This window comes from Embiotoca jacksoni, unplaced genomic scaffold (genome assembly GCF_022577435.1).
Source record: "Embiotoca jacksoni isolate LCO1_2020_lvr unplaced genomic scaffold, fEmbJac1.0.p SCAF_17, whole genome shotgun sequence".
Classification (NCBI taxonomy): Eukaryota; Metazoa; Chordata; class Actinopteri; family Embiotocidae; genus Embiotoca; species Embiotoca jacksoni.
The window spans coordinates 10,069,225-10,191,120 of NW_027185307.1; the positions used below are offsets into that span (position 1 = coordinate 10,069,225).

General features: G+C 40.5%; 5 protein-coding genes across 14 annotated transcripts; 2 read left to right on the top strand and 3 right to left on the bottom strand.

The window, feature by feature from the left end:
* Nucleotides 1-41,644: 41,644 nt before the first annotated feature.
* Nucleotides 41,645-54,497, bottom strand: hnf4g (hepatocyte nuclear factor 4, gamma). 3 transcript variants are annotated; one of them, XM_069151540.1, is made up of 12 exons: nt 54,489-54,497; nt 49,166-49,271; nt 47,047-47,212; nt 46,572-46,666; nt 45,842-45,948; nt 45,541-45,690; nt 45,135-45,222; nt 44,531-44,683; nt 43,618-43,667; nt 43,180-43,366; nt 42,222-42,341; nt 41,645-41,824 (listed from the first exon to the last, which is right to left on the bottom strand). In XM_069151540.1, the coding sequence occupies exons 1-12, from the start codon at nt 54,495-54,497 to the stop codon at nt 41,703-41,705; spliced, it is 1,353 nt and encodes a 450-aa protein (XP_069007641.1). In that variant the 3' UTR covers nt 41,645-41,702. The 3 variants fall into 3 exon arrangements, with proteins under 3 accessions (XP_069007641.1, XP_069007639.1, XP_069007640.1); XM_069151538.1 differs by lacking the exon at nt 54,489-54,497 and having other exon boundaries at nt 49,166-49,987; XM_069151539.1 differs by lacking the exon at nt 54,489-54,497 and having other exon boundaries at nt 47,047-47,208; nt 49,162-49,987.
* Nucleotides 53,515-56,804, bottom strand: gpr141 (G protein-coupled receptor 141). Of its 2 annotated transcripts, none has more exons than XM_069151542.1 (2): nt 56,520-56,804; nt 53,515-55,484 (listed from the first exon to the last, which is right to left on the bottom strand). In XM_069151542.1, the coding sequence occupies exon 2, from the start codon at nt 55,482-55,484 to the stop codon at nt 54,546-54,548; it is 939 nt and encodes a 312-aa protein (XP_069007643.1). In that variant the 5' UTR covers nt 56,520-56,804; the 3' UTR covers nt 53,515-54,545. The 2 variants fall into 2 exon arrangements, with proteins under 2 accessions (XP_069007643.1, XP_069007644.1); XM_069151543.1 differs by lacking the exon at nt 56,520-56,804 and adding an exon at nt 56,204-56,243.
* A 2,195-nt stretch (nt 56,805-58,999) lies between these two features.
* On the bottom strand, nt 59,000-69,736 carry pign (phosphatidylinositol glycan anchor biosynthesis, class N). 2 transcript variants are annotated; one of them, XM_069151552.1, is made up of 29 exons: nt 69,346-69,716; nt 68,555-68,795; nt 68,256-68,377; nt 68,068-68,166; nt 67,683-67,789; nt 67,276-67,400; nt 67,008-67,138; nt 66,764-66,883; nt 66,596-66,636; nt 66,403-66,462; nt 66,200-66,292; nt 65,988-66,043; nt 65,591-65,669; nt 64,973-65,155; nt 64,714-64,853; nt 64,274-64,373; nt 63,977-64,069; nt 63,342-63,433; nt 62,729-62,834; nt 62,527-62,635; nt 62,234-62,336; nt 62,002-62,104; nt 61,493-61,579; nt 61,273-61,328; nt 60,762-60,837; nt 60,343-60,416; nt 60,043-60,085; nt 59,840-59,892; nt 59,000-59,689 (listed from the first exon to the last, which is right to left on the bottom strand). In XM_069151552.1, the coding sequence occupies exons 2-29, from the start codon at nt 68,779-68,781 to the stop codon at nt 59,566-59,568; spliced, it is 2,802 nt and encodes a 933-aa protein (XP_069007653.1). In that variant the 5' UTR covers nt 68,782-68,795; nt 69,346-69,716; the 3' UTR covers nt 59,000-59,565. The 2 variants fall into 2 exon arrangements, with proteins under 2 accessions (XP_069007653.1, XP_069007654.1); XM_069151553.1 differs by having other exon boundaries at nt 59,587-59,689; nt 60,029-60,085; nt 69,346-69,736.
* A 314-nt stretch (nt 69,737-70,050) lies between these two features.
* On the top strand, nt 70,051-104,476 carry relch (RAB11 binding and LisH domain, coiled-coil and HEAT repeat containing). Of its 6 annotated transcripts, none has more exons than XM_069151545.1 (31): nt 70,051-70,603; nt 77,015-77,104; nt 79,743-79,814; nt 79,956-80,011; nt 80,173-80,286; nt 80,572-80,766; nt 81,198-81,292; nt 81,701-81,830; nt 82,050-82,207; nt 82,945-83,020; nt 83,109-83,204; nt 84,122-84,145; nt 87,741-87,853; nt 88,012-88,102; nt 89,062-89,133; nt 89,228-89,368; nt 89,524-89,688; nt 89,783-89,930; nt 90,161-90,317; nt 90,477-90,600; nt 91,007-91,055; nt 92,278-92,357; nt 93,429-93,535; nt 93,718-93,817; nt 95,379-95,461; nt 98,168-98,231; nt 98,330-98,468; nt 98,567-98,683; nt 100,277-100,365; nt 100,970-101,040; nt 103,173-104,476. In XM_069151545.1, the coding sequence occupies exons 1-31, from the start codon at nt 70,141-70,143 to the stop codon at nt 103,291-103,293; spliced, it is 3,600 nt and encodes a 1,199-aa protein (XP_069007646.1). In that variant the 5' UTR covers nt 70,051-70,140; the 3' UTR covers nt 103,294-104,476. The 6 variants fall into 6 exon arrangements, with proteins under 6 accessions (XP_069007646.1, XP_069007647.1, XP_069007648.1 ...); XM_069151546.1 differs by lacking the exon at nt 95,379-95,461 and adding an exon at nt 96,142-96,224; XM_069151547.1 differs by lacking the exon at nt 84,122-84,145.
* A 2,876-nt stretch (nt 104,477-107,352) lies between these two features.
* tnfrsf11a (tumor necrosis factor receptor superfamily, member 11a, NFKB activator) lies at nt 107,353-120,906 on the top strand. Its single transcript, XM_069151554.1, has 10 exons — nt 107,353-107,427; nt 112,224-112,302; nt 112,745-112,870; nt 113,358-113,504; nt 113,598-113,688; nt 114,167-114,243; nt 114,529-114,636; nt 114,908-114,957; nt 115,118-116,093; nt 119,355-120,906. The coding sequence occupies exons 1-10, from the start codon at nt 107,353-107,355 to the stop codon at nt 119,639-119,641; spliced, it is 2,016 nt and encodes a 671-aa protein (XP_069007655.1). The 3' UTR covers nt 119,642-120,906.
* Nucleotides 120,907-121,896: the final 990 nt, after the last annotated feature.

Genomic DNA, 121,896 nt, shown 5'->3' on the forward strand with positions numbered 1-121,896 from the left:
GCCGTCCACTTGAGGTCCACACAAGTATTTCATCTGTGCACGTGTGGACATTATCCTCCACCTTTGTCCGTCTGTATACCCGTGTGTGTTTGCCTACAACTTACAAACCGATGCCGCCAGCTTAATCATTCCATGCAGCACCTCTCCCTCCATCACACCCACAAACAGCAAACATCGCAGACCACAGGTAAACAGCACTATCTCTAGGCCAATCCCTCACATGGGGTAAGGCAATTACAAACTCTGCATGTCACCACACCATGCCACCCGCGTTAAACACACTTACACACATCTGTGCACACACCTGGAGACACACCCCTCAGTTTTCGAACCACTTTCTCACTACTTCATTTTCCCCTCTCCCTCCCTCTCTGCATGTCATTCTCTGTCACTCGCCTTGTGCAAAATTGCACTGAGGCGAGCTGCCAGAGTATTGAGGAATAGTGTCATATACTGGCAATTTCCTCCCTAGGTGTCAGGCATACTTTACCTTAATATGTCTGCAGCGACTCTTAATAAAACAGTCTTGTCTATATACATATCTCTACCGCAGCCCGGCCTGTGCCACACTGCACACGGCACTCAATAGCATGCTGTTAAATATTTACCTCCGCTGAATGTCAATGGAGGCGGAGCAGGTGGAGAGGAGAGGAGACAGAGGAGAGAAATGGAAATGGTTGGTGTTTTAGCTGTCTGGATCTGTTGCATGGAGAAATTCCATATCAGCCGGCAGAATGTTGTAGGATATTGTGACGCCATATCAGTGTAGTCTGCCTGCTTGAGTGGGGGAGAAAGAAAAAAAAAAAAAGAAAAGAAAGAAAAGGCAAGAACTGAAAATTGAAAAAAAGAGTTGCATATTTGTGCCTCAGACGGGAAAGAGGACGAATTTGGATGCTGAAATTGACTGCGACCGTCTGCCTTGTATTCACCATCTTCAAGCCAAACACGATGTGCCAAAACTCTGTGTGCTGACAAGCCTTTGACTCAAAAGCATGGGAGGTCCCCTGCAGAGTCTGGGCAAAAGTTATCAACACTAACCAAGACAGACTATCGCGGCGCAGGATCAAGCCGTACGTTGAAGGGTTTTGTTTTTATTTTTTGCATTCCATGTCGTCCCCAGCAGCTGAGGATAGTCTGGAAGTTCCCAGCACTGTGTGGGGATGAGGAACACAAAAACACATTTGACACTTGACCTTCATTTCCAAGGTCCTGGCAGGCATGTTGAATGTTACCGAGCTCAGGTTTGTTTTGGTTTACAGCTCGCTTTAGCTCGACACTGGCTTTCGTCAATGTTGTCACATGTAGAGAACTAATGATAATATAGCGTGCGCACTATATTCTGAGAGATAACACAGCAAGTCCAGGGAATGTGTCTTAAGCCTTCAGAGCAGTTGCCCTGGATAATCACTCACACTGAGAATTATCAATCCATTCACAGTATTCACGGTCAATAGCTACACAAGCAGATTGAAAACGTACTGTTCGACCCTGCGAACTTTGTCACTCAGCAGTGGTTTTCATTCGAGTGAAAGTTCGAAAAGTATCTCGTGGATGTTAACTGTGTGGCAGGTGATCCTGATAATAATCATGAGCTTGAAGGAAGGAAAGCTAACATCTCCTTTAAGTGCAGATTTTCCAGCTCAGACTTAGAGTCAGAAATATTTTCTGCGAGGGGAAACAGAAAAAAGGAAGAAAAACGGCAGCTGGGTTTTTAATGACTTTCTGCACATTAGAATAATCTGTCATTTCAATTAGCGGGATTGTCATCTATGAGATGTCTCCCGCTGCACCCATACATAGACACACCCACGTGTGCGCACGTACGCACACACATACCACGCATACCTATACCTTGAGGTTGTCATCTGTACCCCTCATGGGAGAGAAGCAGGGGTGTCAAAGCAACCCTCCCCGCCGCCGCCACCATCACCACACACGCAGACACACCACCAACACCACCACCGCTACTACACACACCATCCTTAAAAAACAAAGCAAGGTTTCAAGGGAAATTGCTTGACAGCAGCTTAAAAGCCAGTCAGGAATAACTTATCAGGCGAGGGCTGCCATCGTGCCTCGCGGGGTCATTTCATTACGATTACCTTACCCTCCTTAACTCAAAGAGAGTGAAGAGAGAGAATGAGTAAGGGAGAGGTGGGGGTGGGGGGGGGAGTACAGGTGGTAGTGGTGGTGATGGCAGGGTGGGGGTAAACTCTTCAAGAAATATAGATAGAAAGGAAGCCAGAGTTTCAGGAAGTGCTTAACTTTTACTTTTCTTCTTTCTCACTCTCTGGTTTTAAAACTTGTCTCGGTAATGAGCTTACATCGTTTTTCTTTTTTTTTTTTCTTCTTTTTTTTCTCCTGCTCCCCACTATATACAGTATGTCATGTGCTGTTTCCTCTCTGCTGCAGGTTGGATGTTTCAAGGTCTTGAAAAAGTTAAAAAAAAAAAAAGAAAAAAAAGAAAAAGGTGAACGGTTTTATTTGTTTCTTGATATTGTCTTTTGGTTTTTAAGGTCAACATTTTTATTTCAGTGGAACTTATTTGACCCACGACCTCGTTTGCCCGAGGGGCTTTCATTGCCTTCAGTAGAGTGTGCGCAACAGCATGGAATTCAAACAGGGAAAAAGAACTTGCCCTCATGTCCAGTGCAGTAATTTCATTAAACTTTTTGTTGTTTGTTTTTTGAGGATTACTTGACCCACTTTTAAGCTGTTATTACTTCGATCTAATTATGTTTTCTAGGTTAAGGAAGCATATATTTCTTTTTTTTTCTTTTTTTTTTTTTTGTACCTCAAGGCAATTAAGAGGCTTCCAGAAAATAAGACTGTATGGCATGTAGGGATGATGTTATGATTGCTAATTATGCTCTGATGCGGCCCTGAGAAATGCTCTGCGCTCTGGCTTTTGTCCGGCCGGCTTTGCCAGGCCCAGATAATATTTATGAAATGTAGACATTCTTGGGGCTAAGGCAGAGTCTTTATAATGGGAGACAGATGGGGTCTGCTTCGGATTAAGAACATCGACTCCACTATCTGTGGGAACACCTTCCCTCTCCGTATGTGTGCATTTAAATGCGTGCGCATGTTTGCCTCGCTGCTTTCGCATCTGTGCGTATGTGCGCCCTGAGTGCTCACTCATGTGTGAATGTGTGCGCGTGTGTAAACGCAATTGTCTTTGACAGCCGCAGTGTAGTTATTTTTTAATGCATTTCTGAGTTATGATAACCATCGCGCAGTCTGCTCCTTCCCAATGGCTTTATATATCTGACGATGGAAATGGGAATAATTGTACAAAAACGCTTCTCAATAACAACAAAAAAAATCCCTCACAATCACATAGCTGGAGTTCATTTGGGCCAGAACTTTGTTATTGCCAACAACCAAAGCCATGATTCCCAGTAAATGTTTCTTCAGTCCTGATTCATCAGAACCAATGAACCCCCGGTACCTCGCTGAGATGAGGGGATATGCAATATGACGGCAAATTGCAGATAATATTCCCCCGACAAACAACCCTATACACTATAATGCATTGTTTACACCACTAACATGCCACCCTAATGACATCAAGCTAACGCACTAATGATAGCATGATAAATCCAAAAGCACAAAATGATCTTTAGGACTGGTTCAGCACACAAAACGTTGTTCTATCTGTCCATCGTTTGCGGTTATTGGGATTTAATTACGTCAATGCGATTTCCAGATAGGATGAGAGCAAGAAAAGAAATCTTGTTATGTTTGGTGCCTTGATAGAACTGCACCATGTTCATTAGACTCCATAAAATCAGATGAAGCTTCAGGATTCATATAGGTGGTATCTCCTGTCTTTAATGATAATGACACCAGCGTATCAGCTCCATGACTGCCTATCACTCCTTCTCCTTCTTTATCTCTCTGCTCTTTCTGTCCCCTTTCCCCCCCCTCCACCTCCTCCGCCCCCTCCGCTGTGCCTGCATGTGTCCCTCTTCCTCACCTCTCCCTCTTTTCATTCCTGTCTCTTCATCTTCCTCTACCTCTCTTTCTTCTTCTCTGCTCTCTTTTCTTTTCTTTTCTTTTCCTCGTCCCCCCCTTTCTCTTGCTCCTTCTCAAACACTTCCGCTTGCTCTGCAGCAAGGGTTGACATGATAGGAAATATGTTTCAATAAGACAGTCCAGCGAAGGAAGGATTGATAGTGAGACAAAGGAAGGCTTTAGTGAAATATATATGTGCAAATAAACATGTCTACGTGTGTACATGAAGTCTGTTTATGTATTTATGTCTGTACGTGTTCTTATATGCATGCACTCCTGTCTGAGCTGTATGCGCCTGTCTTTCAGCAAGAAGTGACAGAAAATGGAGTAAAACTCGGATGATTGCATTACCATTGAACAAGTCTCAGATTCAACCAGCAAAACACTGCTTCCATGAAATACATTGTCTGAAATTCATAAAGACACTAACACCCCAGACCATAGCGAAGAAAATCAATATTTTTGAAAATGTTTTCTCTCGTTTGAACTACTTTGAGGTTGCCGGACTTCAATTTTCTTACACTACAAGATCCTAAAACATCAAAACATCCTTTGTAGATATAAATAAAAAACATATGCTTTGTAAAATTACTGTCTTCAGCTTCTTCACAAATGTCCAGCGTTAGTTCCAGCAAAGACAAGGGAAACAAGGTTAGATCAAGTCTTTTTTGCCCCATATTAATAGTCATCCTTCACCAAATTGAGCAGATGGAAATTAAGTGAATCTGTTGAGGCCATATTAGTCCCATTTGGGTAAGTGTCATTGAAAAGATAGTGAACAGAGCTCAGTCGAATGACACTTTCAGCTCAATGAATTAGACACAGTTAAGGATTAGCCCACAATGGAGGTCAATTGATTAACAGTGTTAAATACAGTGTTAAACATTGAAGTTTGAATAAAGAGAACAGAGAGGGGATAGAAAAGAGGGAGGGGGGGCGACCATGAAACTTGGAAGCAGTCTTTGTTTTTGTTGTTTCCTGATCTATCACAGGTCAGGTTCGCATAATCTTATTTACCAACTCGTGTGTTTTCTTCCCCGTTCATCTCCAATTCCTGGAATATCAAAGACTTGGATCTTCAGGGTTTTCTTTTTGTTTGTTTTTCATCCTTCCTTTCTTCTCTCCTTCCAGTCCTTTATTCCTCTCTCCATATCTTTCCTGTCATATCCCATCTTTTGTCGTTTGCCTGGTTTCATTCCCCCCCAACAATGGGGGTGAAAATTACATTTTAGCTGGAACGTTTCATGTTGCAAAGCGCCAGCCGGTGTAATCTTTTTTTCTTTTTTTTTTTGCAGAGGTGAAAACATCAGGCTGCATTTGCTGCACTTCATGTATGTAAATCAGAACATTGATGCACACCTTCTGAGGCCGGCTAGACGATGCGTTTAGACTGCTTAGGGAGACTGATACAATGTAAGCTCTCAGTGTTTAGGTGCGTGGTTTTTGACTGTGTGTGTGTGTGTGTGTGTGTGTGTGTGTGTGTGTGTGTGTGTGTGTGTGTGTGTAGGCCCATGTTTATACCCTTTAGTGACAGCCTCAACATAATCTGAGTTAGCTCTACAGGCATGGTGGGATGATACTTCAAAGTAAGTACCTGCTAACAGACATTAGTCCATGTAAACAGGGCATACTCTACCTAAGCTGGGTGTGTAGTACGATGTCTGTGCATGTGCATATTTATCTTCTTTTTGTGCGTGTGTGTGTGTGTGTGTGTGTGTGTGTGTGTGTGTGTGTGTGTGTGTGTATGTGTGTGTGTGTGTGTGTGTGTATAAGCAGGTGCATTGGCATATTAATGTAATTACACACTGTTGTGTGGTGTAGTTTTATTTCTGTCTGTGTAAAAATGATGTTTGCTGTGCTGGACTATTCAACCTGTACACACAAGTGTGTGAGTGTCTGTAGGAGTGTGCGTGGTCTGTTTGCATGTCATATTGCCTCTGTAGTGGCAGGTGAGGGAGTCAAATGTAATGAGGCTGTCTCCCTTATGGTTTAAACATGAGCATGCAAAGATGGAGACAGAGAGAGAGAGAGAGAGAATCAGTTCAGTTTCTTGAGGCAGAGAAATAAAGAGGGACCGAGCTTTCAGCTGTGTAACAGTTTGCCACATTTTACTGCAAGGAAAACACTGTTTTTATATCTTTGCATGGATTCATTTTTTATAAACTTTTATAGAGTCTGTGCTGGAGTTCATAAGGCATGAAACATCAGAAAACAACATCTCCAAGTGCACATTGTCAGAGTTCTGATGTTGTGGCTCATCATTCTGAGGCCAAAGGGGCTATACGTAACTACGATGACTACACTGATATGTATTTCTGTCTTCAACCCGATCGACGCACAAAATATGGCTCCTAATTTGCTTTGCAAAGTATGCTTTCAACAAAACGTAATTGCTGCCTGAATGGCTTTACCTGGAAAAGCTGCTTTGAAATCCAGGAGGAGTGACATGATTATGTTGTGGAGAAGTGAAAGGGAGAAGGTCTTGGTGGACGGAAGGGCACTCAAAGCAGTGGAAACTCAACTTTGCCATTCTGTATGTCCGTACTGGACCAATCAGCACCTCTGAATTTATGTCCACTGCTGTTTTTAATGCGAGAAATAGCGTTAAAAGAGATCAGATTGGTGGAGGCCTAGAATTAGACTGGGGTCCTCATCATGTTCTTATGTTTAAGATACTAAAACACTGCCGAAGGGAAGTGTATTTTTGCTTGACTATTAAAAAAAGTTAGCCAGTCTTCAGGTCTGTGTTTTCTTTTTCAATATTTAACTGAGACTACGATCTTTCCCAAAATTTAACAAAGTGCTTTCACATGCCTGAGCGTAACCATAAGACCAGCAATGAAGCTTTGGGAGTTAATTATTTGCACATATTTATAACTTTAAGGAGACAAGATTTCCAGATATGATGAAATTAACTCATCTGTCCAAGAGAAACCATTTCTTTGAAGAATTCTTTCAAAACAGGAAACACAATCCCGAAGCAAGAGAATTGATCAAATGAAACTGGATCTGAAACAAATCCAGTGACCTCATCGTCCGTCTCTCTTTTATTTGCATTTTTCGTAAGAGAAAATTTGATTTGGGCCTCAACATGATTTACTGAGTTGTAGTGTGCTGAGACAGACTTCCTTTACACTACACTACACAATGCTGCTGGCAGGATATATATCAAGTGCACTTATCAAACACCATTATCACACCTCTGGATGCATTGATGGCCACCCAACCTGCCCAAACCAGCCAGTTCAATCCCTCACTATATATTTTTCTCAGAGATAGAAATGAGAGAATAGATGTGTAGATGGAGTACAAAAAAAAAACAAAAAAAAAACACCCTTGCAGACATCATTCCCACACTGAGACCTTTTTGTATGATTTGCCTTTGTGTGACTTCCATCCAACATACTTTTGCACTTTCTCCTTTGAATCTGTCCTGTTTTTTTTTTTCTTCTCTTTTCTGTCACTTCTCGCTTCCTGGCCCATGTCCCGGCTCGTCCCTTATCACTGCATGTTTAACACAGGCTGAGGGACTCCTCTCCCTTTCTCCGTCCTCCCTCTGTCTTTGCCCTCCTCTTTCCTGCCAAGACAATAGGCAAGCAGGATAACCCCTTACTCTAGAATTAATTATCTGCCCCTTTAATTCTGGGCCACGCTGATTAGCTCTGTATGTAAAATGGAGTCCATATTAACATAATATTTGGCTATCTCCTCTAAGCTGAGGTCCCCTGACCTTTTCAACCTCCTAAGTCTTTCTCTGTCTTCCTCTCTCTCTCTCTCTCTCTCTCTCTCTCTCTCTCTCTCTCTCTCTCTCTCTCTCTCTCTCTGTCATCTTTTACTCTCAGGAGGTCCCTGACAGTCCCAGCCTATGAATGTGATTTGAAGGGGTAAATTAGATTTTGCTTCTCTCTCTCTTTCTCTCACGTTTCCCATCCCTCCCTCCCTCCCTCCCTCCTTCCGCATGTGTATGAAGCTAACGACAGTTCATTTCGAGGCCCGAGTATAATTATGTGTGCTTTTTTTTTTTTTTCCTCTCTCTCTCTATCATTGACTGCTCTGATGGTAACGCTGATATGCTGTGTTAATATAAACGTTTAGCCGGGTTATTATGAGCCCTGAGAGTCGTAAAGGACAGCCAACCTGCACGCTGATTGTCTCCCATAGAGGACGTAAGCCTTCGCTGTTTGCTGCTATGCTTCCCTTTATCACCGTATCCTGTCTCTCTGTTCCCCTATTTATCGCCATCTTTTGTCTTTTCTATCGTTGTCTATGCCCACTGTAATGTCTACCTTACAGAATTGGAGAGACCGGAGGGTGCTTTCAAATCAACTCTCTTGGATGGTCTTGAGGGGTTGGCACACTTATGTTGGCTGCTGAAGGACCGGTTTTATTGGTGGAAATAAACATCGGTATTTTGCCTGAGGTCAGGAGAACTGACCAATTGGCAACCTGCTGAGAGGTCACCCAATAGTTTGTGAACTGTTTTGTAGCCTCAAGTCTGGCATTTTTTGGCATTGCCATCTTGTTTTTCAGGAGTCAGAATAACAATATTTGGACAGGCTGGGGTGGAGCAGTGAGTGGATGTAATTAAACATCTGAGGACACTATGCAGGCCTACCTACACCGAAACCTGACTGCACCTGGGGCATGTAAATGAAACCAGGCTCGCCCCCGAACGTATTTCTCATCACGGCCTAAAAGAAGCTTTTGAATGAAAATCAGCAGTTGTTTTTGTAAGTCCAAGCTTCATACCACTGCTTTCCATGCAAAGTGGCCTGAATATACAGCCCCACCTTGGGGAGCTTGTGGTTCAGATGGTAGAGCAGGTTGCCCACTAATCGAAAGGTTGGCAATTCAGTCCCCAGTTCCTGCTGGCCACACGCCAGAGTGTCCTTGGGTATGACAATGAACCCCGAATTGCTCCTGATGGCTAGCCAGAACTTGGCACTGCACCTCCAATAGTGTGTAAATGGGTGAATGGAAAACAGTGTAAGGGGCTGTGAGACAGCTAAGGTGATAAAACGCTATATAAGTGCAGTCCCTTTACCATTTTACCTCTAAGTGTACAAGAATGCAAGCTATTTATAATTAATATATTCAATAATATTTGCCACATGATTTGTCTGTAATTAGCTCGCCTTTAATATATTGAATGCTGTTTTTAACTGACAATACATCCTACACTCTCTTGACTCTGTTCAATAACCCACTTTTTACCACAGGGATTATAGAAATGTATCCCCAATGTATTTCAAAATATGTTTCTTCTAAACATAAAAAATACCTCTAGCAACCTTTTGACACAAAATGTGTACATTTGTGGTTTTCAGTATCCAGAGTTAGGACTTGTTATACAGTCGTTTTTATTCATCAATCACAAATGGGTTGTTTTCCTGCGACTGACATCTAAATGTTGATGTGCACTCTCAAACACACTTCAGGCTTTTCCACCACTACTTATTCACTCAGTCACACAGAATTAGCAAGCTGTTACAACATTCGCAATCACAGCTAAAAAAAAAAAAAAGGTATTTAATTGCCCAGTGGTGTGTGTGGGTGCATGTCTCTGTGCATGTGTATAACTGCACTCTCATCCTCCTCCTCCTCTTCAGCCCATTAGATAGGGTGTGTGCTGTTCCAGCTCTGGGCAGGTAAACAGTCAGAAGGACATTAGCTTCCAATCAGCCTCCGCTATATCACCTAGAAGTTTAATTAATTTCAATCCATAGGGCTGTATGTAAATCCTGCATTCCTATACGTGTGTGTGTGTGTGTGTGTGTGTGTGTGTGTGTGTGTGTGTGTGTGTGTGTGTGTCTGTTTCCATTTAGACTGCCTTATAACCCTTTTCACGGCCAGGGTGTCTAAAACTGCTGGAAAGGTCAGCACATAATCACTCTCTTTAGCCTGCTTCACATTTTAATTGACTATCTACTCCCTTCCCCCCTCCTACACACACACACACACACACACTCACACTCACACGCACACACACGCGCACACACGCGCACACACACACACGCGCACACACACACACACACACACACACACACACACACACGTACTGTACATAGACACACACTCCCCCATCATTATGCCGGGTATAGATCCCAGTATGAATTGATGATCTCCTATCTAAAGCCTAATCACTCCGCAAGACCTGAGGGAGGCTCAGTGATCTGTTTCCTCTTCTACTACACCGCAGGCCTCTCACATTCACATGCTGAGCCTGTTGATAAGGAGAAAATTAGCATTCTACCTGGTTTAATATTGTACTTCATCACAAGTCCTGTGAAAAATTGAAACAGACATAAAATGGTTCCGCAAGACAGGCATCAAGATTGGAGAGATTGGTGGAAGTGAGGGATTAATTGTAGAATTCAGGGGCAAATTTAGAAACAACATTTCATGATGATTTCCCTTTTATTGCCACGTAATCACGTGTTAAGTTATCATATAGATGTAAGATCTGTGAGGTCAGGTGACGGAAAGATAAATTGACAGATATGCAGATCATGTGTTGTCTTTGATCACCGACATCTTTGTTAAGATAACAGTGATTTGTGAGTCAACAACGGATAGCTGTAATCAAACAAGTCATCATTTAAAATATTGACAAAATTCATAAAAAAATACTTTTAATTGGTTTAGAATAATCAATTTTATTAAACACATTGCTGCTCAACACTGCACTGACGGCCCTGTGTTCTTCATAAGACAAGTTTGTCTGTCCCAGAAGAAGAGAAGTCGATGTTAACACTTCTGTTTAAGAGCAACAACCCACCTTTTAGTTTGTGAACTGCTGTTTTGAAGCCTCGGCTCTGGCATTATAGCCATCGCCATCTTGTTTTTTGAAGCCAGGAGTGACAACGCGTTGTCATTCCCCAGTGCGTCAAACAATGCCGTTCCCAGGGTGTTGAATACTGACATTTTACCAAAGCTGTTTGCCTCTCATATAGACGCACAAGGTGCCCCTCAGCGTCGGCCCCGGAAATCATGTGGTTGTGGTTAGAAGACGAGATCATAGTTTGGGTTGAGTGTGACCATTTGGTGAGGGTTAGGAACCGAATCCACATGTTTAGTGTTCAGAAAAGATCATGGTTTGGATTACTTAAACGAAATCCACATTGGCTTTTTCTTCATCATGGTCCAGAACACCACTCTGTATCATTTTCAGAAGGACCACCAGAACACTAATCAGAAGGAGTGAATTTTCGCGAATGACATATGATGTGTTGAAAATTTGGGTGACAGTTGAGTGAAAAAAAGACAACACACCAGTGATGGCAGAAATCAATGAGGATGGACAAAGAACTTTTTTAGGACTCATGATTGTTTTCTACTGGACAGGATAAATACAAAAGAAAATATTTATAACGAGCAAAATAATCATGGAATTAGAAATAACTCTCTTAAGGGTTCCAAAAAAAAGTCACATGAAACAGAAGAGAGAACCATCGTAGATTTGTGGTTTCTTCATTAAACTACAGACAGACGCAGACAGATTTTTGGAGACCCCGATATACAGAAAGACCCTGTGTGGCAGCTATTCAAATATCTACATAATGTCCATTGATGCACCATTTCCTGAAGGAGAAAGACAAGACTGCTACACACACACACACACACACACACACACACACACACACACACACACACACACACACACATGCACAAACAAAATGGCAATAACACAGGTCTGCTTTTGTCTCAGCCTTTTGGAAGTAGAGAAAAGGGGAGTGTGAAAATGAGTGAGCGAGAGAAAAGAAGCTCAGGATGAGGTGTGTTATTCAGCCTCGCCACGGGGGGTTAGGACAACTCGGAGACCGGGAGAGTCTGCCCATTGTCCACACATGCCACGCATGCCCCACACACACACACACACACACACACACACACACACACACACACACACACACACACACACACACACACACACACACACACACACACACACACACACACACACACACACACACACACACACACAGACTGGACAGAAAAGCAGGCTCTGTCACAGCAAAACCCAATATGTTGCAACATTTGCCAAAGAAATGAGTGTAAATTGAGGTTATTTTCTCCACCTCGGCCTCACTACCTCACACTTGTTATCCCGTCACCCTCGGCTGTGATGGGGGTTTATTCTACACCTCTTTCTATGGCTGTCGTTCAGCCTCCATATGCGGGTGCCACCAGAAATGTAAGTCAGGGACAGGCAGCTGTAATTACTTTTCCCTCAACTTACTTTTCTCTGTCACAGATATGAAACAGATAAAAGAGCTAATCAACAGCATAATATTATACACATTATGATGATATGGATTAGATGCTCATTGTCTCTCTCAATGACACTTAACTGTGTGTTCTCTGAGACCTTCTAGACTGCTTTCAGTGACCACAAACCTGCACGACTACGAGAGATACACATTATCATGGATCAATGTTCATTGATCCTTGTCACAACATTAAATCGTTGGCGTCTCTTTCAGGTACACTTGCGTTGATGCAACTTTTATTGTCTTCAATTCAACATGACAGTTTAGAGAGACATCATACGATCAAATCTGACCGTGTCGTTTCACATTTTGCACGTTATCATTTGTAAGTACAGTATTTGCTGCAGCCATACATTAACATCTATCCATATCATACTCTGGAGGCCAAAGTTTAGTTTTCCAGTTTGCTGTTAAGTTTATTAAAATACTTTAGTTGGAATAGAAATTTGATTTTTTTTTTTTAACATGTTTGACACAAACCTCCTGGAGAGTCTTGTCTCAGCTGTTTAGGGATAACACAGTCGCTTGGCAAAATGTTCATGGCAGCCTTTTATGTGACTGTTCAAACAGTCAAATAAAACGCTTTTTTGGTGACAACCTCTTCAAAAGAAGTTTTTCTTGTCAGATTTGTCTTGTCATACATTGATACAAAAGTTAATTTTGAACTTAGACATTTATTCTGCACCATTCCTACAAGGTGTGAGACCAATCAGCGGTTCCCCTGTAATATTCCTCTTTGTTTATTTAATTTTTGCAGTTAAGAAAAGATAATGATATTGTATAACAAAAATAATGCATATTACACATCTCCATTCAATATTGAGTATATTTATTTAATCATCTACACTTGATTGGAGCTTACTCCCAGCTCAGTCAACAAAAAGACTGTGATTCTGTCTTTACCAGAAGAAACACAGACAATTTTGTGCTCTATAACTACTGAAAAATCCTGTTTTGCACCTCCAGATACATTTTTTTTGTACATTTTGTTCTTGTTTAGAGGTCAAAAAGAATCCAAAAGTAGCTCACACATAGTTGTTTATGATACATGAATATCAGAGGCAGTATAGCTAGGTCTGAGTATATTAAATAATGTATTAGATGTAGTGATTTTTGTGTCAATGATAGGCATCTTTCCAGGTCGTCTTTAAACACACGCCTTTTTCTCTGGCCTGTCAAAATCAAGTTGAAACTAACTGCAAAACATTGGGAATGTGTGCTTTTTTCCCCCCCAGAGACGGGCTGATCAAGGGAGACCACATGAAAGCTTCGATTCTTTATTGATTTCACCTTTTTTAAACTGCGTCTCTTAAAAAAAAAAAAAAAAAGATTTGGAAATTGACGTGGTGATAGTGAGAAATTGAATGAAACTCATGATTAAAATACCATTCCTAATATTTTGTACACTTGGTGTTTATAAGTGAAGCTGAGATCCTAATTTTAACTGTCTTCACATATTCATCATATTACAAGACGCAAGCTCTCTTTTCCTTCTGGTGTAAAATACGCAGTACAAAGTGAGGACATGTAACACATCTGGTTGCTTTGAAAAAAAGCTGATAAGGGTTGATAATGATATAGAGAACTACAGTTGAAACTGTCATCATTTCTTCTTTGTGTAGCACCTTCCAGTCTCACAAATCAAAACTCCAAACCAAAGGCTCTCCATTTGTCTCCAAGTATTTTGATCATTCTGCTTTATCAGTTTCAAAGACAATATTGCAAAAAAAAAAAAAAAGACGTGTCACAGGAGCTAGGCAATTGTGACACTTGGGAAAGAAAAGATAGAGCTTCGATAAAGGTATTCATTGTTGTTAAGCACCAAACATGTCTGTTTGTGTTCTCATTTTGTGCTTTGCTTGTGGCTTATTCCAGCTGATCCACTGCAGGTGAATACAATTTGTAAATGTTGACTTCTGTCAAGTAAGTTTCTGTGTGCATTCACAAAGTAAAGGAAATAAATAGCTTTGAGTCATAGCTGTGCTAGTTTACACCAAAAAACATCAATAAATTCATCAATTTTCATCAAATTAGTAGTAAGTAGCAAGTAAAGCAAGATCAAAACGTTTTTGGATTGAAATGGTGAGCTGTGTTTTAATAGGATAAACAAATATGACCACTACAATTACATTTGTTCAATAATGTGCGTAACGGTAATGTGTTCATTACAGGTTCATTTGTAAGAGATGGAAATCATGCCTACGGAGAGAACAAACTGAGATGCTCAAGAGGAGAAATATGGTGATGTCAGATTTTTTTAAATAATTGTCAGGTATCGTGTGTGTGTGTGTGTGTGTGTGTGTGTGTGTGTGTGTGTGTGTGTGTGTGTGTGTGTGTGTGTGTGTGTGTGTGTGTGTGTGTGTGTGTGTATCTGTTCCTATACATGGCACCACACGTGCGGTTGTGTGCTGTATGTTTATGAGCACTGTGTAATGATAGATTCACAAGCTGCTCCCTTTGGGCTCCGGCGCCTCCGACCTTTGACCTTGAAATCTCCAGTCAGGTTTAATGATCCAGTCCTCTCACACCCTGGAATATGTTACCGTGGAAACATAGCCTTTTCCCCCCACTCATAATGCAGGAGAGTTCTCCATCCGTGTCTAATTCAGTCTCAAGCCAAGTCGGTGACCTCTGAAGGGATGTTTGCAGTCTGATCAGTATATCCACAGACGTACTGTTTGTCTCCCAGAAGCTGATGTTAGGATTTTTACAGGTTAAATACTACAGTTCATATTATTGGCAGTGACCTCTGCAGAGATACTCCATGCAAAACATTACTTCCCATCTGAAAACATTTGAATTACGCAATTAAAAACCAATGAGATGCTCAAAATGAAATCTAAATAATCTTGGCGCGTAACTTGTGAAAACAAAATATAGCTTTTAAAGTGGGCATTTTGAGTAAATGTGTTGGCCTATGTATGATTTTAGGTTATATATTTTTGAATTATTCTAAGATTTGTTGCCCACTGTCCTGTTTTTCTCAAGTTTGATATATATATATTTGAGAACATAGCCAGTTTTATCATAATAATTAGTCCTAATGTCCACTTCCACATGACTGCAGGACTTCCAATCTGCATTTTACAGGTTGATGGCATTACATGGCAAGCTAAATGTTAGCCAGATAAAGTTAACAGGGCATGGATTCTGCATGTCCAGCTGCTGCGAGGGAGGAGAATGAATGGTCGCTTTTAATCAATGTAATATTTGTGTCTGTGAGCTGGGGACCGGACACATTATCACGTCAAGCTACAAATTAAAATGCCTGGCCGCTAACAGGCTGGCGATATAAATGGGCCATCATGGCCATCTAAGTGTCCCAATGACATTTTTGCCTGCCAGACAATTAATTCTATCAATCTGCATAACCTTTCCCAAAGCTTAGAAAACAATGGCATTTTTATGGCTCAAAATGAATGGAGTCCAACTGAAGAGTATGCTCAGGCAATCATTACATAATTTAACAAATGTATTTAATTGGATTTTGATGCCTTGGTGTCTGTTTCTGGAGCACTGGGGCCAGTGTGCTGACTCCAGCTCTGGCTAATTCAATAGGCTAAATGGAATCAGTGGAAACACTCTGCAATCATCACTGCATTAGGACGCTCATTCCCATCATGTAAACATTGCTCTGAGCTTTTGCCATTTATCTTCTGGTCTTTCTGTCTCTGTTTCGCCTTTATTTCCACCACTTCTCAAGACATTCTTTCATCCTGCGTTTAATGAAAGTTGAGGTTGAGTTCCGTTTTGGACTCAAGTGAATTCACAAAAAGCAATTTACCAAAAAGCTAGCACTTCTAGACGCATGAACTGCTTAGCTCCTCACTTTTCATAAATTAGGGGTGGAAGGCTTCCATCAGACAGGGTCTCCGAGGGATTGGGAAGGTGCTAAGCACGTCTGCCTTTAACGGAGGTGAAAAACAGACTAATTCATTAAGCATTGATCACCCCAAATGACAGCAAAGTGCTTTAACATTTAACGGGCAACTAACTGGCAAATTGGCACACAATTTTTGTACATTTCCAACTCTTTAATGGGTAAAGTATGGAGCAAAAAGGCAATAAAAATGTTAGCAGACAACCCGATGAACCCACACCCAGCCCATTATGTTCACCACTCCTTATGGCTAAACGCCCTTAATGTCTTAAACTGTGGGCAAGGGCTGTCCTAATGATGCATTTTGGTGAGTGTTTCTTACTTTTTGATCAAAATTACATGTTTTATTTGATTCTTTTAAATGCAGTATGTAATAGGATCCCCATTATGCAGTGGGTGAATGGACCCATTATGAAGGGTTAGGCTTAAAGTACCTGAGTATGTATTTGAGTAAATGTGCTTAATCTTGGATGGCCTAATATAATTTCTATCAACACTCAACCCTGTTCCGGCCTGGGAGATGAATACTGATACGACCTTATTATTGCATTATCATTGGTTGTGCCTCGTGGCTGGCAGACATACACATACATGCATACTTTTACCTGCAGTCCTGCACAGAGAAATGCAAGCATATCAGATGTCAAAATTTGGCAGTACACATACTGTAGTCAGACATATAAATGGCCATAGACTGATTCTGTATTTTTAACCGATTCAGCCTTGGGCACAGCTCCATCTGAAAAACAATTAAAAGGGGCCAGGGCATGTCAGTCAACACAGAAAAAGCTGGCAGATAGCAGCAAACGTGTGCAAGAGTGTGAGGTTGGAGCGCTGCGAGATGAACAGTGAGCTGACCTGAGCCCCAGCCAGACTTTATTAATCAAGGCAGGAAATGTGTGCAACCTCTCAAGCTTGACTTTACTCGCTGTCTTCCTGTGCTGTCTGCTTCTCCGTCTCAATGCTCTTTTCTGTTTGTGTTGTTGGCCTCTTTTTTTTTGCTCCCCCTCCTCTTTTCTTTCTTACTTTCAATGGCGGCCTTACTGCCTCTCTCCCGTGTTCTGCTGATATATTTTGTCTCTGAGAATATCAGATAGCAGCGCAGGGATTTTGAAACAATACTTCTTCAAGCAGTGACTCTGAAAGGTGGTAATGATTTACAGCATTATACCTGCCGAGACCCAGGGAATCCTGTGTGTCTGTGATTCATCTGTTTCATCTGCTCATTACATAGCCACAGATGGATTGATGCCTGGTCCCTCTTCTCCCCTTTAGGACCTTGTTGTTTGTTGTGTTCTGAGCAATGTTGTGCTCATTTTCAGCATTTTGTGGTTGGATGCGATTAAGTGTTTGTGGCTACCTGTGGCTATTTTACTATTTGGTGCTTATCAGGCTTTCTTTGTGGTATTTTATAATCGGTTTGGATGTTTGTGGAATGCAGGCTGCATGTGGTAAAGACTGTGTTTCCCATAAACCCTGGCTTCCACTAACAATGAACTACTTTAACAACTCCCTGATCTTGGCATTGCTTTGTGTCTGTTTGTAGTTATTTATGTAAAGTGAGGTGATCAGTACCAACACAGATCATGTCTGTTCTAGTAGATTTTCTACAATTAGAAGCACACAGATTCACAGTAGAGTCCACCACATAAAACATTTGAGCTTAAGTTTTAGCCCTGCTCCTTAGTGACAGCTTCCTCAACTACTACAACATTTTTTTTTTACTCACAAAGGAACCCCATTGTTAGCCTCGATAAAGTAGATGGAATAAAGAGAAAAAATAGTCTTGAAAAGTTATTTTGAAATTCTGAGAAATCTAATGGCAGTTATCAGTGAATATTGCTCTGTGAAAATTGCTGACATGATTTGAGAAGTGTGCAGTCAAAGGGATATGTAGAACCTAAAGTAGCTGTGAAGTACATTTCACTTGGGGTCGGAACATTCTCCCACCAAATGACGCAAATAAGGCAGAGGCGAATGATTAATGTGATTGCATGAGTGATTGCAGGATTGATTGATGGTTGGCCTCTTTTAATAAAAAGTTTGCCACAAATAATGTATTTTTCGTCACAAGAAAGAGAGCAGAAGTATAGCAGAGACTGGAGGAATGTGCGTCGACAAGTTGGTGCAATATTGACTGTGCCAGCTGTGATGTGTGTGACTTCAAAGGTACAATTACTTTGAGCGGTTTTAAGACTGATACCTGCTCATGTTAAGAAGCAGCCTCTCACCTCCGGAGAGCTGCCTGCCAGACGAGAAATAATTCATTTTTAAGAAACTTAGGCAAGGGCAAATTCTGCCGCTCAGCTCTCTTCACATCCATCTTCAAAGAGAACCAAGTTCCAATATGAAACAATGGAATATTTGGCTTCTTATTCATGTCATGGGGCTTTTTGCCAGTGCAGGGTCCTTTAATTCCTCCATTGTTACTGACAAGCCCTACTGGGAAGACCTAAGAGGCTTTTTGGACCCCACTGGACACTTTTAAACATCGACCAATCGGAATGCACAATAACAATCGAACATTCATTCCCCAACTGCAGGGATTTTAGTATCAGGATGATTTGCATCTTTGGAGAGACAATAAAAAGTCCCAAAGACATCCTGGGTGTTTCCACGAGAGGCCATTTTGTTCGCTGCAGCTGTTTCCTCATGTCTCTTAAATGACAGCTTCGCTGTAGCCATTAACATGCATGCCACTGAAACAAGTATTATAGTTTAATTCCTACCATGAAAAGCTTCCAGAGGCATAAAATCGGAGCCCCGATGTGGAGGAGGGTGCAGAGACAGACGAACTCCAGAGGCCTCATTGCTTGTGTGTTGCGTTGACTTAATGGCAAATGGATGTCATTGGAATTTTGAGCGAGGCAGCAAGATCTTATCGCTCAGATAAATGAATTAATATTTTACACTTCAGCTGGATTTTTTTTCTGTTACAAGAAGGCTAGAGTTGAAGGAGGGATGGGAGGGGAGGGGGGATTCAAGTAAATTAAGAAAAAAGAAAAGAGAATGAGAAAGAGTGGGACAGAAATAAGAGCATGTGATGTGAACTCTCCTAATGTTATTCAGAGGCAGTGAGTCATGTAAGAGAAAAGGATCTTTTCTTGTACCAGTCAAGGACATTATCTCCTCCTGCTAGCAGTTATTAGCATTAGCATTTATATATTCAATGCAATTTTGAGGTCTGGTGATACTCTGAGGGGTCAGGAGAGAAAAACGAAATGAGGGAGGACGGATAAAAAAAAAAGGTCTTTTCTCTGTGCGCAATTGGTGCTAACCAGCACAGAATAACCAATGAGGTAAAACACAAGGACATTTCATGCTGGAATTCAATCTGTGATCAGAGCTCAAATTCTCTCCATCAACAGGAGAGGGTCACACCTTGGAGCAAAGCAGAAATGATATGACAGTTTCAGGATGATCAGGGCTTTGATCACATAAGATTCTGAGCGAGCACATTAATCTCAGACAAACATATCTATTTGTTGATTTACACAATAGATTTACATGCATTTATTTAGTGAAACATATTAATATCATACATTACATTTACAGAGTTAAACCCATCCAAGAGCTACTCTCTGGAGATGTGTGATAACGTTTGTGGGTCAGATTGCATTTGAAGCCAATGGTTTGAATAATTGAAGATTGGGTGTTAAATTGTCTTTTCTATGAAAGAAAAGTGGGGGGGGGGAGGTGATACACTTGATGGACACGCACACAAAACACACAAAGTGGCTCCACGTAGTCAGCTAATGGTTTATCCTCCCAGCACAGCAGGGTCAAAGATCAGGAGCCCCAGCACTCAGACAGTTTGACGCAGTTAGATGCATCATCTGTTCAATTTAAAGACAATAAAAGGCGATCAAAATGGGCTCTACCTCGATGATAATCGGGGAAATTGTGCCATAATGCTGCACTGGACTTTTAAGATTCTGTTTTTAAGAGAAAAGTATACAGCTTGAGTTAAAAATCAATTTAGACTTGCAAAAAACGGTCAGTCTGTGAAGGGCAGCTGGATAGATTGCATATTGGCATATTTTAGTTGTCAAATAAATAATTATACTTCCACAAAGTCTCAAAGAAGATCATAAAAATGTCATTAGTGTTCATGTCTTTACCTTTAAGCAACCACTTGATTTCATTCATCAGAATCATCTAAATGTACAATTTGCATTATTATGTCAAGTAGGCATTATTTTATTCAATCAACCTATCTGATAAAACATTGTGCGGTGGAGAAGCAACACTATCCACTGCATATTCTTTAACTTGTAAGACAATAGGTGCTCCCATTTCAGTGACAGCTGTGCATCTCCTGAACCCATATTGTCATTTTGAGGGCAGATGGGGCACAATGCTCAACATCATCTCAACTAGTTATGTGAATTTAACCTGATTAATCCCAATTTTTTTTTCCCCTGCAATTTAATTACATGCATTCCATTCCTGAAAACTCCCCTAGCACACAGACTTTATACCCTTTTTGATTTTATGTTGGTCAGTGAAATATTAGGTTTTAAATTGGTCATAATATTGGCAAATTTAAACCTTTTATAAATAAACTATATGTGCAGGAGCATAATTCTCAAAATATATCACTAGTAGACCCTTAAAAGATTATATGGTCCGCGCAAAATATGATAGTTCTGTTAATTATGGTGATTTACTTCGTTATGTAGGAGATATCTTCTTCCAGAAGTGCAAGCAGCAAGTAAACTGTGACTTCTTACACTAGTCAAATGTCACTAATAAATTAAAATCAATACTCTCCATTGTTTCATTTAAAAGTTTAATTTATTGCCCAAAACCAACAACAACCTGCGGTCAAAATAGAGTCTGGTGGGATTAAATGGTTTAAGGAAGAGGGAGATACAAGATCGGAAAACAATATGCAGAAACAACAGAGCTAGAGTTTTATGTCGAGAAGAGCTTCAGTTCTTCATTTCAATATAGAGCACAGAGAGAAAGAGAATGAGAACTGCAATCCATGAATCTTTTATCAACATTCATATTTCAATATAGCTTCATACCACCTATGTGAAAAATGATCTTTACATAAATTCCTCCCTTTGTGTGTCCACAAAAGTCATCTAATCTCAGACATAATGAGCCTCTTTATTCTCATCATCATGGTGTTTGTTCCACGAGTAATTTTGGGGGCCCTAAGTGTCACAATTTGGCCCCCGCCCTCCTCTCCTCACGCTAACACACACAGCCACAGCCCACCTTGTCCTAGACAGTCATTGTGCAGTTGTATTAAGTGGTAGGGGGCAGAGGAGGAGGGGACGGGGCACAGTGAGGGGGGCACATTCTCTTCTGAGGCTGACTTTGAGATTGTTATTATCATTTTCAAAGCATCAAAGCTTTCTCTCGCGCTTTCTCTCACTCTCTCTCCATCCAAGCTTAAAGAGATGAAAGTTTGCCTTTGTTCCATCCCCTGCTACATTACCTCTATGCATTAGGCCTCCTCTTTATCCGTGAAATTACCTTTTAGCTTTCTCATTCAGCGCAGGCAGTCTGCATGCGACGAGATGGCTCGCACTTTTTCACCACATCATATCCCCCCCTGCACACCTCTCCCTCTCTCTCTCTCTCTCTCTCCGAAAAAGATTGTTGCATTTGCAGTTTGATTTTGTCTACACCTCTCTCTCCATTTCACTGAGGCCCTTGCTCTCTCTCTCTCTCTCCACTTCATATAAGGTCCTTCTGTCCCTTCATTATATGGTTAGTGTTGTACTTTGATCGTTCTATCTCCAAAGCAAACAGGGGTCTGTGTTGTTCTCCCCATCACGCAGATGGCGGAGAGATGATGGCTGAGATGCTTCTGTTCTCACTGCTGTTCAGAGAGCCACTTTCCCGGCCTCTTAAAGCGCTCTTTGAAGCTGACAGGAAGCACTCTAAAAGAGAAAAGTTGCTTGATCGTCATGCAAAAACATTTTCCTCCCCCCTTTTTTTGTTATGAATGCTTTTTTCTGCTTTGATTGAGCTGATCTTTCTTGGTCCATCTGCTTTTCTCAGATCTATCTATCTATCTATCTATCTATCTATCTATCTATCTATCTATCTATCTATCTATCTATCTATCTATCTATCTATCTATCTATCTATCTATCTATCTATCTATCTATCTATCCATCTATCTATCTATCTATCTATCTATCTATCTATCTATCTATCTATCTATCTATCTATCTATCTATCTATCTATCTATCTATCTATCTATCTATCTATCTATCTATCTATCTATCTATCTGTCTGTCTGTCTGTCTGTCTGTCTGTCTGTCTGTCTGTCTGTCTGTCTGTCTATCCAGTAACAGGTTAGATGACTTAATATAGCGATTGTATTTTACAAGGCACAGTAAAATATTCGGAGACTCCTAACTAACAGCATTACAAGCAATGAATGGAAAGCTAGTGTAAAGCTCAACGCCTGTGCAGCCAGTGCCAAGTCAATATATTTAATAAATGTTCCCCTGTCCATAAACCGCTCATATAGGAGGAGCTGTCTGTTTGCTTTGCAAAGCAATACGTGTGAGTAAAAGTCCTTTCCACACTCATAAACTCATCTCCAGAGAAGCACTTACCGGGCATTGTTTGGCCGCAAGACAGCATTAATATACAAATGAGCAAAAGTGTATAGACGTAAGGATAGGAGATACACACAGGCAGAGATACACACACATTCTACACAGCTGGAATGACTCTCCGCAGACTAATGTAATTAATAGCTTTTTATCCATGTTGAATTTGAAATGAAGATGTAAATTGTTCGTTTAACATAGCCATAGGACATGGAGGCTTCTGCTGTCAAAGTCAATTACAGACTCAGCATAGTGCCAGACTTTATGAAAACCTAATCAAGATGGAGTCTGTCTGTGTGTGTGTGTGTGTGTGTGTGTGTGTGTGTGTGTGTGTGTGTGTGTGTGTGTGTGTGTGTGTGTGTGTGTGTGTGTGTGTGTGTGTGTGTGTGTGTGAGAGAGAGAGAGAGAGAGAGAGAGAGAGCGCGACTGTGTGTGTGAGTGAATGTGTCTGGACACAAGATGAGACATGGGGAGTGTGAGCCCATACATGTGTATTTGCCTGTGTGCATGTGAGTGTAAGCAGAGTTGTTTCTGGGCAGTTACACAGATAAAAAACAATATCTATAAACTAAATCTTATCAACAGAGAAAGAATTGAGGTCTGTTTTAGCTACTGTAACGGAAGAGGGATGTGATCTTTAAAAATGTTTTTGGCCTTTATTTCTACTGTTTTCTTGCAGGCTGCTTTCGTTTTTGTAATGTAAAATATAAGAAAAGTGACACTATTTGTATCATAAATTCATCTTAATTATATTCAAAAGTTTTGGGCACTTTAGATGTTTTGATTCTTGTCCATTAGACATCAGGGAGGCCTCTGATCAGTCTCAAAATCACTACGTGAAGAGACAAAAACAGCATGTGGCAAGTTCTCCAACTTTCAACTGCTTTGAACTATTTGGCTGCCAAGAACCATGAAAAACTGCGTGTGCGTCGATGGCAGAATTAGTTTTGTTTTAAAGGCAAAGGATGCTCACACCTAATATTGATTTGATTAAGATTTTTTTTCTGTATATTGCACTTCATTGATAGATAAAAACTATTCATTGCATTACTTTTGAAAGTATTGTCATTTTTACCGCCCAAAACATCATCTTTAGTTTATCGACAGAAGATTATTTAGCAACAACAAGGGTTGACCGATATATCAATATTTATTGTATCGTGATATGAGGCTAAATATTTTTGGATATGGCACTGTTATGTTTTCTGGGTTTTAAAGGTCCATTACACTAAAGTGATGCCATTTTCTGGACTACCCAGGCTGTTCTAGCTATTTTCACCATATTTTTTTTGCCTTCATCCACTAAGTAATGTTTGCTCGTCTAAGATAGAGAACTTTTAGGTTTTAGACTGATCTAAACAAGCAATAAGAATAGATAAACCTTGGACTCCTTGGGAAAATGCTCCTTATAGAGCAAGCCATTGATCACTGGGAAAAATAATCAACAGATTAATCAATGATGAAAAAAAAAAAAAAAATGCTCTTTTCATCTATTATAATTAGAGACTTTCCTTCTCCAAAAAACAACTTCATATGTCTTTTGTGCAGACAGCTTAACATGACCCGCGTTTTAAAGTTAAGACCTCTAGCCGTCATAAAAATTTAATTTTTTGGAGAACTGACCCAGTTCAGATGATATCCTCTGCATATAATGAGTTTTTTTTCTCTTTTTATTATCCTGTAAGAACAATTTTACTAAATGGCTATACAGTGATACTCTATTCATTAGTGTCTACTTATATAGTCTATAGTAAAAAGCAATACATATCAACATAGCCACTTTCCATTTCATGTGAAACACATCTCAGGTTTGTCTTCGGTCTTTCACCTGCTGAGCATCAACTGAAGCTTTTCTTTTACCTACAATTCTATTTATCCAAACACGACACTGTTTATCACTCGAAAAGTCAAAAACAGTAGTAAAAAATATTGTCAAACTTTCTAATGCAACTTGTCATGCCAGTGGACAACTGACACAAATTCTGTTGACAGACCTCAACTACCCAAATGAGCTCAGTGGAGTAAGCCGTGCAGGCGGAGGTTTGCTTGTGTGGAAAGTCATTTATAAACGCCAAGGGTAGCCATTCATGCTCAATGATTTAGGACTTTCAAAACACATTTCTAGCTCATTTGAATAATAATGGTCATAAAAAACACTGCCTGAGGCGCAGCAAGCATACATCAAGCAACAACAAATGCCTTCTGAAGTTGTCGAAAGGCCCACAAACACGAAGACAATTAGGACATACAACTTAATTTGCAAAGGGTATATTTCTCAGTTACGCCTTGCTCATTTTAATGAGTTTGAAGGCAGAAGTGTCCTGTAGTTTGTGCTGCTGATGGATTGACTGTTGCAGCCATATCGTGAAAACTCAGACAGACCTCTGTTAAACTTCAGTACATGTATGTAGATGTAAAAACTCAGGCCTGTTTACACATACACATACAAAGGCATATTTTGCTTTCCTTGCTTTCTTGTGCCTGACTTAATCACACCAGGTAGCTGATGATAAGACAGTCAAACACCCACATGCACAGACTCACACAAAGATGGATCAAACAAACCTATCCACTTCAAAAAGATGACCTCATGATTGCCTTACATCAAAACTAGCGTGCAATTAAGGCTGAGTAGCGTTCATCAGCCGTGCCTCGCTTTGTCCAGAGGCTTTTCATTGTCCAGCACACTTAGCAGCAAACATCAGTGTAGAGAATCAAAAGATGAGTGCAATTACACATCAGCCGTGTGCATTAAAAAAAATCAACCTTTAACTTCTGACTAAAAATAAAATGAGATTTTAAGATACATTCTTGCCATGCAAGTTGGCCTTCAGAAATTACATTTATACACTTTTTATGTGTACTAATATGTAAATGGAACACACTCATGCTAAAACCATATAGTGTATACATACATAAATGTATTACTGTGAAGTGAGTCTTAATCTGTGTTTCTCTTGTATTAATGTACTGCAGACAATATAGACAATAATCAAATAGGTCTTTTAAGTATCATGACTTTATGGATTTGATGTACCCATAGACTGGTTATAAAAGTGGACATAGGTTCTGGGTCCAAAAATAGGCCAATTGGAAAGTGACTTAAACTGCAATACACCAAAGGCTGCCAGGGGTCTGCTCCAAAAAGCCTCTGGCTGTCCTTTGATTCCCAATACTCCCATCCGGTGGGAGTGGTTAAAGTGAGTTTCGAAAATTGATTGCAAAAATCATTAAATAAATATAAAAATAACTAAAAGACTTTTCATTCCGAGGAGAGCAAATTGCTTTGAATGGAATCTAAACAAAATGGCCAAGGTTTAATTATTACAAGTTCTTTTGGGAAAGATGAGGTGTGGGGGTGGTTGCTGCAAGCAACCTTGCACTGCTCTGGAGAGGGCAGGTCAGACAAATGGGATCCAAGGCCGGGTCGAAAACCACAGTGCCATCGGGCCAAATGTTGCGGAGGCAGGGCAGGAAGAAAGAACAGAGAGGGAAGAAAGGGATGCAGATGATCGCCAGGGATTGAGCCCAGTGACACACCCAGGCAACCCAAGGGCGGGGTCAAGCCAAAGGGCCAGAAGTCTGAAGAGTCCAGGACGAAGGAGCAAGATCAAGTGGCCTAAGTCCAACGAAACTTGGACAAACACCTGAGTGAACTGCTCCAAAGAACCCTGCATCGCACAGTGGAAGCCAAGCTAAACCTGTTTGGGGAAATCCTGTATGAATAATGCAGCAGCGGGTATGGCAAGGTGACGATCAGGAAGGCCGCAGCAATAGCAAAAGGAAGGAGGAAGAAAGAAATCGATGACCTGGTGGCAAGCAGAAGGCAGCCCCGCAAGCGCTGGAGGAAAGCAGGATAATCCGAAAAAGAGTAACTGAAAGTGCTCTCAAACTAAATCAGAGGAAGACTCGCTAACCTACGGAGGGCAGAACGCATCAGGCGATGGAAGAAAAGGAAAGAGAAGGAGAGAACAAGCTTCTTCAGGAATCTGTTCCAATTTGCACATTGGCTCCTTAAGGAGAAAGCCAGTGGAACGCTGGTGGTCTCTAAAGAAGAACTTGAAGAACACATCCGTGGTCAATACAGTGCAAGGAACAAGCCTCTGGCCTAAGCCCACAGAACCATCAGCCGTGTTCGATGCATCACCCCCAAACTCAGTGAGGTCATGCAGGTGATCCTCCGGGCAAGATCTACGTCCGCACAAGGACCAAACGGTATACCGCACAAGTTGTATAAGAGCTGCCCACGAGTACTGAAGCTCCTATGGACCCTCATGAGAATTGCCTAGCAGAGCATACCATCCGAGTAGCAAAGGGCAGTGGCAGTCTCCATCCCTAAAGAGCAGAACTCCAAAACCTTTGACCAATTCAGGAACAAAGCCCTACTGAACATAGAAGGGAGGGTCTTCTTTTCGGTAATGGCAAGAAGGATGAACACCTACCTGATGGAGAATAGATACATCAACATCAGCTGCCAGAAGGTTTGAGTTCCAGGCTTCCCAGGCATGCTTCTGGGAACAGATCCAGATCGCGAAAAGGGGAAAAAAATATCTACACGTCATATGGCTAGACCTGGCCAATGTATATGGATCAGTTCCATACCAGCTTATTGCCTTCACCCTGGACTTGTTCTACATACCAGATAACATCAAATCTATGGTAAACGGCTACTTCCAGGATATGACCATGTGCTTCGTGCTGCAAAACTTCACCGCCGGCTGGCAGCAGCTGGAAGTAGGGATTACAATAGGATGCTCCATCTCCACCATCCTCTTTGTGGCAGCATTTGGAGTCATCCTGATCGGAGCAAGGCAGGGGGTGGGAAGAGTCTGACTGCCTGTAGGCCGGAGGCTTCCCCCACTAAGGAGCTATATAGATGACATCACTTGTCTGCTGCAAACTGCACCATGCACGTCCAGGATTCTGGACGAGCTGATCACCTGGTCAAGGATGAAATTCAAGCCACACAAGTCAACTAGCCTTTCTTTGTGGAAAGGGGAGCTGAACAACAGGGCCAATTTGGGCAGCCAAAACGTCCCCCACATCATGGATATGCCCATCCGAAGTCTGGTAAGGCAATATACATCCAGTCTCTCAGACAAGGAGATGGAGAAGACCATCCTTCATCAGCTTTCAGCTGGCCTGTCAAAGATCAACACTAGCCAACAACCTTGAAAGTACAAGGTGTGGTGTTACCACTTCACTCTGTATCCAAGAGTAATGCGGCCTCTGAAGCTGTGTGAAGTCACCTCATCAGCCGAAAGTAGGATGGATGCCAAAGCTAACACCTTGATACGCAAATGGCTAGGGCTCCCACGGTGCCTTTCGGCAGTAGGCCTGTTCGGGTGGAACTCAATACATCTACCCCTGAAATCTATCACTCTCTGGTACAGGCAAGAGAAGGAAAGGCTGGTGATGGAGTTAAGGAACTCTTCTGATGAGGCAGTGAAGGACACACATGCCCGAATGGTGACAGGAAGGAAATCGAGGCCGGAGGAAGAAGTTCAGAAGGCAGTGAGCAGACTGCAACATCAGGACGGGGTGGGCAGGATCCAGATAGGGCAGGCTGGCTACAGATGGAGCGACCCACTCACTCTATGGTCCAGGGCAAGCAGGAAGGAAGGAAGGATCTGGTTGTGTCTGAGTTTACCAGAATGGAGCAGGAGGAGCATAGAGTGGAGGCTGTGGCACAGGGATGTTAGACAGCGTGGGAGGGTGCTGCGAGTCGAGCAATCAACTGGGCAGACTTCTGGAAAATTCCATAGGCTTGACTCAGCTTTCTCACCAGGGCAACATATGACATCCTCCCCTCCCCTGGAAACCTCCAGCAAACCTGGGACCTCTGCGGGACCATCAATGCCTCCCTTGAACACGTTTTGTCAGGTTGTAAAACTGCACTAACACAGGGTCGGTTTCGATGGCGACACAACCAAGTGCTCAGGAAGCCAGCGGAGGTGGTGGAGAAAATAAGGCAAGAGGCAAACCATGACAGCCCAGCTGGAAGCCAACAGAGGATCCACTTTCTCAGGCAGGGGGAGCCTGCAGCTAACACCAGCAGGAGACCAGTGCCTAAGCTCCTGAAACCAGAGTTGGAGTGGAGGATGGAAGTGGTCTTGGGCAGGCAGTTCCACTTTCCAGGGGAAATCTGCAGGACTACATTGCATCCAAACACGGTAATATCGAGCACAGCTGGAAAATTAGTCCTGTTGGTTGAGCTAACAGTGCCATGGGAGGAGGGGTTGGATGCAGCCCACGAGAGGAAGAGGGCAAAATATGCTGAGCTGATCACTGAGTGCAGGGAAGGTGGATGGAGCGTGAGGCTCTACCCAGTGGAAGTGGATGCCAGAGGCTTTGTTGGACACTCAACAACAAGTCTGCTGAAATACCTGGGGCTACAGCGAGCCAGACTGCAAAAGGAAACCAGGGAGGTTTCAGAAGAGGCTGAGAAGGCAAGCTTTTGGCTCTGGCTGAAAAGAAGGGACAAAGCATCACCACCAGGAGATGTTCCGGGATAAGGGGCAAAACGTCCATGAATGGAAGTCCCCGGCTGATGACTCTGCAGCTAGCAAAGATGGCACTGGTGGAAGTGCAGCAGGCCAAGAGCCTAACAGGAATAACACCTAACCTGTATAGCTTAAATTCATATTATTGCTTTTATTAATAGTATATAATATATAAAAATCCTCCTCCAAAAAACAACCTCATAGATCTTTTTTGCAAACAGCTCATTATGACCCGTGTTTTAAATTTAGAGGACCTGTAACAGTAATATAGATGATGTCAATTTGGTCCCCCAGAGAAGTAACACAGTTTAGATGATGTCTTCTGCATATAATGTAAGATTTTACTGATAGGATGATGTGGGTTGAGTGGATGGTTTGCTGCAGCTGCAGACATGAATGCAGGAGACCATTTGTCACTTCCCATTTCCAACCATGAGTTGGGACAGTTTTTTAATATTGCATTTACTGTTACCATGATGACAAGTGTTGAGTAACGTCAAGGAAGTTGTATTTTTTAACCAATAGAAATGATCTTATTCTAACCTTATAATTCCGTGGGGTTTTTTTTTGCCTAAACCTAACCAGGGGCACTAATGAAGAAAACAGCCCTATAGGTTGTATAGGTTGGAGGATTTTCTTTTTTTGGAGCATGTCACTTTTTTTTTTCTTCTTTTTTTTTCATAGAAAAGGCGCAACAAGGCTTAATACAATTACAGCTTTGATGCATCTTAGTGTTTGTTAATAAAAGCTGCAATTCATCCCTCTTTTTCACCTTCAACTGCACCAATTATGATGAAGTTTTTACATTTGTGATGCTGTTCAACTTGGATTTTGGTAGTATGCAGTTAAACTATCACAATCATAAGGTATTGTGATTGTGAATTAATTATTTACTCAAATAACCATGTGAGACATTAATGGCATTGCCAGCCAGACCAACAACACAATCCTAATCAGCATTTATGAATACCAGGTAATGGAGAGCATCCCAAAGCATTTTAAAGAGGAATGCTTAATTATATATTACAATGGCAAACATGTACATTTTCATTTGTGGAATAGCAGGGAATGTAAAATGATGAGAACAGATTGAACAGCATCTCCTGACAGCTTCCACAGCTTGTTTGCCAGGTGGATGCTCCAAACTTCCTTAGGGTTTGAATCTGACTTTTCCTCTTCCACAGCTTGTCACACACAGTGTCCTTACTGATTGGCTTTTATTGTCTTTGTGAAAATGACAATCACACATTGTCTGTATCCGCTGGAGACCATGTTCATGCATCCAGATAGTACATGCATCCACACATGAAACAACATGCAGAGATACACGTGCACTCTTTACGAACAGAGGACAATACCCATTGCAGCCTAGGTGGAAGTGACACAAACAAACACGCACAGCTCACTGACTAAAAAAGCTATGAGCAAACAATGCAAAGTGAAAAGATATTAATATTTAAATAGATCATTTGCAAGATTGGTATAATTAGCAGCTCATATTCATGTATTCACTTCAGGGATATCACATCGAGACATGTCTACTTATTCAAATAAGATGCAACATGTCACAGAGTGCATATATGCAAATGCACATATGCCACTAATTACACATTGCCTGTCACAAAGAGAGAGAGGCTTTCAGCAAAAATTTTCAAAGTTTTCTATGAACTGTTCAACCAGGCTGCTCAGGCTGCTCAGGTCTAATTAAAACATGCATGTCCCCAAGGCCTTATCAAAGCACTGTAGAAATATGTACATCTCAAATAGAGGAGAATTAGCTAAATAAAGGACCTCCCTGGTGCTTTTGTCCTGCTCAGATTCCAGGCTCTGCGCTAACAAACTTTATTTCTGATTGATAGTGATAGTCCACCGCAGGGATTTGAGAATATTTTGACCTGAGGCGGGAGACTTTTATTTTGACATCTTTTCCCCTGACACAATCCCAGATTTGATACTGTACTTGACACCAGCTGTATTGAAAGCTGTTGTGATCGAGATTGTTATTTTAATGAGGTGGAAATGAGATGTAAACCTTCCAGGAAGTGTTTTCTAATTAACCAAATGATTTGGCCTATAGGGTTGGCTCCTGACAAATCACACATTGTGTACCACACACCGTTGATAACAGGATTTATTTCAAGGCATCAAAGAAAATCAAAAACTACTTTACCTTTTCCAAGAGTAACACAACTTTTGATTGATTCTCACTAAAATATAATTTCGTCATGTAGTGATTTGATGTAAAAACAACAGGGAATCATTTATGAAGTAATTATTTGTAAATCAACAGAAGTCTTTTTTCTGACTAAAGTTTTACAAACATTGCCTGCCTGAAAAATGGAGCCAAATTGAAGTCCATTTACTTTTCGAAACCACCTGGTTTGGCTGGCATTATTACTATTAAACAGGGTGTTATCAACACACATCTGTCCCAAACATATGGGCTTGTAGTTGCCAACTGAACCAACTAGTTTATCGGCATGTAGCAAACGGCATGTTGTACCTTCCTCGTCCTAATGCAGGTGGTTAACGTTATGACATGGTCATAGTTTGGTTACGTTTAGCACCCCCGACCTCTTCCCTATCTATACAGATTTTATCCCTTATATTACAGCTAGCTCAAGCTTTTAACAGCCACAGAGACACATGCTTTCAAGGCTATGCTTCTGTGATTGATTGTAAAGTGTCTACTGCTGTGATTGTGTTTTTTTTCCATTGTCAATCAACTGGTTCCTAAACCTAAACCCTAGCTCAAACCTATTCACAACGTAACAACCAATCACAAGAAGAGTGTCCCTGCTGATCCAATCTAGCACAAACCCTTAAACAGTTGTCTTACACCACATCCCGTGACTTTCTCCTTTGCTCTTGTCATAATTACTTTGGCCACTAGAGGTCACAATAAATGTAACCTTCTGGCCTACTTGTAGGTTTGGTGTGCCGAGTCTGAACATTGGATCAGTGAAACAAATGGGTGACAACAGCCTACTGAACCAACTGGTTGGTTTAGTAAACCCGTAAAAGCCCATATATTTGAGACAGATGTGTGATGATGAACGCCTGTTCAATATTCTGATGTCGGTCAAACTCGGCGGCAAGCTTTTAGTTAAATGTCATGTCGTTCTATATAACACCATAGTTGACATAATTGTAAGTAAACAGTGGTGACAATCTCGGTACTGTTTTCCTTATTGTCCTGGCTGTATGACTAACAAAATATTTTCCAGGTTCTGTGAGTGTGAGTTAACAGTTTATATTTTCAGATGGCCAAACATGAGAAAAACTACGTCATCATCAGTCTATTCTGTAAAAAAGGACAGGTGTAACAAATGCATCTGTCAGAAGTAATTGCCAAAAAGGACATTTGTGTCTCACCCTCTTGCTTTCCAATATATATGCATTCATGTTAACATAATGTATACTTGCATTTGTACACTCCAACACAAAGGCTGAAGCATCTATTCAGCAGAGCTCGGAGTGCAGAGGTGTCCTGAAGCCTGTCTGTGTGAGGAAAATGTATGCAGCTCAAATCAAAGTGATGTTGCACACAGTAATCTTTCTCTATTAAGGATGTCACTTTTTGCAATCTTTTTGCAATTGCGGCCTAATATCCTTTACCACTCGACTGCTGGATTGGTGAGCTTCTCCGGGCGCACATACACACATGCACTCACTGTCTCATCACACACATCCATGGTGTGTCGGTATCCCACTGAAGGAGTCAGTCATGTGTATCTTTCAGATAGGAGCTGCGAAAGCTCTTGATTAGGACAGGAAGTCATGTGTGTAAAATTCACACTTTTCTTTTTCTTTTTTTTTTTTACCACCACCGTCTTTCTATACATGGTGGAGGTAATGTGTGTCTGTGTGTGTTTGTGTGTAGAGCACACACCCACAGAAACCATAATTAACTGACGTAAAGGTAAATAGTAATATAAAATTAATTACACGCTTACAGTGAGTTCCTTTGTACCTTTTAAAGTGAGCTCAGTTCTAATTTCGAGGTAAAATAATTAGATCCGGAGCTGTTTTGCAAATGAAACGCCTTGCCTCCTCTATGAAAGACAAATTATTTACACTTGGTTTGTTTCTGATGATAAAATTCAAAATGAAGACCCAACAGTCTTGTGAACTGGAGATAAAAGTGACTATTGTCTAATTCTACTCATCTTCCTGATTCTTTTTTTTCTCTCCTTGATTAAACTTCATTTACTCAGAATACTTTGACTCTCACTAATAGTTTTGTAAATTTCCATCAGCATGCCGATGTTGACCAACAGCCACCTAAGCTGATGCTATTGGCACGTTTAGCATTTTCATATTAACACGTTTTAGACATTTTTGTATTTTTACTTTTTGTAGAAAATATTTCTCTTTTTCTTTGGAATACCTACTGTTCAACTTGTTTCATCTAATTATGTTGGAAACTTCCTACAAATAATTCCAGTAAACGTTCTTGAACCTGTTGAATCCAGCTCGGTGTAGGGAGCAACAGAAATTGAAAACAAGCAGGCAAGCTTTTCCACTAGAGGAAAAAGAGAGGGTCACAGATTATTCAAGAAACAACTTGTCTTATGACAGCAATATCACACGATAGACTATTGATGCAAGTGTCACTGGAGAAATTGCCATCTCTGCCACTTCTATGATGGATTTTTCCCTGACTGCTGAAGATGAAAATGGTCAAAAGCCCTACTTGATTCTTGAACAAACATCTAAGATTTGAAGGTGATTTTCTTTATGTAGCAGCTAAAGATTTTTTCTATCTATTGTACCTGCTGGTGTATCATCATGCCATTTAATTTTGGAAACTGCAGCAATACTAAATAATCAAACCTTGGTCAATTGCAAGAGCCCCAAAAAATATAAAAATATGCATATTTGTTCATTTGCGAATTTTTTTGACATGTATGGCTGGATGGATGGCAATGTTTGTTCTAGATTTAAATATCTCAATACCCATTACCAAAACATTTTATACTGACAGTCATAGTACCCGTTAATAGTCTGCAGACTTTGGTGATCCCGTGACTTTCCCCCAAGTGGCACCATGGGATTTTAAGTAAAATGTCTTGAAAACTATTGGCTGCATTGTTGTGTAGATTTTCCTTTTTCTCACATCAAATAATCTTTTTGTCATCATCAGGTCAAAATAATTGGTTTATGACCCAATACCTGCAAAATCAATGCCTAAATTAACATGATGAACTTGGCAAACATTATTCCTGCTAACCAGTCGTGTAGCTTTGCCATTGAGAGCATGTTAACTTTCTGATGACACAGGTCACACCCGTTTATTAGCCAGTGTATTCACACCCTTGAAGCAACAGGATTTTCTACTAAATGCTCTTTAGAACGGGTTGTCATTCAATACCTTTAATATGAAAAGTGGGAGTAAGAAGCCAAATCATCTGCTTGTTTGTTCAGGATGAAAATGTGCAGAATCCTTGGCCTGCATGATTAAAAACATCTACAGTAAATGTATTTTCAAAGAAAGGTATTCAGCCATTGTTGACTTTGATTCCATGCGGCTCAGTGTGTAAATAAGGGCAGTATTCATGCAGCCCTATTGCTGTTTGATATCACCTCTTTTGGTTCAAAACATAGCCCACCTACATGCTACAATTTGCAATACACTTAGTATTATTGACCAAGGTCCATAGGCCCCCTATAATTTAAGATACCAAGCACAGACTTCCACTCCGCTTCACTACAGGGTTCCTAATATCCTTTGGATTGAAGGTGCTTTAGTTTCTGCTGCAGACCCATGCCAACATTAGATGAGTGAACAGGTAAAAATGTCCTCAATGCAGATAGAGTTATCTGAAATCATGGTTCTAGTATTCAGACCTCTCCCTCCTTCTCTCCTTCTCTCCTTCTCTCCTTCTCTCCTTCTCTCCTTCTCTCTTCCTTCCCTCTCTCGCCCCTTCTTTCTCAATTGTCCCTCGCCTCTGGCAAATGGGAGTCATTTGTTTGTGTGAACTTCCCATAACCCGCAGTGTGTGAGACACTTATCATTCAGAGTGGGGCTGCTTCGTCCTGAGTTGTAATACCTCTTCTCTTCTCTTCTCTTCTCTTCTCTTCTCTTCTCTTCTCTTCTCTTCTCTTCTCTTCTCTTCTCTTCTCTTCTCTTCTCTTCTCTTAATTTTTGTTTTAAACTTTCACACCAGCACTATGTCTGTTCCAGTTGACTTTCACAATGGTTCATCATAAATGTCTCCATATTTCTCCATACCTTCCCTCCCCATTAACCCCACCACCCCCTCCCTCAACAGTAAACCCACTCCTCTCTCTCTCTCCCTCTCCAATCTCATTCCCTATGTAATCTCGGGGTACAGAGGACCGTTTTCATTAATGCTCTGCTCATCTTATCATCCACCCTGTCATCGCCTCCGTCTCCTGTCCTTTTTATATTCCTTTATTCTAACAAGTCTGCATCTCAGAACCCATCAATGGTCCACCCCTTTTCATTTCCCTAATGTACCCCAACCAACACACATTCGTGTGTGGCCCTAACCCCTAATTTCATCGCCCTAACCCGTTCCCCATCATCATCATGTAGAGTGCACCCCGGCTACCTGCAGCTATGCATATCACTGTGTCTGTTTGTGTGTAGCCTGTAGTGCAGTATAATTTTTTTTTAATTGTTATCAGAGTGTGAATTATCTCTGCAGGCAAAATGAGCTGTAACAAGACAACATAACTAACCCTAAACAGGGAATAATATGATAAAAGTGGAAGTAAGAGTGAAGCAGAAATAAAAATGGAGACAGAAAGAGGTGTGAGACAGACAGAGAGACAGACAGAAGGAGGACAAGAGTGATTTTAAGGAGGAAAAGCTGTCATTGAAGGCCGAGGTGAGCCCTTACCCTCTTGCTTGCTTTAATCCCTCATTTATGTGAACTCAGCTTTGGAAATGAAGCTGTCGCTGTATTTTCCTTCCCTTCACCCAGCCTGTGGTATAATCAGAAACCACACATGCATGCAACACACACACGCAGTGGCAGGACAGAGACACAGAAAATCACTCAGGAGAGGTTTTAAATTCATTCCAGAGTTCGAGGCAGAGATTCATACCGCCTCACCTTGTCTCCTAGAGGAGGAATCATCGGATATGTTGGAGACAGAGGGGAATTATGGGTAAATGCACTGGTGAGGAATGATAGTCTGCAATCTCCGGCTGTAATCTGGGATTGCTGACACATGCCATTCATTTCAGATTGTACCAATATACCCCTGCACTGCGCAGAGCCTTAGTGTGTGACTTTGCAATCTTTTCTGACTATTTTTAAGACAAAAATGTGTTCAAACTGTCTGGAACCGACAAACTTGAAAAAACACTGAAACACACTCATTAAAATTATCTTTAGATGCTCTGATGTATAATTGGTCAGTTTAACTGCAGATACAAGTAAAGCCACATGTAGAAATATACAGTAAAAAAAATATTACTTTTATCTCATGTTTCTTGCTTTGGTTTAAAAGATTTGAGATAAAACAATTGATATAGATACATCATACCTTCCTAAATACAGAACCCACATTAGTGTTGCTCATGCCATTACAATGTGATTCACGTTTGTTTTGGAATAGCATTTAAACATTTTTTTTTTTTTTTCCCAGTTTTCATTATTTTGACTTGACTGAGGAAGGACAAAGTACATACTGTAGATACCAGCCATTACAGAGCAATGTGTCTTTTTGGAAAGCGTAGACTTTTACTGCCATCTAGTGTTATTGGAAGGAAGAGGCTGAATGATGTGATGGTTGGATTGTTATTTGAGGGAAGAGATGATCAGAGGAGGAGAAATAACTTTTTACAGTGCAGGTTCACTTTTGGAATTTGTGTGAAATAGTGTCTACAATGATTGAGTAATTAATACAATATACAATAAACCGCTGCGAAACCAGAAGTTAATCAGTATCCTGATAACTCAGTAATATCAGTGATCTTACTGTAGGAAGGGAATTTCATCAACAATGTGTTTTCATTTTACAAGTTGAGTTGAGAGTAAATTTTTCTAAAAAGTTTCACATAACATATAAGGGACTCAACATTTACCAATAATCCACACAGTAGTGAGATCATTTTGTAATGATCTCCTTCATTACAAAGTCAAACTTATCTCCAACTAAAAAAATCCATCCTTTGTTTCACCGCACCCTCTCCCTCTTCATCCCTGTATTTCTGCCCCCTTAGTCGTCCTCCTCAGGTGGAGCGAGCATCATACTGGTGTGTAATAGCGTGCTGTCGTTGTGGGCCGCGGTGAGGTGTGGGGAGGAGAGCGGTGCGTCTCAGATGAAATATGTGACTGGCATGCTAACACACAGTTTTATCTGAGGAAAAAGAGAGAGACAGGGCCCCCATGTCTCCTCACTATAGGCCTTTGATTAAAGCTCCCTGGGTGCACACACATGCTCACACTTCCAAAAACACACATATAGGAGTGTACACACATGCGCCCCCTCAGATTATAAATAAATTGCGGGTGGGAGCACACACACACACACACACACACACACACACACACACACACACACACACACACACACACACACATACTGTATATGCACATACACACACTTTCCCATTGTAGGTGGTGTTGTTTTGACCTAAGCCAGGTAGCTTGTCCATTATGGAGTTGATAGCAGGATTTGGCCATGTTGATTCTCGACAGCATCATCTCCTCTACCATAAATAACCTGAGTGTTTTCTCTGAGTCACACAACAATATACAGAGAATAAGAGCTCTCAGGTTTATCCCCTGGTCTCATCCACCGCTCGCAAACACTCACACATGAATCCCCGACAAAATGATTGTGTGTGGATGGACATAAACAAAATCACAAATTTCAAAGTTTGGCCCCAATGCAACTCAGTTTTAGTGTAAATTGTACTGTTTTGCATTCTAGTTGGCTTCTGTGTTTTTCTCAAAGTGTGTTTTCTCAGACAGGCGACGGGGGAAACTAGTTCGATTTTAGATGAGCAGCATCATCCAGCAGTGCGCTCTCAATAGCTCCCCAATAAAGCCTCAGATACAGACCATATATCCCTGACCAATGGAACCAGGGGGAGCATGATGACTTCCATGAAGGAAGTAATGGACAAACCACACTCACTATTACTGCGTGTGGGTAAACCATATTGAAATACATTTCTGACAATTTGTCATCATCTGTCTGTCTATATTGTTTTCCTTTCAGCATCAAATATGAAAAAATGTCCATTTTACTTTTCCCCATTTAACAACAATCTACTGAAATGATTTGTTGTGGCTGGGGTAGAGTTGGGATAAATTGGAAAGGAATCTCTTTTTCCATCTCAGAATTTGTTTGTTTTTTCTAGCTTTATCAAACCAAGAAAATGAATGGATGCATACACATATCAATTATGTATCATATAGAATACATATACCATAAGTAGTGAATTTGCACCTAGTGTCCTGTTGTATTTTCTCTCTTGATAGCAAGAGGGTGATACTGAACCATGTGCAGTGATTTTAGCTGGTCTCTCACTGTATATTAGGATTTTCAGTTATTCCACATTGACCAGCTCATTCACCAGTAGTTCTTCACATTTGTATTTTAATCAATATATACATTAAGAAATGTACACATTATCAACACAAACCAAACCAAACAAAACATAAAACAACTTAATGATCCAAATAGTTTCAATCATCCATTTGACTATTTCCAGCAAGTTTAATATTATAATGTATCCACTTCTTGCATTTAACCTGAGGTCTTTATAAGCTTTTTATAAATGATATTAATGTGCTGTTGATATTTGCCATAAACTACCATACCCTGTTATATTTATATAGCTGCTGAATACATGTATATTAGGAGCATGCATAATTATTCATGGCTCAATATTAAATACAAACCACAGAATTTATTTTTCTTTTCATAATTCTAACTCCTTCCCATGTCCACAAAGAGTTAGAAGTCAAAGAAAAACATCCTGAAAATCAGATAATACACTGATATTAGAGCAGTTTGTACATGTAATAAATCTTTGATGCATCTTTAAAAACAAAAAAATGGTGTATTTAAATTATGATAGCCACCTGTAACTTTAGAACTGTAATTATTTGATTGTTTTTTTCATCTCTGTTTCCTCTGAAATTTATGATTAGATTATATTTTGTATGAAGACATATCTTCAGAATTTAACATTTGAGTTTCAAACTGTACAGACAGAACATCAAGACTGAGGATATTCCTGCACCCAATCAAGTCAAACATTAAAAAATACATTTACTATTCACACTAACCAAAGGTTTAAAACACTTCCACGTCAATAAGCAAAATGTTGACGAGGATGTGCCTTATTAACATTAAAATATACACACTAAATTGAAAACCAATGTTAGTTTTAAGTGGCCGCACTAAGATAAACAGCCTGTTTTGTTAAACCCCTATTTAATGTTGCATTATTTCACTTATTCTGAGCAACATATTGAATTTTGAGAACTTTATTACGAGACAAAGCACAGATCCTCAGGCACAAACACAAATACATGACAGCAATTTTTTTAATTTATTTTTTACAATTTTGGTGATGAGAGGTGCAGCTTAATACGTCATTAGGATGAAGAATATAGAATCAGTAGGTGGGGTCAAGTGAGCTTCAGTAATGACCAATCATATGCACTCGTGTCCCTTTTTAAAAATAGCAATGGAACAAGGTAAAAGAAGGTGACGGAGAACAAAGGTGGTTCCAAAATAAATTAAAAAAAATACACAACACCCTTCATAATAAAATACAACACCACAAATAGGCTGTAATTGGTCAAATGAGCAGGTAGTTCATTGGTGCTGCCTCTGTTGTAATAACAGCTCAACTGGTCATAGCTGTGTACATAATGAAGGCTAATTATTATATTTAACTCAGTGGTTCTTCTTCTCCTCTGTATATTTACAGTTATTTATGTCTTACATAACAGTACAATAAACAAAATAAACATAAAAAAAAGTCCCTTTAAAAATCAGTTGTAATTTATTCAAATGTTTAATGTTTAAACAGTCCTCATATCCTTTGCAGACAAGTTTGTTTTAAGAAGAAAACACAGGGTCAGGAATCACGTATCACCCAGTGTCTTGTCTGAAGGTTTAGATAAATAATTAAGGAACCCACACTGAGCCAGGTGTGCTTTAAGTATGTAGGATTTTGGAGAGGTTTGTGTTTTATCTTCCATCCAGTTGGTCTGAGCAGACGGAAATCCACTTAAACCATGAAGGTTGCTCCTTCCTTCAGTCTGCACATATCAGTGCATTTGTATTTATTGGAGTCCACTTGCCATTGTTGTACATTGTGCCATCTTGTGCCTTTCTCTTCACAACCCAACATGCAGCTCTGAGCCCGTATTTAATAACAGGTCAGGTCAGGTCAGGTCAGGCCTCTTATTAATGGTCCGGAACTGATTTAGAGATCTTTACAGATAACAGAACAGAGTGTCTGGACTCCTGCAGGGGTCTGTTTCTCCCAGTTTTTCAAATCTGCCGAGAAAACTCCTGACTTCACAAGTGAACTTGTTTTAAAATATTTTCCCCAACATGTGTTATTTGTTCTCGGTGTATAGAGTAGGCTGGACGGAAGCCACAAGAGCATATATTAAAGAGCCCGACTCCATGGGGCAAAATAGAAAACTCACAGTTAATTATTAAAAATGATTTTGTTTCAGAGTTTGAACTTTTGTTTTTGATTAAAATGTCTCACATATATGATAAAGCTCAGGTCTCACCCTGTGGACAGCTGCATTTCTCAAGGTGATTCACCTGGATAACCTTGAATCTGTAAGAAATCTGGTGTGATGCTTAGAGAAACACAGAACATGCCTTTAGATGACTGATCCTGCTGACATGTTAGGAAATTTAAATAATTAATTAAGTTGTTACTGTGCCATCCTTGCAAATTAGGTGCGACACTTCTCTCATATCAGAGACTGCAGCTAAATCCCACGCATCAATCCTGGTGCTGTGTGATGACTGCGGGTCAGACATGTTCAGAGCAGGTTTTAATGAAAACTCAATTTGGTACCAAAATTAGCGCCAAACTTCCATAGTGCTGCCTGATCACTGTACCCAGAGCTGTAAAACACCTTCTTTGATGCTAGGAACTAACCAAATGGGTGCGAAAGCAAAAAAATGATTTTCTGTCGAGGAAATCGGCATAATAACTGAGCTTAATTTAGTGCTGCCTTTGCGGCTGCAGGAAAATAGAGCCCTGAAAGTGCTGCACAAACTGTTGCAGCTTTAATTATGTCGAGGCTATTGTTGCAGCAACACCAGGAGTCACAGGAGGAGGAAGAAAGGTGGAGTCTAACCACAGACACTGAACATAGATTGCTTTCATAATTTGTATATCAGGACTGAGATGACGAACGGGGCAGCAGGGAAACTGATGTCACTTCAGATTCTTTGACATAGTGCAGGAAGGAGTCAGGGGTCTGTCTGTGTGGAAGGCAAAGGGCTGGCTGGAGGACAAACAGGCTGGGGAAAGTGTTTGTACATCTCCGAGGTAGGGCCATGTGGGGGCGATGGGATGGAAGTGTCTGGAGAGGCTGCAGGAAGAGAGACAGGGACAGGTTTATTTATCTGTTTATTCATTTGTAAATCAAGGGAAAGTAAGTGGCCTTGTGTGGACATTAGGTGGTGTAATAAGTGCAGTTTTTGTTTCCAAGTGAATGCATTCTGGCCAATACTTATTCATTCTGGTCATTCTGGTTAAAGCATTATTTATTACATTAAATGTTTTTTTCAGGATTTTATTTGATAAATTCCACTTAAGTTGATATGCACCTGGCATTTTTGTGACATTCCAGAGAGACAAATTGTACATCAACTTTGATGTTTCTTTGTGTGTGTCAGAGTGCTTGTCTCTGTAAATGTAGTTTGTGTTATTTGCATGCATGTTTCAGTGCGCTTGCTGCTGGTTCTCAGAATTGTCGGCAATCTTACCAATTTGTGGAGTGTGAACGACAGGCATGGTGCTAATGACCAGTGTGTGTCCAGTCACAGGGTCCTGGGCCAGCTGGGTGTGTGCTTGGTTGTGCAGGTGTGTGGCCTCTGATGTTAGCCCTGAACACAAAACACAGTGACTCATAAGTCAACTTTAATAGAATAGTGCTGGAGCTGAATGCCATCCAATGACAGAAAGATGTTTGAGTAAGTTGAGTTCAAATGTTTTGACATGAGGGATTGTTTCATGACTTCATACAAAATAGCTGAGAAATCTATGTATGTAAACATCATATTGGAAACATCATGTAGTTTATTTTCCTTAATTGTTTGGTTTCAAAATGTTAAGCATAAATTGCATCTGTTTTTGTTGAACATTGACATTACTAAATATAATATCAGATAAGCAGTATATGAATAACAGGGGCTTTTGCTGTTAATGTTGTTATTTTCTATGTGTATAAGATTCACATTCCAACAAGACGTTGGAAAATAACACAGATGCAGCTCTTTCTCAACACTGTCTTCTAAGCCAAGTTGTCATATTCTGCAGGGGTTATTTTAGCATGTGTGGCGAAACCTGCAAGATGTTTTTGGAGATGACTTTTTTGCTTTATACCCACACCTCATTTTAAGCCTGAGATGTCTGTCATAGCCCTCCTGAGTATATATTTGATGCATAGCTTTAACTTTCTTTATTTATACACATTTAGATATGTTTGCAGATGTCCCCAGCAGCATCTCACAGCCAGTTTGGTCTATTTCAGCTAATATATATATATATTTACCTGTTGTGTACAGCATATCTTGGAAAACTTTGCTGAGCATACTTTTCATTACCTACAATGCTTAACAATTCCACTGTTCACCACAAGTGTGTGTCCACTGGAAGTTCCGCTGAAGGTCACCCTATTTGTCTCTCTGCAGATTTACAAGCCCAGACATTGGCCAGTCTCACCTCCCAGCAGCATCTCGTGCAGCAGGTTGTCTATCTTAGCCAGGCCGCAGAGCTTAATGAACTGGAGCTGTTCGATCATCTGCCAGGTGATGCTCTGCAAGGTGGGCAGCAGGAGTAACAGCTCTCCAAAACGACCCCTGGAGTCATACTGACGGTCATTAATGTAGTCCTCTAGACTCATCTGAACCTGCACACAAACAGGCACGAGACCGAGTCCTTATCAGGGTAAGCACACTGCACAGTTGTCCTTGTTGACTGATTTATTGATGTCAAATGTGTAAAACTGTAATGTGAGACACATAGTGAGGCTAAAATTGAGGTTATGCTTAAAATCAAGACCTAGATGTTGATCGTTTACACAGTTGAAAATTTGAATGAAATTTTTTGGAAGAGGCTGCAGTTTTAGAATGAGCAAGAAAGGTCAAATGGTTGACCTACCTGCAGGCGCATGGCCTTAATCTTCGAAGGGTCCCGCAAAGACTTTGCATCTGCAGATTGGAAGGCAAAGCATGGAAGAGATGGATGCATTAAAGTAGGGAGGGATGGAGGATGGGATTGAAGGACAGGACAGATCAGGGATCGAATTGAGGATATGAGTGGAATTGATGGATTGATTATGGTCAAACTGGGGCATGAAGGCAAAATGAGGGGATTTAGTGCAGGGGGAGGAGAAGAGGGGCACAGGTAAGAGAAGATGGGGGCAGGGATTATGGTCACACTGGGCCAAGGAGACATAAAGAGGGGATGGAAGGATTGGGATCTAACTATGAGCGGAAATGTGGCTAGGGCACGTTGGATACTTTGGGGAAAGATGGAACTGGACAAAAACATGACAATATCGGATATATTTATAAAATATATTGACGGCTATTTAACTATTTTCCCCTTGTTTTGTTTTTCTATCTTTTATTTCCTTGTAACCCGAAACAGCTTCAAACAGCATTTAAAACGAGACACTTAACTTTTTTTCACATGTTAATTCATTTAATTTGTTCCAGCCCAATCATCGCATCATGATACAGTATGTATTGCCAGGATTGTCACCAATAGCAATATACTAGAAAAAAAAAAAATCACTTAACCGAGTGATCTTCCTCACTCTAATCGCAAGCAAAAAGCAGCCTTAATTTTCCTCTCTGAAAATCCCTGCTTTCCAAACTTTTCACTTGCTGTAACAAGCAGACAGATGTTTAGATTTTATATAATTGCAGTCAGCAATTCCAGGATAGAGAAGCAATGAGAACCAGTGAAGACTAAGATGTTTTTTTTTTTTAGCATATACTAACAGTACCTCTCAAATTAAACAATAGTTGCTGGGTTAATGTGCTAAATGTTACTTCTTAGTTATTACCTGGGTCAAAAAAGACAATAGCCTTGAGAGCTGCGTACTCGTTGTCGTCTATTTGGATATCCTGGAAGGGCTGGACCAGCTCATGCAGCACTCTGTTGGCTACCCGACATATCTCAGGTTCAGGGCTGTTTCTGTTGATGATGCAGCCGTTACCTGTCAACACAGTAGGTAGAGTCAGTGGCAGTGTTGAGAGGAGTTGACAGGTACTGGAAAGGTATGTGGGTGTGTACGAGGTGGGACGCTGGTGTGTGCTTGTGGGGGAGAGTAAGGGGAGGTTGTTGTAGCCTTGAGAGAAAGATACGTTTAATCTTGTCGACTTTTATTTGTCCTATTTAAAGATTTCAGTCAAGGCTGTGTGGGGGAAGGTCCTTAAGACGTATGGTCATAAAAAAACTATGCTTGAGTGTTTGGAGTTGACAAATCTGCTTTACAGTATAATGTTGGTACATGTCCCAGTAATGAGTAATGCCATTTACGAGACCCTTTTGAAGTCACACAGAAACAGAAAGGTTTTGTTAATCATTGTCAGCCTTCACACTCCAGTGCTGAGCCACTTGATTACACCGCACATAAACAAGACGCCATTCTAATGGTCAGTTTCTACCTAAAAGCAGGAAGTCCTTGAATGGCATTGACCTTCTGGCAACCCCGAGCAAGAGGTGTTCACCTGCGTGAGCCCTGAGCAAGCTCACCTGTGGACGGACACACACACACACACACACACACACACACACACACACACACACACACACACACACACACACACACACACACACAAAGTTAAACAAAGAACACAAACAATGTACCAATGCCATCTTTTCACGCTTACTTACATCGCACAAATGCCATACTTGTTGTGTAGTATTTAGTAGTCTCTGTAAGCTAATTCATTTCTTTAAATATTCATTATCTCCAGGTGTATTTATAAGTTGGTTCTTTTTCAAATCAAACAGACTCACTCACTCACTCGCTCTCACACCTACAGAGGCTGAACACGACCAACATCTTACCTGGTCATCCAGTGGCAGTTCTCCAAAGGCAGGAATATATTTGGCCCATTCCACCAACACCAATAACTGCTGTCTCATCGAATCACATAAATCCCCGACAGTGGCCGACTTCTGCTCTGATATGTCTGTTATTCCGACTGGAGCGGCGATCTGCAGGTGAAGAGAGTGAAAAAAATATGCTCATTTCTGTGAGCGACTGCAGTTTAGTCGCGCATGGCGTGTCTGCTGAGGAGGCTAACATCAGCTCACATACAGACACACACTAGTGTTAGAATAAGAAATTCATAAGAGGGTTCATCACCTGTTGGGACAATGATTCAGCTTGGGCCAAAATAGTAATGGGTGGTAGGTCTTGGGAGTCGGGGATACTTCTTCGGGAGCTGATCCGATCTCTCTCGTTCTGTACAGCTAAGATAAAACAGTTAAAGTTAGGATGATAAATCAAAAGGAATAGGAAGAAGACAGGACCATTTGCATTCATTATAAAAGTCAGCTCACTTTCAAATGGGAATAACCATGTGTTTTTAAGAATTCACTTAAATTGGTTTTCATCAGTGTCAAGAGTTGAGGAGGAGTGGGTTTTGGTGACAACTGGGAAGTTAATATGTAGGAAAATAGCCACACAGGCTGGCATCAGCAAGAGGAGTAAAACGTTAACTAGTTGCAATCCAGAACAACACGTTTGAATAACACATGATTAGGTGTCATAAAACTCTGTTCCAAGGTTATACCCCTCATAAATATACACACACACACACGAAGTAATCAGCTGTTTTATGACTATACCAATTTCAACCATCTTGAAGCAGCTTTCAGATTCTCCAAACAGTCTTTCCTTTACTGACACTTGTTTTAAACCTGTGCTGTCTCTCAGTGGTAAAAATGAACGTACACTACTAAATCGTTTTGGTTCTAAATTAACTTTTAGTACAGTTTGACTATTAAAGATTTTTTTTTTTTTTTTTTTTTGCTGATTAGGTAACAATTTAGAGTTCTCGACTTTCTGTCTTATTGGAGGGAGGTTTTCCTACCTTCTTTCTTCATGCCAGCTCTGAAGCATTTGTTGAGTCTGCAGAACCGACACTGGTTCCTCTTATCTTTGTCCACAACGCACTGTCTGCTGAACCTTCATTCACAATGATATACGTAGCTTTACAGATAAGTAGCACATAAGTAGCTTTACTGTAGCATACCATAATGTCATAAGAAATGCCACATGAAAAAGTACAAAACAATAAGATGTCATAAGGGAGCACATGTATAAAAGCATGTTTATGTGCACACTAATGCATGAACATTATGTAAACTGTCTTATCATTTCCATGCACTCACACATTTAACATTACTCTTGCAAGGTAAATGTCAACCATGTGTACAGTATCTCTCTTTAGTGAACATTATGTATACAGTATCTTTAGATGTGTATATGTCTGTTTGTTTATGCATGTTTTGTTTGTTTGCTGTTTGTGTTTATGTGTGCTCAAACAGTGTATCTTTCTGGTGTACCTGCAGGTGTAGACGTGGCTCTTGCGTATGGAGCGTCTGAAGAAGCCTTTACAACCATCACAGCTGGAGGCTCCGTAGTGTTTCCCTGTGGCCTTGTCTCCACAGATGGCACAGTTACTGCTGACCCCATCAGGACCAGGAATGCTCAGCTCTGTCGGCATGCTCTCTGAAACACAGAAAAACAATGACACAGGTAAATGTACATGCATGGGCACACACATACGTGTGCAAGGACACTCTCGTACATCTTTATATTATGACATTGGCAAAGTTACAACCCACCAAATAGCAGCAATGTATAATACATAAAGATAGCATCTTTCCATCTTTTGACTCATTTCAATGTTCTTAGGTCAGTACTTTAGTGTGCTATATAATACGTGGCTGCCTGTTGCAATGTCTTTTTTATATAGTACCTCTGGAGGCATGACAAAGCACGAAAATGTTCATACAAATAGTTGCTTTAATTATCCTGCGCATGAAGTCTACTCCTGAAATAATACGATCTTTACATGTTTTCAAATTTAATTCAATGTTATTTATATATCGTCAAATCACAACATAGGCCATCCCACTGGACTTTACATAGTAAGGTCGAGATCTCATGGTATAATAGAAAGAAACCCAACAATTCCCACATGAGCACTCTGCGATAGTGTGGAGGAAGAGCTCCCTTTTAATAGAAAGGTGAGAGAAAAGAACAGCATAGAGACAACAAACAATCAGCAATGGGAACATAGGTGGTAATTGCAGGCCAGACACATGCAGCTCCGGGGCCCAAGCTGAATTTCCCTAAATGTTCCTTATTATTATAATTTGTCTTAAACTGACAATAGCCACTTTTAACAGTTATACCCAGATCATAGTTGCTCAGAACAAAAACTGGAAGATTAATTATTGTCTGAGGTAAATCTAATTCAAACAGTTATTAGACGAATATTATAATAATTGAAGGAATATTATCGAAGAAAAAACATTAGTATTAAATCTAAACAAGTAAGTATGTTCCTTTTATATTACATGGAAATCAGGAAAAACAACAGTGTCGGTTCAATAACCAACAATATCAAACATTATTGTTTTTTATTTTTTACTGCCTTCTCTTTATTGTCCTCATCATTATAATCACAATCATTATCACCGGCAGCAGCAGCGTTACTGTAACAGAAATATTTATTGTTCAACTGAAGCCTACACAACAGGACACAACATGATCATATTGAAAATGTAAGAGCTCAAAATGCATAAACACATACGTTCAGATCCCTCAGTCTCACCCCAGGCAGCACCAATGTGAGATGAGTCAATGTTTGACTAACTTTCCGTTCACATGCTGAGGAGACATCGGTGTATCACTGAAATGTGTGCTTGCCCTTCAGTAAAATATCTTTATGACACATACCTGCAATTCTTGCACAAACAGTTTTATTTAACGTTCTGATTTCCTCCCATTGCACCCTGGACCCAGCCCTTCTCTTTCCCTCACAGCCAGACTTCCTCTTACACACATGTACATATATACAAGCAATAGGCAAATGGAATTTATTTCTCATGGTTGCTGTTAACTGGCAACTGGATACACGCACGATTGGCCAATATTAAAATGCCACAAGTTTCCCACCATCACTTAAAATATGCAAATGAAGCAAGTTATATAAAAAAACAAGTGTCCTCTTCCTGTAAAAAGCAACTTATTTGCCTTCAGCTACTCTCACTTTACTTCATTAGTGAAAGTCAAGTCTTACAAACCACTAACCACTCCTCCACATCCAGTCCTGAGGCTGATGACCCCATGCCAAGACCTTCTCCTTATGAGATGTTAATGCAGAAGCAACAGATTTGTAAATACACATCATTACCAGGCTCTTCTCCTTTCTCTGTCCACATAAAGCAATGCTGCAGGTGTTATTGTGGCAAATGCCTGTCCATTTATCTGTGTATCAGTGCTTATAAAGGAATGTGTGTGTGTGGATCTGTTTTATCTATACACTGCCATAACTTACGCGAGTGAGCCCATTATAACATGCACGCTGAAATACAAATAAATTGGCCAATTATGTGTCTGTATGTGCATGTTGTGTTTGTGTTTGTGGGTGCCTATTCATGCACACACACTTACCTCCTCCTCCATAAAGCACCACTGCATTCTCAAAGCCCAGAGTGCTGTATGAGGGATCCAGGCCTTCATAGTAGTTGGCTACTTCCATATCTAACAGAGATTTACTCTGAGGAGCAGGAGGATACTTCATTCCTGTTTCAACCCTCTCTTCTCCTCTCTTCTCTTCTCTTCTCTTCTCTTCTCTTCTCTTCTCTTCTCTTCTCTTCTCTTCTCTTCTCTTCTCTTCTCTTCTCTTCTCTTCTCTTCTCTTCTCTTCTCTTCTCTTCTCTTCTCTTCTCTTCTCTTCTCTTCTCTTCTCTTCTCTTCTCAGTTCACTCTAAAGTCACGCTGTCTCTTTTATTTCTATGCTCCTCTCTCTGTATCATCTCCTTCTTACAGACATGACAAGGGAGATCCCGAGCATGGGGGATCTATAATCCAATCTGATTGGGGCTTGAACAAGGAGAGGGGAGGAGCTGGGGCTAAGACTTCTCATCTTTTTATACCTTACTTATCTTTCCTTCTTGTTCACACTTATCACAGGAAAGAATAGATAGTAAAGGAGATACAGTATTTACCATATTTTCTCTTTCTCTGTACCTCTCTTTTACACCATGTAAGACTTCATGTATAAGTGTATGAGCTTGTGTTTGTTGCATGTTGCTTGTTGCATGTATCTGCATTCACGATAGGGTTTTGATATTACAGACACATATATTTATGAATGTGTGTGTGTGTGTGTGTGTGTGTGTGTGTGTGTGTGTGTGTGTGTGTGTGTGTGTGTGTGTGTGTGTGTGTGTGTGTGTGTGTGTGTGTGTGTGTGTGTGTGTGTGTATGTTTGTGTGTGTGGGTCCTTCCCAGGTTTCCTAATCTAATCAATAGTGGAGTAATAGCACCACCACCTCAGCAGAAATAAACTATAAAGGCACAAACACTGATAACATCCATGAACTCTTCTCACAAACACACTCCTTGGGTTTACATCCAGTCTGCCCTTTATTACTGTACATATTACATATTTACTGACCACCTCCTGTTGAAAATCCAGTGTTTTTACTTATATTTAAGATTGTAAAACTTTCCCACAGCATTATTTTTAAATAGTTTATTGTGGGTTTAATTTTAAAACATGGATGGATCGCAGTTTAATTTTTACTGTTTATGATCTCATAACCGTGAATTACAACATTTCTACAGCTTGAGATTGATAAGAATTGGCTGATAAACTGGCTGATAAACTTATAGCATCTTTGTTTTTCCCTTCAGGACATTTCTTTCAGCTGTCATACTAATGTAAAAATAGACCAAATTCCGTGTGTGGAAGAGAGGTAGAGGACTTCAAAAGTCAAAAATAAAAGTTAAAGAGTTGTCAGCAAGCTCCTTTTCCTCCTCGTTTGAGTGCAGGGATGTTATAAACACCCTCTAAATTACCACCATGGCATAAACCAGTTAAAATGTCCCTACCACACCCATTTTACATCGGGGGTTGCATTGCACTAAATCTTATTGTTTGTAATCAGTTTGGGGAATTGTGCTAGAGAAGGCCATAAATGATAAGAGGCAGTATTATGGGAGATTTGATGCCCTACATCAGTAATGAGTGGGCCAATCAGAGAAGCACAGAGTAGCTCTGTGAGCACACATGAGGATAACATATTTGTCACTTTAGGCACCGTACATCAGAATGCTCATTATCACAGACTACTGACTGAAAAGAAAAAGCTATTAGTGTTTGATCACAAGCTAATAACATATATATTAGTAAATAATGAAGGCTGGAATAAAAGGGTTAAGAAACACAAGTAAGACAGAGAGAGGGAGAAGTGATAGAGAGAATACATTTTAACCAGGCTATATATGGTCAGGCATCCTGACTCATCAAGTTTGTGTAGAGTGGAGAAGAATTTACTCTTTACAATCACCTCAAAATTTAAGCTGCAGCAGCATTAAAGTCGAATTAGAGATTGTGATATAGACTTGTAAGTATGAAGACATATGGGATCAATGAGGGTAGTTTTTTAACAAAGTTCATTGTGCTTTTAGCCATCTAGACAAACACAATATCAGAAAAAAAGAATTCAATATTCACTGAAAAGTAAAACATTTTCCTCCATAGCGTCTTATGAACAGGCTAAAAGCTCTAAAAAGCTCTTTTTAGCCTCACCCTCCACTCTTATGTGGAAGGACAACAAGCATAGCGATACAAATCTTTTCTGTTCTACATCTCGAATACTTAACAAAACCTAAGTGACACCTGGGTGAAATTAGAATATTACAAACAGTGAAGTTCAGCTTCTCATGTTCTCTTAGATTGTTAATTTTATTTAACTCACATATGTACTGAAAACATATCCAACCTCTTGTCAAAGCCATAACGTAAAAGCTAAATTACTCTAAAATTAGTGACTAAACGTGAATAAAATTCTAAAACGATTTTTGATGCACTCGTAAAAAATAGTTAAAATAATAAACAGCATTATGGTTTCTTCCAGGACATGACTGAGAAAACTTGCAACTGCCTAGCAACGAAAAGCTCTCTGCAGCCATAAAACCCAGTGCTGAGAGGCTATCTCTGTGTGAACTGGCCATAATACTGTCTCCTTTATTTAGACTGGAGGTTTTAATAGTCTGAGATGATGATTAGCCACCCAACTCACTCTGGTAATCCCCTACTTTCTGATACCTGGACGACAGTAAACCACTGCTATGATATTATTTGTGGATAAAAACATGAAATACAGAATCAACACTTTACAGTAGGGAGTTTACTCAAATTTCAGAGTAATAAACAGGCTCAGAAAACTTTCAATTTCCCCATGTGTCTTTGGACTGTAAACAATATAAATAGGGTTAACATGATTAAAATGTGAGGCACTCCAGTGCTAAGTCACTACATCCTCAAAACCAACTCTCTGAATGTCTCAGCAAAACTTCACTACGACAGGAACGAACTTACTTGAAGTGTGTTGTTTGGATTGTATTTTATTGAACTAGTGTCTTCTGTTTTGTGTATTGTGTCCATTGCATATTCTATTTATTTAGCAGAATTGGCCAAAGCTAGAAGTAGTCCGAAAGATCTTAAAAGGAACTAATTAACTAAAGCTAAAATACGTAGTGGAGTACAAAGTACAATATTTGCCTCAAAAATTTTGTAGAGGGGAAGTATATATATATATATATATATATATATGTAAATACTTAATTTGTACTTAAGAACAGAACTTAGTCATGTAGGCTACTTACATTCCACTACGGGCCAGAAGTGTAACACGCACATTGACAAAAAGGGCTGGCAGGAATAAAAAAAAGTTTGAGCCTCTTTCAACTGAAGGCGTGGATGTCATTTCCCTGTTACAGTGATTACAGAAATGATATCATTTTAACTGGACATTATTTAAATCATATGACTGGATACATTTTTTTGTGGTAGTAGCAGTAGTAGTGTATCAGAGGAGAAAAACACAATTTGAATGGATTATAACCTTCCTGCTTGGCAACGTATTGCTTGTGTTACCCATTATGTCCTTGTGCAGATGAAATAGGTTATCACATAATCTTTACAGCACAGCAATGCGTGACAAAGTGAGTCTTTCTTATCTGTTTTCAGAAAAAGCTGCCTGCAGACTGAGAAGTGAACTCTGGTTACAAGACATATAGCAGCAGCTACAGTGTGTGTGAATGAGTCCCACCATTACCACCAAAATACAAAAGCACGTGATGTAGAACAAGTTTGAAAACTTCCTCAAAAAAATGCTAAAAGGAAAGTCTCATGTCCTGAACAGAAGCAACAACACATTTTAACATTCAAACTCCTCTTATTCCAATCCAATTTATTTTGTATTTCAATGGCATAGGCTGAACAAGAAAAGTTAGACTTACCTTTGTTTCTGCTTCCGCCTGGGACGTGCATTTGTCCCCATGCACCGCTGTACTCCGATAGTGAGTGGCCCTCCGTGTGCCTTTTGCCTAAATGACACTGAGCATGGGAAAATGGTGAAAAGTGTTCGACAACATTAAAAAAGGGAAGGTTAGAGAGCTGAGCGGCCTATAATTCATGTAGCGACACATTGGATGGCGCCAACATAGCCCTGTCATTAGATCGATTTACTAAACAAACTCAAACTAGGGTGGGGATGTTAAACAGTAACCCAGCGCCATAAAAACTAAAAGGGAAAGATCACCAGGTGTGTGTGTGTGTGTGTGTGTGTGTGTGTGTGTGTGTGTGTGTGTGTGTGTGTGTGTGTGTGTGTGTGTGTGTGTGTGTATCACGCAGGGCCTCTAACACCCCCTCTGAGGGCAGAGGGTTGGGAGATCCAAGAGGTTTGAGGTAATGTTTCACAAAATAATGAGAGAAGAGTAATGGTTTTAGATATTTATTTCTCTTCTCATCTATAACGCCAAACACTTGAGCTATGTACACAGTGGTAAAGTGTTAGCAAATACAGTCAAATATGTTTATTCATTTCCACTCACATGCCTTTCACGTGAAATTACTAGATGAAAAATTAGCCTGAACCTCCAATTTCCTAATCTAACATCTACAAATTTCAAGCTTGAAGCCTGTGTAGTATAAACACACACCAGCAGATGGCAAGAGTCGATTCATTCTGAGTTTAAAGAAAGCTAGGGATATCTTTGATCTTTCTGTCTTAAGAAAATTACCAAAACAGGATATTGTACAAACAAAAATACAAATAAATACAAAATACAAATAAATGGTGATGACATAAGTTCCAAAAAAGATGAATAAAAAGGCACTAATTATTGTTCTAAGAGGATTTTAAAGCAATATTTTAACTCGTCTCTATTTATAAAACAGCATCAAAAACTGTACAGGCAATCAAGAACAATAAAGTCATATGAAGTAACCCACTCACCCCCACCCCACACACACATTCACACACACGCTGCCCTGAAATTGGGTCGTGTTTACCCGTGTTCACGAGAAAAGTCTGCACGAAGCCTCTTGAGGTATTCACAACCATGGACCTCAGAAATCTTCTGAAGGTTTTGAGTTTAGGACTTGTGACATGTTGTGACATTTTCAGAAATGGCAAAGGCCATGTAATGGAATTTTTCATCAAATGGTGAGTTAATATAGGCTATTGTAATTTTTTTGTATCGAGTTTTTCTAAGTGATTTACTGTTGATGTTCCCAACGGCCTGATCTTCCTCCTCTGTCATCATGCCTTTGCATTTCCTACATTACTTTACCCATCTACGAGCTTGCTAAATTGTTAGCCTCTGTGGATCGTTGCCCAACAGCAGTGTCCTCACAACTTCGATACGTGATGGTGAAAGTGTACCATGCTCACAACTTCCTATGTAATAACCCCAAGCTCACAAGTTTCATTTGAAGGCAGCAACACACAAACACACACACTCTTTGTACCAACAATTTTCAAATAGCCCTTCCTGAGGAGCATATGTTGCAGGTTCTCCTCCCCAAGAAAGTGAGCATGTCCAAACAATTAAAAGTAGTCAGACTCAGAAACACCTCGTTGATGTTCTGCAGTTCAATGTCCTCCAAGTAAAACAGACGGAAAATGTGGTAGGGAATGAAGCAGACCACCATGATTAGAGCAAAGCACAGGCTCTTCAGCTGAGCCGCGAAGTCCTGCTGAGAGGTGCATCCCTGGCGATGCTTCCGGTATAAAATCCATAGAACATTGGCTTGAAGGGCTGTCAACACGATGGATATCAATATAATCAAGATGCTGGTGATGTAGTTGAAGACCTTGGTGGACTCTATGCTCTTTCCAAAATCGAAGCAACGTGGAGTGCCGTTTATTTTTGGTCCCTCTTTTTTTTTGCCATAGATAAAATAGATGATACAAGGGACTATGACAATCACAACAATCCAAACCAAAGCACTGGCAAGGAGAGCATGATTCCTCCGGAAAGATACCACTGGCTCTGCTTTGTGGTAGAATGTCAACAGGCGGGTGATGAGGATGATCACATAGAGGACAAAAGACATGTACATGTGGATGTGGATCATGCTGCTGACCATTTTACACCACTCATGGCTCAGCTTCCATTCATGACCCGCGTAGTAGTAAATTCTAAAGGGCACCGTGAGGAGAAAGATGAAGTGAGCAAAGATCAGGTTGAGTACGGCGATGGAGGTGGCGGAAGTTGTGCTGGATTTCATGATGTGCATCATCAGGCTCAGGCTAATGGTACCGCAGATCAGAACCACAGAGTAGATGGCCAGGAGGGGTGTGTGGTAGTCATCAGCGGTTTTATTTGATGAATTTGTGGTGTTGAGTAAGGAGCTTGTGGTCATCATGAAACTTATGGTTGTAGATAGTGTGCTCTGTGCTCCTGTGGAAGCCATCTTAAACAGAGAAAGAAAGGAAAGGGGAGGAATTGACACATAGAGATGGAAAGATTCAGTTAGTAAATAGGTCATTCCTGTGTCTAAAACTGCATACTTCCCTTTGTACTCTTACATGTTAGTATACTTTCTAGTGTAGTACGTGAATTTTGACAGGTTACTGTTGTCTCAAATTGATCACTGCCGTTCTGCACTTACTGGAAATGACAGTTACATTTGAATACATCACCTGCCTACATATCTGCAGCTTTATATGAATGTGTTTTCATGCTCTTTCATGGCTTCTGTCCAACAACAGTATAGTGTCATTTAGTGAAAAATAAATACTTTTGTGTGGACATGAAACTGTATTTGAATAAGGCTGGACTCTGCAACAAGTGCGGCTTCTCAAGTCAGAAATTAGTTTGGTGGGTCCTTCCTTTTCACTACATAGCCACAATGGCTACCGTTTAGAGTGACAAGTGTCCCGTGTTTCACACTCAGTTTGTGCACTGGTACCAGTACACCATCTAGGTTCTTATAGTACACTGCATGTTTCCATACTTGACATTGAAAATGCACATTTTCACTCAAAATAGTAAGTGTAAGTACACAAGTATGCGATTTCAGTTGAAGCCCAAGGCATGGTAAAAGACAGATTTAACAGAAATAGATAGAAGATAGAGAAAATATGTCAGTAAACTTATTCTCAGGCCTTAGAGACCCCGCATTATATTTACCTCTTTTACGTCCTTTACTGATGTCACAGTTTGTGTTTTGTCATATTCAACTTCATAATCCAAATTGAGACATTGCCCAGAATAAAATTGTACTCTGACATGCTGCTTTGGATGTTTTCAGGAAATAAAACTAAAACTAAACAGCCACATAACAAACCAATAACCACAGGAAGAAAACTGCTGTATTGGAAGGGTTAAGAAATAAAGTTATTGTTACTCACGGCCGCAGCAGTCAAGAGAAAAACGCTGCAATGGAAATAGTACGACTAAATAATTCAAAATCCAAACCAGAGAGTTTACTCATAAACTTACTTACCTTTTAGTCAAAGTAGAACTAGCTGCCGAGTGCTCTTATGTGCCAAAATAAAGTATGAAAGAATGTGCCTATCCTTTACATAATATCACACCAGCTCCATCAAAGCAATAGCTTGGTTTTGACAATGTTGGTGAGCATGAGGGGTGTATCTAAGAAATAAATGTGTGTCTGTTCCTGCTTGGTGGCGTGTGTGTATGCTTGTGTGTGTATGTGTTCATGGCCGAATGTGTGCCAACTCTCAGTAGAAGAGGAGGATATGAAAAATAGCTGTATGTGTGTGCGTTGTCAGAAACCACCGGACACTTTTGCATATCTGTCTGTGCTCTGTCAGAAACAGGAGGTGACTGCAAATGTGAGCACAACCACACAGCTGGTTGCTTCCTTTTTTCTGGTCACCCCTGTTTACGCACTCTGACTGTTTGCAATATACAATGGAACATAGGTCATTTAAATGTGATGAGGTCCTGTAAGATGAATCACTTATAGATTCCTTAACCAGAGGAACATAGAAAAAGGATGTTTGGGTGCAATACGGAAGTAATGATGTACTGTCACAAATTATCTTTTGTACTTTCCCCATTTTGATATCAGAGGACTAAACAGTATTTTTTTGTAATAATGAAGTGCCATACCATTACAGCATCTGCTTCTCTAGAAAGACAAATGTTGCACATTTGATGGATGTAAATTATGCTACTTAATTTTAGCATTGGATTCCAAAGATGTTGTGCTTTTTACTTGAATAACCAAATTCATTAATATATTTTATCTCTTGTAATGTGAGTCTCAATAAACCAACCGCAGGTAGTATAAACTCCATGCATGCAAACCTCCTATTCAGTTGACTGTTATACTATCTTCTTAAAGGATTGGCTACTTGAAAAGAGAAGAAGTGAATCAGGATGTGGTGATACAGGCTGTGATGTTGACAGATGTGTGAACAGCATGCATAACAAATAGACACTGCAACTCAAGTTGAACAGATGTGAACAGAAAAACACTTCACTGAATTTCCCAACTCATTTCAAGCCCCCATACAATCACCCTAACCCTTAATATTTTTTGTTAAGTCTTGTGACCGTCCCATTGTTGAAAAAGCTATTTCTTCATGTCGTGTTTAAGTATACCACCATGTAAACACTGTTTCAAAGAGGATCAAATGTTTGCTTGTTTAAATATGTCAAAAAAGTCAACAGTGGGACGGTCACATGACTTAACAAAAATATGAATCGACGTAACATTATTGTGTAGAAAACGTAGGTCCACCTTCAGCAGATTGTATTACGCCTGTTAGCACAGATAACTTCTTGTAGGCGTGTTGCATATTATGCACCAATCGCTGATATCAGCTTGCTGTAATATGTAACCACTCATCTATAAAAAAAATATTTTAGCTGCAAGATGTTTGGACGCTTTCTTGCATGTATTGTTTGTGACACATCCCGCACAACTTTTCAATGGGATCCAAATGTGCATTTTTTTTTTTTCCTCTTGATGTGGCCATTGGATAATGCTCCATTTACTTCTTCTTTTTGAGACATTCCTTGGTGGATTTAGTAATGTGCTTAGGATCCTTGTCCTCTTGAAAGATCCAGTTCTGGTTAAATTTCAACTTTCGGACAGATGGCCACACAGCATTTCACAGTTGTTACAAGGTTCTGCTTCTGAAAGTTGTCTTTGGTTTGCACTAAAGATGTCTGCTGTTACTGTGACCAAACAACTCTAACTTTGATTTGTCTGTCGAGAGCACATTATTGCTAAAGGCCTGGTCTTCGCCTATGTTAAATGGCAAACTGTAGTACTGCTCTCATGGACTGTGACACATCTTCTATGCAGGTCAAATTTATGCAGTCTGTTTTTGATTATAGAAGCATGCACCTTGGCAGAAACATTTGCAAGAGTTACTGCAGATTCTGCGATGAAATGTTAGTGTTGAAACTTCTGCTCTTGGATTGAATTTGCCGTGGTGGCTAATCCTGGAAAAACTGACAGTTGTCAGAAATTTACTTCATGTGTAGATGCTTTTCCTCACAGTGGAATAATTCATTTTGAATAATGTGTAAATCTTCTTTTAATCCGTTGCGGGAGTCACAGGAACCCACAACCTTTTTTCTGAGGGCCTTTGGGAACTCTTTAGATCTTGGCATGATGACACCCCTCACTCAAAAAACAAAGAGAACAGCAGTCCCTCAATGTGTGAGGTTTAAATAAGACTCCTTATGAGGTTCTAATCATTGGCACCTCATCTGGAAACCCTGAGACTAATTTGAATGATTTTATGGTGTGATAAATGTGTATGTCCTTTTCTCATGTGACTAATCTGTTTTTTTTTAAGTTATGAAAATGACTGTAAAGTGTCATTTCATTTGTTGTAGTATGTCAACTTTATTAAGATGTAGGCACCGTTTCAAAGAGGATCAAATATTTGCTTACGGTAAAAGTCAATTTCCATGGGATGTACTTAATTTCTTTACATGACATATATGTGCCACTTGATTTCATTCTGCAACACACACGTTTCCAATTCAATCCTTCAGTTTAATTGGTACAAATCCAGTTACAATAAGTTAAAACAATATACCTTTTCCTTCTAAACAAGGATACATGTTAGGCAGCTTTCCAGGAAATAGTGTTACATACTTAAATAGTTATCAAGTTACCCTTCTTCAATAGAACATAAAGTATAACCTTTGGCAAAGGCTTAATTCACAGTCAAATATTCAAGTAGCCTTAGTGGAATTCATACATGATTAATCCAAAAATAATGTACTTAAAACCGAAACTAGTCATGTATTTGTACAAAAGAACACAGTTCAAAAAGTAGTATACATTAATCGTTGGTGATCTTGTAAAATGTCCTTTCAACAATATATCTTAATACAGTGTAGTATACAGTATCCTAAAACAATATCTTTATGTCTTATATAAACTAACTCTGGCGTAGAAGGACAGTAGAATGCATAAAACAAATCTCACAAGTTAGATAAATACTAAGTATTTATTTTAACCAGCCTACAGTCTGTCAGTTCTGCAAACACGTGTTTATTTAGGGGAAGTGCATCTTGGTTCTCCTCCACAGGATGAGTCTTTGTGAAGTGAGACTGTGTGTGACCACACTGAGCAACATCAGAAAGATTGTCATTGACATCACAATCACATAGTGGCTAATGCTGCAACAGACAGAAAGTCTAACATGTTAATGTGTATATGACAAATATCACTAAAAATAGCAGGAGGAGGGACAGGTTGTGTAAATGAGTCAAGTTATTAATGAGTAATGAATGAAGACTAACAAACCATGCACTTCCCAGTTAACTTACCTTGTGCCAATGTCCAACCAGCTGCCATAGTCCTGCACCAGGAAGAAGAAATGCTGAGGAGAGGAAGAGTTAAAAATGTATTGTGTGAGGTTCACGTGCATTCTGCTTAACAGAAAAGAGAAAAATCCTTTAGGAAAGATCATTAAAATGCACTTTTAATCACATTAAACCAAAACCTTTCAAACTGACAGGAAATGCTTTACCAGAGCCATCAAGTCAGAGATAACCAGGACGATAAGAAACAAACTGAAAAAAAAATAAGAGAAAAAAGAACAACCTATGTTACAATCAAGATCTGACATCCACAACCAAACTCCTGTACTTCATGCGCAGCTTGTACAGGAGATTTACAGCATCTTCACTCACAAAGAGGAAGAAACTTGTTGATATTAGATCATTTACTATAGTTATTTGAGCCGAGTGATTGTTTAAATGTAATGTCTGACACTAATTCAGTCTAAGAACATTTGATTGTATTTTGGAAGGCTGCAGTGAAAGGTTACCTTCTTGATGAGAGCTGTGTTGCAACTTGGATGGTCTCAAATGTACACATTACTATGACGAATGGAATGATAACCTGGAAGAACAAAAGGGACATTTATGGAAATTTAGGATCACATGAATATGTCTAAATTAATTTAATTCATTGTGAATGATGAGGCTAATATTTATCTCTATTATGAACAATGATTATGTAGTGATTAATGAGACAAATAATACAAATTGGAAATTTTTGACTTAAAAGGTCACAGAAAAGGCAGATAGGGTAAAAATGTTATGGATACAGAGATTCAACATAAGATAACACATAAACCATAACAAACAAACAAAGCATATTCCACAGACAGATAACTACTTGATTATGACAAGTCACAGTGTGCTACTACTTCCCCTTCACAGCTTTTACAAGAAAATGCAGTACCTTCCACATCATCAGGCTTCCCATGATGAAGGGGTTGAACACAGTCAAGAAACAATAAACAGATGCAGGGTCAAAACTAGAAAAAAGGAGAAGCAGAGGAAGTGACTATATAACACCAGACTGTATTTAAGTGCAAACCTATCAGAGCAAGAAATATGTCTTGAGGGTATAATGAACATTCGATTTCTTGATAAACCTTAATCATTTTGTAACACATACTGTATCTTGTGCGATGCAAACACATAATAAAATACAAAAGGCAACACACAACTTGAGACACTAGCTCGTCTAAAAAGGCGATACTTTCAGATCGCTCTCTGCATTTCCTTCCTGTATTCAAATGACACATGGCTAGTAATTAAAGAAAGCACCCATCATCAATTGACAACAGATGTTCACTTCACCCAGAGTGCAACCCTATACACCCAGCCTCACACAACTTCCTGCTATTTAGCACGCACGCACGCACACATGCACGCACACATGCACGCACACACAAAGATGTAAATACCTGTTAATGGATGCTATGTTCCCTGTGCCAAAGAAAGCTGTTATTATAAAAAATACCTGAAAAAAACATGTGCAGTCAAGGAAAGACCTTAAACCTCAAAAATATTTGTTTTAATATTTACATGTTACAATTTTCAAAAGTTCATCTAATTGGATAAAGTTTGGCATGAACAATGGTACCTTGCTACTGTCATGTTTGCAAATACTCCAAACAAGGATACAAAAAAATATGATCTTCTGATGTCATCCAACTTTAGCTGTCGGATCTTGGTGATGTCGATGTTTGCAGAGAAATCAATAGTTGACAACTGGAAGAAATAGTTTTTTGTAAAACCACTTTATAAATTAAAATGTTTTCATAAATTGAGATTCTCTTCATTGATTGGCATATTTTGGAGAGAAAAAACACAGGGTCACTAAAGCCCAGAGGTAGATGCTCCAGAAACATACTGCATGTTTTTATAAAATCTGAACATATACATACAAGTATGCCTCTAAAAGATCATACAGAATAAATAGCTTGAAGTGTGCTGGCTTCTGATAACACTGACCAACTTAGATCACCACAGTTTTCCGTTCAAAAGTAATAAAGCAGAGTATAGGTGTACAAATACATGTGATCTAAATCTTACACGAGTCTATATTAAACAGGCACACACTTAAAAAAATGTGCATCTGTAGTTTATGCAACTCTTCTAATTCCGCTCCGGGAACAGACAGTACACTCTACCTCTTGCCTGCCAGAGACACCTTGAGCGAGCAAGGCTTCCTGCTCAATGTTGATCCACACAAACATTAACCAAGATAACACAGGGGGGAACAAGGCCTCTGACCTGGGTAGTAGAAAACAGAAACATTAGACATTGTTTTATTCTATAGCTTTGCTGCGCAGGGAAAACCCAGAAAAAGACATCATTTGAAGTGCTGGTGTTTTTGTGTGTGTGCAAAATATTGTGTCCCACCCTGTGCTCAGCAGTAGGTATGTGGATGTGAGAGACAGGAATATGCTGAGGAGACGATGGAAAAGACGTGTTGAGCTCAGCAGCGGAACCAATATGGAAGATGCTGGGAAAACAGAAGAGACAGCAGAGGTGTGTCAGGTCTCAGAGCCAGAAGGGGCATAACACATTACAACAGGATGTAAGTTTTCATTTCATTTATATGTCAGATATTTGATCAATATGTGAAGACTGACCATAAATGGCATATAAATATGATTATAACCTCCCCAGGAGTTTCCAGCACCACCACCTACCTAATGTGCTCCAGCTGATGATCTGATTAAGAAGTGGTAGGCCTTGTTTCTGTAGCAGGCTGGAGTGTGTGAGTGATGGCACGTATGCACACATGGCCACATGGAGCATCTGGTTGACAGGTAATACATTAGGCTGTATCCAGCAAATGCAGTCACACATACACACAAGACACACACATGACACGACATGTACTGTAGTTACCTGAGCAACAAACTGCTGTCTGTCACTGAGGTGCAGTGGTGTCCTCTGTCGTGATGACCACAGGTAACAGGCTGAAGTGAAGAGAGTGAGCAGACCTGCACAAGTACTGAGCAAACGAACACAATATCTTACTATATTTTTAAAGACATGATCAAGGCATACAGCTTAATATTGCACGTGTGTTGAATAAAGCTGCTGCTGTTAATATCAGGTTATTTGAATGAGATTGTCTATCTCCAACTCTTCCATTGATTTAACTTTTAATTTGTGATCCATTAATTAAAGGGGAAAAACATAGATTTTACATGATACATTTTAGTTTGCTTGTTATGGAAGGCCCCGCGCTGAGGGCTCAAAATTTTGATATATGTATACTGTTAGTGGAGAATATTTGTATTTATTTCGAGACATAGATCCCAACCATAATTCTCATCCTGGTCTGATTTCTCGAAAACAATGTTCACTTGTTGTGATATTTTATATTTCTGAAATATAGAGAAATGAAATAGTTCCTGGCGACTGACCTGACCTAAATTTCACATTTGTGTTTTGCGTTAGTGGGCTACTGTGGTAAACATTCTGATAAATGTAAGCAAATAAAGGAAGTACTCACACCAGCTGTATGTTTGGTTCTCTCCCCACAACAGGCATCAGGGGGAAAGCAGCCAAACACAGACAGCCCAGAAACCAGCTCAATGAGCGCAACTGCACACAAACACACACTCTTAGTTTATATTGTATGACATACCGAACTTGAGCTCACAGCAGGTATTGATCTGACAGTAGGGAGGTCAAAAGATGAGCACAAATGATGTTGTGCATCATTATATTGTACTGGTTCCATCACAAACAAATTTGTATACTGTATCTATATTTAATCTAATCATGTTTTTGAAATAATGTGTTTACAGAAAAAAGTATCAATGATTTTAGGACTCTACCATCAGTGCAGATAACACTCTGGAGAATACAATACACAATATGTTAAATCGGGAAGTTACATCTGGTTATGGAAATCTGAAAATAATTAGAATGGCTAAAAACAGCTTCAATCATTCATCAATTCATTACAAAGATTTCTTGAATTTATGATCTGGGACATTTTTGTATTGTGTTTACTCTTCCTACAAGGAAACATCCATCTCCTGTTGACACACACACTGTTTTCAGTTATTAAAAAGGCTTGGAAATGAAAAAGAACATGACTTTTTTGGTGTAATGTCGGTGCAGGAACCATGATTTATTCACCTTGGCCTTGCCAAAGAGTCCCGACAGGAGGGGCCAGAGAGACAGGACAGCCAGGCCTACCGTCAGCACGGCACGATGGAAGAAACTCACCACCTGGGGGCAGCAAAGGTAAACAATCATCCAAGATACAGTGAAATATCATAGTGTTCACACTAAGAAGCATACAGTGGTCACCAATTTGTAGTGTGTATGTTGAGGTCTGATGAAGGCTAATGAGTCATTTTGTTCCTGTGTACTGAGGGAGAAATATGTCTTTAACTGTACATAAGAAGACATAACAGGTTTAAAGACACCTACCAGCAGCTCGATTCCAAATGCCACCAGCACAAAGTAGCCAAAACATTTCCATAGTGGCAGAGAGGGGGCCAACCGAATCAAATCCTTTAGAGTTCCAGACCTAAAATGGATAATTCATGAGATTATTCTTCCTGTGATAAAAGAGAGAAAAGAAAAGAAAAGAAATGCCAAGGCAACACCTTCATCCATTTACAGAGGAAAAAGATGAATGGATACACTTCAAAAGGTTCTAAATAATACCTCACTACACCTGCGCCAGAGATGCATGCAAATATGTGCGAGGTAAATAACATCCATTGAAAAACGGTCTATGTGGATGTGTGTGTATAGTGTTTGCTCCACCATTCTCTGAGGAACTCTTCATATTTGGTTGAATAAGGTGTAATCTATGTAATATTTTTTATTAAGTTTACATAGTCTCTAATGTGTTTGTTACTCACTCTTTAAGAACAGAGTACCACACAGGGACGGGCAGCAGACAGTAAATATAGTAGGTAATGGGGCTCCTTTGGATTAGCAGGAAGGCAGCGATTACCACGGCCACACACACACACAGCCTCGCCAAGTTACGGCTGGGAATCTGCACACACAGAGGAGCAATATCGACTTTACGAGACATTCAAGTTTCATAAACCTGTTTGGGTGGAAGGAATCTTAGGAGTCAAAGAAAGGGGTATTACACTTTCTTTATGTCCAAACCTGTTTAGTGAGATTAGGATGTCTGTTGAGGCTGGCGTGAGTCTTCAGGATGACTAAGACAACATACGAGGTCCAGCCTACAAATCCCAGCACCACACTGCATCCCAGGAAGAACCTGTCGTAGTTATGGTAGTAGACCAGGCCTTCCAGAGATTGAGATATTAGAGACTGGCACAGAGAGATCTGACAAGAGACGGAGGAGGGCAAAGCTTTAGCAAAAGGAAATATGGCATAGAGAAAATAGGAAGAATATTAATCAGCGATGAATACGAAGTAGCAGAAAAAGAAACCTGAACAATTTTTTAATTTTTTTTTTAACTCCAACAATGCCGGCGTTTGTGAATGTAGACTGCCTTTACCATAGTTCATCTAGTTTCACTAGTGTCAGAACTAACAATAATGATATTTTTACTGCAAAATCAGCTAACTATTCTACTCAAGTTTGCTGCAACATTTGTCATTAGTTCAGAGCAGCTTTAGTGCTAAATGATTGCATGAGTAAACAGCATGTTTAAGGCATCAAAGTATCCAAAACAAAATATAAATCTCTGCTTTAATTCCCTTGTAAAGCTGTTAATTTAACTCTTAGCTGCAGACCATCTTTTCCCTGATACTCACGGCATCCTCGTACTTCTCCAGCTGAATCAGTATCCGAGCCGTGCGGATGAATTCTGCTTGTTTCGACTCAGTCAGGAGTCTGGGAAAACAGAGAAACAAAGCAGCAAATATTTCATTCAAATGTGGCCTTGAATATGATGACTGGTTGGATGTTGACTGGGGCACATTCTTTGCATTTGCATTTACAGAGCAGCAAAAGCTAATCTAAACAGTGCACTGCCCTGCTTAATTATTTATAGATCGCCAACAGATTTTGCTGAAAATATTTGAAACATTAGATTAATTATTTTCTCAGAAACTCTAAGCCCTTCTCTCATTAACATACTTGCAAAAGTGTATATTTTAATCTACTCCCTCCACACTGTGTACAAGTCATTAATTCTCTTCTTGTACTTACTGGTATGGGGTGAAGAGAAAAGACAAGGTTGTTTCCTTTTTCTGGGTCATTTTGACCTACAAAAAACATTTATATATTTCAGTCACCACCGTTAATTCCTATATCACATAACATAACCCATGTCTGTAAATAAGACATGGTCATTAAGTCAAGAAGTTTCCAACAGTTACTCATCAACACGCCAGTTATAGCGGAGATGCATGCTGTCATACCTTAAACTGCTCCAGTACTTGAATAGCATTAGTGTACATGCTCTCTGACTTGAATTGGTCACTGTTGTTAAGGTAGAGAAGAGGTAACACACCCTGAAGACACATACACATAAAGACTGTCATAAATTCTCCAAAAATGTATTGTAATACGTATAAAACACTGTATTCAAACAAATGTGTATTTACGTTATCTCTAGACTTACAACAGAGTTAACAGGAATGGGCACACCAATGAGAGAAGCCATGAGCGGAGCAATGTCACCCTGCAAAAAACAATGCAAAAATATGAATATTAAACTTGACTTGCTGTTGCTCTATTATAGCACAGCTTTTGCACATTTGTAATTGAGTGGTGGTAATTGATGACAGTAAAAAGTGCCGTTGAATGAGCTTTACCTGGTTGACGTCAACTCTACGAAGGTGCTCCAATTTCCAATCTGAGAGAAACAGTAAGACAAATAAGAAAAACAATGTAAACTTAACAAAATGTACACAGTAGTGTAAAACATGGAGGACAATCTGTGTCCTAAACTGAAGCTAAAAAAAAAACTTGTTTGAGAGTACCTTGCAGGTACCCATCGTTGTACGGCTGCGGTTCTGTAACTCTCTGGGCGTTATGAACCCCAGCGCCCCACACCACTAACGGGGTGAGTGTTTCAGAGGGATGGCCGGCACCGTGCGAACCTTCAGGCGTATGAACACAAACATGCCAAAATGAAAAACTGCAGTGAATTCATATTGCCAAGATGTTTATTCTCCAATTGTAACTGACATAAAAAGCTTATATATACACAAACAAGAGTCTTACCCCAGTTTGTCATGCCATGATCAGAGGTAAACACATATGCTGTTCTGCCATCATAAGCAAAGAAATCCTCTACTATAGACACCAGCTCTGCTACACCCGCATCTACTAGACCAATATTGTCTAGGTATTCCCTAGACAAAAGACAGAGTACAAGATAAAGACACTAGAACATCAGAGGAAGAGGAAGAATTTGTTTATGTGTAATGAAAAATCATTTTAAAAATAGGCAAAACAAGAAGAATATCTGATAACAAATTGAACTACTCACTGTGACATTGGTCTGTGAGCATGCCCGTTCGTGTCAATGCCCAGCAGATGCAGGAAGAAGACATTTTTATCCTCGAGTAAACTGGCCTTCATAGTGGAGTTCGACTTTGCTGTCTCAAAGAATGACTGTTACAAAAATGAAAAAATACATTGTTGAATTTTGTTCAAGAAATCTCGTGCTATTAAGCTTGTAGCAGCCATAATATAATCTACTATAATGAATCCCAGTGGCTTCATATTTTGCTACATCGGAATGCATCTTTTAACATAAGCATGTCACAAACACAACATGTGCTTTACATGAGCAAAAGCTACTAAAATACATTTTAAAACATTTGTATTTGGTAGTTTTTAACAAAAGATGAATCACAACAATCATCTTTATTGTTAGTACTTCCACTAGCGTACTTTGACTTGAGTGAACACCCAGGTGTCCAGCCTGGAGGCATCAGTGGAGGCAAAGTCCTCCTCCTCTGCTGGATATGTGTGGGTATACACATGGTCTCCACTTGCACCTGAGGAAACAGGAAACAAGATTTATTACAACAAAAGTTTGTTCAGAAACTTACCTTACCTTAACACATGACCTTTTAGCAGTAATGTGGAATTTTTTTAAAAAAAAATAGCGTGATTAAGAAAAGTGTTGTTATTTACTCATATTATTTAATATCATAAATGCATTACTATTATTACTTTTGAAATTTTGTATGCAATCTTTATCTCTGGCCTTTTTCTTTTGTATTGACCAGGTTCGCTGTTCTTCTTGTGCGAGTGTGTGTGTGCGCTTGTGTACCTTTGGCAAACATAGGCAGGATATCAGGGCTGCCCCAGCACCAGGTGTGTCTGCTCTCATTAAACACAGAGTCAAACTCTACAGGATTCTCCTTCCAGCCTGAAAACATGCACAAAAAAAAGAGTCACAACAGTAGAATCTCACACACAGACACAAGTCCAAAAGCCTTTACTGAAAACACAACATACCTTTAGCAACTGCACTAACATCCTCATAGAAGCCTGCGATGAGAGCAACATGACCTGGCCGAGACTCAGTAGGCACGCGCGTGTGTGACACACCCCAGGTACCCTTGTCCTCTATTACGCTCCTGATTTGAGAAAACAGACGCACGCATGCTAACCCAAACAGCAGGGACTGAGGAGCAGTGATGTATGAAAACTTACCTACCATAGCAGTCATACATATTGCATCCTGTACTCGACGAATTAATACACACACAAACGCTCCACATCAAAGCTCACTGCAATCATGTCTGTTTCCTGACCTCAGGTACGGCGTCCTGGACGAGCTGTTGGAGAGCAGAGTGAAGAGACTGTCTGCTCTGAGGCCGTCAGCCACCACTAACACCAGTCTGGAGGCGGGGGGTGCCAGCGGTGTCGACTGCGGTGTCATGCCGTGGACCAGGGGAGAGGTGAAGTAGATGTCAAAGATAGAGATGAAGAAGACGACGTGAACTGTCAGTCCAACCAGGAAGAAGGTGATCATCCTCATTTTGAGTGTCGACTCTAAAGAGGAACAGTGAGGTTACTTGTGATCAAGGAGGAGGGAAGATTTCATTTGTTTGGAGGTGGAAGAAAATTTTAAATTGTAATTTTTTTTTTTTCATTTTGTGTGCACCTTTTTGTGTTTCTATGCTGCTGTGACTTTATCCACTGTGGGATTAATAAAGTCTAAATCTAAATCTAAGAAGGTGAGAACAAGAAAACTGAATGAGAATGACTGATGCAAATAAGGATTAATATATATATATATATATATATATACAGTTTGCTTTTACATTCAGGATTAAAAAGTTAGTTCAAAAACAGTAGATATTATAAAGGTTCAGAATAATATGGACTGGCAGGACGGAGTATGTGCCCTTTCAAGGATACCTAAGGGCAGGGTTAATCCTCTGCTCACCATATGCCATTAGCTAATGTGCAAAAAAAAAATAAAAAATCACGGCTTTCATAGTATATTTTGATTGTGCCTATTGTGCCAGCCGACTGACTGTCATGATGTTTATTAACGAGAGTGTAACTTAGAAAATCAGGCGATACAAAAAAGTCTTACCTGTATGAAGCTTCAGCGGGATGTGACCATTGAAACGTCCTGTTAAAGAATGAATGGAAGAGCCGCACTATCTACTACAATCTACCATCTCACCCATTCACCTCTTATACGCACTGATTTACCTCCCATGCTATGTTCGTAGATGACCAACTACAAATCCAGACAGCCCGAAAGGATTACGGCTTTGTTGTGCGAAACAAGATGAACGTAATCTTTAAGTGCGGAGTTTTACAAAACCAACTGGCCCTGTTTAAGAAGATTACTACAAGAAATGCAGGCACCGTGAGCATTCACTTCCTTGTTGTGACTCTGACGCTGCTCGTTGACGTGCGTGCTTCACAGTTGCATTGTGGGTTGTATAGTTTTGCACTACATTTTTTTTTTTATTTTCTAGCAAGCTTTCTTTCTCAAACGTAATAAAAAAAAATTAAAAAAAAGAAACAGCTTTGTGTTTTTGTACTCATGCGCATTACAGTGCAGTTTCGGAGAAAACTGTTTTCGTTACAGGTTTTTTTTTTTTGACAACACATTAGCTTAGCGTGAGCTATCAGCTGTCAAACGCGCCCTGCCCTGTTTTCCTTTCTACGTCAGAAGCAGCCAATGATCTTCTACTATCCCGTCAAAGAGGCGGGCTTTTGGATGACGCGTCACAGCGTCGACCAATCATAGCTTCGCATTCTTTCCTCGCGTCGACGCCACCTACCGAACCTCCGGCTGGCGTTATCCATTCAGGAAGAAGGGGGTCTGATTAGCTCAGCTAGCTCTGACTGCTAAACATCTTTATAGTGCAAAAAAATGGCGTCGGTCAACCCGTTTAATCTCAGTGACTCCGAGGAAGAGGCTGAACGGCGCCCCGATGAAACGGTTGACACGGAGAGAAGCCCGAGCGGCGGGGCGCCGGGGCCGCCGCCGCCGCCGCCGGGCAATCCTTTCTCTCCACCTGCGGACGCCGAGCCTCCGACGCTGTTGCTGTCTAGCAACCGGACGAGCCCCAGCGGTGAGGGCATCTCGGCGTCGGCCGCGACCACCTCCGCTATGGCGGGCAGCGCCGAGACGCGGGTGTCCGTGGATGTCATTGCCGCTCAGCTGCTGCGGGACCAGTACATCCTCACGGCCCTGGAGTTTCACACGGAGCTGCTGGAGGCGGGCAGAGAGCTGCCGCGGCTGAGGGATTATTTCTCCAACCCGGGCAACTTCGAGCGACAGAGCGGCACCCCGCCCGCCAAAGACCAGGTTCTCGGACCCGGAGGACCGCTGAGTGAGTCACGTTAGCCGGTCTCATCGCCGCTCACGTAGCTTGTCAGCCCGCTGGCTCTGTCGTTGATGTTGTTGTCTGAAGGCGTTTGTGTTTGGACGCCAATCCATCTTGAGATATCCGCCGGCTGCACCTGCTCTTCGTCTCTGGGGCCTCAGACGACACGCGGGTTCTTGTGGGTCAGCTGTGTCTTGACAGACAGAAACCAGAGCACGAGATAATCACAGAAATAAAACGAAGCCATACCGCGTTATCTATTTGCTGGACAAAAGGTGTAAAACACCCTTTTTCTTTAGGCCCACCGGCAGGTCAGAGGTCAGAGGTCAGCTGCAGGAAAGAACAAAAAGAGAAGCAATAGAAGAAGAGGATGCTTGTACAACCTGCTTTTTCAATACTGTATTTAACTCCGTGGTGAAAGAAGTGTTCAGGTACTTTACTTGAGTACAAGTACTAATAACGCACTGAAAATACTCCACTACCAGTAAAAGTCTTGCATTCAAATCCTTACTTAAGTACAAGTACGCAAGTATTATCAGCAAAGTGTGCTTAAAGTATCAAAAGTAAAAGTGCACACTATGCAGTCGAAGATCCCTGTCAGTGTTTTACTATACGATGTTTTTGGATGAATATTACTGTTGAATATATGTGCAGTTTAGTGCTGCAGTTATTTGCGATTGTGCTTATTTTAACAACTTAATGTACTGTTGGTTAGTTTAATCTACAGTAATGCATCATATTTCATGAGATTTGTTACGCTTGTATACGTTTTGTTGTATAAGAACCATGTATCTCAGAAGAACGTCTTCCTTTTTCAAGTGGGTTTAAAATAGTTTGATCAGCTTAAAAAGTAGGAGTTTTTTTCTCAACCCATAAAGGAACAATGAATCGTTCAATTTATCAGATTTGAAGATAAATTGTTTTCACCAGACAGGAAGGGTGTAAAAAAAAACAACAAAAAAACAGTATCCGTAAAAGTAGCTTGTTAGTAAAGCTGTCAGACAAATGTAATGGAGTAAAACGTACAAGATTTCCCACTTGGATATCGCAGCGTAGAAGTATAAAGTTGCATAGAAATGGACGAACTACCCCTGTAAATTTGTACTAAAGTACAATACTTTAGTAAATGTACTTAATTACAGTCCACCACTGATTTAGGTATATTTCAAAATTGGAAGTGAATGATACAGTTAGTAGAAATGTAGTAGTGGTCTTCTTAAAAATGGACACAACAGGTTATCAGACTTTATGCATTTGGTTTGATGCTTCATCATCCAGTTTAGGAGTGCCGTGTTAGCGGGTTATTTGCTCTGTACCAGTTGTTTCTACCAGGCTACCAGGCTACCAGGCCAGGGAGTCAAATATGATTTTGGTTTGCTGGCGAAGGTTGGGTATCTGTAGCACCTTCATCCACTTACATAACTTTTTTTTTTCTTTTTTTTAATGGAATAAGCTGCAGCATTACATAGTGCCTGGAAAGAGTCTAGGCCCATAAACAGACACCATGCAAATAGTAACCATGGCCACAGCCCAAGCCACAAATAAATAAAGCCTGCTATTGAGCGGTAGGAGTAGTATTACCATAAACTTGAACTCAATTGTGGCTAAGCATGGGGGGCTTTACATTGAAGTGAATATGAGTAAAAAAAAAAAAAACTTTTTGTGTGGCCCCATTTCACAGACACGAGTGGAGCAAATATATTCACACTTACTATAACTTAGACCTACAATATAATTCACTTAAAGTCCGTATGGTGCAACAGCAGGAAATCGGCTTTTTAAAATTTTAAATGCAGGATAGAAAGGGTAGGGAAGATATCAGTATGTATTAATATGGATAGTCATGCATCCTACCTAAACACGTAAGCAGAAACACTATCGGTGATGAATTGGATTGAACTAAACCTCCATCTGTTCCCCACCCTGATATAACAAATGAACAGATTCTTCTTTGTTTCGCCTGCGACAGAAAAGTATTTTTTTTTTTTTTATTCTGTCGATCAGTTTGTAAAAAAACTGATGGCCTTTGTATCTTGGTGATAGAGTGCCATGTCATACCAGTGGTTCTGATTTGCCTCCTGGACTGCACTTTCAAATTAAGAGCAATAATATTCTTCTTCTATCTGTCGAGGCATGCTGTCAGAATTAAGGCCGAGCGAACTGGTGGATATGCTTTTTTTTTCCTCACAGTTTTTTAGTAGTTGTGCAGGATAATTTGATCATTCTGTTGATACCTGTTGATTATCCTCAGGAGTTCAATGATTCAAATTAGAGCTTCAGTTTCTGAATGTCTCAGGGTATTTATAGTATATCACGACAGCAGCACTGCAATTGTAATTTTGCCTCTTTTTTTTTTGCAAGCCGAGCAACGAGACTAGATGATGTATTATCATTGTATAAACATTTGGCAGTTTCCCAGCTGAGGGATCCAAAGCATATGAAAACGTGCTGAGGAGAGAGAAGATATGATTGTATAAGCTTTATATGGAGCAGCAATGGACAATGACACAAGGCCGCTGTATATCCTTGGGTCAGGGTCTTGGCAACTGGCCGGAGGCTAGCTGTTTCAGGCAGCAGATGGCAGCTAGTTAGACTCTCTACATCCTTTTTTCCTGTCAGTATGAAACCCGAACCTGTAGAATTGAATCCTGATTTTTGTATATGTCTTTGAGACCACAGCAGCAAACACAAACAACTATGAGAGATGTGTATAGAAGCTGTCTAATGGTTGCATACAAACTCCCTAAAGGTTTGGAACGTGGTAACAGAATAAATGTTTTATGATGGTGTCTTCGAAAAGCATGACAGGACCTGACAGCTCCCCTGTTGCAGCAGTGACAAGAACGCTGCAGAGACACTGTAATCTCAGTCTCAATTGCTGTTGATGGGCAAAGGTTCATAAAAATATGAAACTTGGAAGAAGGTGAAAAGTCCAATTTACCCAAATGTAACCTGGAAAAAATTAGCAGATAATAATGAGTTCATATGAGAGACAAACTCTGCCCGAGGCCGTTTCATTTTTCTTCCCGGCATAATCCGATAGCCAAGACCTCATGTGATCACTGGGATGATCTATGTTTCTCATGTTTGAAGGATTCCGCTGTTACATTGCAATTTGCAACATTAAAATACATTCCAGTTAAAAAGGGGGTTACTGCCCAAATATCAGATGTCTTTTCTTTTTGATGAAGCAGCTTCTCATCAGTTTGTCTCAAGGTTTTTTTTCAAAGTAAAACAACAGGTGATGTGACGTGATCCTGAAATGCTATGCAGTACAAATATAATAGCCTCTACCTTTTAATGTGCTTATTATATTGGAAGAGATTCAGTTTTCTTACCGCTACAGCCTCAGAAGGCGTCGAAAAGAAGCAGCGTAGCGACAGCATACGATTGAATAGACTGTGTACCACGTTGACATGGCACAGCATGACAACCACATGACGGGATGATGAAACAAGACACGGTGCATCACCTGGTCATTGTGAAAGTAATATGTTTAGCCAGTTTGCTTAACTCATATAGTGCTTTAATAACGTTGCGCAGATATCTGGTAAAGGTTCTGATTCTTCTGACCAACTAAAAGACCCATGTTTTGTTTTTTGAAATCTTATGCCCTGTAAAACAAAATATGAGCACGACGCTTTCAGCTGACCAACAGACCAGAAATGTAACTTGCGATTATTACAAGTACGCAGCCTTTGACCGTTATCTGTGAGCAAGTTCATTGCCGTGAGCGTGTGTATTGATAATATCTGTGTTGCAAGCTGCATCTGCAGCTGTTGCTCTGAGCCACGAGACAGCGAGGCATCTCCCACCACCTCGCTAATTTGCAGCAAGGAAGTATGAATGAGTCTCGTCAGGTGTTTATTTGCCTCGTTGACATAAATGGAGCTGATGAAAGTCACGTAAACTGCCACATGCGAGGTTGACAGTAAGCTGCCGTACCAGCGGCGTTCATGTAGTTTGGCACATATACGGTCTAACATAGTCTGAAAGTAGGAAACTGAACGTCAATTTGCTGTTGTGGCTCTTGCCACATATGGGTCAAATAGTAGGCTCACATGATGTGCTGTAGGTTAGGTTGTTTGTGACAACAATTTGTGTGCCGTGACGAATCTGTAAATTTGACACAGTGGCAGTCCAGGTCAACCACAGAGCACATACGGCAGGTTTGTAACGCCAGATGCATTTATTTGATCAAGATTCAGTGGTAGTCGGCCTGTTTTTACCCGTCACAACTTGTTAATGTGATCTTTAGTTGGCCCAAACTCGCATTCAAATCCTCTCATGTCTCTTCATCTCTTTCTCTGTGTGGGGCAGGGAGTTGTTATTGTGTGAGAACGTGATTAATGACATTGCTGGAGTACTGGCAAGGCTCCTTGTCATTCTGGACTGGCTCCGACTGCCTGGCTGTTCATAAGTCTGTGCCTTTCATTAAGCGGTGTGTGTTTTTCTGCAAATGCAGCTGGTTCTGATCTTAGCAGTGGTGCACGATCACGACACAAATTATTGCTGTGTGCAAGGGTTTAACTGCTCCTGGTAATTACTGAATAAAGCAAAACTACCAAATATTTTCCATAGAAACTGTGTTCCTGTAGATTTTTTTTATTTTTTTTTTACCTCGTATGATCTTCATGCAAGAAATTAATATTTTCTAATCTATAGCTTAGTTCAGTACGACTTAAATATAGTTTAGAAATAGAATTATATTCCAGGGAGTAATTTAGTGATTTTTCATAGGCTTTGTAACCACATTTTAAACCATCAGTCTCGCCAAAACATCCCTCTCATTAAAGTAAAAGAGCTTGTTGGCTACCTCCCGACTCTCCGTTGTCTCTTGTTTCCAGTATTTGTGTCAGCTCTTTTTTAAACTTATCGTTTTGTTCCCGGTCTAAACATGTGTATCTCTCTTGGTCGTCCAATTTATCTCTTTTGCCTTTCTACTTGCCAAAGCAGAAAAATGAATGTCCGTGTGTGTTTGTAGCACAACCAGCTGGGCAGGAGTGAAGTGGCAGATGTGTCACAGTCTTGACGGCACCACGCCACAAGGCACACAACTGGAAAATTCAACCAGAGAGAAACTCGTGTTTTTATACACAAACGATATCTGTGCATGTCCCTGCACATTATGGGATTCCATTTGTTATCCTTATGCCTTGACCTGCAAACACTATTATTCTTCGGCCAAATAAAGTGCAGCCACTTCCAGCATGAATCTTTACACATCATCAGGAAGTAAAGACAGTTGGAAGCGTTCTCCACAGGAAAAATGGTTTCCGTGACATCAGCCTGACAGAACAATGACACAGCCAATGCAGAAGCGCTTTCACTGAACAGTCACAGGACGAAGGGTGTGTGTGCTTTGGGAAGCTGCATGAACTTGTGACATACACGCATACATACACATACACACACACAAAAGAATCAACATTTTTTAGGTGGTTAGAAACTCAATATTTAGCACAAACAAAGAACAAATGAAACGTATTCTCATCCCAAGTATTACTTTACACACGCACACACACACACACACACACACACACACACACACACACACACACACACACACACACACACACACACACACACACACACACACACACGTGTTGGGTTTTTGCTTTGGCATCCTCCTTTAAGTTTCCCTCACTCCTTTTTTCCCCCTTTCTAAAAGGTCATTTTATTAAAACTAGGTAATGATCTACTCACAGGACACTTTTCGAAAATAACGGAACAGTAGCAATGTAAGTTTGTAAGGTAATCAATATACGCCACGAACCAAGATTTTGTCAGGTTCTTTTGTTTCTGCTTCATCTCTCACATTTTGTGCTGTTTAGCTAAGCTAGGGCTTTTAGGGCCAACAGGACTAAGTTTGGCTTGACCTTCTACTGTATCTTGACATCAGAGAACAAATAGCCCATTCTCACACTTGCATTGCAGTGGAAAGAAAGCTAACACTATTGACTGAGCGACCAGGACAGCACAGCTCAGTGAAATATGAGCATGAGAATGTTTATTTATCGGCTTTATCTGCTCTTTGAGTGAACAATACTTTCAGCATTCCTGAACTCGGACGTAAGGTTGTTGTTCGCAGGTAGAAGTGATAAATGGGCATTTCAGTGAAGTTAAGTAAGCATTTTATGATTAATTAGTTTCCCCCATGTGCAGTGACTGAATTGTTTCTTGGCTAAAGTACAACCTTCCTGTACAGTTTATAAAGATATCGGCTTTCAGCTGAAGTTTACATTTGTATTGTAGAAAGATTGACACGTTGGCTAGCAGCATTTCTCAAGGCTTTCACAGACGCATTGTTACACTTTTTAGCTGCTTGTCAGTGGGATCATCTGCAGTTAACTGTGTAATGTAATCACGATTGTATACTTGTCTCACTGCCGTCTCTGTGTCCGTGTGTCCGTTCAGATCGAGCAGGCAGCATCAGCACCTTGGACTCTCTGGATTTTGCCCGTTACTCAGATGACGGCAACCGAGAGTCAGACGAACGGGTGGCAGGTAAGATGAACCACGCTGTCAGGGCTCAAAGAAAGAGACCCAGCTTACCTGAGGGAAATAAATGATCAGGAGAATAGATAATGACTGAGAGAGTGGCATAGAAACAGGGAAAATAACGATAAATAAAGATCCAGTTTAATCCGAGAGTTTTTAAACGAGCTAGACAGCCGTAAAGTTAACTGACTTCATATTCGTCAACATATTCCACCTCCAACATGCAGTGTGTTTCTTTCTTTAACTCGGTCGAGGTGTTCGTTCCGCCTCCCCATCAACTTTCACACTGTGGAGTCAGCTCGTGGTATTTTTGGTACCAGAACTCTCAGCATTGTTTGAAATCACAGCCCCCTTGCTCCTGTGACTCTGTCGTGACACACCGGCAGATCGTTTTTAGCCAAACACATTAACGGTTGTGTTTGACACCAACGACGCGTCATCACACAACGCTGGCTTCAAGAACAGTTGCTCAGTTATGAGCACATTGTTTGTTTTTAGACGTTGTGCGACGAAAATTTGTATGCTGTCAACTAAAGGAAAACAACTGAATAAGCTTTTTGCTTTAATGCAGAATGCAGAATGGACAGTGATGCCACGCAGGGAGGATTCATACAGTATTGTGTTAACTTCATCTAGTTTTGATCTTTCTATTTCATAGTCGCCAACATGAAGACATTAGTTTTTAGGCATCTACATTGTACCATTACCACCCATTTAGTCAGTAAGTGTTAGTCACTGAATCCCAGAAAGCCCCAATCCATAACTACAGTACAGTTTTATTGAATTAAACAGTGGCTTATAACGTGCTTTATGTTTGTTATTTGTTTGACATTATATCTGCCCCCTCCTCCTTGCACTGCACATGGATGCTAAGCATGACAATAAACAGTGTATATACAGTACCTACATCTATAATTATAAATGTCAATACATTCAATGTGTTTATTGCATTATGAGAGCAGAAAAAGTGTTGCTATTTTATACAACTCTAATGTCCTAAGTAATGTAAGCTGGATACACCTGACATGTAAACAGTGATATGGCTTGATTATGGTTTGGGGCTTTTATTAGTTGATTAAAACCAGATTTATAGATGAATGCATAGTAAGAGCACAGTTAAAACCATGCAGCAGAGATGTTGGTTCCACCTCACACCTACAACTTATGCATCTTTTGTAAACTTGACTATTATTCAAACACTCCCCACTCTATCAAATTGGCACCTCCTCTCTTCCCTTTTCAACCATCCCTACTCTCACTCCCCTCAACCTGTTCCTCTCGCCAAGATGTCTGCCCCCAGCTGTCTGACTCTGGGTTTTCTGGCTTTCTCCTGACGTTGATCAAACCCCAGTGAAATACTGGACAAGTCACTCCATCCAGACTAGCTTTTTGCTTTTTGCTTTATTTATTTATTTTTTTTCTCTCTCCCCGTTATTCAGTTCTTGGTTTTCCATTTTGTTTTGCGATTGCATCCTGTGCACTCTTGATCTGCTTAAAAGGTGTTTTTAGTTTTTTTTTTTTTTGTATTTGAAAAGTCCAACTAATACATTGGTAACATTACCTTTGGCAGAAATATGGTAAATTGTGGAAACAAAAAATGTACTATGCCCTTTCCAGGAAATCATGGGCTATATCCTGGCACTAGTATCAAAAATTGCTAAAGATTTTTACCTTCCTTTCACGCTTCCTATACCTCGATGTTAAGCCCATAAATAAAGAAGTGGGAAAGCTACTCGAGCACCTGTTCAAGCACGATCCTTTACAGTAGATAACAGCAAGTCTGATCAAATAGCAGATTTTCAGTGCACAGCTATGCAACCTAGTTTTCCTGCTTCATCGCTTATTACTTTTTGCGTGTGTTTTTAATCTAAAGTGTCTTAAGAGCTTGTGTGTTCTTTTTCTTTATTCAGTGTTAGACTACTATTTAAAATTTCAATTTATAATTTAACAATTTTAAACAAATATCTTCTGCTTCTGATTGTATGAGTTGTCAGAAATGGCTTGCTCGTGTTATTGTCAACTATTTTTTTCTTGAATAAAAACAAGGTAAACAACTCTAGAACGGTAACGCAACAATGTCTAAATCATATTTTGACTCTTAATTTTTTATAGCTTATAATAAGTAGTTCATAGTGCGATGGCCTGATATGTTAAGAACAAGTAACCAGGCTGTCCTGTGAGTGGCTTGAAACCAATTAATTACCTAAAACTATATTTAAGGCATTTGCCTTGAAAAAAAAAACCTGTGTCAGACAGCTCCTAGATTTTCAAGAGTTCAGTAGCTTGAGTGGATTTGCTCACCTAAATACAACTAAAGTAAATTTGGACTCGCATTCGTTAAGTCAGTGCTATTAATGGGAGGAAAACGAGGGCAGGAAATCCTCTCATTGAGATGCGTCTCAATGCATTACACACACCTGTCGAACAAACATCCAGCCAGCTTTACCATGATCCTCTGCTGCATGCGTTCCTTAGACCCATAATTTGCATGTATCCTCTTTTTTTGTTTTGTTTTCTTTTAGGACTCTTATAATCTTTTGTGTCGTTGTTTGTTTTTTTCATGCCCATCTTTGTTTTATTTGTTTGTTCCCTGTCTTTGGTTGGATGCCCTTCCTGTGTGTGTGTGTTGTCACTTCCTGTCCAGTGCTGGAGTTTGAGCTACGGAAAGCAAAGGAGACCATTCAGGCTCTGCGCGCCAACTTGACTCAGGCAGCAGGTGTGGCGTACTTTTAACTTCTTCTCCACCTGAACCCGTTTTTGTTAGAGCTTTCTCTCCTTTTGTTTCTAAGAGATTTCCTCTAGATGAGTAATTCTCGGCATCCTTTCACACACATCTAATATCTTCTGTATTTCTCAGAGAGCGAAGGGCCCTCTCAGGAGAGAAAAAACTTCAAGTCGAGCCCTGAAATTCAGGTGGGGAATCCCTAATTGTTGAAAATGTAAAGAGTTGTGAATTTTTCTCTTTTGTTAAAACAACTTACGAGACTAGATGTGTTTCTTTTAACCCCTGTGAGGGCATCAATTGTAAACCTTGATCGGATCATTTTACAGCTTCTCTTTCTTCTCCACCTCAGGAGCCTATACGCCCACTGGAGAAAAGAGCCTTAAACTTCCTTGTGAATGAATATTTATTAAAAAACGAATACAAACTCTCTTCCATCACCTTCTCTGATGAAAACGATGATCAGGTAAATATTCTTCTGGCTGCCGCATGTTTAGAGACGGAGGGATTAATGTCTAAATGGAGTAAACTTTTATTTTTAGGATTTAGGGCTGCCTCCTTTTCAGTCCAGTTTCTTTATTCCTGGGGCAGCCTAGGAAGTAGATTTGCAACCATGTGTGCTCTGACATTGGTCGGACCATGGCACAATAAACAAATGCAACATCTTGGATCAGCTGTATTTTTTCTGAGCTTGCGTCAATGCAGAGGACAACCCCACTCCTGCCATATTTGTTTTTGTATTTGTTCTCAGGACTTTGAGTTGTGGGATGACGTCGGCCTCAACATCCCAAAACCCCCCGACCTGTTACAGCTCTACAGGAACTGTGGCAGCACCCTCCCTTCACCTCGGGACACGGTGGAAGTGTCAGTCGGGGTGGATTTTGGCGATCTTCCAGGAAACTGCATCACCCAAGATCCTCCGAAAAAGTCTGACCTGTCACAACAGGTGCGTATACATTGGCCTGAAACTAATCAATTTTGTACTTGTGATTGTGAAACAGAGATTCAGTGACGTGTTTTGCTGCATCAAGTGTGTCTGGTGTCTGTTTGGGAGTGAGGCCAAAATACTAGACTGACCCCGACCAGAGTACAGTGCTGATTTACTCAGTCATTCAGAGGCAGCACCATTTTCCCCCGAAGACCAATTGATTTGATTTATCACAGCAGAGTAGTGGAAGGAGTCCACAGAACTACAATTCATGTTGATGATGATGATGATGATGATGATGATGATGATGAAAAAAACCATCTACCTCTATATTGACTTTGTATAAAAGTGGTCACATCTTTCAATATAGTCTGAACTTTATGGGTCACATAGTTGCCATCCTGAGCTGAACTTATAACATATCTGTGTATATGTTTTTCCCTCAATAGCAACAGAGAGAAGTTGTGCAAGAGTTGGAGTACCAGATCAGCCTCCTCAACAATGACAAGCAGAGATTAGCTGAGCAGATCAAGAAACTGCACAGGTGTGTGATTGAGTGCATATTTGTGATCATATTCTTATCCATATGTAAGACTGGCTGAGGCACAACATGCCATGGTGCTGACAGGGTTCCTTTTATCCAGAGCAGACATTCTGCATTTCAACAGGAACATTTACCACCATTGTCGAGGTAAAATGAAAAGTATGCAGAAAAATCTAAAAATGATTTGTCTCCTCTAAAACAAAAGTGGAACTTATTTTTTTCTTTCAAAATAGAATCTTTAATTGAAAATTCGGAACAACTTGCTAAACCACAATCCACAATTGTTGAGGCATTTTACAGAGTTCATCTACCAATATTTTTGGACAGTAGTGGTTGAACAGTGGGTTGTATTATTGACTGTCTGCTTCACTTTGTTTGACGAGCTCTTTCATTTCCTCTGCCTCAAAGTGAGATTCAGACACTGAAGAGGACTGTCTCCTCCCCACCTCCGGCCACTCTGGACCTGAGCTCCCAGAATATATCCAACCCGTCCTCTTCCTCTACCACCACCGGGTGCTCCACCGATCCGCTCTCTGTGGTATGTGGTCAGTTTGAATACAATATATAGTGCACAGACTTATATACATGTGTGTCAGTGGTACACAGTATTTATAGGACCAAGGTCCGTCATTAATAAAGAGATAAAGTAAACAGTAATAGATACATGTTTGTAGTGTGTATGAACATTTCTCTGCAGTTGGGCAGAACCCCTGATAGGTGAGCCACTAATCCTGACTTCATCTAGTGTCCTCCTCAGCCTCAAAAAGATAATGGCCAGTATCTGGACATCCGAGGTGTTTCAGAGCCTGAAAATGACCCAAACACCCCCTCGACTCAGAACACATTACAGCCCCACCTGCAGTCCCATAACAAGCTGAAGAGTCAGCCACCTGTCCAGTTTGATCAACCAAACAGGTGAGTGCAAATTCAGTCATGCAAGAAACTTAACAAATTATGAGTATATTTAACTGTTCAAAAAGATGTATGTAGTCTAACCATCCTGAAAATTCTGGTTATACTGAGCTTCCTGCCTGGAAAGATATACATAATTGAAAATTACAATCCTGATATCCTTTTGTATCTGCGTTGCTTTATATTTATGGGGTATAATTAGATTTTCTTAATTAATCCTAACAAATTTGACTGTAGGGTGCATGAAAAGAATAGAAAAAAATGAAAATCAATCTCCTCAAAATATACATACATTTACTAAAGTATATACCGTTACCATGTTTTTCATCTCTGTGTAGTTACTAAATATATCCACTAGATGGAGGTAGTTATCAGTCTTTGTAACTACAAAGCATTAAACCGTCAGTTGGCTGCCCTCTTGAGTTGAGAAAGTAGATTTTGGCACTTGCTTCATTTCATTACATAGCTGTCCTAGTGGGAATTGTTTAAAAGTACTCTCAGTCAGTCAGTTGCTGTAAAGTCTTTTGGTCAGACTCCATCTATCTATAGATTTATTTTCATTCCATTGCAATACTCAGCAATTCCATGGGAGAGTGGTAGTGCTAAACTCTCTGGCAGGGTGGCCCAGTCCTCAATCATTCAACGGTCAGTACAATGTCCAGATTCCCTGTGGAGCTCAGATTACATCTTGCGGTCTGCGGTGACTGTTTTTTGGTCTCTTGTCTCTTTTGGTCTCTCAGGAAGTTATCTCCAGCCTTCCAGCAAGCCTTGCTGTCCTTCTGCAGAATGTGCTCCGACAGCCGCCTGGGAGCAGAGGTCAGCGCCGCACTCTCCATTTACTTACCGTATAAAAACAGTACACTTCGGACAACAGCAGTTTAATAATATTCCTCTTGTTTTGCAGGTGTCCCGTATAGCAGACAGCGAGGAGAGTGTGATGCTGATGCTGGGCCGCTGTCTCCCTCACATCGTCCCTAACGTCCTCCTTGCTAAGCGAGAGGTAACCCCACTTTTGCTGCTCCTCTTGCTCTTCCTGGTATCCCCTTCATTATTGTCATCATCACAGGCTTCTTGTCTTATTGTCCAATAGATACACACACAGCAGCAAGGCTGAGCAGGGTGAAAGTTCAGGGAGAGCTGCATCATCTAAAGCTCACAAATTCCCATCTAAACTGTTTCTTCATTCAGTATATGAAACCAATTCTAAACAAACTGTAAGTCTCTTCAGGTTGAAGGTGCTATGTGTAGAATTATTGGTCTCAAACTGTGACCCATTTGCAAAATGAACGTCAAGGTCATGTCAAAATAAGATATCTTGTGCAGTTTAAATGTCAGCTTAGTGTCAGTACCACATACAAAACTAAATTTTCCATATTTAGTCAAAATTGGTTTCTGTAAGTTTTCTGTTATCTGTCAGTGATTGACCTGTTTCAGAAATACTTTATTTTGTTTGCTTTGAGAAAACAAAACCTTTTTCTAGGTTTGAGCGTGAAGTTTTCACAAAATGTAACTAACTTGCAGTGTGATTAGTGGATTGTTTAAGATAATCACGTGATTATCTCCAACCTAATGTACTAATGCTGCACGGAGCACCTTCATCATTTTTTCCTTTTGCAGATAGTGTCTTCTGCCAGAAAACTTTATTGAGATAAGAAGAAATTTCACCAGAATAAAGAGACATTCTTTACCTGCTGACCGCCCATCTGACCTGTGTCCATCTATTGATTTCGAATTCCACCTTCTTTTATGATGGCATTTGTTTTCGCCAATCATCAACATTTCTCCTCTGGTGTTTTTGCCCCCCCCCACGCACACACACTCACATTTGCTGTCCTTTTGCCTTTACTGGTTTTATTTTTTTACTCTTCTCTTTTCGTCTCACTCATTCTCTCACTCTCATGCATGCCTCTCTTCTAGAGAATGGTTGCACATCTTTGCCAGGTGAGTCTTTTGCGCGCTCATCTGCATGGTTCTCACTACCTGTACATCAGAAGTATGTAATTAATGCCCAGCTCCGTCAGATACAACTGCTGCCACTTTTGCTCTGATTTGCTATAATTCTTTTTTCTTTTACTTTGCACTAGCCCTGTCATTTCTGAAAGGTGCAATTGACTGTTATCCTATCTTGCATTGTCCTAAAAGAAAATATATTAAATAATTCCTAACCAAAATATGAATTAACATGCAATGTTGGCCTACAATAAGCAGTTTTAGCATCAGGTGGGTCATGTTTATATTGTTTCTCTTAAATCCAGGATATCTTTACTCCTCTTTGCTGGTTGGTCCCCTTTTCCGTTTTATTTGCTGCAGCTCTAATCACTGATAGTTTTATTTAAGTTTATAACATTTTATCAACCTGTTCACAAATATAATTATGCTATATATGTTTAACTAATTAAACCCAGAGAAATGTGTTTTTATGTCCTTCATATAAATTGTTTAGTTATCTAGGTAACTTAACTCAAAGTAAACCAGCTTTTCTACCTTTAACTGGGGACACAGTTGATTTTATTGTCATGAGTTAAGTGCAAATTCCTGGAGAGAAGGGAATGAGAGTTTAAAATAGATAAGGTATAGATAAGACAATACTCATAGACACCTGCACAGGTGTTCTGTCTATACGTAACTGCTTGCATGCAGTTTATGTCTGTGTGTCCATGAGTGCACAAGTACAACGTGCTTGAGTTTTGCACACAGTGTTGAAACTTGATAAGACACAAAATGGAGTGTCTGAAAGAAGAAAGTCTGGTTGGAGTGGCTCTCAGTCAGGCTGCTTTGCATATCACCATGGTTATGTAGTTTTAATCGACCACAGGCAGTTATGGAGAACTTAATCTCTGCTAAATCAAGATAAACAAGCTGAAAGGAGATGCTGGCAAAAATTGAAAAACACAGAAGAACATAGAGGCCTTGCGGTTCTTGAGTGGTGTGGACTTTGTACTATGTCCGTTAGATTCACCTACCAAGACACTTTATACACACACACACACACACACACACACACACACACGCACATGCACATGCAAACACATACACACACATGCACAGAGCTGCCCACACTTCTATCTTGCAACTTGAAGCTTTCTAACCACCACAAGTCTGAAGACACACCTTTTAGTTGTTTGAATGTGACACCCACTTAAGAACAAAAGATGTTTGACTATAAACGGTAGTATGATACATTGGGACTCTGCCTGCCACCTGGCTGCATTATCAGACACTGTAAATCATTAAACTTTATGTTTTTCTTCAATGTCCAGAACTACAATGCAGCATTGTGATAGCATTCGCATATTTTGTACAGATTATTTGTATTTAATTTTTCATTTAGTAGGAAAAAAGGCTTGTTTTGTGGATATTTGCTACAACACTATTTTCCTTTATTCCTTGATATGGTCCGTAAAAGGCTTTCCAAGCAGAATCTCTCAAGAGAGTAATTGAATGCTATAATGATTGACTTCCTTTTTTCCACTGGCCACGAACAAAGTGGAACAAGACAAAGAAAATTTCATGAGGACTCATATGACAGACAAATCCTGGTGTAATACACTAATGAACGTCTCACTGTAGTTATTGTTTGAGGACGTGAAATTAAAACACAAACCATTCAAAAAAATGTACATGAAATTTAGTGCTTCAGACATTACAGAAGCACAAATCTTGGATTGTTCGAGGTGAAAAGTCAGGGGAGCTCTAGAATTATTAGTATTCATCCTGAGTGGGGCTTTCAATGTGGGTGCAAATTTTCATGACAAACTATCAAATAGTTCTTGAGAAATTTTCCTCGAAAACAAAACTTCAACCTCACGGTGGCGCTAAGGACAAAGTCAGGAGATTTTCCAAAGTCAGTAGTTTGACTTTAGCTTAGCATCATCAATATCTGTATCAAATGTTCCGACAATCCAACCAGTAGAGTTTGAGATATTTCACATCCTCCATAGGTGTATCATCTGGGAACCACGAATGTCTGTGTAGATGTGTTGTTGTTGTTGTTGTTAATGGGGATGGGTTGGGGTACCAGTAAATGAAGCATTCTGCATTACGGTGGCAACATGATGAAATCCAGTCAGTCTGCTGTGCAACATTTCCCGGCATCGTTAATAGCTGTCGAGTTATTTCAACTTGGACCAAAGTGGTGAGCCGACCAACCAACAGGCAGATATTATCATTCCAGGAGCTTTGCAGCTTGCATGGCTGAAAAAAGACTGAAAAGAATAGACACATGGAGGAGAGAAGTCACTGGGTGCCACCGGATACAAATTCTAGATGTTGGTCTTTCGGCTGCCGTGTAACACTGTAGCTCTGCTCCTTGAAGAGAAGCACTGGGCCCCCTGTCCATACATCCTGGCGTCGTTCTGTCCACTCTACCTGCCCACAATGTTTACCCGGCACTGGTCAGATGTTTAACCTCCTGAAGGAGTCCTCACATCAGAAACACAGAAATAGAAGAGGGTCAGTGCGGTTTCTGCCTTTCTAGATGTGTGCTCGTTATGAATTCCTATGTTTGTTTTATCAGGTCACTGCTGTTGACTCTTCAAAGTGTCTCTTGTAAAGACGTAAAGTGTTTTCAAAAGCCAGGGCAGAGGATTATTGAATGGGAGTTGCATTTGGCTGCAACCACTTAATTTGCAGGTTTTTGCAGGTTTTTTTTTTCTTTTTAAGCTTGAACTGATTTCACCCGGTTTGAACTCGTCATGTAACCACTTAAAATGACGCTCTGATACATAAATGTCATATTTTCACTTTTTAAAAGGATAGCCAACATGGCACTGACTTCAGAGAGAGTGACTCATCACAGCCTATCTTTACCCAAGTCTCTCCGTTAGGTCCGTCTGTCCATCCAGTGTTGGGGTTTTGCTTTTTGTTCCAGCACTTGGCAGGAAAATATGATATCTTCCTGGAAAAAAGAAAACTTGAGTTTGAAAAAAAGACAAATATTTTTAACTCTCAATGCGCTCTCTAATTTCGGTATGTGTGGCGGGAATGCAGTGCTGACCACAATTTGGCCGTGGAGGCCCCGTATCAAGGGCAGCTGAGCTCTCTCCCCTTCGACTAGAACGTCCATGAACTCTGCCTGAACTCAGACCGAGCTCACTCTGAGGATGGGAACTGGTGCATTAGACATGTGTGTGTCTGTCTATTTGCAGTTGTGTCTGCGTGTATGCATGCACTGTTTCAGCTTCTCCAGTATGTGGCTCTTAATTTTGTGTGCGTGACTCCAAAGCCAAATGAGTCAAGGTTTAACACCAACAAGGTATTGAAGGTAAGCTTGTTTCCACCAGTGTTGATGGACTCCTTTTGGTTTTCAGAGGTGAGCCCCTGTGTATCTTTCTCCCTGTGACTTTCCCCTTTTCTCTCCTCTTAATAAACACCTTCTCCCCATTTTCTAATCCTGCCACTCCATAGGTGTACAGGCCTGCTTGACTGCTACCAACCAACCCTTCCCTATGTGTTGTAACCATAATCACACTGTTTTTGCAAAGCAATCTAAACTGACGCCGACTCTTTCCTTTTCTTTCTGTCTTCTGTCCTCCAGGAGTTGATTCCACTCATCTTGTGTACCGCCTGCCTTCACCCAGAGCCTAAAGAAAGAGACCAGCTCCTTCACATCCTGTTTAACTTAATCAAACGACCAGATGATGAGCAGAGGTGTGTATCTTTTTGTCTGTAGACAGGATAATATGTGCATTGTTTATTATGATGATTGACCTCTTACTGTTTAAACATATGATTGTTTCGCACAAAGATAGGGAGACAAACTATGAGCTTATTCAGCAGTGTTTTCTTATATGTATGTGTTTCCAAAGGCAAATGATCTTGACGGGCTGTGTTGCGTTTGCGAGGCATGTGGGTCCCACGCGTGTTGAGGCTGAGCTACTTCCTCAGTGCTGGGAACAGGTACAGTTTAATGTGCTGCCACGGACTTTCACACATTTCAAGTCATATTGCTAATTTATTAACGTGTATCATCACTGGACTGTATTTCGGTATGAGGTTAACTCATGTTATGCTCAAATCGTTTTAAGTATTGATCAATTCTGATATAATCAACATTTTCTGGCCATAGAAAAATAGATTCATACTCGTTATTGTGTCACTTATAATTGCTGTTTTTCCAAAGCTTTCTTTGACAATACTTTCTCCTTATAGGTCAAATCTGTTTAATATTTCAGTTCACAGACCAGGAGCATTAATATTAACCATGGCTATTTTTGTTTTATGCATCTTGTGGCTCACAACATATCAATTTGACAGCACAACAGTAAAATTCTGCAAAAAGCACTCAAACCTCAAACGCAAAGTCAAAACCTGGGATATGGCTGGACTGTTTATGAAACACTAACAGTTTTTAATTTGAAACTAGTGCTTTCAATTCTAAAAGGCAACAGGAAATTGTTGTAACTTTATCACTCACTCAGGGACAGACATTTGCGTTTATAGGGCTGAACCTGCTGTTGCTGTCCAGCCAAAACTATACCAAATATTAAAGGAAAATCTCAGAGTCCTTTTAGTGAGAAAACCATTCAGTGTTGTTGTCATGTGATGTCCCGGCTATCATCACATCCTGTGTCCCTGACTCGATTGTGATAGCAGTTTTATTCTCATTGCCACCTGTGGCACCACAAACAGCACACTTGTAATAAACAAAATCTGTTGCCATAGCAACTACAGCTGCCCACAGTTTGGAGGCTGAGAATCTCCCTAGAAAGACAAATAGCGGTTTCCACAGGGTCAGCGTGTTGATGATTCTCTAGTTGTTTCCATTCCATGGTGGCTACGTTCCCGTCTGCCTCTCATTTAGTTTCAGATTCTGTTTGCGCTTTTTCTTACAACTCTTCTAAATTTGTCTTCTGCAGATTAACCACAAATATCCAGAGAGGAGATTGTTGGTGGCGGAGTCCTGTGGAGCCCTAGCACCTTACCTGCCTGTAAGAACATGCTGTGCATAGAGAATAAAAAAAAAAAAAACGGAATATAAGTGAACAAAATGTTGATGAACTCGGTTTCTCTTTGTCCTTGCAGAAGGAGATTCGTAGCTCCCTGGTGTTGTCCATGTTGCAGCAGATGCTTGCTGAGGATAAGGCTGACATGGTCAGGGAGGCTGTGGTCAAGAGTCTGGGTATTATCATGGGTTACATCGATGACCCTGACAAGTACTCCCAGGTATGTGTGCTTCGAGGGGAGCATGTATTAGGATGTTTTTTTTTGTTGTTGTTTTTTTTTAAAATGCATTCAACAACTACCACCATGTGTTTACGTGTTCCTTTTGTTTTTGTATGGACTTGTGCAGCTTCTTTGTTTGTGTGTTTTCATTCCAGGGTTTTGAGCTGATGCTGCTGTCCCTCGGGGACCCATCGGAGCGGGTGGTCAGCGCCGTGCACCAGGTCTTCATCCCCGCCTTTGCTGCCTGGACAACAGAGCTGGGCACCCTGCACACATCACTCATGCCTTCTCTGTTGGCACGTATAGAGAAACTACTTATGGTAAATTACTTTTCAAAACTGCAGATCTTGGCTCGATGCTTGTAAGTCATTACAGTATCTCACCTTCCATACCTGGTGCTACTTCTGTCTTTAGCAAGGAGAACATGGTCTGGATGAACACAAGCTTCATGTTTTCCTGTCGGCCCTTCAGTCTCTCATCCCTCCTCTGTTTGCTGTGGTGCTGCAGAACGCACCCTTCACCAGCAGAGCCAAACTCCACGGAGACATACCGGCAATAGAAGGTGGAGTAGTTGTCTACACAGACACACATGCAGGTCGCAGGTCTAAAAGAGATATAGTTTAGATGGCAGAGATGTAAGCAGAAGCAGTGGTTTACATTAATTTAGGGATGACTACAACACAATTTTTATTTTACTTTTATCCTCTTCAGACATGTACTGCCAGAACAGTGGTTTGTTACCCTCTAATTTACTGAGTTTCGTCCTCTGTTCCTGTGTCTTTGACCATGCAGTGACCCGGTTCCCCAGGCCTGCTTCTCCCCTCCAGGACGTGGCAACAATCATCGGCAGCAGAGAGATGCTCAGTGCCCTGCTGCTTCTCTATGACCACCAGCTGGAGCACGAAGGAACCACTGGCTGGGAAAGCCTGCTATGGGTGGTAAACCAACTGTACGAAATGGACACACACACACACACACACACACACACACACACACACACACACACACTTACACAAAGTTGGGTTTCCATCATTTTGAAGGCTATTACATAGACCTATATTTATTTCCTGGAGAAACACTGATTTCTATCGGTCTGCTTCTACCACAGCCTGCCTCAGCTCATAGAGATCGTGGGTCGCATCAATGTGACGTCAACAACCTGCGTCCATGAGTTCTCTCGCTTCTTCTGGAGGTTCTGTCGCACGTTTGGCAAGATTTTCACCAACACCAAGGTAAAGCCATGTGACCTGTCAGAAGGAAACATTATGCTGAGGATACCTCCACAGTTTGGTCTCACCAAGTGTTCTTAAAGTTAATTTCTGTCAGTTTAGCTTATCTCAACCCTCCCTCTCCTGAACATCTACATTTTTTCTGCAACAAAAATACTGAAAAGTGTCATGAGCTTAAGTGTAAATGTGTGCAATATGTTGTCACCTGTCAGTGATGGTGCAAAATGATCATTATCTCTGAAAAAGAGGTTCATTTAGGGGACAGATGTAAATACTGTGTGTTTATGCGGTCTCTCCAGATATTTATCTGAAACCATATGACGTGGTCCAAATCTTTCATCACAGTAAATGTCATTGATATTCATAAAGGAAAAGATGACGTTTTATTTCTCCTCATTACTATTTTTAGGTTAAACCGCAGTTCCAAGAGATTCTCCGACTATCTGAAGAGAACGTCGGTAAGTCAAGCTTTAACCTACAAACAGATGTATGCAAGAGTTTCTCCACTCTCCCATGAGAATTTGTTGATGGGTGGAGTTCAGATGCAGTCACCATTGATGTAAACAAGCTATTTGGATTCCCTGACGGGTGTTCCCCCCCCTGTCTCTGTCTCTCTCTCTCTCTCTCTCTCTCTCTCTCTCTCTCTGTCTCTCTCTCTCTCTCTCTCTCTCTCTCTCTCTCTCTCTCTCTCTCTCTCTCTTTTTTTTTTTTTTAAATTCCGGACATGTTTATGTATTTTTAAAGAAGTGCTTGGTCTCGTCTGGCTGCCAAGTGATTTAGCTTTGGTATTGTGGCCATTTATGAAATGTGTTTTGTATTGAGACCCAGTCGCCGTTGAGGTCATCATGACCTTTATATAGTTAGTGTCCTTTTCAGTAGATTTTTGTAAAACCACAACAATATAATGTATGCTGGGGCCACATTGCTGCAGACTTAAGGCATGTTACCAAATGCTTAGCACAATATGAGAGCCTGTAACTCACCTCTTTATATCCCGCCATGTTCATATGTCGATGTATTTTTTTATTTCTGTGAATAATTTAGCAAAACATAATTGATGTTGAGCCACATATGCCCAACAGTGTTCAATATGGAAAAAAGTATGAGTGTCAAATGTAGGCATATGCATGTACAAGGGTTGATCAATAAGTTACGAGACTACCGCTCGTGCGCACGCACGAAGCACAGCACCATAACGTGCACACAGCAGGAGAAAGATATAACCCTAATAAGTAACTGGTACAAATTTCAGCGCTTGATCATCATCAGTTCCTGAGTTGCACACGCTTTTGTGAGCAGTGGACCGGGTGCGTCTGCGATTTCTCCGTGGACGTGACCAGAGGGCTCACGTCAGATTTAGTATCAAACTCTGGAAATCGGCAACTGAAACCCTTCAATGCTTCAGGAGGGCTGCGACAATGAAGCATTGAGCCTGGAGACTTGTTTTAGTCACGTTCACGTTTCCGAGTGGCAGAACCTCATTATCCAAAACTGAAAAAAGCGCATAAGGTCAGGCGTGCAACCCGCTGGGTTTTCTTTGACATTCGCGGGGCCGTGTGCCGTGAATTCATCCCAGGAGGGTCGGAGTGAAACCACGGAGATCTGCTGCACAAGTTTCTCACCCACAACACCACGATCGTTCTTTTGATCTATTTTGTTCTGTTTTGATTCCCCTGTCAGATGCTTCAGCAGGAAACGGTATTCTCACCAAAGCCACAGTCCCCATCTATGCCACTGGAGTGCTGACATGTTATAACCAGGTAACTCAGTACCTCTAGTAACTAAGAGACCATTAATAGATTTTGATACTTTTTAGTGTCGTGCAAATGCAAATAGGTTGTTAAAGTCGTTTCTATAATGCCTTCTTTTATGTCCTATATTTTCCAGATTATTTTACGAACATTAGTTGGTATTTATCTGGAAATTACTCTGATGTTTCCATTAAAGCTCCGTGCAAATTGATGATTAATGATATTAATTATTACTCTACCACCTTTTCATGTTGAAGTTTGTTATGTACAAACAAAAACAGAAACTTATGTATTGGGTATAAAAAAAAATGTTTTTGTAGATTCAAATCATTATCCATCTGTTTCCTATAAAAGTCTAATAGAAGTTCTTAAATCTGGATTCGAAAGAAAATAAATTACACTGATTCACTTATAGATCTTGTCTATGGATATTAACCAATTAGCAGCATGAACGTCAATGAAATGAATATTTACTAAGTGGATCTATGATGTATGGCAGCTCAAAGTCATAAAGAATATAAATGAAGAAATTCGATTAGTCTTTTGAGGAAACCTCATTTTTTTTCTTACAGACTCCAATTTAACAAGCAGGTACTTATTGACTGTAGAAACGATTTGTTTGTCCATGCCATTAATATTAGGAACAAATTGCATTGGATTTTCTTCTTAATTATCAGCTACATATCTATAAAAAAAGAAAAGAAAAACAAAACAAAAACATGAACATGAACATGAAAATAAAGCATTATCATTAGTTCCGCTGTAAAGTTTGCTAACATGAGTCATTTCTTCGGGCCGTTGTTGTCTCTTGTGTATCGTAGTTTGAAGTGTGTGTGAACCACATTACACTTTGGGGTTGTTGTTCATTCCCACGAGGGAAAATCCACTCCAAGCTACCACACATGCAAAAGATAGCAGAGCGTGGGAGTGCCGGATTTTACATTAACTTTCAACACAGTGTGTCAGCGACGAGATGTTCAGCACATTTAGAAAATGAAAGTGCCAAATAGCATCGACTTAGCATATTACATCCACATGTTTATATGAGAATGCTGATATGAGCCTATCATTTCTCCGAAGGAAGAGGATCGCAAGCTTTTGGTGGGTTTTCTAGAGGATGTTATGACAACCCTGTCTCTGTCCCATGCACCTCTCGACAGTCTGAAGGCCTCCTTCGTAGAGCTGGGGTGAGTCATACGCACACACACTTGTACATGTACCTTTAATCTGTCATGGCTTATGACACAAAATACCCCCACTTACTCTAAACTTTTATTTTTACAGTAATTCATTTGCTGTCATTTCATTTGTCAATAAATTGCCTCACTGTTTGAATATTTCCTAGTATTTATTCTTTTCTCTCTTTCAGTGCCAACCCAGTGTACCATGAGCTGCTGCTGACTGTTCTGTGGTACGGGGTGGTCCATACATCTGCTCTGGTCCGGTGTACTGCAGCACGGATGTTTGAGGTACAAAAACAGACACACCCAAACACACGGATAGTGTACTGCATGATACCCAATTGTGTACGTTTTTATTAAAATTGCAGATATTGATACATTTACTCTTTTTTTACATTTGTATCAACATATAAAACTACAAGACTCACTCTTCTGCAGAGTGTACATTATTGAGTAACAAGGCTGCAAGAGTATTGATACACTTGTAATCCATGAATTTAATGATTATTCATTATTAAATAATCATGACTGATTTTGGTGTTCTATTAAAACATCTTAGGTTTGTTATACAATGATTGTAATTTATTCTAAGTGTAATTATATGTACTGCTTTATTAAGGAAACGTTGTCTTGTGCAGTTATACACACTGGTGCAGTCCTATAGAGATTCTATTTTCTTGTTGACCTATTTGCTATACATGTGCCAGCTCTGCTTGCTGTTGCTGCTGTTAAACATGCATCTACTATTAAGATATCCTGTCCTTTTGAATGTGGATGAGGACTTGAGTTAGATCTCATCAGCGCTCTGGTTCCAACTGTATGGCTAGACCCTCCAAGAGTTAACATCAGACCTTTCACTGTGCACTCGTCTCAGAAGCAGCTACACAAATATCTGCTACATGTCAGAGTTGGGCAGAAGTCAGCAGCCTGAAAGTATACCGTACAGTCAAAGGAGCTGAAGGCCTGTTCCTTTTCAGTGTTGTTGGAAAGTATAATTTAATGAGAAATGTTTTCTCAGGATGTTTTAAAAATGTTTTCAGTATTTGGGGTTTTGTGGAAACACAGCACTACTGTTATTTTTTTCAAAGGAAGACAATAGCTTCAGTGTTTTACACAGCTGATTGGATCCATTTTGAAGCGGTTAGTCCTGGCAGAAGCCACGAGAGACATGAGATCTGTGCACACTTCAGGTCAAATGTTGGGATGAGGATCTCGGTGCAGTATTGGAACCTGGCCTACGTTGATGTAAACCTGAGGGAGGAGGGGTGGAAGGCTGTATTCATGTCCCCCTGTTTTGTGAAGTACTCGCCCTTTCCCAGAACACCTCACCGTCACCATCCCATAGTGTATAGCTGTCCACCATTGTCGAACCTGTGGATTGAACGGTGGCCCTCTACCACAGATGCCAGATCAAATTAGCACACTCTCAACTATTTCATAAAGTCCTTGAAATAATCTGATCTGGAGTCTGTGGAAAGAGCCCACAGCTTTACGCTCACCTTACTGTGACGGTACTTGTGCAGTTTAGCTCTGTTGGCTTTGTCTTCTGCATACGTGCGAGTGCATGTGTGTGAGTTTGTGTGTGTGCGTGCGTGTGTGTGAATGTGTGTGTACACACACTTGCTTGATACATGCAGTGCTGTTCCGTGCCTTGCAGCTATGGTTCTTGTCATTGTATATCACTTTCTTCCTATCTTTTTGTGTTTTTGTGTTTTTTTTTCCCTTCCCTCTTTGTTTTGCTATTTTGTTTTTTCCTTTTCTCTCTATCTATTGGCGGTGTTGCTCGCTCTTGTCCCAATGCCCCGCCCACCTCTGTGACATCACGGCTGGCTCTGTCCAATCCGATCAGCTGCTGGTGAAGGGGGTGAATGAGACTCTGGTAGCTCAGAGAGTGGTGCCGGCTCTCATCACACTGTCCTCCGACCCTGAAATGTAAGTGGAACAACAACAACAACAACAACAACAACAGTAAACCGCGCCGCGTCTCTCTCCCCCTTCTCCCTGCCGCCTGAGAACTATCACGCTGGTCTGTACCTGCCAGGAGCAAATTCAAGGCAGTTAATTGATCTCAATTTCAGGCCTTCAGATTTATTCACAAAATGTTTTTCCTGTCATTTTTACAGTCGTATCCAATTGGCTTCATTTTTATTAGTTTGGAGTGGCTCCTGTTTAGGTGCAGGCTGTGCCATGTGGTGGTTCTTCAGCCCAAACACTGTTAACACTAACACTGTGCATGTCCGCTTCATCAATCTGCAACTATAACTCATGCCAGCTCTCATCGCCTCATCAGTCTTCAACACTGATCATACTTCCGCCAGATTGGTGCGTGCACACTGCCCACGATCCCAGCATGCTCATCTGTGACCCATCCCCTCCCCTCTTCCTCTTCCTCCCCACCCCACTTTGTTGAAGCAGGGCCCCTCCTCCTGACTGACTTGTCAGCTAGTGGTTGGTTATCTTCACCCCCGTCTTTCTCAGTTTACCCCGGTCACTCTATTTCTCTCTCTATCTCTCTCTTTCCTCCGTCTGTATCTCCCTCCCTCCACCTGTCTCTGTCCCCCTCCCACCGTACCTCTCCCTCTCTCTCATCCTGCTGTGTGGTGGGTTTGCAGTTGGTTCTCCGAGGCATGAGTGAAGCGTTAGTAGATCGCCGGGCGGCTCCAGCCCTTATAACTCTGTGCAGTGGGCCTGAATTGTGAGTCAATCAACACAAGAAAACCTCTCTGTAAACATTGTCATTTTGTGGGCTGCATCCTTACAGTGTAAAACAGTATCTTCCTTTAAATCTGCCTTGCCGAGCTTCAATGGGCACCAAAAACAACTTGTTGTGACAGCTGATGTGGCCACCGCAAAAATTCAGTGGAAGACAAAGTAAGAGCCTGAAATTATCTGGCCTCTCTTCTTCTATCCTGCCTTCAGTATACACTGATCTGTAGCCACTGAGCCACAGTGACTAACTAAACATTTGAAGTTGGATGAAAACTTAAATCTCCTCTTGTTCAGTCCTCTGTAACACAGTTGTGCCTGTCATCCCGTAATAAACAAAGGACAAAACCTTTAATCATATTTTGATAGGAGATACGATTTTTTTGGCTTGGACTTTTCGGATTGGACACAATGATGAAATTTGTGGCATCACTGTTGGAATGTAGCCCTTTTCATCTCATCACTCTCTGTACTGAAATACACATGTTAACGGGTACATACACTGGAACCTTATACACATTTGTTTTTAAAATCGTAATGTGTGTTTTAACCTTTCGAATGTTTCACATATCTTTCTGTGTCTGCAATCAGCAGTTTAGAAGTAGTAACTAATTAATGTAATACAGACCTAATGAGAAACTAGTTTTGACTCCAGGGATTACCATCTGTACCGTTTGGTCTTTTCTGGTCCTACTGACCATTCCAGTGGAATTATTATCTAACATCACCCTAACAACGCCCCATTAACCTTGCCTAATGCAGTTCATTTCAATTATTGATCATTGTTGAATGTTTTAGTTATTTTCGTCTTTTTATAGAAGATTTGTGAATAGATTTGTGAAAAATAATGATCCCTTCAACAAAAGTAGTTGTGACACCAATGTCTTGGGGCCATTGGTTCAAGAATGATATGGTGAATATAGGAATATACATCAGTTTGAAAATGATATAACGCGATTATAAATCATAAAACATGTCAAATATGGATTTGGGTCAAATATTATTTGCAAAATGTCACAAGTCAGGACCTTTTTGGGCCACAACTAATGATTATTTTCGTGATCAAACAATCTCAATCTTTAAAATGTCAGAAAACGCCTAAAATGTATTGTTTTGTCCCGACCAACAGTCTCCAACCAAAACAAATTCAGTTTATTATCACGGACTACTAAATTAACTGATCTATTAACGGGCTATTGAACAAAATAGTTGGCAATTAATTTTGTCGATCAACTAATACATTATGTGAGTAATTGTTGAGGCTCTCATACCTTTATATGCCAGTTGTGTGATCAGGTTTTAAGAACTGAAAGTAACTGAGCTGAGCAGATCATTAGTAATCAGGTCATCACTACTGCAACTGCCCAGTCACGAAAAAACTCACGATATCAGCATCCTGAAAGTGGCTTTTGAAACCCAACTTGCAGCTGTCAGTAAAACACTGATAGCATTAATAAGTCAGGCAGTTGGCTCTGCCAGTTAATTTGGTTTAAATTCCCTTTCCCTCTGGTCATGTAATAAGTTACACTAATGCAGAAGCTGATCTGGCAGCACAGATTACCACGCTCTGTCGTCACTGTGGTAACCAACATGTCATTACTATGTAATCACTGTATTTGGACAAAACCTAGAACGTGTGTAAACCAAGGCAACCACACATCTTTGTGGTTTCAGTATAAATGATGACTCGACACTTGATGTGCCATTGTAATATTTAAAAAAAGTATATCATTTAAGTCAATATTTAAATTAGTTTGCTGCGTTGTGTGAAAAATCTGAAAGCGGCCCAAGAAACCTCCCCACTGGTGACATACCATCGGATTTGTTTTAATGAGCTTAAAAGCCATTTTGAGAAAACATACAGGAGTGTTACAGTGACTATGAACGGTAAAAGCGTTGTCTTGCTTTCCTGCTGTTTTTTTTTTTTTTTAGCTCAGTGAGGATATCCACTATTCCTGCCTTTGGTACCATCATGGAGACCGTCACGCAAAAAGAGGTTGGAAACACGCTGTCAATCTGCACACTCGATAAGATACGATATAAAACGAAGGAAATCATTTTACAAAATCACATTTCACATCCGCATGTGTATAGCTGCTAGAACGTGTGAAAATGCAGCTGGCGTCCTTCCTGGAAGACCCTCAGTACCAAGACCAGCACTCCCTGCACATGGAGATCATCAGGACATTTGGAAGGGTCGGACCCAACGCAGAGCCGCGCTTCAGAGACGAGTGTATGTAAAAGACAAACAAATTATTACAAAAATAAAATAAATAACTTGCCTTGCCTCTCATGTGCACTAACATCTTGTCTCTATTTGAATTCCTCAAGTTGTGCTGCCACATCTTCACAAGCTCGCGCTGGCTAACAACAGCCAAACGGTGGAGATCAAGAGGATCGACATCGCCACCCAGCTGTTCGAGGCCTACAGCGCCCTCTCCTGCTGCTGTATCCTTCCCTAGGTCATAGTTAACTGGGCCATGTGCAGGTCAGCCTGGACTTACCTTTACCTTCACAAGTCTTATTTATATTTATACATTTAAAGGGGAAACATGTGTCGCACACTTTTTTCCAAAAGGTCCTCTCATTCACGCTTTTGTAAATGTTGCAATTTCGATGTCTTTCCGAAGGCTTTACAAGAAGTCTGTGTCACGTATCGTGACGGTGAGTCAGCGGGAAGGGCGGTCGGTACAGCCGTTCAAATGTTAGCCCCCTCTGGCCAGATGTTCTCTTCAGTGTGCCTGTGAACGCGTGTGCTGGTTCGTATCAGCGTGGCCCCGGTGCCTGACTGTATGATTCTCTGTGTGCGTTGGCAGAGTCCGCCTGTCGTTTGGCAGGAAGAGAAAGGAAAAATAGGTCGCCTCCATTTTGGGGCTCGAGGTAATTACAGGGTTGGTTAAAGCAAAGGAAAGGATGAGAGAAGGAGAAAAGCGCGTGAGAGGAGAAAAGGGCTTGAACATCAGCTCCAATCCTGAGGGACAGTTCCCAGGATGGGACGAAGGTTTACTTTACCTCCGCTCCGTCTCTGCCATCCTTCTCCTCTGTGATTCTTTCGCCGCGTACTATTTCTCACACCCTTTCCCCCTCTCTCCACCTCGTATTTCATCCGTCAGCCTGACCCCACCCTGGTCCAACGCACACACACACACACACACACGCACACACACACACACACACACACACACACACGGACACACACACATGCACACGGACAGCGGACAGCTGGCCTGAGGTTCATTCCTGTGGGTTTTTGTCAGGCTGTGATTTTACACTGCAGCAGTGTCCAGGAGGTATAGCCTTAACCTCAGAGGCTTTACCTCCCACTGCACATCTTTCTCTTGTAATCAGTGTGACGAGCTCTGAAACTGTGCATTCCCATCTCTAAAAATATAGACGTGCTCGCTGAATGTCCCGTACAGCTCTGCTGGATTTGACAGCTGGCAGAACACGGTAATACCGTGTGTAATACCTCTGAAAAGTTAAGTTTGTGTCAATTCAAGTTGGGGAGAGTTTGCTTTTCAGCAATACGGAGGTAAAGAACGTTGATATAATCAACGGAAAATATTTGAAAATCAATTATTCCTGGAAGCACCATCCAAACAGTATTAGTAACGTTTTAACCTTTGAAACAGCACTTTACTCTACATGTAGCCAGAAACACAAGAAAAACTTGATACCATTACAGAAGAGAGTACGTAGAGTTTGTGTATTTTGTCTTTTTTTTTTTTGCAAAATATTTTGACCTTTTTTGTTACAGTTTTCATCAGCAGTTTAACAGCTTTAATTACTAGTGGTTTGTTAAGAATTGGTAGTTTTGGTATTGTCTTTCCCAGATACGTTTTAAATTAGTAAATACCATGTGGCTTTAAAGAAGCTTTAAAATGAACTCGCATGTTTGTATTTCTGACACTCGCATTGGAGCATGGATAGTGAACAGCGAGGGGTCTTGATTCCTGCTGTGTGACTGTTAACAGCTTTATTCATGGGAGCTGCGTAGTGCTTTTTCCACTGTATTTTACCAGCCCTTAACGTCCTGTACAGTCATTTCCGAGGAGGTGATGGTCAACCATTTCCTACCTGGCCTCAGGTGTCTGCGCGCCGACATGGAGCAGCTCTCTCCCGAGCACGAGGTCAGGGGACGCGACACAAGATGTGCACGCTCATACATATTGTACAGTCGGAGTTCACCAGCTTATCAGAGACTGACTCGAACATCTGGAATTCACACAAGCACACGCAAACACAGTGACTCCTCTGCATGCTCACGTAACTGTTTTACTACTTCATAATCTGTCACGCTCGGAGCATCTTGCACAATAAAAACGGTCTAACTTGTCACCTCTTTATCAGACACACACACGCACACACACACACACACACACACACACCACCACCATTTTTATTTGTGTCTCAGAATCTCACGAGATCCATTTCCTGTGAGCATTTTCCTAAAGTGACTAACGACCAGCTGACTCTTTTCGTTCCTACACATCCACTCTGTCTGTCGTCTCTTGAAGATCTAAGACAGGGATTTTTTTTTTTTTCATGTCGTAAAACAAACAGAGTCTTGATTTTGTCACGTTACTGCAGAGTTAGGCCGGCGGGACGCTGGTCAGTCTTGCGTTGCTGGTCGGGACGTTTTGCAGCAAATCCGAGTTTGTTTTTCTTTTTGAGAAACACATTTTTGTAAGCCACGGTAACATTTCGGCTAAATCTGTGTCTGTCATTCAACAGGTGATTCTCAGTTCTATGATCAAAGAGTGTGAAATCAAGGTGGAGAACAGAGGAATGTCAGACGCACAAGGGTAAGAACCATCACGGTCACATTCACACCGTCACTTCCACCGAAAGGATTTGCAAAAAATGTTGGGTTTTATTGCGCGAGACAGCAACAGGTGACATCGATCTGAAGTTGTACCACCGTGTGGAGAGAGGTCACTTCACAGTGTTGGGACTCGGCCCGTGTTATGGTTAGAGGAGAACACGTGAGTGTGTTGGAATGACGCTCGTTATGTGGGCATCTTCACAGGGACGGAGAACGAGGAAAATTGATTCTTCTGGGAAAGTGAGGAAAGCTGGGACGGCGGCCATATTGTGGATAGGCCTGTCACAGTTATTACATAAACGCCTGATCGCAATTATTTGCGCTGACCACAACCATTTTGTGTAATCGGTCGAATCATTTCAAGTCATTTGTATAAAACCAGCCGGATGAAACTAACAGAAATGTCACGTCGTCGTCGTCGTCGTCGTTTTCCCCGTTTGGGGTTTGACTTGCGCTCTTTTAACAACGTCATCTCTTCTTCTGCTGCGGTTTAAAGGCAAATGAGGGGAGAATTTACACCACCAACTGTTTATTTCCAGGCGCTTATTTTCTCATGTTTGACCGACCGCATTTCAATGAGCATCTATTGCTACTGGCGTAATGGATTCAGTTGCAAAGCAGAAAGAAAAAGAAGCGCCATAAAACCCAGAGGAGGAGATTTGTTGGATTGACAGCGACAAGGTGGCAGTCAAAGACACAATTTAATATGTTCCAATGTTTAATGCTAATAAATGTCTCTTCTTCTTTATAAGTTGTTTGTATTGTCAAACAATGATTAGGCATTGTACTTTAATAGTGGTATAAATTGAATGGGGAAAAACATTGTTAATATAGATTTTTTTTTTTTGTACGACGGTTAATCATCAACTGAAATGTCATAAGCCCGAACTGTGGATATTTTTTTAAACGACGTTTCTCCCGTCTTGTGTGTTTTTGGGGCTCATTGAAAAGAGAAGTGTGTGTATATAGATGTTGTATATAGATGTTGTGAGGGTGTATGAGTCTGTATATGCTCAGTTTAGGGTGTGTTCCCCCAATCTTATAGTGAAACTCTTGATGTTAAAAAATCTCTGGAGTCATGCTGGGAGATTTTAGTTCCTCTTTCATTTTGGTCTGTCTAGTCTGTCTTTAATTTCTCTCTCTGTAATCAATGACTTGGATCATTATTTTTACAGCATGTAAGTTTTGATGGGATTTGACCTTGGTAAAAGTAGATCTGGACATTTTGGAACATTTGAACTCCCATTTTATTTATTTCATTCCCGATATGAAATATCATTGAAACCCTGAGGTTTTGTGCTGAACGCTTATTTAGTGGATTCCCTGCCAAAAAAGTCACATAAGTGTAATTCTTTATATTGTGTTAAATTTCACTTAATTGTTAATGGTTATATTTTCTTGAATGGTAATGAAATTGCTTTGTTTCCTATCAAAATGAGATTTCCCGTATTGTGTGCATATTGTTCACCAGAAGACTGAGGCCATGAGACGTGAGGCATTTTTGATCACAACATCTTGAGTTGTTGTTGTTGTTGATCTTGATCCAGAGGCCAAATGATAATGTTCACCAGTCAATGGAGTTGGATTTTTGTTTTGAGAATAAATTCAACACTTCGGTGTTAGTGCCAGGAATACAAGATTTCTACTTTATTCATGACATGTGGAAATAATTCCCAACATGTTTACTTTATTCTTGAAATGAATTTTTTTTTTTTTTTTTTTTTTTTTAAATCGTCCTCCTCCTATTTTATTTCTTAAATTGATTGACTCCAGTTTGGTGTTTGATGTTTGTCCCTCTGTTGAGCAACGCAGCAGCTTGATAGAGCTGTAACTTCTCCTCTGTATCAGTCTGAATCCCAACTCACTCAAAAGAGGAACTTGTGGAGCCGTTAGCCTGTAAATCTCAGGAGGGGCCGCGTTGGCAAACAGCATTTCCTTTCTGAAGAAGTAGGGTAAAGGCTGATGAAAACCACAGACAATAGAAGGTTGTTTTTCTTTCTGCACTGTTGTGACTTCAGTTCATACGTGCAAAAGAAAGAAAATCAGCCCAACGTTTGACATTGCATGATGTCAAAGATCAAACTTTTGACCCTGTGTTTTGTTTCTCCATAGCTCTATGTCTATTGCATCCAGTTTGGTGGGTGAGGACGCCAAGACCAAGTTCCTGAGCAAGATGGGTCAGCTGACCACTTCTGGTGCCATGCTGGCCAACGTCTTCCAGAGAAAGAAGTAATCGCAAAAGTGACTCAACTTCATCATCAACTGATGAAGCCGTGCTGTCTTTGGGAGCATTTCATTTCACTGGAAAAAGCATTGGTTCAACTTAAAACAGAAGAAAGTCAAGTATATCATTTAATCAATTTCAAGAAATGAGGGTGTTGATTTAAAACCGTCAGCGCAGCGGGACTACCGGATAGTTTCAGGTGAACGGGAATGTTTTTTTTGGCAGTGAAAGTGTGCGAGGTTTTCCCCTCTGCTCATTTTTCCTCCCCGTAATTCTAAATCATGATGAAAGCATTGTCAAAAGCTAGAGATGTGCTTTTTATGAGTCAGTGTTAACATTATGGTTTCAGAAAGGGAGGAAGAGGAGAAGAAACCGAACACATCAACAGCAGCAACTTGTTACCTGGACATTTCCGGACTTGAAAGTAACTCTGAATTGGATTTCATTTTCAGCGCTGCGCGTCTTGTTTCAGACGAGCTTCACTCATCTCGAAGAAACAAAACTCTGAGCGCAGCCTCCTGGATTTAAAATTTTAACAATTGCCATTTTGGATCAAAAGGTTATCTTGTGAGGGAAATTATACTGAAAGTTGGAACCACAAAATGGCTGTGCATCTGTGTAGGATGCCTTGTACAGTGTGTCTGTACGGCTCAGAAGTATCACCTACTTGAAACTATAAAAAAAGAATATGGTCTTGCCTTTATTCCTTCAAAGTCTGTCTCTGGTTTTTGTTTTGATAGCTTCTATTTTATAACTTATTTATGTCTTAATGAAGAAAAAACATACTTTATTTCAACTTCCAAAGAAATTTGCACTTCACTTTACTATTTTGTTCTTTATTATATATGTTTTTGTTTTAATTCAGAGTCCTATACATAATGATTATCACTACTGTTAATGAATTTTTTTTTTGTTCGTTTTGGCAATGTGAAGTTGAAGAGAACACTGATCATAATTATTCCTTCTCTGTCCGTTGCATCTTGTCTCAGTGTTGCAGTGTCTCTGATAATTGTACTTTTTTTTTTCTAAGGTGGGTATTTGGTTCTGGGTTTTTTTTGTTTTTTTTGTTGTCGCTCTTTTTGGATATGCTCTAAGAAAAACAGTAAATAACTGTATCATACACTGAAGCGAGAATGGTACTCATTATGTATATTTGAAATTTGTGTCATGGTGTAATAAAACATGGAGATCAGTTGTGTACTTAAATGGACTTCCGGAGGCTTCGCTGGATACCTGCTTGTTTTCAGGCTCTTTTTTTTTGTAAAAGAATGAAAAGCGCGTTGAGCTCTCAAGAGTGTCGCCAGGTGTCGAAGGTTGTAAAACAAAGTGACCTTACGCTCGTGCACTCCTACTGTCTCAACCCGCCACGTCTCAACCCTTTGATGTGCTCTATTGTCTGCTTAGTACAACAAACCAAAGTCCATCGTATGGGGCATTCCCACCAATTTGACCCAAGAACAAACAAAGAAAGGCTCAGATGTGCGTTCGAGATTATATCGTCTCCCAAATCAGAGTTTGTGTAAATTGATAACGTGGTCAACTAAATCATCATGAGAAAACAATTGGTCCAAGAAGTGTACATCTCTTCCCTGAATGTCTCCATAGGAATTTAAGAGGGAAATAAAAGTTACATTTTTTTTTTGTTTTTTTTTACTATGCTGACTGACCTGTGCTGACATTGGTTGCTTATTTAGTGGTAGAATGTGATGCGAGTTGGCTAACGCTCTTATAAAGAACAGTATTTGCATATTCAGGCTAATATTCAACCACCATCACTGATAACTGGCCAGGTGGACAAATAATTGATCCACACTGGGGGGGGGGGGCCACGGCAGTGCTGCCTGTGTGTGTGTGTGTGTGTGTGTGTGTGTGTGTGTTCTCCCATTCCTTTGTTAGTGTGCCTGTGTGTGCAGAGACAGATGTGTTATTTGCCTCCACAGTGAATAGTTTGGTTCTTTGTGTGTTAAAGCAACCGTGAATGCACGTGTGTGTGTGTGTGTGTGTGCGCGTGCGCGTGCGCGTGCGCGTGCGTGTATTGTCGTGCACGGCTAGGTGTGAGCTTTTAGTTTCCATGTGTGTTCATGAAAACTTCTCCGTGGCATTTTGTTTGCATGTAGAAGTGTTGTCGGCCGGCAGCTGTTACTCACATCGGTGACCCGGGTGACTCGACGGTCACGTCTGTTTTCGAAGCGAGCAGAAGAAATGCAGATCTGGACCATGGTTGCGCCGATTTAATGTCCTTATTCCACTCTGTTCTGCGTGCATGTTGGGGCCATGTGCATGCCAGTGTGTTTTTCACTGCGTTCAATGAGGCCAGGCCTAACCCTTGAAGCTTCCTCCAAAACCCTTGGTACCAAATCAGGCTGTGGCTGTTTTGTTCTATATGGAACAAGTCTGTGTTCCATTAATTGAAACCATTCAGAGTGTGTGTGTGTGTGTGTGTGTGTGTGTGTGTGTGTGTGTAGTCTGAAATGGGCCTACTTCATGAACTTTGACTTGTAAGTCATGCTAAATAACACAACCGACATAGAGCTGCACAGTCTGCTCTGACCCGGGTCATTAGAAGTGTAATGCTTGTAAACCAGCGTGGTGTTTGCCTGCACACTTTAATACATCAAAAACAAGCTACATTGTAACTGTGTTTCAAGTGACTTCTTTTGGCTGCCAGTGTAGTTTTGCTGGTAGGAGGGTGACCTGGTGTGAGTGTTTGGGGTGCGTTCGAGAGTCAAGCTGATGTTTTTGATTGCTTAAAGAGGCAAATCGTTAATTGCTACTGTGCAAGCTGCAGAGGCCCCGCCACAAAACAGCTTCTCTCAGCAGGTTTTTTTTTTTTTTTTTACAGGAAGAAAGGGAGAAGGAGGACAGAGCTCATTACCTTTACAGCCTCAACTTAAAACCCTCTGTACTCTTTCTCTTTCTACGGCACTGAACTCCCCCGTGAGTTAAGTACAAGCCTCGTATAAATGTTAGTTCCTGTTATATACAAGATAATTTCTTCTCATTTGTATGGAAATATCTGGAATATCAGTTTGTGCAATAATATCTGCTGCACATTCACATACATGAGTAATTATTTTTGAATTAATCCTGTCCCATTTTTTTTTTATTTTCTTATTGTCATCACTCTGGCGTCTGGCAGCATTCCCTGTTCTCCTCCCGTCTTGTACTGATCAATCCATCCAGGATATACACATTCAATTATATATTTGCATAACTGTCACCTTGAAGAGAAAATGTTTTCCCACTCTCTCAAACCTTCCCTCTGTTGGCTTGCCAAGAAAGGCTGGGCTTAATCTGCCATGCAAATTCAGAGGAGAAATGTCAACCAGTACTTTTTCTCATTCTTCCCTGGGAGTAGAGAGCAGTTGCAGTATTTCCTGGAGGCTGTTACTATACTTGTGTGGACTGTATAGATGATCATGGCTGTTCCAGGACCCTGCACACTCCAGGAACTAGGCTGGGCCCTGCCTACTCTCTTCCATGATGAATGGCTCAAGAGGGAAGTGAAATCCATGACAGTGACCACATGCTTTGCCTCCAGTGGATCTGAAAATCGTCTCTGGTGTGAGGTCATAACTCAACTTATCTGACCAATGACATGAAAACATGACAAGCTCTTTCAAAAAAAAAGTTTATTGAAACAGCAACACGTCACTAATATTTCCATTATCACGGTCGTTTTACTGTGCGTCACTGACAACAATCAGAGAGCTCAGGAAGCTTGAAAGGGGGATGAACTTTTTCTTTACATATGACAACGTGGGAGGAGTTCCCTCATTCACTCAGTTTTTACAAGCCGTTGCATGCAGCCCTCTCCACAACGAGTGGCTGAAAGTAGAAGGAAGATGAGAGGAGGGGAGAGATGGGAACTGCAGCTGCCTAACCGGGAATGAAGGCGCAGGAATTCCCTGTGAGATGTGTGGAGCGTCTACCACATTTACGCACACAAGAAGAAGTGATTTGCAGTAAGGACATTTGAACAAGAGTTCTAGAAATCGGACCTTGGTGTATTGCCTTGGCTAAGAAAGAAAAGTTTGCTTCCAAAGTAGTCTTCAGAAATCAGCAGAGATGAGATTGAACTTTTCCACAAGTTGGATATTCCGAGGGTGGATAACGTCTGTCCTTGTCACCTTTTACGCACAGGTAAAACACTTTTTTTAAAATTTTCTTTTTAACGATGACAGTTTACCACATAATAGCAAAGTTATGGACTTAATGTCAAAACAATTAGTAGTCACCTTATATATGGTATATTTCTTAGTGCAGAAGGGGCTGTCGAGTTTTATCTGAGGGCCAATGCAAAATACAGAAATTCATAATGGTTTATTTTTCTGAGGCAGAATATATGCAAAAGTAAAACCAGGATGTGTCATCGCATCATGTGATTTGCATGAACTGGTCAGGTGGGGGGACGAGGTGAAGGGAAGAGCGAAGGCTTTGCGCGTTTTACGTACGGACACTGACTGGAAACAGTTGTGTTTGGGTCGAGTCCACCTCCCCGCTGTTCTGACCACTAAAAACGCCGCTGGCAAAATGTTCTACTCGGCATGTTCTCCTGGTCCAAGAAGGACTGGCGTGGGCCAAGTGGCTCATCAGGAGCGTAATTTGGTCCATCAGACGGGAGGTTTGCAAAATGCGGTGCTGGGACTAACGGGCCACACAGGGATGCAGACCAATTGGCTCTAAAACCAAAACGGTTTTGATCCCTATGAGTTGTACTATTACTACTACATACTAAACTTTGTGGTCATTTTCTTATTGTCTCTCTTGGTGTCACACGTCAAAGAAACCCAGTGAAGAAACGTAATCAATCATATTCTGTAATCTTTAGTATGTAACATAAAATCCTAATCATGTCTGAGCAGTTTAATTTAAAGGGAAAAGTTAGTAGGCCAAGACATGTTGTTGTCCTTGTTGTTGTTTAGTCCAAGCAGCTAACGCTGTCCAGGTGGAGTAGTTTATATGTGGTTGTAGTGGTGGGACTGCCGGGCACCACTGATCTAACACTGCCTGTATGCCTGGGTTACCGTAAACCAGCATCGTTATGGCTTTGACTGGAACAGGCTCTCTTTCTTCCCTTTCTTTTTTTTTTTTTCTCTCTCTGCTTCACCAAAATATGTTGCAATAGGAAATTCTTGAGATTTCTCTGCATCTTGTCGATCCTCTGATCCAGAGTTAAAAATCCAGAAGTAAGATGTTTTTTCTCCACAAGCTGTCAAATGCAAGTCAAAGTTCTTCAAGGAGCAATGACACAGATATGGTGCCTGGAAAAAGAAGTCAGTGTGTGTGTGGAAGGGCAGAACTATTTTTCATGTATGTTTTAAGGTGACACTGCAGTCTTTTGGCTTTGGTCTTTTCTCACTGTGGTTCTTGCCATTACTGACTCACACGATTCCCAAAGAATTCCCCTTCATTTTCTTGGTTTTTAACCACTTCATCCAATCCTCTCCAAATTCTATTGAAATGCATGACATTGAGCAATAACACGATTACTTCAAGATGTTCAGAGCTTAAAAATCAATATATCATGAATGAGCTGGGCTTTGCTTGATTCATTGACTTGCCCAAAATTGTGGCTCCTGTGCTTTTTTTTTTTTTTACTAACAGCTTCTCCAGTCATCCATGCATTCATCCTTTTTGTCTTTTAACCCCTATTAGCAATATACTCTTTAACGACTCGTTTTCTCCGTTTTTTTTCATCATCACGCACTCTTTTCTGACCTCTTGTATTCCCATCCACATACCATCACAACAGTAATCAGTATTCGGTTTGACTCAGCTTGAGCAAGCATTGCATTGCCTCAGACCTGCAGATCCAAACTTGATTTGAACCAGGCACAGCCTTTTGATAGATAATGCAGCTCTTGTAATTAAAATAGAGCTTTGTGTGGAGAAAGGAGAAGGAATCATAATTTGCTTTTTGTGTGAAAAGTTCAGCTAAAAATTTGTTCTCACAGATTATAATTGTTTGGGGACTTGTTTTCAACTTTTTGGAAAACCTGTTCTTCCCTGGTCATTGAGTAGAGTTTCTATACTTTTTGTTCTAAAGAAGCCACTGTTCCTGCTGCAATTCAAAAATATGTTAGTTTGTGTGCAGCAGAAGATTTAAAATCTACAGTGTCACTTGATTAAAAAATTTCCCCTCGGGGATTAATAAAGTATATACCTACCTACCTACCTACCTACCTACCTACCTATAAGAGGGTTTATTGACTGGGTAACAAGAAAAACTGTTCTTTTAAGACAACACAGTGGAAAGTGGCAAACTGTTGTTGACTTTTACGAGAACATAATCATCCTCTAAGTCTTCTAGTTGCTCATACGGTTTACATTTTAAAACATATATTAAGAATATGCGATTTCAAATCTTGATTTGTGCAGGTGGGACTTCAGAGGATTTTTTTTTTTTTTTTTTTTTTTTTTTTTTATGGCTTTTAAATGATCAATCGCTGGTGCAAACCACATACAAAGACGCAGTTGTTATGCAATACACTTTTTACAGCACCTTATCGCTAAAACCCCTGGAGGCCTAGAAGTCACACTGTTTCTCTTGGCTTTGTGCCTATAGGCTGCAGTGGCCGTTATGCAAATTATCTCGACCTCTGAAAGCAAAAGGAATGCACTGTGCATCACAGTTATGTCTGATAGGATCACACAAGTAGTGAAGGATTTAAAGAAAAAAATAAACAAATCAAGGAATAATTGTTAAAATATAGGTGAGGCAGCTACTGAATGTCACTGCAGTGGTGGAACTCTTCATGCCTCCCGTTTCCTCTGTCCCCTACACTTCTACATACAGTCTCTGAATTCATAACTGTATTTTTAAATTCGTACAACAGACAAAGTTAGCTTTGAGGTTGGATGCTCTGTCTTGGCCGTAATGATAGCCTACAATCTTGCCGGGTGGATCAGCTGTTTTCCTTTTACGTATATTTAGTGAGTCAAAATACATTGCCTCACAACTCAGACCCAATGTTTAAATGTGGCAGTAACAAAAATACAATTCCCAGCATTCCTTTGGCCTTTCCTTTTCTTGTGCACTCTGGACCAGCTGTGTGGATTGAGACCCACTGTATGTTGGATTTATGTATATATATATGTATGAATGTATATATCTGTCCCGAGACATGAGGCTGTGAGCATGGGAATCTTTCCTACTTCTCTCACTTCTATCTGCTGCGGCACATGGTCCTCATTAGTGCTGCGGTCCGAGCTATGAGCGCCGTGCACCATTATGCCTCCAGTTCGAATCTAAAACAAAGACTGGCTGATGTGCGAGTCTGAGTGGGGGTAATTAAATGCTCACCAGTGTTCACGTTGTGCTGTTGTTGCCTGAGGCCTGACAGACTGACACAGAAACTAAAAACAGTTTAACTTGGATGGGTTAGAAGGCGAGGGGAAATAAATAAGAGGGAGAGGATTTGAGGTGGGGGGGGGGGGTGTTAGGGTTGGAGTCAATAAAAAAAGAGAAAAAATAGAAAAAGAAATTAAACTGATATTATATTTTAAAAAATGTCATGAAAAACAAGAATTTGGAAACTAAAAATGTTTGTCGTATGACGTCCTCATACGACAGTGATCCTCTGCATAGAGTGTGCATGCATTAAGCGTTAAGATGAAGACATATATTGAATATGACATCCAAAGTTGTATGTATTTGTTGGCTATTAAGGCTGTTTTTATGAGGCTGTACTTATTTTGGGATTACCAGACATCGTGGAGGTGGACAGCATGACCAGCTGATAAAAGCCCAGCACTATAAGGCTCCTGTGCGTTACAGACAGACGGATGCATTGTGGGAAAGAAAAGAGATAGCCAGTTAGGCCAGATGTGATGACAGGCAAACAAATTCACATTTACCTCTCTGAATGTTGCCTATTAGAAAGCTGGATTTTTATTTTTTATTTAAAAAAAAAATCTTTTTCATATCTGAATCTGTGCAGTAGCAGCGTTTCTTTACTAGTTCTTTACTTTACTAGTTGAATGATTAAAATAGTGCACGAGTATACTTTCATGGGAAAAAGGATCTTTCAAAAGGGCTGAATGAGAATATGAGAGAGGTTGGTTGGAGGTCAGAGTGCAGTCAGGCCTATAGGTTGTATTTTTCTACCTTTATATATAGACATTGTGGCTTTGGCAGAGTTTCTGTCATAACAGCTAGATTCTCTAATTCAGCAGTGTGGCGAGGAGTTCAGCAGCCCCTAATTTAGGGTGGCAGAAGGGTGTGTACAGTATGTATGAATGTTTGAGCCTGCATGGTGTCCTTTTGTAGTTGTCTTTTACTAGAGTTCACAATTATTGTTTAAAACATCCTCACTTCCACTCTCCTTGCAACAAGACTTCAGCTAATGCTACAGTCGATGAATGAAAGCAAGAGACTTTGCATATGACAAGTTCAAACAGAAGACTTTTAATTTAACAGTTGCCTCGAGGTTGTTGTTTTTTTTACAGCACACCAGAGGGGACCATGAGAATAGGTGTAACCAAGGCAACAATAATTGATTTAATTTACTTCCACTTGTTTCCTCTTGTGCAAGTGGGTACCGTTGCAGTTTGGTTTGCTGGTTGGGAGGTTACATGGTGCTGTGGTCAGGTGCTTCTGAGAGTGTGGAAAGAATTCCTGGGCATGTCTTGGAAATGTTTCAACCGTCCTCTTCCTCTCATTACTCACTGCCATCTCAAAATATCATGTGTGGATTTGAAAGATGAAGAAGGAGAGATAGACACCCATAGTAAAGCTGGCAGAAAACTGATGTTTTTGATAAAGCAAATCTGGATAGTATTTGGTAAACCTTAGAAAAGGTTATCTTGTGAACTGTTGTACAAGGTTATAAGACTGCTTTCTGAACAAGCATCACCCTACTCCTTTTGGTCACAAAAAAAATCTAAATGTGCACCAAATAGCATAAAACTAATCTGACCTGTTCATATTTTTTTAGACTGCAGTCTCCAAATCTCTCCAGTGTGATGAAGCACATTACTTAAAAGGCTCCAGATGCTGCAAGAAGTGTGCACCAGGTAATAACACACACAAACACACACACACACACACACACACACACACACACACACACATGCACACACAAAGAGTTCAAAGTAAAACAGAAGAAAGTAGTGTGGGCATACTGTTTATCTGCAGTATCTCCCGGGAATGAGCATAAAACAAAAATAGATTTCCATTCACAAAGATCCTCAATGAAAAGAGGAAGGATGTTCATGAATGGAAGATTTAGCTTAAAATGGCTCAAATATGCACGTGTTCTGACAACCACAGACGCACACACAATTCACACGGATATTGTATCCTGTCGAAGTACCCACTAGTTTACAAAAAGAAAAATACTATAATTTCCTCAATTTCCTTCTTCTTTTCTGTACTTCTATTAGGTTTTTTGTAGAAACTGTGTTGTTTACATGTTTATAAATCCCTCTGTTTCTTTCTCCATTTCCCCCCCATTAGGCTCACGTGTGTTTTCTGAATGCACTGATTCCAAACAGACCCGGTGTGTTCCATGTAGTCATGGTGAATACCAGCCCAACTGGACTGAAGAGATGCGCTGTTTCCAGCAGAAGTTCTGTGATCCAGGTCAGTGCCTGCAACTTGAACAAGGATCTCAAAGTCCTGCAAAATACTTTGCAACTTATCCCTGGAAGAATACAGAGGTTGAACCTCTGTTTACGTACAGTGGAGAACAAAAATCAAACACATTTTGGTATAAAAGCTATCCAGGCAACAATACTATAAACGATAGCCTCAAAAATGACCACAAAGTTGAGGCAAAATGTCTGATACCTTCTCAACAAAACTAAACATTCAGGGCTTACCAAAGTATTTATACTGGCACTGTTGATTTAGGGCTTCTCTTCTTGTATTCAGGAAATGCTATTTCTGAATAGGGATGAAGGGAATTAATAGTAAAGTATTCTTCAGGAAAAATCAGAATCAAAATTATTCTTCAAGCCAATTCAAAACCCTGCTTGAAAACACAACAGTAACACAGTGGAGTGGATTTTTTTTTGTTCCTCTCAAGGATTTGCACTTCTATACTAATATTCACGTTTTTGACCCCCAGTTAAGGGTTTCAAGCAGAGGCCTGAAAATCCAGTAGCAGAGGAGCCCTGTCGTTGCCTTTCTGGCCTCCAGTGTTATCTCATCAACTGCGAGTACTGTGAGAGGATCCCCACCTGCGGCGCTGGATATGGACTTGAGTTGGACCCCGGTGAGACAGTCTCACAAACACATCATTTATATCAAATAATTACAGAGGAGAGTAACTCAGAGATAAAACTACAATGTTTGTTGTTGATTCCAGACTCAACAAATGGAAGAAAGATGTGTGTTGATTGTGAGGAGGGCTTCTTCTCTGCTGACAATAATGCTGAACAATGCAAACGATGGACTAAGTAAGTATTCACACACACACACACACACACACACACACACACACACACACACACACACACACACACACACACACACACACACACGCACACACACACACACACACACACACACAGAGTTTTTAGCTTGGAATCTTTTGACTTATTGTGGAGGGAAAATGCTGGAGGGTGGCTGTCCTTACCAGCAGCCAGCTGTTATGAGTAATATGTTCACCACTTCCCTGGAACCTTAACCAAACACCAGCTTCCACTGTCATCTGGATCTGTAATGATGATGGTGACGACGATGGAGGGAGGAAGAATTTTGTTTTTCTCTCCATTCATACCTCTTTCTTTCCGTCATCATTACACAGCTATCATTAAACATTGGCCGATTGGCTCGTAAACAGCAGAGGGAAAGAAAAGGAAAGTCGGTATTATGTCCCATTGTACAAATATTCCCCTTCACTCTTTGTTTTTGTGATTTCACCTTCTTTCTCAGTTGTAAGGCTGAGGGAAGAGGTGAGAGACAGCCAGGCAGCACCCAGGCCGATGCAGAGTGTGGACCACCTGTCTCTGGTAAGACATGGACACATTCACTGCAGCCTGACACCATACAAAGTCATATGATGACATATTTAACAATTACTCCATATAAAGATATGGCAGATCATTTCTGTTACTTTGAAGTTGAAATGTCACAGAAAATCTAGAAAAAAAAATGTAATTTGTGATTTGGATTTATTTTGTCTTGTCTGGCAATTATGAGTTTTTGTAATCTAGCGATTACAAAAAGCAAAAGCGATCATGATTGATAGCTAATGCCGAATAGAAAATCAAGCTCTAACGTTGTCTTTCTTGCAGGTGCAACTCCGTCCTGGGTTATAGTTTCAGTTCTGTCAGTCATTACTGTTCTGTGTCTCCTCATTCTGCTCCTCTTCTGCTACAAGGACAAATGGAAATTACTCTCCGGTAGGTCAAAACCCCGCGTAAACTTTGAAGTTATCCTTTATGCTTCATTATTGTTTTTTTTACATGAGTTTACGGTTGTTTTTATGGTGTCATATATCGTTGACAGTGTCAAAACAAATTTATATACACAAGTACTGTACATGGTGCTACTCTTAAATCACATTACGCATACATTGTTGTACCTAAACACTTTAAATTTTCTTCAGATTTAAGATTTCTCGTTCTGCATTTTATTCAGTATTTAGGATCACTGTGTTGTTTCTTTGTCTAGTAAACCTGCGATCGTGTGTTCAGAATCTGAAGAGGACTAGGATACAACAGGTAAAGTGGAATTTTGGTTTGAAAACTGGAAAAAACTAAGAAACTGACTCGCCTTCCTTTGAGATTGTTTACATCCTTAAAAACTCTTATTTCTCTTGCTATGTAAGCATGCAAAACACAGCAGTTTTTTTACAATGCATATTTCATTGTTTTATTCTAGGAGACATTGGCCCCTCTTTACCACAGTGGAGCAGCAGGAGGAATCGGAGGGTGCCCTGGAGGCCCCAAATGTCCACCATGCGAGATGACCAAGCTCATCTGCCAAGCACCCCATAGCCCTGCTGATGATCCTCCATGTACCCTCCCCACTTCTGTTCCCGATGTCAAGGTCTCTCTGCCCTTCACAGGGGAAACGACAGATAAGGAGGGGATTAATGTGAAGACAGAGATGGAGGATCAGAGCGAAGGATCTGGAGAACCAGAGGAGGTGTCCGAAGAAGAAGAGGTTGCGAGTGTGTCTCCACTCATGGCAGGTTCTTGTGTGTGTGTCGTTCCTGTCCGCGAGCCACTGGAAGTAGGAGAGAATGAGGACTGCAGCCAGGCTGTCAGTCCTGGAACACCAGGAACCTGCTCATGTGGAGGGCTCGATGGAGAGAGGGAGGGATATGAGATTGGAAAAGAGGGTAAAAGTGACAGTAAAAGGGCAGATAAGGGTGGAAAGAGAGGTGCTGGAAATCAAGAAAAGATGGTTTTGTCCACGAATGAGAACGGTGTTGCATCTCTAGTGTCTCTTTCTCCTCCTCTCCTCCACACCTCCTCTGTAGTCCCTCCATCCAGTCCACTTCCTGAACTCTGCCTGCTGTTGTCCCAGGCTCAGGTGAGACCGGAGTTCAAATCTCACCTGATTGACAGATCACCGGTGATACAGGAGGAATTATACAGACTGGCAAGCACAGACTCCACCTCACCAGAAAATAGCACAACATCCACAATGACGTTGGTCAGCCCCCTGATGACTTCCTCATCTGTTGGAGAGCTCTACCTGGACCAACCCACTGAGGCCTCCAGCCCAGAGCAAGGCCAGGGGATCTCCTGGGGGGATAGCAGGGAAAACAAGCTGTCTTCAGGGGAGTCGGAGCTTGAGTGCTCACCGGAGAGCCTCCACAGTCAGTTGGCTGAACCAACTCTTACCTCAGGTAGGTAAAACTGCAAGAATTTTAACTCATCTGTATGGCAGCCCAAAGAAATATAAGGAATAAAAATACTCAACAAAACAAAATGATGATGTACTAATTTAAAATGATGAATTGGGAGATTAAATGATGAAATAAATCAATGTGATGAATTTTAACATTAAAAAGAGAGTACAATTATGTAGTAAGTAAAAACTATTATTTTGCAAGTGTAAATAATTTCTTTAAAAAAAACAAAGTTGTACTTTTGACTTGCTATCTATTCATTTTGATATGCTCTGAAAATGTTTGTTAATGTATATATAGACCTTTTTAGAAATTGTGATATCATAAATATAGGTTAGAATATTGTACTGACTTATGACTGTTGTGACTTATGACTACTAACTAGCTTATAATATAACTTATAGTATATAACTTTGTATTCTGTAACTTTTTATATTTTTTCCTTAGCAGAAATTGATTTTCAAACATCCATGAGTTGCTTCCCAGAAAGTTATTTTATACTCTCTTGGGGTAATACAAAGATGCTGTGGAGCTGGATACTTTGTGGATTTTGTTGCTGTGACCACTTAACAATGTCAATAAAAACTAAATGCACCGTGGGTGTGCGCTACGTGGATAATGGCTCATTACGAAGACTCTGGGACCACAGTTGTGTTTGCCAGGTGGATACTGGGATCGTTGTTTGTGTAGGCAGTCACCACTGTGCTGCCACAGGGTCATACCCATGCACGGTTTGATGTACTACATACTGGCGTTCTCTTCCCGCAGAATAGGTGGGACTAGCCACCAAGAATAACAGAATGCAATTTAGATTGGTTTTAATGGAAAGTTTTACTGTCACATAGTTGAACTTGTATTGTTCTCACAGAGAACTTTACATGCTGCCAAAGAGAAATATCTCCGGGAAACATATTTATGTGCCTCAAGCACCGAGTGGTTATGGTTAGTTATGAAAGCAGTAATATCAGAACAGTGTGATCAGGACAGTGGTCAGCTCAGACTGAAGCATTATTAGCTGAATATGCTGAAAAACAACAACAGAGGATTGGTTTCAGCATAAAGATGTTTGTGTGTGACTGTTTCCAAGAAATAGGTTTTTATTAAAGCCAGTATTGATATTTGGACCCCAAGTTTTGGGGGACCACACAGAGAGCAGGAAAAAGATATGTGTGTGTTTGATGAGCTAGTGAACCACCAGAACCAAACTCTAACAAACACTGGTCTGTGTGTGTCTGTGTGTGTCTGTGTGTCTGTGTGTGTCTGTGTGTGTGTGTGTGTCTGTGTGCGTGTGTGTGCGCGTGCGTGTGTGTGTGTGTGTATGTGCGTGTGCGTGTGTGTGTGTGAACTATGGTATCTCCAGTACAAAGCTCCTGTTTACCCAGAGTTCCACGGGGTTGCGCAAAGTGACCACAGCTTTAATTGAAGCAAGATGTGCGCAGCTTGAGTAATACTTTTATAACCCTGCCCATCCAACAAAAACACATACACACACACCAACTTGTGAAGACTTTTTTTTTTTTACTCTCACTGATGACTGGGTACTTTAATGAGACGCCTGCTGGCTTGAAATGAACACCATTTCTCGTCAAGATGCAGAGACAACTGGTTGAAAGGAATTCCCGCAAAATGTATTTAAAGGTTAAGTGAGGGTTAGGGGCTTCACCTGGCCACCTAAAATATTTTTAGCCTCAAGTCTCACACAGTCAGCTGTCAGTTTTATCTGTTGCCTTCTCAGCAGCTCAACCAGAGGAGTTTTTTGACCTGTCTTTGTTTAAGGGCACCTCAAAAGTACGAACAACCCACATGTTTCCTGCCCATTGAGGAATTAAACTTGGAGCTTCCCAGGAGAAAATGGCAGATTTAGAAGAAAACCCCATACAATTGTGGTTTTCGTTGACATTGAACAAGCGAGGGAGTAGAAACTAGAGGTCAATTTTATCCCTGTCAAAAAGCTCTCTTGCTACGATTGTTGGGCATCCAGAAAAAAAAAAATCGATGCGGTATTAAGAAATGATAAACAGAAGAAGCCAAGCAGATTCCACTGAGCTTTGTTTTCAAAGCTGTGGTCAAGTGACATATTTTCAAGGCAGACCTCTCAGACTGGTATTCCGGGAAAAGCTCTCGGAGACACGCTTTCTGTGAGCCTGTGATTGTGTTTGTCTGTCTTCACAACTTTACTGGGCTGCAGTATGTGTGCTTTTCAGTGTGTATGTGTGGAAGGAAGGAGTGTGTGCAGAGGTGTTAAAAGGCCTGGTTTGAATGTGTTTGCTTATTTAATCTGTGTGTGTGTGTGTGTGTGTGTGTGTGTGTGTGTGTGTGTGTGTGTGTGTGTGTGTGTGTGTGTGTGTGTGTGTGTGTGTGTGTGTGTGTATGTGTCAGATTAGATGAGACATGAGCTGTGAGTCACGGAGGGTCGGCTTATACTGTCGGCTGGAAAGTCAGACAGGAGGAGGCTGGATAAAATAGTAACCAGAGGCTTAATGTGGTGAGATGTGATTTACAAAACAAAGACACAGTTTATTTCTTAATTCACCTGGCTGGCTTCAGTACATGGCCGTTGGTGCAAGTTTATACAAGTGATTTTAAGGCAGAAAAGCCATTTTGGAGTGGCAAGTTGCTATTGAAGGTTCTCTTCTTGGAGAAACTGTTAGTAGATGGAGTAAAAGTTAATACGAGCTGAACATTAAAAAAAAAAAAAAAAAAAAAATTTGCTATGTCTATAAAACCCCAAACCCTTGACAAATTACTTGTCTTCAGAGGTCTTGTGTTTCTCACGCTAAAAAGTGCTGGACACTCTGAAACAAGTATGGCAAGAAGGATGTGATATGGCGGTATATAGCTGTGGTATTTCTGTGGTCATCCCGCATTGTCATTACACCCACTGTCGCCCGAGGTTAGCCAAGATTTAGTTCCTTCTACACTTACGTCATGAATAGAAGAAGCTCTGTCTGCCTGTGTGGAGTGGGAAATTGGACTACTTGCACAACCATACCATATAGATAGATCGATAGATAGATTTATTAATCCCACAAGGGGAATTTTTTTAAATACATGTATATATTTCTCTAGAAATTTCCCAATAGGGTGTTACTGCATTTCTCTTGTCTGTACGAGTTATAGTGGACAATGTTGATGAATTGTTGATGGAACCGAGGCTTTGTCCCATTTCTCACTTCTTCTACCTTCTACCTTCTTCTCTTGTGCCGATGTCTTTCAGTGTCTTCATCTGCTCACAATGTCTTCAATATCTCCTTATAGGTCAGGTGTCTGGGAGCCACAACACCACCTTCATCTCCAGCGGTCAGGTGATGAACTTCAGCGGTGATGTCATCGTCGTCTACGTCAGCCAGACGTCTCACGGCAGTGAAGGGGCGGGGCAGGATGACGCCTTTGGGAGACCGGTGCAGGAAGAAGCCAATGAGACTGCGCCATTTTTTCAGAGCACCCTGAGATCACAAGGGGACTCCATTTCCCATAGCACCTTGCAAGACAGGACGCTGCCAGTCCAGGAAGTGATGGAGGAGAGGTGGGCTCCGGGGAAGTGAAAAGTGACCAATGTTCCTGTGTTAGGTTTTATGTCAGTCCAGCAATCATCTCCACAACCATCAGTTAGAACTTGTAAAACTAACCTCTTACACTTTCTCTTGGTTACATCACATCATAGCTCCCAATGAAATTACAATAATCATGAAAAAACACCATTTGTCCTACCATAACAGTTTCCCATAGAAGAACAAGGAAAGGAAGGGTTTTAATTAAATTAAGCTTATAAGTAAGGTTACAAAGAAATCCGCCTTGAGAGATCTGAATCGATTACCTACCAATTGTTTTAGACTGTAATCTTCTACAACATGGCCCATTTCACACATTAGTCATTGAATCTTGCCTCAAGCATTTATTTCCAGTGGAAAGCTGAAGACTTTTTTAAAAGGAAACTCCCCTCATTCCAGACAGTGATGGGGGATTTTATTGAGAGTTGGATGTTAAACTAGAGTGCAGACTGGAAGAACAAAATGTTGTGTGGAAATTACAGTTGGAGCTTAATACAAAGAAGTTACTACATGTTTTATTTCCCACATTTTACCATGAAATAGCCCAGGGTGAAGTCTGTAGACTCCTAGTTTTTACATTTCCCTAATTTGACACTTGGATAATTTTTTTTTTGACTTTCCTTACATAACAAAATATCCACCATGTGGAAATGATTTTTTTTTTTAGATATTTTGTGTGGTAGAAAACTCAATGTACTAGCAAGAATGAGATCTGGCAGGACAGAATCAAATTTGATAGAAAAAATTGTGATGGATTTTAAACATTTCACTAAGTGAATTCTTCTTTTTCTGGTTTGCAGGATCTAACATAAACTATATTTTACTGTAAAAAGACACATCCAGTTTTGGTACGATGCTTGTTTAGCCTGTGTGTAGACTTCCTTCCTTACTGCTCCACAAGTGCAGTTTGTCCCTAAGAAAAAAATGCTATGCATTTGATAAGCTATTTTAATACTGGTTTGTTTTGTTTCATTATATTGTAATGTGCAAGCCTCAATGAAGTCAAATGTCTGTTTAAAATATTTTGTTTTAAATAATTTTACAAAGTAGATTGTTTATGTACTATTTCAGAAATTCCTTTTGTGATCAAGGTTTGTATATATTTCAAAGAAGCTCGGTGTATTGTGAAAGAGGACTTTCACTTGGAGGCGCCTTTTACAGCGGGCACACAAATCTAGGAGTTTAAACTACAACCTCACCATATGTGTGCAGCTTTACAAAAATCATGTACATATCAATCAACCTATTGTAATGAATAATTAAAAGACTATTTTGATTGAAATGAAATGGTTTGCATCAAATTGCTTAAGGGATCGTTGCCATCCTGCCTTCTGTGGTTCCTCTCTGTCAACTTTCCTATTTTGGGATCAAGAAATTACAACGAAAGAGTAATTTATCTCCTCGGGATGATCTATAATCTTTGGTGAAGCAATGCTAATTACACGTTGTGGCGAGGCCTCTCTGTCTTTGTCCCCGTGTTGACAGACAGGGAGCCTTTCATCAAGTCGGGGGATGGCAAGCAGCTGTGAGGAGAAACTAATCCAGCAGTCAGACCAGCTAGCGTCACAGAGAGACCACATGAGAGGAACTGGCAGAACTCATTTAGGCCTGGTTTAGGTCAGCAGGAGTGTGTTTATTTATGTGTGTATTTGTGCGTATATGTGTGTAAGTGTGCGTCTTGTCTCAGCTTATTTTATGGTTGTTTGTGAAAACAGGAAGTTATGACTAGCTTTCACATGGTTTACATGAGCGCTGGCTGGCCGGCCGACACAGAACCGGACTGTAGATTCAAATGATTTCAGCTTTTTCATGTGAGAAAACAGTCTCTCATTTGGAGGAAGTTGTCAACCACTACTCGTTGCTGTAGTCTGCCCCCCAGTGGTAAAAACAAGTCAGCAAATCTCAGGTAAATGTGAATATTTAGATTTTCAGTAATATAAGCTCTGTTTGTCACATTGTTATAAGCAGGTCCTAAATGCTGTAGATATAATCCATGGTACAGCACTACTTGCTCAGACATAACACTGATTTACAACCATGCACACCCAATTATTCTAATAATAAATTAAGAAAAATAATAACAAAAGCAATAGAGGTCCCTGAAGAAGGGGAAACCCACTCTTGAGTAATAGTCTGGTTTCGGCTTTCATACTCCAGCACTTTACAGGACTTAATAAATGGGCAGCGTGGGCCCAATCAGAACTTGAGATAAATACAGGAAGTGATCATGTAGACCTGCGGAAAGTACC

Bases quoted from the DNA above. Each gene is read 5' to 3' on its own strand.
- tnfrsf11a (XM_069151554.1), top strand. From the start codon at position 107,353: ATGAGATTGAACTTTTCCACAAGTTGGATATTCCGAGGGTGGATAACG. The intron at 107,428-112,223 runs GTAAAACACTTT...ATATTTTTTTAG, and splicing joins TTGTCACCTTTTACGCACAG to ACTGCAGTCTCCAAATCTCT. The intron at 114,958-115,117 runs GTAAAGTGGAAT...GTTTTATTCTAG, and splicing joins AGAGGACTAGGATACAACAG to GAGACATTGGCCCCTCTTTA.
- pign (XM_069151552.1), bottom strand. From the start codon at position 68,781: ATGAGGATGATCACCTTCTTCCTGGTTGGACTGACAGTTCACGTCGTC. The intron at 66,293-66,402 runs GTAAGTCTAGAG...ATGTGTCTTCAG, and splicing joins CCATTCCTGTTAACTCTGTT to GGTGTGTTACCTCTTCTCTA. The intron at 61,580-62,001 runs GTAGAGTGTACT...TATTTCTTCCAG, and splicing joins GTGTCTCTGGCAGGCAAGAG to TTGTCAACTATTGATTTCTC.
- relch (XM_069151545.1), top strand. From the start codon at position 70,141: ATGGCGTCGGTCAACCCGTTTAATCTCAGTGACTCCGAGGAAGAGGCT. The intron at 83,021-83,108 runs GTCAGCGCCGCA...CTTGTTTTGCAG, and splicing joins ACAGCCGCCTGGGAGCAGAG to GTGTCCCGTATAGCAGACAG. The intron at 89,689-89,782 runs GTAAATTACTTT...TTCTGTCTTTAG, and splicing joins GTATAGAGAAACTACTTATG to CAAGGAGAACATGGTCTGGA.
- gpr141 (XM_069151542.1), bottom strand. From the start codon at position 55,484: ATGGCTTCCACAGGAGCACAGAGCACACTATCTACAACCATAAGTTTC.
- hnf4g (XM_069151538.1), bottom strand. From the start codon at position 49,295: ATGAAGTATCCTCCTGCTCCTCAGAGTAAATCTCTGTTAGATATGGAA. The intron at 44,684-45,134 runs GTAGAAACTGAC...CTGTGTTGACAG, and splicing joins CAAGGACTTCCTGCTTTTAG to GTAACGGCTGCATCATCAAC. The intron at 42,342-43,179 runs GTGAGACTGGCC...TTTTGTGTTCAG, and splicing joins GCACGAGATGCTGCTGGGAG to GGCTAACATCAGAGGCCACA.